At 45.8% G+C, this 144,179-nt stretch overlaps 3 protein-coding genes, 2 long non-coding RNA genes, 1 other non-coding gene and 1 pseudogene across 9 annotated transcripts in view; 5 read left to right on the top strand and 2 right to left on the bottom strand.

Moving 5' to 3' along the window:
• The window catches only part of Ebpl (EBP like), a 23,220-nt gene extending 7,902 nt beyond the window's left edge, over positions 1 to 15,318 (top strand). Inside the window, 3 exon segments of the mRNA NM_001108381.1 lie at positions 7,169 to 7,238; positions 13,794 to 13,932; positions 14,598 to 15,318. Coding sequence (NP_001101851.1) covers positions 7,169 to 7,238; positions 13,794 to 13,932; positions 14,598 to 14,838 — 450 coding nt within the window. The 3' untranslated portion in view covers positions 14,839 to 15,318.
• On the top strand, positions 11,229 to 11,330 carry LOC148000982 (U6 spliceosomal RNA). The gene has a single exon (XR_015639247.1). It is a non-coding gene; the product is annotated as a U6 spliceosomal RNA (small nuclear RNA).
• Positions 15,319 to 37,798: 22,480 nt separating the features above from the next.
• On the bottom strand, positions 37,799 to 39,960 carry Arl11 (ARF like GTPase 11). Of its 2 annotated transcripts, none has more exon segments than NM_001431590.1 (2): positions 37,799 to 39,129; positions 39,809 to 39,960. In NM_001431590.1, a coding segment is annotated over 1 exon segment (522 nt). In that variant the 5' UTR covers positions 39,031 to 39,129; positions 39,809 to 39,960; the 3' UTR covers positions 37,799 to 38,508.
• Positions 39,961 to 52,583: 12,623 nt separating this feature from the next.
• On the top strand, positions 52,584 to 56,008 carry LOC120097165 (uncharacterized). The gene is made up of 2 exons (XR_015638838.1): positions 52,584 to 52,764; positions 55,491 to 56,008. It is a non-coding gene; the product is annotated as an uncharacterized LOC120097165 (long non-coding RNA).
• A 24,360-nt stretch (positions 56,009 to 80,368) lies between these two features.
• LOC120097004 (uncharacterized) lies at positions 80,369 to 88,959 on the top strand. 3 transcript variants are annotated; one of them, XR_015638837.1, is made up of 6 exons: positions 80,369 to 81,528; positions 81,685 to 81,796; positions 83,582 to 83,779; positions 84,044 to 84,183; positions 86,520 to 86,666; positions 86,784 to 88,959. It is a non-coding gene; the product is annotated as an uncharacterized LOC120097004 (long non-coding RNA). The 3 variants fall into 3 exon arrangements; XR_015638836.1 differs by lacking the exons at positions 81,685 to 81,796; positions 86,520 to 86,666 and having other exon boundaries at positions 80,397 to 81,528; XR_015638835.1 differs by lacking the exons at positions 80,369 to 81,528; positions 86,520 to 86,666 and having other exon boundaries at positions 81,681 to 81,796.
• A 5,404-nt stretch (positions 88,960 to 94,363) lies between these two features.
• Sgcg (sarcoglycan, gamma) lies at positions 94,364 to 140,839 on the top strand. The gene is given in 8 exon segments (NM_001006993.1): positions 94,364 to 94,450; positions 110,181 to 110,378; positions 121,860 to 121,961; positions 125,325 to 125,412; positions 129,390 to 129,509; positions 132,491 to 132,566; positions 137,762 to 137,885; positions 140,121 to 140,839. Coding segments are annotated over 7 exon segments (879 nt in total). The 5' UTR covers positions 94,364 to 94,450; positions 110,181 to 110,183; the 3' UTR covers positions 140,295 to 140,839.
• Positions 98,695 to 100,205, bottom strand: LOC103693662 (ATP synthase F(0) complex subunit C3, mitochondrial pseudogene; annotated as a pseudogene).
• Positions 140,840 to 144,179: the final 3,340 nt, after the last annotated feature.

Below are 144,179 nucleotides of genomic sequence, written 5' to 3'. Positions count from 1 at the left end.
TAGGAAGCTACAGGCAGGACGCTCCCACAGCGTTCCTGTAATGAAGAAGGTAAGGGAGGATGGAACCTCCTGTTCTCTCTCATCCATTGTCCTAGCTTGCCTTCTTTTGGCTGTTGCACTCTAACCAAACGCAGAAGGGGAGGAAGGGTTTATTTCACCTTCTATCCCCAGGCCACAGTCCTTCCTGGAGGGAAGTCAGGCAGGAGCTCCAGGTAGCAGTCATATGAAAGGCTGCTTGGCTAGCCCACACACAGGCACATTGGCTAGCTTCCTGATACATCTCTCCACCTGCCGGCAGGATGGTGTCTCCTGCAGTAAGCTGGGCTCTCCCAGGTCATCAGTCCAGACAGTCCCTTAGAGTCATGGCTACAGGTCAGCCTGATCCAGGCAACTCCTCATCTGAAACTCCTTCACTACCGGCTTTGTCATGGAGACAGCTGACGCTAACTAGCACATCCATGAAACGTGGACATAGCTGTTCTCTTCAGAGGGTTGCTGTACACCTAGGAGTGATGGGGCTCACTCTTAAAATCCTAGTGCGTGACTGAGACAGGAGGATTTTGAGATGGAGGCTAGCTCCAGACACAAATTGAAACCCTGCCTCTAACTAACAATAAACGGTTAGAGGATTAAATGCCAGTGATTTCAAGTAGTGTTTCTCAAACCTGACCACGCACATTAGTCGCCCTGGGATTGGCTGAGATGCTTCACTGGTACAAGCTCCCAGATGATTCCCGGCCTAGGGTTCTTGCTGCAAAGACACAGGGTGCCTGGCACTTCCCCAAACCAAAGATTGCAGTCCCCTCTGTCCCTTTGCATTCTGTTCCTGCACCCATAGCCATGAGCCCCTGTCACAGTGAGCTCCGAGGCTTCCCCTCTAGTCCTTAACCAAAGAACGGCTGTCTCAGCAGAAACGAGGATTGTCCCAGCAGGTCAGATATTCTCTCGCCTAAATCCAACACTGGGATAAGCTGGCTGTCCCGGGTGTGACTAGTGTGACTGGCTCCCAGGCTCTGCAGGAGCCATCGCTATGCACTGGTTAATGTCAGGTGACATCGTCTGCTGGGGCAGAGTGGTCACGTCAGTAGAGAGTGGCAGCCAGAGTGAACTTACACAGTCAGTAAAGCCTGGGGGAGGGGCTGCAGCAGCTGCTGCTCCTGTGAGTAGTGGTGCAGGCGGTAGCCAGGACGGGCAAACCCAGTGATTGGGCTGAGACCCGTTGCCCGTGAAGAACTAATGTCACATATGGTCACATGAGGGTCCGCTCTCCCCCCACCTCGGTCTCCACTCCATTCTCAGTGCTACATTGTTTTCTGAGTCTTCATTCAAATACCGTGAAAGCTAAAACTACAAAATGCATTTACATACAAATTAGCCTCATTGCGAGTATGGTTTGTTTTTTTTTTAAATTTCTGTAAAACCATTTTTTTTCCTGCTAAATGTCTCTTTAAGGGTTGAAATGAGTCCACATATCATTTCCTGTTTGTTTTAGTCCCAGAACACAGTCTCTTTGCCAGGCATAATTTTCTAGAAATCTATAAAATGCGTTGTTAAAACCTACAAGTCTGGAATACCTGAGGAGAGAAGGAACTTCATTAGCTTTCTCTGCCATGGCGCATGGTTGATTTTAAGGACACTTTGCTTGCTGCTCAGTTAGACACAATTAGTTCACTCCTGTTTTAACCTTGCAATAGGAAATGTCCCACTTTCTAGAACCTTCATTTCTTTTTTTAAATAAGCAAACTTGGAATACAGACTTGGAAGCCTTCTGCAGACCTCATTAGATAGCAGGGAAACCTTGCCCAGCTTACGCCATCTGCAGTCAGACAGCAGCATGAACATCTCCATGGCCATTCACCACGAAGGCATGCACAGGGGTAGAGGAAGCCATGGGTGAATGTGTATTACTGACATGGCTGTGTCAAGGACTCTAGGCCTCAGACCCACGGGAATGGCAAAGCCTCCCTGGGTCAGGCTCAGGGAGCTAGCACCGCCTCCCTGTGGTCTGTGTGTGAATGCTGACAGCATGTACAGAAAGCATCATACTCCATATGTGTGTCTGTGTGTCTGTCCTTTCTTCATTCCCTCATCGCCCATTCAAGCTTACAGGAGTAAGCAGGGTGGGATGCTGAGGGCTTAGGTAATACGTTTTGGCTTGGTTTCTGCTTTCCCCCCTTTGGGAGTTTCATACACTCTAAGAATCTTCTTTCCCCAACTCCTCCTCCCATATCCTCCAGCCCTCACCCATACCGCCCCAACTTGATGTTCTTTCTCTCTGGTTTCAGAGATGATAATTCATTCATATCACCTTTTCTTTCGGTAGAGTGCATAGCACCGTCTAGCACTATGGACAACAGCCATTGGGCGAAGCTTCCAGTCGAGCACCAGCTAGATTTCTCCATGTTCTATGCCATAACTATGTGATATCCCCATGTTCTATGCCATAACTATATGGTATCCCCATGTTCTGTGCCATAACTATGTGGTATCCCCATGTTCTATGCCATAACTATATGGCATCTCCATGTTCTGTGCCATAACTATGTGGTATCTCCATGTTCTGTGCCATGACTATGTGGTATCTCCATGTTCTGTGCCATGACTGTGTGGTAGCCCCGCACAGGCTTTACTGTAAGGCTGTGGATTGAAGCCTTCAGCTCTGGCAATGGCCTGTAGAGTTCGCTGATTTTCTGTGGGTCCCCTCTGTCAGTGACTCAAAAAGATGCCCAGCCTATTACTGGGATTTTTCTTTACTTGGTAGCATCTGATGTCTAGTTGGGGCGTTGTCCTTGTCCATTAGATGTTGACTCTGGTTACATTTCTTTTCTATAGCTGTCTGTTTTAAGGAGCCTCTACAGTAGTAGCTTTTCACTGGACTGTTCGTTACTGCTACCATATGTAAGAATATGTGCCGTGGCTCTTATATGGAAGTCTGAGGACAACTTTGTGGCCTTGGTTCTCGTGTCATTTCTCTGTGGGTTCTGGGGATCAGACAGGTCACCTGGCTTGTTCAGGAAGTTCCTGGACCTGATTAGTCATTTTGTCAGACTAATTTTTGAGACAGGGTCTCATTATGTAGCTCAGGCTGGCCTGGAGTTGGAGATTCTCCTGCCTCAGCCTCATGGGTACTGAGACTAATGGTGTGTGCGTGTGCCACCACCACACCCACCTATGTTTTGTAGGTTTTTTAAATTTATTTTATGTATATGGGTGCTTTTTTCTGCATGCATACCTGCACACCAAAAGAGGGCATCAGGTCCCATTACAGATGGTTGTGAGCCACCATGTGGTTGCTGGGAATTGAACTCAGGACCTCTGGAAGAGCAGCTAGTACTCTTAACCGCTGAGCATCTCCTCAGGCCTTATTTTTAGTATGTTAGCATCTTAGGGTTTTACTGCTGTGAACGACACCATGACCAAGGCAACTCTTATAAGGAGAACATTTCATTGGGGCTGAATTACAGGTTCAGAGGTTCAGTCCGTTATCATCACGGCAGGAAGCATGGCAGTGTCCAGGCAGGTGTGGCACTGGAGATGCTGAGAGTCCTATATCTTGTTCAGAAGGCAGGCAGGAGGAAACTGTACTTCAGGCAGCTAGGAGGAGGGTCTCAAAGCCCACCCCCAAGTGACACACTTACTCCAACAAGGTCACACCTACTCTAACAGGGCCACACGCCTAATAGTGCCGCTCCCTCAGCCAAGCATATGCCACAGCTAGCTGTCCCATCGGAGGTACTCTAGAATCTCAATGTAGTTTGGACTGGTGAAGGTTCTGGAGACTTTTCACATGCTTATGGCCCTTTGTACTTTCTTTGAGAACTGTTCACATCACTTGTCCACTTCCCGATTGATTCACTGACTTGTTCTTTTGGTGTTAAAATTGTGGTTAATCTTCGTTTCTTTTTTTAGTTCTTCATAGACTCAGGATATTAATCTGTGAGGGTGGATATGGACCATAGGTTATGGTGAAAGACTTCTGAAGCTAGTAACTGTCTTTGTTGGCTGTGAAAATGTTCACGTAAAAAACCTTCATGCTTCAGAGCATAAAATAACTTAAAACTAAAAAACCGAACAGTTCATTAACACAAAGTGTTAGAGCACTCTTGGTTCAGCATCCCACAGGAATTAGAAGTGGGGCCACTGGTCTCATTCTGGGACCGGATTCTGCCTCCTGTGTCCTGCTGAGCTAGTGGTTGGACAGAGTGTGCGTGCATTAGTGTAGTTGCTGCACGGACCTGGGTTTAGTCATTTGTGTTTCTCCCAAGTTCTTTTATGGTCAGAGCAGGCCAGGCTCAAGTCACAGAACCTTCCAGAGATCCTGTCTGGAAGAGGAAGCATCTATCGCAAGTTCTTGGATCATCGTGGGATATGGAATCCCTGGTAGGACCCCTTGACAGCTCTCAGGAGAGTATTGCTGTAAAAAGACCAGGCCTGGTTTGAGATGCGCTTCTTTCTCCACATGCTCTCCACTGTTCTCCATCCACCAGAGGCCGAGCCATCTAGACTCTCGACCACTGAGTAACTTTTTCTTTCCTCCGAAATTAGCCCTTCTCTGATGTGCTGCTGTGGTGATGAAAAGCTGGCTAATGAGCTGGGAGCCAGGCGTGTGGTAGCAGGGAAGGGTCGCAAGTCCTCAGCCTTGCTATTCAGTTTCAAGACATTCAGTGCACGATCACTGCTTAGGAAGACTTTAATGCTATCGGGTGTAAAGAAAATAGTTGTTTAAAAGAGCACCTTGGCTCCTGGCTCACTCTGGCTTCCTACCTCACCACGTGATCTCCCTACTTCATGCGTGCCCCCACCAGAAAGCCAACCTCTGGGCTGAGCTGTAGCCAAGAGCTGTGCCAGAGCCAAGTGGTGCTCGTGGATCTCCAGAACTGATGGTGATCTAGTAAACCTCCCGTATACAGTACCCGGCTTACTTTGTTATGGGAACAGAAAGCTGACTAAGGACCAAGCAGTGATATGTGTATTTTTAAAGTTTTACATTCTTAACAAAAAGTTGAAATGATTCAAAGATGGGCATCAGATAGAATCTCGGTGAAGAAGAATTCCAGATGGTTGGCCAGCATATGCAGAGAGGCCCAGCATTACCAGTCATTAAGGAATTACAAGTCAAACCCCACAGATCCCACCTCAAACCCACAAAATTACTATTCCAAAACAACAGATGTCACCTAGCAGGTAGAGGAATTGCTGGTCAAAGCAGCCACCTCCCGTATTTCCCTTGGCCTCAGTGGCAACTTGGAGAGATGACAGTGTGTTATCCCAATGTGGGTGTAGATGTTGATGTAGTCTGCTAATCTTCAGTTATTCAAGATAAGATCTTCTGTATCCCAGGGTAGCCTAAAAGGCTCGGCTGACCCCAAAAAGAGTCATGCCTCACAGGTTGAGAACCACAGCCCTAATATATTCATTACCTCATTCAGCTAGTCTAGTAACCAGAGGCCTCTCAGGTGTGTGTGTGTGTGTGTGTGTGTGTGTGTGTGTGTGTGTGTGTGTGTGTGTGTGTCTGGTGAGGGGTGTCTGGCCTGTAATTCACAGTATAGCCCACACTGACATTGAAGTTGTGTACAAGTATTTGTCACCATGCCTGGCCTAAATCTCCTGTGAAGAAAATGCGTTTTGGATGGACTTGGACAAAGCATACTTACTAATTAGGTGACCCAGAAAAAATGTCAAGAAAAACAAGCATGAACCAGCTTCCTTCCAAGCCTGTGTTAACAGACATTAGAGTGGAAAAAGAGTTGAAGGACCCTCAAGAGATAGCATGAACGTCAGAGAGAGAGAGTCACTGTGGGATGAACACAGGCCTCTGTCCTGGCTCACATACAAAGCAAACTATCGCAGACTGATCTAGAGCCACTCAGGTAGGGAGGGACCTTCCCCTTGTAACTTCACCACTCAGTGCCACACAGGGAAGACCCTAGATTAGTAAAGAAAAACCATCTGTGGCCCACTGCAGGGGACACTACCACTACAGGCACAGTAGGAATGGCTCTTCCGGTTTTAGAATCCACTGACAGAAAACAGAGAAGGCAAACAAGCTTACAGAGCCAGGATGAGAATGTAATCTGTCTGCATTGTCGTCCATGTTAGCAAGCAACTGTCGGAAGCTGGAACGAGAGTATGGGAGCATGAGGAACGGGCTCTTAGACGAAGCCTCCACTACACGGATGAATGGGTGGGCAGACGCTTTCAGTCCATGACTGAAGTCACACATTTGGTTAATTAATGGAAGAATGCTATACCTATGTCTAATAAATGATTTTTTTCAACAACTGGCATCATAAAATCAGAGACGTATTCTTAAATAGGAAAAAATTAAGTGAGGTTTCTGCACAAGAAGAGCTTCATTGCTGTATGAAATAGAGGAAGCCCAGCTTTACTGCTGGGAGAGCTGGGGTGGGGTCTGCATGAGTAGAAATGTCCAGGGCGCACAGTGTGAAGGTGCGTGCACCTCCAGAGTGAGGAGACGCGGTACCACAGAGGGCAGAGGGGATGCCGAGAGCTTAAATGTCTTATGAGGAAAAGCTATTGACCTGCAGTAAAAACTGGTCAAGGGAACCACCATCACATCAGATATACCAGTCGTTTTAGCTGTTTGATTTCTGGAAAGGGTAGAGAAATGCTTCCATAATGAGGGTGTACTGACATAACTGCAGACATGTTATCGTTAAATGTCAGAAGAAAGCCCGTACGTGTTTAAAGTCTCCCGAAATTTGCCCTTCGCAGCACAGGAAGGCCCTCAACTCTGCCATAGATGTTTGCTGGCTACGTTTGTTTTATTTTTAAGGTTAAAAGAATAAACTGCTGTGAGATTCTTGTCCAAGATTTAAGATTTTTAGAGTAACCTAGAACTGAGTTTTTTCCTATATAACAGTCAAGCACTCTCCTTACGTGAATTTTCGACTCGGTTTTCCTATGTAAGAACACATCACTGATGTTACAATGCCAGTCATTAAAAAGTACATTTATTATGAGGCTTGGCATGTTCTTTCACAATCTGGGTAACCTCCAGGGGTGATGTGGTCCTCCAGGCCACTGGTCAAAGTGTGGACAGTTTACCGAGGGGAGGAGGGCTGCTGTCATGCACTGCCATGTGTCTGCTGTGCCACCCTGTGGTGGCGAGACTAAACAGAGCCTGTCTCCCTTTTCTTCTCTCTAGGAAGGCGCTTTTGTCTACTTGTCTATAGTAGGAAATGTTGCAGATTCCCAAGGCTTGATTGCATCTTTATGTAAGTAATTAAAAACATTTGCATTTGAAATGTCTGAGGAGATTAATGGCAAGAGTGGCTGTCAATTAACTGAATGTCTACATCTCATATTGTATGATTCCATGTGCACGGCCTGTCCAGAAGAGGTGACTCTTTAGAGGCGGGTAACAAATTAGAGGTTGCTTGGGGCTGGGGAAGACAGTGGGACAGCGGATGACTGCTCATGGGTGTGGCTTTCTCTTTTGAGATGTCCTCAGTTAGATTGTGTCTATTCAAATCTGTGAATGTTCTAAAATTGGGATTGTACGCCATGTGAATTACATCTCAGCAAAGCTATATATTAATGTGTGTACAGCTGGGTGTGGCTCAGGGGCGAACTACTTGCCTGACATGTGGGAGCCTTTGTGCAACACTGTAAAACACACAAACAAAAAAGCATCGAAAGGCCTACAGTATTTAAACTGGGTGTTTCCCTATATATTTTTATATAAATTTACTTTTAAAAATTGTGTTCTTTATTTTAAAAATATTATTTTTTTAATTATTTTATTCATACATTGAGGGTCTGTGCATGTGGGCAGTGTCCGCAGAGGCTCTGCTGGAGTTGGATCACATGCAGTTGTGAGCTGCCCAGCGTGGATGCTGGTAGCTGAACTCAGGTCTGAAGAAAGCTCCTACGATGTTGACTGCTGAGCTCCTTCTCCAGCCCACAATTTACTTTTGATTATATGTCTATACCTGTTTTCTTCTAGATAACCCTCCAAGTTCTTTCTGCCCTGTAGAGCTATCAAGTAGTTTCCCCATTTTCTTAACACTCAATGTAAATCGACCGACTAACATTGACTTCCTAGAATGTTCTATACTGATCAATACGGTTAAGTCGGTGAGCCAGACGCCAGCATCTCTGTTACCCGCCTTCAGGTCTGGCGTCTGCAGTTCTGCACTGTGTACTGTGTGTCTTTCTTTTTCCTTATTATTTTACTCTGCTTTTATTTTATCTTCATTTATTTATTGAGTGTCTACACGTGTGGTGTTTGCAAGTATATGTGTGTGTTTTATGCTTTTGTTTTATTTCTTTTATGACTTTAGTTTGTATTTATTTTCTGTGTGTGCGCATGCATGCGTGTGTGTGTGTGTGTGCATGCCCGTGAAGGAAGGACAGAGAACAGGTTTTGGGAGTTGGTTCTCTTCTTCCACCATTTGGTCCCCTGGAATCAGACTCAGGTTGCCAGACTTGGTGACAGGCGCCCTTACCAGCTGAGCCATCTCACCAGACTTAATTTATTATTTTATTTTATTATCTTATCTTTTAGTACTGAGGGTGGAGCTAGGACCTTGTGTGTGTTGCTAAGCATGTACAGTGTTCCTGATTGTGTGTGTTGCTAAGCATGTACTGTGTCCCTTGCCATGTCACCCAGCCCCGTTCTATTTTCATCCTGCCCTGGAATCACATGCTCACACCAAGGCCTGTGTGGACACTCTTACTCACTGTTAGCCTTAGGAAATGTCCAAAGAATCGAACTGTCTCAGTTCAGTATTACTTCCGAAAACACAATGTGTCGCCTTTGATCCCTCCAAGCCTGTGCTCTATAGCTCCCAGACTTGTGGGGAATGTCTGTATAGAGCTTCGGTTCAGGTTGGCTGGAAAGTCTTGAGGCTCGAGGACGCAGACTGAACCACTCCTTTTCATGTGTGTTCTATGGTTTCTCTTTGTCAGAAGCCATGCTGTAGCTCTCACCCTGGTTACCCTGCTTTGGGCATCAACGAAAGGGCACAGCCAGGTGTGGCTCAAGTCCATGAAAAGATGATGATTGACAGGACCTTTCTATGTCACCGCCTTTAGGTGAACTGCCCTTCATCTTGAAAGCAAATGCTCAAGAGATCCTGCTTCTCCAGAGGCTGGCCGTCCTGGATGGTGGACCATGCCGGCAGCAGAGGCGGGGCTGTGAAAGCCTCCTTCTGCCATGGCCTCGCCTCCTTTGCCTCTGAACCTCTGCCTCCTGCAGCTTGAGTCACAGAATAAATGGAACTGAACATCTTACCATGCTTTAACCCTTGGTTGCTCAGGGGTAGCAGGCTGGGCAGTAGGTAGAGTTCAGCAGCAAAGGTCACACCCAAGGGTCACATACCAGGTGTGTACAGCGGGGCCTCAGGCCATCTGTCTACCCTCTTCGCCATCCCTACACACTCTTCAGCTTTCCCCACTCACCTCTCATCTGTTTCCTGGCCTGGGACCTTTGCATCTGTTCTGCTTTGGGGCACCCGTTCTTTACCCAGTCACCCCCTGGGATATAAGGCTGAACTCAGGATTCAGTATTTCGTTTGTCAGCAAGCCTGGTGGCACACACCTTTAATCACAGCACTTGGGAGAGTAAGGCAGGAGGATTGCTAGTTGGAGGTCAGTTTGGGCTACACAATAACACTATCTCAAAAAACACAAAGGGCTGGTGTGTAGCTCGCCCAGTGAGGACTTGCCTAGCAAGCAGAAGGCAGGAGGTTTGGTCCCCAGATCAAACCACAACAATGGCAGGCAAAACAGTAAGTAAATTTTAGAATCATATGCCTTGGCATGCAATAAACCTGGAGGGCACCCCAATATTTCCATAGAGAAGGGTTACTAGCCATCAGTCCTCTTGATGATGGAGACCCGATTCTGCTTGTTCCTGTGGAGTGGGCCATAGAGTTGTCAGGTGAATCCATCACATTTTCTTAGGGGATCAGCCTCACCCCATCCTGTTCCTACCAAGCCCACCAGTAAGGCCCTGGGGTTCACTGTCTTCCTGGCTGAGCCCTCAGAGGTCCCTGCTTAGTGCAGTGGCCTCTTCCCTGATCTGGGAGTGGATGTCACAGCGGCAGGTTCCGAGTCAGGCACCTTCCTGGCAGCAGGGTGAAGAGGGTGAAGAATCATTAGGGCACCTTCCTGGGTCTCATTTTTTAATCTAAGGACCACTTTTGCTCTTCCTAGTGTGAGCCACTTTCAGACAGACCTTATGGCTTAGCAACTACATTTTCAAAGGCCCAGCAGAGACAGCCCCCATGTGTTCAAAAAATGCTTGTTAGATAAGGGGCTGGCCCAATGCCTCAGTGATTAAGGGTACTGGCTGCTCTTGAAGAGGATCTGGGTCAATTCCTAGCATAGATGGTGGCTCACAACCATCTATAACTCCAGTCCTATGGGATCTGTACTATCTTCTGGCCTCTGCCAGGCACCAGGCATGCACAGGACACAAACACACACATGCAAGCAAAACACCCATACACATAAATAATCATTGAAAGGAATGAGTAGAGATGGTGGTTTGGGGGTTTCTATTTTTTTTTTTTAAGATTTATTTATTACATATAATGTACACTGTGGCTGTTTTCAGACACACCAGAAGAGGGCATCGGATCCCATTACAGATGGTTGTGAGCCACCATGTGGTTGCTGGGACTTGAACTCAGGACCTCTGGAAGAACAGTCAGTGCTCTTAACCACTGAGCCATCTCTCCAGCCCCGGGTTTCTGTTTTTAATGTCTAAACATTCACTGACCTCTTCCTTCCTAAAGCATTGACATTTTATGTAAATGATTCTTCTAGATTTTGGATTCCTCAATTGGTTTATTTTACCTCCTGGTTATACATTTATATTTAGGGATGTTTTTCTTTTCAATACTGCCTTGCTTCCCAGTTACTACAGTTATTTCTGAACATGCAGATGGCTTGCCAAAATCTAATGTTGTGTATAGTCTTACACAGAGACTCTTCACCTGTGTGGCCTCTCCTTCAAGACAGCCTTTCTTGTAAGACCTGAGTCACTTGTCTCAAGGCATCCTGTCTCTGGCCACTGTGAGATGAGAGCTTCTACTGCTCTGACCAATCAGACATCAGAGCTCATTTCTAACCAGTTACACCTTCTCAGTGTAACACGTGGACAAGCTTGAAGGGGGAGGGGTAGACATATCCACCCTTTTACTTTCAGCATTTGAGATCGGCTCGTACGACTTTTACCAGTTAAAAATTAATCAGGTGTTCAATTTGGCTGCACATACACTAAAATTGGAACCATACAGAGATTGGGCTAGCCTCTGTTCAAAGATCACATGCAAATTCATGAAGCGTTCCATAAAAGTTAACAAAATAATCATGGGTCGGAGGGATGGCTTGTGACTAAGGGCACTCGCTTTTCCTAGAGAGGAACTGAGTTCATTTCCCAGCAATCATACTGGACAGTTCACAATCACCTATGACCCACTTCCAGGACACTGAGCACCCTCTTTTGGGCACACACACACACACACACACACACACACACACACACACACACGTTCTCTCTCTTCCCCCAACTCCCACTCCGATAAATCTTTTAGAAATAGTGGAATAGAAATAGCCTCTGAAGTGGACAGCCCTCTCTCAAGCTGGCGAAGGACTTCCTGACTCACCGCAATGTTCTGATCCCGGGTCTGGAAAGATCCTTGGGTGAGCTGTTTTCCGGTGATTACCTGGGGTGCAGGGAGGGGGGCGTCTGCTGCTGCTGAACACTGTGTCCAATTTGGGTTCACTCAGAAGTCCAGGCTGCATCGCCCTAGACCTTCAGTTGTCTCCAGTTAGCAAATATGTGGGCGCTTCCAGCAGGCAAAGGCAGGGATAGCTCGAGTTCAAGGCCAGCCTCGGTGATAGGGTGATGCGGCAGGCAAAACCTTCTCTCTGATAAAACAGAGGAAACATTCAAAATCACAAAATGTCGTGGGGTTGTTTTGTTTTTGTTCTTGAGCCAGGGTCTCAAAGAGATCTGCCTGCCTCTGCCTCCTGAGTGCTGGGATTAAAGGTGTGTGCCACTATGCCCAGCCACAAAAATGTTTTGTTTTAAAGGAATTGTTTTTATGGGCATGAATGTTTTTCCCGAATGTATGTGTGCGTACCACATGCATGCCTGTTACCCACAGAAGCCAGAAGAGGGCATCAGATCACCTAGAATTGGAGTTAAGGGGGTTATGTGCTGTGGTTGTCAGTGCCGGGGACTGAACCTGGGTCTTCTGCAATGGTAGCAAGTGCCCTTAGCCACTGAGCCACCTCTCTAGTCCCACAAAATGTGTGTTTAAGGAATGTGTCCTTAGTAATTTCCCATATCTAAACTATACTTAGAGACTTTTTATTGAAGGAAGAATAATGCATCAGCAAGGTCATTAATTTGTAAGATTAAAGTTATATATGTGTGAGTATGTATGTGCGAGTGTATGTGAGTGTGCATTTGTGCACGTGTGTATGTATGTGAGTGTGCATGTGTGCACATGTGTTGTGTGTGTGTGTGTGTGTGTGTGTGTGTATGTAAAGGACAACCTCAGTACCAGAATGACATGCGCCTCCTGTCACTCGAGGTCTTTCACTGGCTCACGGTTAGGCTATCACAGTCAGGCCAGCAGCTTCCGTGCCTCCTGCTCCCATCTTTCCAGGGCCGAGACTGCAGGTGTGGCCTCTGCCTGACATTTTGGTGTGAGTGATGGAGCTTGAACTCGGGTCCTCATGCTAGCAAGGCCAGCATGGTGCCACCTGAGTTACCTCCCCAGGCTCTAGAACAATCATTAGTAGATATTGTGCTTGCAAAATTTGACTCTGTTGAACTAAATTTTAATCCTTGAGCTTACAGCAAAGAGTGACAAGGTAGAGTGCACAACATGATGTGCTTGGGAACCATATTCTACAAGCAGGACAGCTGTTCTGTCTTCTGTCAGCGGGTGAGGGGCGCAGAAGTCCCAGGCTTCCCTGGCTTTGTGGAGATTGTAGAGTGGCTATCCCCAAGCCTGGCCTACAAAGACGTACTAGTCATATAGACTGAGGGGCTGGAATGGAGGACCCAGAAACATGCCATGCCACTCTGCAGCTCCCAGATGTTGGGTACAGTAATGGGAACACACCTAGGGAGAAAGAAGGCGGCCTTTTCCACAGCAGTGCGGGGAGCACTGGATAACCACGTGAGGAAGGGTAGACTAACCCTCTCGCCTTGTATAAATGCCAACTCCATGGAGTTGGAGTTACTTAAGTCCTGAAATGCTAAACTGCTAGAAAGAATTGTAGGGAAAACATCTCAAGATAAAGACACAGGCGAGGGGTTTCTGAACAGACATCCAATAACACAAGAAATAATAGCAAGAATTGGCAAATGGGATGGTGTGAGATTTAAATATTTCTACTGTGAGAGAATGAGGAGAGCACAGAGGGAAAGATAATCTTTACTAACCACACTTCCAGCACAGATTTCTAACTAGAATTGATAAAGAACTCAAAAAAGTAAGTATCAGAACCCAAGCAATCAATAAATAGGCAATCAATAAATGGGCAAACAGCACATCTCCGTAAATCTAGATGAAAAGCCATATATTACATAGACAGAAAGTTGCTACTTAGAGGAGGAAAGAGAGCAGCAGAGCGGGGGTGGGGGTGGGGCAGAGAGGGTGATGGGGCGGTGAGGGTGAACACAGCACACTCGTGCTCGTTTGAAACTGTTGTAATATAGCCCATTAGTCTGCACACTGCCTAAAAACTTAACAAGAAACACTTGCCAGTTGAGAGACTAAGCACGGGTATTCTGTCCCTAGGGAAAGAATATGGCAAGGCTGACGCAAGATGGCTGTATTTTGATCCAACCATTGTGTCTTTGGAAATCCTGACTGTTGTCTTGGATGGGTTCCTGGCATTGGTCCTCATTTACGCCATAGTCAAGGAGAAGTATTACAGGTGAGTCCACTCCCATCCAGCAAGAAGGAGGGGACATTAGCTGCCCAAGTGACACCTGGACACAGTTGCAAGCACATTTATCTATAAGACAAAGCTTTCCGTGAGACTCTGAGACAAGATGTAAAGCTTTACCGTGAAGTCTCACATAGGAAAGAGTGCTCCCAGCTTTTAAGACCTTTTCCCCACCACTTTTCAGCTGATTAGCAGTAACAATTAACTTTTCTCCATTCTTTTAACGTTATTTTGACTCCATGACTACAATTGTAGACACATTACAAATTTACATGTGTGTTGTCTCAAACGTTGGCTGTGAGCCGGGTACAGGAAATGGAGACTTTACTGGTGTCTTTCATTTACTCTCCACCTGCCTTTTGAGGAAGGATTGTTGTCACAGATGAAACTGACTAGTGACAAGATTCGTACCGTCTCTTTGAGGGTCAGAGGTGACCTCACTAGGTCCTCCTGAGAACACTCCTGAGATAGGGCAGTTGCTTCCCCACGGAGAGATAGCATCTTCCCTATCCAGGCTGACATGGCCCATCGAAGAAGCACCGCACCGGAGCCCACCGACGTCTGTTGTAGAGCCTGTTGGTGCCGCTCTAAAGGAAAGATGCTGACTCAGAGTGTCAGGCTGTGTCTGTTCATGTCACGTCTTCTCCCCACAGGCATTTCGTACAGATTACCCTGTGCGTGTGTGAACTCTATGGCTGCTGGATGACCTTCTTCCCTGAGTGGCTTGTTGGAAGCCCCAACCTCAACACCAACAGCTGGCTCTACCTTTGGATCTATTTGGTGTTCTTCAACGGCCTGTGGGTTCTGATCCCAGGCCTGCTGCTGTGGCAGTCATGGGTAGAACTGAAGAAGAGAGGTCACCAAGAGGCCAGCTTGGCGAGGAAGCATAAGTGAAGTCTCACAACAGGCCATTCTGATGTTCTGCTTCCTGAGTCAGAACTGACCAGACATTCCGATCTGTTTCTTTTTTACAGTGTTTTGACGCAGCCATTATAGATGGGTGGGGAGGTGGCAGACTTGGCTGTTTGTTTTGGTTCTTTGATTAAATGACAACATAAAGAGAGAAGTTGGGGTGTGGTTCAGTAGTGTTGTACTTGCCTAGCACTCACGAGGTCCTCAGTTAGACCCTTAACACTGCTAGGGGGTGCTGAGTAAGCTTCCACTTGTAACAGGATCATATTCAATCAGACCCCCAGTCATGGCTAGCAGAATCGTCATGCCATGTTAATAAGTATCATAGGATACTGTAAGGAGTGGTGTAATTTTTATTACAAAACAAAACCCCCTTTTTGCTCCAGCTTTTTCTTCTCATGGTCTCTTTGGGTTTGTTATGTAAACCTAGAAGTAAAAGGAATTTGTTCTGTTTTATACTCATATTGTTTCAAATGTGTGTACCCAACAGAGAACAATAGTGATATCTGAAAAGTAGTGGCATCCACGTGTACTTGGGAAGCTGAGGCCAGTTGGGCTTGCAATATCCATTCAAAAGAAAGAAACAAAGAGAAAAAGAAAGGAGAGAGAATCAAAGTGTCAGGGTGAACTATGGCAGCACACAGAAAACAAAAATAGGTAAATCTTAACAGTACAACTCTAGAATAAATTCCAGAAGATTTCATGCAGTGCAGTCTGTGCTCTAGCCATCTGAGCGACTGAGGAGGGGAGCACGAGCTCGTGTTGTCTGTGCCCTGTACCAAGCTGGGGCAGGACCGTGCTGTGTTTCAGACCCTGGTTCCAGGAAGGGACTTCCATGGCTCCCTTAGAGGTGGGAGAGGGCACTCACAATACTTAACCCATCCTTCTTCTCAGGAGAGCCCCCCACACCTGAATCCATGCCTGCTTCGTGGTGGTGGGCACTGAAGCCCTGGCAGCTCGCTCTGTGCCCCGCTCTCTCGCTAGTCTGGCTGCTGGTCCACTTTGGCTCTCCCCTCCATCTCTTATTCTTCTTCAGTCATTTTGTTAAAAGTAGGAAAGCCAGTGTCTCCTGCATCCCAGGCGAGCGCTCCACCACTTGATCCCTCATGGTTCTTGGTTTTGAGACAGGGTCTCAATGTGAAGCCAAGACTAGTCTCAAACCCACAATTCTCCTACCTCTTCCTTCCAAGCGTGGAGATTACAGGTGTGTGCCCAAACTGCAGTCCTACATTTGGGTCGTGACCGTGTTGTTCATCAGTCGGTGTGGCTAAGCGGGGTGGAGGTGGCCTTAGGTGGGGCCTGAGAGGAAGTGGATGCACTGGATGTGCTCTTGAAGGGATGTCAAGCCCTGCCTGCCCCTTCGTTCTCTGACTTTCCAGCCGCCATGAAGTAAAACATAATTTTTTTTGAGACAATCTAACTCAGTGGCCCAGGCTGGCCTGAAACAAACTGTAGCCCAGGCTGGCCTGAAACAAACTATAGCCCAGGCTGGCCTGAAACAAACTATAGCCCAGGCTGGCCTCAGGTTTGAAAAAATTATCCTCAAAACTGCTGGGATTATAAGAGGTCATACCTGGCTGAATGATCAGCTCTGCTCTGTCATTGCGCCTACCGTGGCCTCCTATGCTGCCACAGTTCAGTCCATAGCAACAGGGCAAAGCCACTGTAACCTGAAACACATAAACCATGAGTCAAAACAAACCTTTCCTCCTAAATTACTACCGTGGTGTTTATCACAGCAACAGAAAGCTTCCACACAAGAGAGAGCTCCCACACAAGAGAGCTTCCACACAGGAGAGAGATTCCACAAATCATCTGATTTGGACTGTGGAAGCAGCAAGGCCATTCTCTCTCTCTCTCTCTCTCTCTCTCTCTCTCTCTCTCTCTCTCTCTCTCTCTCTCTCATGGTCTTTGTATTCAGTGTGGTGTGGGCACATGCTGTGGTCCTGGTGCAGAGCTCAGCTAACTTGTTGAGTTGAGTTCTCATCACCACGTGGGTCCCAGGTATTGAACCCAGGTCGCCAGGCTTGGTGGCAGGAACCTTGACCCTCTGAACCATTTCGCTGGCTCCTCAAATTTGGCTTTATGCACCATGAGCTTTCCTGGTTTGGGGGGCAGTTGTGGAGGGGGCAGTCAGAAGAGAGACTAAGGTGAGTGTGGCTCCAGTGGTGGCCTGATGATCAGGCCACGCCTCCCTTGGCAGAATTCACTCTGCGGTTTGAAAGTCATCGCTTGTAACTGAGAGACGTCACTTCCAGGCACAGACCTCACAGTTTCTGACAGGTACACTAGAAATGAGTTATTTTTCGCTACAAATGTTAGGAAACAGATGTTCCCACTCATGCTGAATTAAAACAAAATGAACCTGTTACTAATCACATCACAGGAGGACCGACCATGCTTCGAGAATACAGGCTTTATGATTTCATGTGTGTAAATTTATTTACAAACATGTAAGTTGAGTATCGCTGATCGGAAATGCTTAGGAACAGAACTGTTTCTCAGTCGTTGTATGTGTGTGGATTACATGGGCTGCACAGTGCACACCCTAATCTGAAAATCCAGGATGAACCATCTTGGGGCTGTTAGATTGGTTACTCAGAATGAACTGATGTTGGTATTTGGAATCCGAGTGGAGCTGCCTTTGGGGAGAGCCAGGAGGAGCAGCTATGATGCTGAAACAGTCATCTCCACTTGAGTGCTAATTACAGTGTGGTAGTCCTTCGGATGCACCCTTAGGAATTCTGCACTGCTCAGTACATGTGTCATAGTAAGATTGGAAAAGTTGATTTGCTTTCTAACCTGTCTTTTAAGACAGGGTCTTATGGTGTAGCTGGGGCTGGTCTGCAGCACACAGGACAGGCTGCAGTCCCCAGGGTAGCTGGGCTCTTCTCCCTGCTGGGTGATTGCTGAATGTTGAATGGAAGGGAAATGGAGGTTTGGGCTCCCTCCCACTGGTATCTGACGACAGATACATCCACTGTGGAAGTGTGGGGAGCTCTGGTTTTCACAAAAGTAGCTTGGTATCTTGACCTACCAGATCCCTGACAGAGGACAGCAGACGGGGGACATACATTTCTAGGTTGCTTTTTTTCATTTGATACATGGTACTTTAGGTAGCTTTTCTTTTCCCGTTGGAAGTTCAGTCCATACTCTGCCGGCCTCTTAGTGTCAATGTGGGGCAATCCCTTCAAAATGCTCCTCTACCAAGTCCCATCATCTCAAAAATCTGACTGGGCCAGGGAGATGGCTCAGTTGGTGGTGTCTGTCATTGCAAGCTTGGGGCCCGAAGCCCTGATCCCCAGCAACACTGTAAAACGCCAGACATGGCAGTGTGCCTTGTACCTAGGGGTGGGAAGACAGAAAGGGAGGGTTTGCTGGGTAGCCAGACTCGCAGTTGGCGAGCGTTGGGTTTAGTGAGAAACCCTACCTCAGAAAAACATGGTGCAGAGCAACTGAAGAAAATACCAAACGTCAACCTTTGGCTTGCACACATATGTGTGCTTGCTTATGTACTTATGACCATGTTTATGCATGCATATATATGGAGATATATATGTGTGTATATATATATAGCTCCATATATGTTATATATATATATATATATATATATATATATATATATATATATATATATATATAAACCCAGTGCCGTCTTCTGACACAGTATGTTGCAGAGACATGCATGCAGGCTTTAAACATTCATACATATAAAATAAAATGTATTTTAAGTCTAAATGCTGCTCGAAACCTTAGGAATCAATTACCTTAACTTCCCCCTAACCTATCTGTTGAATGGATGCCAAAGAAACTAGGAACCATGAGATCGGCAGAAGCAATCTTGAGAGAGAGAGAGAGAGAGAGAGAGAGAGAGTGTGTGTGTGTGTGTGTGTGTGTGTGTGTGTGTGTGTGTGTGTGTGATTGGAATGCATGTGGCATGAAGGCAGGAGGGCTACTGAAAGAGGGAGGAGGACAGATGAAGGAAACCCACTAGGTGCCTTTTTTTTTTTTAAACAACAATAACAAAAATCCTGGACTGGAGATGCAGCTAAAGCGGTCAATGCTCGCCTAGTGAGTGGGCGAGCTTATGTTAACCTGACACAAGCCTAAGTCATTTGAGAGTGAGAAACCTCAATTGGGAAAATTCCTCCATGAGATGGGGGTGCTATAGGCAAGCATGTAGGGCATTTTCTTCATTAGTCACTGATGCAGGGGGCCCAGAACATTGTGGGCGGTGCCATCCTGGGGCTGGTGGTCAGGTTTATAAGAAGGCAGGCTGAGCAAGCCAGCGAGTGGCACCCTGCCATGGCTTCTGCAGCAGCTCCTCCAAGTTCCTGGCTTGGTTGAGTTGCTGTCCTGACTTCCTTTGATGATGGACTGTAATGTCGAAGTGTAAGCCAAAGAAGCCCTTTCCTCCCCACATGTTTTGGCCATGGGGTTTCACCTAGCAAATACAAAGTCCTGGGTTCCATCCTCGTTGGTGCACATCTGCTGTCTCAGCTCTCAGGAGGTTAGGTAGGAAGATCAGAAAGTCAGTCTCAGCTGCATAGACAGTGTGGGGCCAGCCTGGGATACACAAGCCAGGAAGAAGGAGGAAGCAGTGGCTTGGCTTGTCCGCCACCACCGCCTATTATTAACACTCTAAATTTCTCTTGTAAACTCCTTCCTTCCAGAAAGCATTGAGCAGATGTCTTCATGCTTCATGTGAGAAGAGTCCAAGTCCTTGTATTTGTCTTGGCTCTACTGATCCCCAGTGGTGATAATTAATACCTGGGCTGTAAGATCAGTCTGCATGTTGAGGTGTGAAAGTTATAAAACCTTGCTGAGTGACCAAAATGCAAACAAAAGGTTTATTATAATTGGTCGGATGTCAGCTTGCCACAGATTAGAGTCACCCGAGTAGGGAACTGTCCTGGTTACTTTATTGATGTAGGGAGGCCCATCGCTGAAGATGGGCATCACTTCCTGGTAGAGGGGAGATCACTGGCCTTGTGGCTTGGCCTTCCACCTGTGCTGGCTGACTGACCCTTCTGCTGTTGCCAACTCCTCACTGATATCAGAACCAGCAGTTCATGGCTTCTGTCATGGACTAAGCACTGGGGGCTCTCCAGGAACCCTGTAGGTTTTCAGGTCAGATCTGCCGAGCCCTCAGGAACCTCACTCTTTACTAAATGATTAATCATGTAGATGACAGATGGACAGATTTACTGATTGATTTGCTCTGCTGATTCTTTTCCGCTAGAGAGCTCTGACTAATACAACCTCTGACTAATAGAAAAATAACCCCATGTCTTCCTTCTAACTTATTAACTATAACTGTGGTATAGTGGCACACACCTGTAGTCTCAGCTCCCTAGAAGCAGGCAGGGGTTATCTCCAGAAGTTTGGAGTCAGCCCGTGCTGCAGTTTTAAGAACAATGACAAAATTATTGTTAAAATACACGTGTCTGGGGGTTGAGGATTTAGCTCAGTGGTAGAGCGCTTGCCTAGCAAGCAAAAGGCCCTGGGTTCGGTCCCTAGCTCCGGAAAAAAAAAAAAAAAATACACGTGCCTGCCTTGTTTTTTTTTTTTTTTTTTTTTTTTTTTTTTTTTTATAAAGGCTCAAATTTGTCTCTAATGAAAATAATTTATAATGACAATAATTGGGCAAAGCCTTGAATATGCATGTCAGCTGCCGTACTTCCCTAACTTTAAATGCCTCTTCCACTCTGCATCTCATCTGGACATCTGTGCAGACCCCGGACTTAATCCATTTCCCAGAATCCTCTGCTTCCCCCGTCGGAAACAACCATATCTATTGGTTAATCCTTACAAGCTAATAGTCTGATATATTATGCTTCCCTGATGCACTTCCTTCAAAACTGGCTTCATTACAAGGGTTTGGCTGTCGTGGTAGAGTGCTGCCCTAGCGTGCCTGAAACCCTGGGATCCGGCGCCAACCCCAAACGAAAATAGACTGAAGTGTAATGCTGAGAAGGGGACTGGAAGAGCAAGAAGAAAACAATCTGGGTATCGGTGACCCATGTCTGAGGTTTCAGCTACACAAGAGGCTGAGGCAGCAGGATCTTTTTGAGCCCAGTAGTTTGAGACCAGTTGGATGACATGGTTAAGACCCTGTCTCGTGAAAGAGAGAAGGGGAGTGGGTGGAGAGCGGGTTCGACTGGTCAGAGAGGACCAGTATGACAAACTAACTTTTGGCTTCTTAGAGACTTTTCTGCACGTGTATTAGCTTTTGGGACTTTATGATCCTCTCTCCTTTGTCATTCGTTTTCCATTGGGCAAGCCACAGCTCTCCACACGCCACACAATATAGCTATGGGTAGTAAAGGCCTTCACTTTTGAGGAATGCGTTCCCGGGTTGGGGATTTGGCTCAGTGGTAGAGCGCTTGCCTAGCAAGCGCAAGGCCCTGGGTTCGGTCCCCAGCTCCAAAAAAAAAAAAAAAAAAAAAAAGAGAGAGAGAGAAAAGAGGAACGCGTTCCCATAGCAGAAGCTGGTTGGTTGTGGGGCAAGTGAACCATGCCACCAGACAGAAGAACTGGTAAGGTTGACTGAGCCCAAACCTGTGAAACTCAGAATTGAGAACAGGAGGTATGGGGCCAGCTCCCTAACTCTTACCTTCTTTGGAACACGGAACCCAGACCATGGCAATCGGTCACATAGCATAAAAACTTGAGCTTCTCCACACTAATGAGGTATCTAGATAGGCCCCGATGTTCAGCCAATGAGCTTCCGTTCCTGAGCATTCCTTCCGGCAAAACAGTTTGGACAAGCAAGGACCATCTCTTCATCAAGGGTCACCATGGGGGAGGCCTTTGGCATAAAGAGCTGCGCCGACATCTCCCAGAGAAGGCCTTCTTCTCTCTTCCGGCCCCTCCATACTCCGCACACACTCGGAACCGAACTTGGCTCAGCTTCCGTACACGGTTCTGCCTTCCCCCTTCCTGCTTGGCTCATGGACGTCCTGAAGGGAAGCACGGACCAGAGGCCCCCCATTCCAGACTCCCAGTGGTACAGCAGTGGCACCTCTGTGCACAGGAGACTGGAAACCACAGCAATCATCCCAGACTCTGCTATTCCCCACTCAGGAAAACATGGGCCCCTATTGCAGACTGTCTTGCCGCCCCTAAGTGGCATTCCAGCTACTCTAGGCATCCCGGCAGTGAGGCAAGACTCAGCCCAACAGTTGGTAGCAAGCATCCTTGACTCGTGAAGCCAGTTTCCTCGGATGTTTATGTGACTGGAGGAAGAAGACTGTTACTTGAAAGCATTTAGATGGCCTCTTTCCAACTCTGAAGGAGAGGCTCGGGTGCGGCCATTGTGCTGCAGTTAGATCCTGGTTCAATCCCCCCTCTCCCCGAAGTCTTACCCTGTCCACTTCTTGGAGCCTTTGTTTCTGTCACTTAAATAGCCCTGAGTATTGTCAATAGTAACTTTTGTACACACATCTTTCCAACTACACAAGAACTTTCCAAGGGCACACATGGAATTCTAGATTTGTGTTGCTTAAAGGGACTTTTAAAGTCCTGTTTACCCACAAGGTATCCAAGGGACACACGTGTTAGAGCATCAGTGAATTAAGTCAAAGTCCACATGAAAGCGTACCTCTGGAATTGATGGCGTGTGCCACCACAACCTGGTGTGGTAGCAGTTACTTGTAATAACATGGCTTTCTAGAAAACTCTCAGGGATTCCTGCATTTTCAAATACAATCAGCACTTGTCACCACAAATGTCTTGGTTGATGAATCCTTTTACTGAAAAGTCCATTAAAGATTTAATTTGCGTCTCATTTCTTGTCGGTGGTCCTGTGTTAAGAATGAATGAAAGTGAATTGACCTTTGACATTTCTTGCCTGCGTTTAGTTTAGAGGGGTGGGGGTGGGGGTGGGGGTGGGGGTGGGGGTGGGGGTGGGGGTGGGGGCGTTAATTAGAACTGAAAGCAGTTAGCAAATTTCCCCCAAGCCCACTGAGTGCCCAGGTCAAGCAAGAGCTGTCTCCATTAATTCTCTTCCTGTCCAGAAAAATCACACCACAGATACATGTGTTCCTTGTTAACAGCGACATCTGGTGGCTCCGGGTTAACAAGACAGGGCAGAGTGACTATGTATGGTTGTGCAGACCTGTCTAATACAGTGAAGCAGTTGCTTGCGACCTCATCCGCTGCCTTTCCCTGGAGCCTTCTTCCCAGATCACCCCACACCCACTTGGCACATTGGCTCCAGAGAGGTCAAGCTGGTCCTGCTGGCTCTGGACATTGCCCTTCTGTCTCTTAGCCTCCTGGACTGTAGGGAGAATGGCTGGTAGCAGCCTGGGTGGGGAAAAGTGACCGTAACCTCCTAGGTTTGTGCCTGGCACCACCTTGAACCAGGTCTGGCTGGGATCCTAGTGCTAGAAGGGCCCATGATTTACTGTCTCCCTGGGCAGCAGGTGGCCAGGGTATTTTTAGCATCTGGAGTTTCCAGGGCAAGGCTGGGGGAGGGTAGAACAGTGAGATCTGAGGACATTGGTTCTTTCAAGGTCTGATTTCAAAAACCTCCAGACAATAGGCCTTTCCCCGACACTCTTGGGTCTGGGTGTAGGGTGCCCATTGTAAAAGCCATGCACTCAGTCATTCACTTGCCTTTTCCATTTTTTAGGCAGTTTGTAAATGGAGGAGGGAAAGGGGTGGATTCGGGATGCCAAGTTGGCAGGCACCCAAGGAAGAAAGCCCAGTGCCAGTGCAGACCTGTCCCTCTTCACAGCACTTCTGTCGCTGTATTGTTCCGCCCTCATTAATCCCATGAACTCCAAGGATGATTATCTTTATTCTACCAAAGAACTTGGCAAGGAAAGCTAAGAGGCCTGCCTGCCTGGTGCTGTGGGCACGGGAGGGAGGATCCCCAGTTTCACTGCCACAGAGCTAGGGCCTAGCTGTGTGCTCTGCAGGACTGGATTGGAACAGCTCTGCCAAGAAGACCCTGTAAGAGGTCTGCTTCCCTTGTTCTTAGCCTCCTCCAGAATGGTTGGTACGGTGCTTAGCATGTCCTCCTGTGAGAATAAGCACACTAAAAACCCTCCCTGCACTGGCTGCCCTGCTTCAACTCACACACATAGTTACTTTCAGTCAGCCCACAGAACAGGCCCCGAGTGTACTCCATCACCATTGTCTTCAAGAGAAGGAGAAATCTCAGAGCAACCATAAAGGGGTGAGGGGTCAGTGGATATCTGTTCCAGGCGGGAGAGGACTAAGGGACAGTCCTAAATCCGAAGGAGAGGGTCCTTAGCCCTTGCCTGGCCCTGGGTGCCCTGCGTTCCCCCAGCTGGGTCCCCCAACACCACCTGAAGAACACCCACAAGCGATACCATTCATGGAAACAGTGGTAGGACCAAGAGGACCCCTCTCCCAGAGACTTTATGGTGCTGTGGCCCAGGGGAGTCACCATTATCACTTCAGGGGGCACCAAGAGGCAGAAGCTGGGCGCAGGCAGGCAGCTCTCATCCCTGATGTGGAGCCCTGGAGTACAGACAGACACCAGCAAGAATAAGGAACGTCTGGTATCCTCCCAGCCACACAAAGCTGGCTGCCCCCAACCCAGAGTCCAATACAGATGGGCCAGACATGTTTGTCAAGTTAAGAATTGAAACCCAAGACCCAGTGGTAATCGAGAGGGACTCCAGAAAGCCTTACCTCTATCCCTCCCTCCCTCCTAAGGAAGCTAAGATTGAGGACAAACGTCAGAGATGAGGATAAGGTTTTTATTGTGGGATACTCAGTAGGACAATGCATTTTAGTAACATGGAATGAAAGCGTGCTGGTTCCCAGGGATAGGACAGAAGTTGCTAGAACCATTGGTGGAAAGCCAGGACTCCAGGAAGGACCACATTAAAGAACAGAGAAAGTGAACAGGAGAATCTGAGGGTGGAGGCTAGAGAGATGCGCCGCCATTAGGAGCACATGCAGTTTCTGCTAAGCATGCTGCTTTTCTCTGTGTGCCGGAGAGCCACGCGCAGGCTCTCATGCTTTTGGGACAGGCACTCTACCCACTGAGTCGCCTTGCCAGCCTCCTTCATTAGCTTCTTTGAGGAGTCAGGCAACCGGGACTACCCCAGCTGGGTGGAGAAGTGTTAGTCGCAGGAAACCCCACCAGAGGCCCATAGAACTTGGAAACGGAAGGGAAAGTCCTGAAAAGAGGGAGTGGGAGACAGACAGTCACCACACACTTCACACAGTCTGTTTTACAGCTGTTCCCCCATCATGTCCAGACTGGTGAAGGGCTCTGTAACCTTGGATCCCACCTCCCTGCCGGATAGCTGCGGATTTCACAGCTAGCTGCCTCTGTAGTCCTTTAGGATTTCCCTCATCTTGTCTCAAATGTCACGTTTGTCTGTTGGCACTGAAGCCTGAATTAGACCCCACCAGCTAGAGGAAGTGTTGGTGATTGGCGGTGAAGGCATCAGAACACAAATCTGGGGATGTAGCTCCGCGGCTGGCAGAGCGCTTGCTCCACACCTGAACAAAACAAAACAGAGTTCTGATTCCTTTCCTGCTAATGCCAGTCATCATGCAGCGGCACTCAACTAGAGAGTGTTGTCAGTTCCCTGGTCCAGGGTTCTGTTCTCTATGGAGTCTCGTGCGCATGCTCAACACTGCGTCATTTCCGCCCCAGACTGCCGTGTCTCATGGTGCCTTTGACCATCCTCCTATCAAAGGTTCTGATGTATCCTGCAGTGGAAAAAAACCTTGTTGGAGCCTGGAGCCTGCTTCCAAGTCACCCATATCCGTCAGGACTGCTTTACAAGTTTCTCAGAACCAGGACACTGCCACCTCATGATGGTGTCAGCTGCGATGACTTGTGGCTGCACTCTACCCGAGATGGCCTGGAGTTGGGCTGACTCCTGCTGACATGGAACTTGAGCCCATCTCTTCCTGAGCCAGCCCAGTCTGGCCGGTCTGCTCAGCCTGTACCCACTCTCCACACTGGCTGCCATTCAGTCCCCACTGGTTTGCTATGGCTTCAGGGAATCAAGAGTCTCTTAAATGTTCACATTGACAGCCATCATCGCTGTCACTCCACAGAGGGACACCCTGAGGCCCTGCTCACCTTCCAGCTGAGGATCCTTCTCTATCCCCAAACACACACACACACACACACACACACACACACACACACACACACACACACACACAGTGGCTCCTTACTAGTTACTTGGAAGAACAAGAGTTAACTCCCATTCCTCTGGTAACAGACACTTCCTTTCTTCCCTTCTCCCTCCCAAAATAGGCATCTGGTTAAATGAGTACTTGGTGTTTACATTCTTAGGACTTATGCAAATGCTGATTACAACTGAGCTATTTAGGGTAATGGGGTTACCTTTCTTTTTAGTGCAACCCCCTCTCCCCAGGTTACAATTTTCTCTCTCTTTTCCTGTTTAGTTTTCTACCTACTTATCAATACTGCAACTCCAAACTCTATTAAAACTGAAACCTTGGGCTGAGGGAGGATCTCAGGGTTGGGAAAAAGTCACCTGAGTGGGTGGATCTCTTTTACAACCCCAGCTCTTGGGATACTGAGGCAGCCTGTGCTACAGAGTGAGTCAGGCTGGGGAGGTGGCTCTGTGGTTAAGCACACTGGCTACTCATCTTTCTCACTATCCAGGCTAAGTTCCCAGCACCCACATGGCAGCTCGCCCTCTGGTGGCCTCTGTGGGTACAAGCCATGTGATAGACATTCAAGCAATTACTCATTTTAAGATACATTAAAAAAAAAAAACTGAAAATTTTACTGGTATAATTAAATAAGTAGGTGTTTGATAGGCAAGAAGCCTTTGAGGAAACGTTAGTTCTCCTGTTTACATCCACACTGTGCTCTGTGCTCCGAGGCTTCGGAATAGGACTGTTCTGGAAAGACACTGACTTCTCTAGTGTTGACTTCTGTGTTACCTTCATCGCTAGATCCACCTTGGCTTATTCTTCTTCGGAAGCATGTGACTGTTAACCCCTAAGATGGGAAGAGAAAGATCATTAACCAAATTAATTGGCCAAATTAATTAATGCAAGCAATTAATTAAAGCAAGTTTTTTTTTGTTTCTTGGTTTTGTTTTGTTTGTTTTTTGATTTTTTTTTTAAATTTGGGCTGCCTCTCAGCAAGGCAGAGTTCAAGAGGTCAGCTTTGGACCCGAGGATGACAGAGTTTTTATAGCTCAGGGGTAGGGGTTTCCAAATGGGGGGTTTGGAAATAGGTGGGGTTACAGGAGAGAACATAAACCTAACAAGTCAGTCATGGCAACCTCCTGAAACAAAGACACGATTGCTAGGTGGTCAGAGAACACTTTCACAACAAAGGTAGGGTTGCAAGATGGCTAGACTTTTCTGAAACACAGAGATGGCTGTCATGCTCTGGAACAGGCAGTACAGAACCGTTTGGATTAAGGTTGGGCATAGCCCGATCCTTGAGAAACAGAGTTTTTATCATAAACTGGAAAAGCCTAGTTTGTCTTTACTATAAGATAACATTTAAGCCTAAGATGGGGACAGCTGACCTTTCATATCTGAAAGCTCTCAGTGTTCTGTCACCAAAGTGCGTCTATGGTTAGATTGGATAGAAAACTGTTGTCTGGAGATAATTCTCCTTTAGGCTGTGTGTATGTGTCCTTGGGTGTGTTCTTGTTTTGAAATGATTTCAGATTCACAGAGGAGGAGTTGAGCCATGCAGATGGCTTTACCCATCTCCCCTCCACATTGGCATCTCACATAGCCACAGTACAGTTGTCCAAAGCAGGAAATTCTTTCATGCACTGTGCTTTTCTGTACTGCAAACTTGGTTTCACCAGTATCTCCAAAAACTGTCATCCAAGATTCTACATTGCATGTAGCTGTTGGGTGTTCTAATCTGGACCAGGATCTCGGTCTTTCTTTGTTTCTCATGACGTTGCCATTCTGTAGAATGTTGTTGAGTTTGGATTTGTCTGAGGTTTTCCTTATGATTACAGTGGGTCAGATTTAAGGCCTTTGTTTGTGCATCAGACCAGGGAGGCATGAAGCCTATAAGACTTGTTCTGGAATGAATGGAAATTCCTAGCTAGTTGTTAAGTCCACAAAGGCCAGTTGACTGAGTAGAACTTCAGGATATGGGGAGGTTGGAATGTTACAGGTCTAGAACCCAAACTACAATTTCTCTTGGGCCATTCCTTACATTTCTTTGTATTATACGTAGCACCCATGACTAACAGATAAAGCTAGACCTAATATCCTGACCAAGAGATCAAAACCTTTTAGAATGTATTAGGAAAACTTGATTTCCCACCAACTGAGGGCTAAGAGTGTTGTCACACATTATCCAAGGCCTAGAACAGTTTTCTTAGCTTGCTATAGCTCACCTACTTGATGTATCCATCAATGTATTTGGAAACTGTCTTGATTTATGGCTTTTTTTTAATCATAAAAAGTTCATGAAATTGCTATCTCATTGGAGCATGGTATTTTGGGAGACCAAAATTTGTGGTTTTGGACTATGGTCCCTCATATTTGGCTCCATAATAAACTATGTCTTTCATTCCTGTGAGGTGAAAGCTATTTCTTTTATTGATGTTACTGATTCTGACCTCAATTGTGGGGGCTTGGGCTGTGCCAGGAAACTTGGTAAGGTCGAGGGGGTTTAGAAACCCTGGCACCCATCTGAGGAAGGTAGATGTTTCACCTGCTTCCGACCAGATTTGTGACCTAGAGCACATGACCACAACTCCCCACATAAAGAATGTGATCACTGATCATGTAGCGCAGAACAGAGTTCTCTATGTTATTGAGGTATCTAGAAGCCCTGAGAGTTTAGCCAATAAGCTTTCATTCCTGGATATTCCTTCCTCCAGAAGGTATTTAATCTCTGATCCACCCTGAGAAAGTTGTGTGCATCCATTTTCCATGATGAACAATCAATAAACAGTTTGGACAAGCAAGGACTGTCTCTTTCATCAAGGACCGCAGTGGGGGCCATGGAGAAGCCTTTGTTGTACAAAATTCCCACTAAGCTAAGTGGGAGTTCCCCTTCTCCCAGCCTCTCAGGTTCATCCTTTCAGGCCTGTAGGGTCTTGGGGGTGGGGCTCTGTTCCCAGCTCTATACAGTTTCCAGTGGCGCCTGGATGTCTGGGAGTTAGGGAACCCCATCTTTGGCCTCAGCCTGTGTCATTTCTCATCCAGGCTGGGGTCCCCGTCTTAGGCTGCATCTTCCTACCCCTTAAGCAATATATAGGTGCTTCCTGTAAGACCAACACCTGATGGCAACGAAGGGTGGAATGTAGCCCAGCTTTCCTCATGTTTCAAGACACACATGGAACCACACTTAATCACATGGCTAAAGTGGCTTCTGTGTTTTCCCACTATAACACTGTGACAGGGTAAGATAGTGAGGAGGTTTCTTCATCTTGTATTCTTGCTGAGGGAACTTTAGGTTTTAGCTAGAATGGTATTTCCTTGATAGAGAAGCCTGTGGAAAAATTACCCAACTATTCTAGGAACCCAAGGTCAAGATGCTCCAGCTAACTTACCTTAGCTTCTGTTAAACTGCCTGCTTGTGCAATCCTCCCCCTCCAGCTAACTGCTTATATTAGCTTCTGTTAAACCGCTTGCTTGAGCAAAATGTCCCCCTGTGGCTGTAGAGATACTGGGATGTGGTTTTTGTCTTTATAAACCCTTTACCCTAAGCACCCAAGACTATACTTAAGTTCTGAATACCTGAATGTAGTCCAGCTGGCTGGAATGAAGACTTTCAATTGGCTATAGACTATATCTGCCAATTGAATTTCCCATAACCACGTAATTTTTTTTTTTTGGTTTTGTTTGTTTTTGAGACAAGGCCTCATGTAGCCAAGCTAACCTCAACCTTGCTATGTAGCCAAGGATGATCTTGAACTCCTCATCTTCATACCTCCTCTTCCCAAATGGTGAGACTGTAGGTGTGTACTGCTATGCCTTGCTGAAATTACTTCTGCCAACAACAGGTGTTGCTGAACAGATTTTGAGATTGTCCAAATACTCAGCTTATCTAAAACTTTCACCACATAATTTTAAGCATCCATTGATGAATTTTTACCTGCAACAGTTATTACTAGAATATTCTAGGGTGCTGGGTTCGGTCCCCAGCTCTGAAAAAAAAAAGAAAAGAATATTCTAGGGTGACTTTCTGTTCCCCTCATTCCTTTTACACTTATGAATTGGCATTCTCTTGTAAGGTTTTCTCTTCAAACTTAGCCATTTGATTATAGACATATCAGCATAGACTTGGGATCTATCTGCATCTTATCTTGTGGACTATAGAACAGGCTTACTGTTTACATTGTCCATAGACTTTCGAAGGCCTTCTTATATCATCCTTTGGAATTCTGTGTTATTGTCATTAAGTTTGATATCATTTTGATACTTGCATATTTTTCTAATTTTTCTGTATTGAAAATGAAGGAGGAAATGGAAAAATACTGTGCACATGGGAAAGGCTTGTCATCTGAGAATCTTTAAATGCCAGTGTTGACCTTCAGCTCGTCAGGATCTCAGTCCTGGTGTGGGGCACACGTGCTTTCTGTCAGACATGAGAGCTAAGTGGAAAAGGCCTGGACAACCTCTTATCAGTTCATGGTCTTCCCCTCACTTCTCCAGTTTCTCATGTGAAGCTTCCTCTATGCTCCCTGTGGGCATGGCCACCGGAGAAGAAAACAGTAGTGTTCTGCTTAGTGACAGAGGGGCAATTGCTGCTGGTATGAAGTGAGAGGATGGCCTGAGGGTCATGCTCTCTCTAGACTTTCTACCAGTTCTGTTTTGACCACACCTTGGTCCTTCCTGTGGCATATCCTGAGGGCTCCAGATTTTGGAGCCTAGCTTCCGTGTCATTGGAGAGAGTGGTCTCTGGAGATGTGCCTCTAAACAAGTGCTGTGCATTAATCACCCAAGTTGCTGAATGTCTCTGTGCTTTGTCTCCAAAACCAGGGCAGACCTTTTTGCATTTGGGCACATCAGATGGGTTAATGCTGCCTCCTCTTAAACCTACCTGTATGTGGCAGAGATGAAGTCCGGCGAGCTGCATAGACAGATACGGTACTCATACCCAGGGCATCTGAGGCTTGGTCTTTTCGTCCTGTGAGCTATTTTCACATGCTATGATTTCATTCTTCATCTCAAAACTGTGACTCTCTCTTCTGCTTTTTTTTTTTTTTTTTTTTTTTTGGCTTTTATGAAATTTTGTTTCTTTTCTTTTTTCTTTTGTTTTCCTTCTTTGAATTCCCTTATTGCCTGTCTGATGAGGTTTGGGGATAGAGTACAATCATATGTGTGTATGCATGTTACTACTTAGGCTAATAACTCAATAATTTCCTTTCCTTGATTTCCCTATAGATTCCCTACCCCCACCCAGAGGCATGACGGCCTCGGAATCAGGTCTGGCCTTGTTTCTGGTATTATCTACATGCTGGCTGCAAGGGGCCAGAGGACCTGCAGGAGAGTGTCCCTGAGGTCCTCCCAGAGCTGCTGAGTCATCCTGGCTTAAAGGAAACCAGGCTTATGTTGAGGCCACACACTTGTGTAAGAGCCTTGTGACCCCGCCTGGCTGAACAAACAACCCTCAGACTCTCTCTCTCCAGCGATCATCTGACTACCCTGGGGAATTTGACCCCATCTTGCCTAATAGGAAGGGTCTGTGCTGTGCTCATTCTTCTGCCTGGGACGTGGGAGGAAGGCAGAAAGAATAGGGAACTTAAGAGGGTCTGAAAAGGCGGACTTTCTTCCAGGTTGACTGAAAGTCTAGAAACTTCTACTCAACTGATAAAGCAGAAATTGCCTTCAGAGACAACGCGTCATGCCCTAAAGACACCCCAAACAATGACACTAAAATGACAAGTGCTGGCTGCACATCAAGTATGAGTCCAGCCTAAGCTACATGACACTCTTAAAAACAAACTAAGATACCCTCTGCTTACATGGGGCTAAAATGCCTGTAATCTACTGCTGGCAAAGGTGCTGCCCCTGAGAGGAGCTACTCTACAAGTCTAGGGCTCAGTCAGGGAGATGTGGCTTCCCCATTGAAGGTCACAGCTCCTTCTGCTTGCCTGGGCACCAGCACCCCCCCCCCCCATTTAACTTCACCTTTGTGCTGAATCTTTCCTAAGCTTTACCCTACCCCAGCCTGATCTTTCTCAAAGCTGTCATCCCTGCTTTGAGTCCCAGGAGGCCAGTCACTAACAGAGAGACTCCGCAGAACTGTGAATTAGAGAAGGGCAAGCTAGTAGATCCCATGAAATCCCAGCCTGAAGAGGTGCTCAGGGTCAGCCAGTTAGCTCTGTGTGGCTTCCTTAGTTTGTTCTTGGCCTGTATATAAGCTACGGGAGGTGACACCTTCGTCCCCCATGGGTGCTGGTTATAGGGATGATTACTCAGATTCATTATCTCCTGACAAGGGTCCCTTCCTCCCTCTGGTACTTTGCATTCACACTTTGTCTCTTCTGAACTTAGAGCCTTGACTATCTAAAGCTCCTCCCCACATCTTGACGATTCATTGGCATTAAAGTATACATGACCTTCCAAACATGGTTTCCTGGGCCTGTAATCCCAGGTGGGATTTCAGGATGAGGCTAAAGCTTGGTCAGCGAGTTTTTAAGAGAAGAGGGAGTTTTAAGAGAAGAGAAGAGAAGAGTGTATAGAGAGGAGGTAGGGAGGGGAGGAGTAAGGGGCAGAAGAGGGAGGGAGAAGAGGGGAGGGCAATGAGAGGAGTAGAGGTAAGGGATTATAGTATGCACCATCAGGAGACTGAGGCTCACAGAAGGGCAGCCTGGGCTAAAACAGGATCCTGTGAAGTGGGCAATCTGCCTGGGGTACCTGGTTAGTGGAAGTGGAGGTGATATTGGTCCGTTCTAATGGACTTCAAACCCAGAGCAGCACCCTTACCCTCATTTAGACAGCACTGATGGGAATAGAAGGTGGGTCATAGCTTCCTTTGGGTGGCGATTCTCATAGAAGACTTTTCATAGAACACAAACATTGCTACTTAACGACGTTATGTCACTCACACCTGCCCTCAGCTAAGTCAGCAACGCAGCACCTGGCACTAAAGTCTGTGGAATCCCAGGAAAGGACTGCAAGGCGCGGTGGCGTGTGGTGCTGTCCACTTAATAAACGAGAGGCCATTTATAACCACAAAGCCTCCTTTTATTTGGACAATCAAAGTGCTTCTATGAGACCTGGTTTGTTGGGTTTACAATTTCATGCCTGGAATAGGCAGGCCACAGAAATGTCTATGTGCCCAGGCTGAGAGGGTTTGTTAGCTTGAGATATGGGGCAGAATTTAAATATTTCTTTTTTTTAAATGATGTGTTTATTTTATGAATATGAGTGTTTGTTTGCATGTAAGTGTGTGGATAGTATGTGTGCGGTGCCCACAGAGGCCAGAAGAGAGCATCAGCCTCTTGGAGCTGGAGTTACGGGTGAGTGGGAGCCTGCCAATGTGAGTGCAGAACAGCAAACCTGCGTCTTCTTCAAGGCCATGACTACTCTGCACTGCCTGGCCAGCCGTCAGGGAGAATTCTAGACTTAATACAGGGTCCTTCAAAACCTAGGACCCACTGGGGCCTTGTGCTCTTCTTTCCCATGTGAGTGAAAGGAAAAGCTCCGGATCCAGGCATTGGTGCCTGGAGAGGAAGGACAGACTCCGATGAGCATCGAATAGGCTTTCAGTTAGGCCTGGGCACACTGCAAGCAGTTCCTCTAGAGTTAGCAATGGTGGGCAGGAAGACAGTGTTCTCAAGCCAAAGAGGCTGATTCTGTCACTCGGGTTCACCCTGGACTCACCTGGAAAATGAAGCCACCGCCACCATGAGCTGCTTGTCTTTACTCAAAGGAAAACAAACGTTTATTTCCAGGACAGGGGTGGTTTGCAGCTGGAACCTAAGTCTGACTCCCCTTCCTCCGTGGAGACTGGGAGGCCCCCTTCTCCCTTTATCTCATCTCTACAGCCCAGAGCTACACAGAGGCCTGTAGATTGTTGTCTATGTGCAGGTGAGGGCAGGCACAAGGTAAGGCAAGGCCTATGATTGGGCAGTGAAAAAGTAAGGCGGGCTGAGTTTTGAAGAGAGGAGAGGGAGGAGAAAGAGGAAGAAGAACCAAGATGGAGGAGAAGATGGCCCAGATCTGTGTGGCCTTAAAGGGCCACAAGTAGTTGTGAATATTTCATAAGGGATGGATTTTTTTATAGGACAATTTGTCTTATCTAGGTGGGTGGTTTAAATTAATATTAATTGGTTCAGAGTTTATTGTGTGGACATTTCGTGGGGTGAGGACTTACTGATATAAATCTGATTGCTAAATTACAGGCTTATTGAGTTTTGATTTTAATGGGTTACTGGGAGTTGTGACTTTAACCACAGGGGGCGGATGCTGGGGATGTGAGCAGAGTCCACAGTAAGAGAGTTGTAGAGGGCGGCAGCTGCTGGGCTCAGAGAGTAGCATGGGATGGAGATTGGGAGCTTAGCATTGAGACGCTTCGCTGATTGAGATGAAAATACCCTGCAGATGCCATGTGGCCCACGGGAGCTGGCACTAGCGTGGAGAGGTAATTCTTTTTTAATATTTACTACAACAGAGGCATATCTGGGTAGCTTTTTAAAGAGATGCATATAAGTACAAGAGACCAAAGAAAGAACTTAAAATGACAAGCCACCTCCAATAAATGTTACAGGAAAAATCAGGATCAGGAGAACCATCCCTCTCCCGCCACTCTCCCCCACTTATTAAAAAAAGATCTATTTATTTTATTTATATGAGTACATCACTGTAGCTCTCTTCAGACACACCAGAAGAGGACATTGGATCCCATTACAGATGGTTGTGAGCCACCATGTAGTTGCTGGGAATTGAACTCAGGACCTCTGGAAGAAGCCATCAGTGCTCTTAACCGCTGAGCCATCTCCCCAGGCCTCTCCCCTACTCTTTAAAAGACAGTTTTAGGGATTGAACCCTGGCCCTTGTACCCTGCTCTAAGTGACTCCACAGTGTGAAACAGTGGCTTCCAGTCATGCTTTGCCCTGGGTGACTCCATTCACAAGCAGCTGCAGGCTGTGTTTTGAGAGCAGACACTGAGACAAATACCAGCTGTAAACTCAGAGTGAACTGAGATCATGTGGGTTGGTTGTGGTGGCCTTTAATCTCAGCACTCATGAGGCAGAGGCAGGCAGATCATTGTGAGTTCAAGGCTAGCCTGATCTACAGAGCGATCCCATGCTAGTCAGGGCTATACAGTGAGACTGTCTCAATCATACAAAATAAAAATGAAGACCTGATGAACACACGGAGAGATTAAAACTCTGTTTAAAAACTAGGCCCAAGAACTTACTGCACACAGTAGACTAAGGAGAGTGAAAGGCACCCACCTGAATACTACAAAGCAGAGGACTGACAGACAGACAACAGTCAGCTACTCTGGGCCTGCAACTCAGCATGGTTCATTAGCCAAGTGTTGTCTGCTCCACAGGTCCACCTTAAAGTCCTGTCTCCCTTCAACCTTCACACCTGGGTGCCTCAGTGTCTTTCCTAACAACCTACAGTGACTCTTGTCTCCTTAACTCTCTGCCTCTGCATTCTGAAAGGCCTCTTTGAACTTGAAGGCATCCTTAACCCTTTTGTCACCAGTGCTGTGTGTGTGTGTGTGTGTGTGTGTGTGTGTGTGTGTGTGTGTGCGTGCACACTAGCCAGCTGTTAAGAGTAATTAGGACTACTTGGCAAATTACAGACAACAAAACATGCAGTTATGACCTTACTCGGTGAATTCTGAGAGTGTAGAGAAACCACAAATGCGTTCCTTTTTACTTTTTCGTGTTGGTTGCTCTGGGGACAGTTTCAGCAGTGCCACCCCAGGAGCTGTAGTCTGTTAGCAGAGTGGGACACGAGGCTGTCACTTCGCCTGAGTGCTGTAGGTAAGCGTTGTTATGAAAAAGCTCAAGATGTCAGACCATGTTCTGGAGCAGGATGGTAAGACTGGAGCTTTTGGGGTTCTTTTGGGAGTCACCCACGTCTTTGAAAGTTTGATCAAGCTCGTTGGATCCTCTTCTGTAGAAAAATGACCGGAAACACATTCTGTAAGCCAGAACTGGAACTTTATGGCTCCCTCACTACAAAGGCCAATGGGTGCTTTATTCAGAGAGACAAGGAAGCTGTTGAACACCCTAAAAACTGCCTTTCATATCCTCTCTACCAACAGACTCAACGGCGGTGGGGGCAGGAGTGGGTGTAGACAAAGGCCACTAGTCACTCCAGAGGTCTGTCTTGTCTTTCCTGTCTGGTGGTCAGCGTTTCTGAGACTTCCGTATCTCTCACCATCCCTCGATCTCTTCCCTCCCTCTGTAGATGTCTGGGTCCACACTTAGTGCTGAGTCTAGTCGTTTTCTGCCAGTGTCTAACTTGTACTCCTCCGGGAGCATCTGGGCTGGGAGGGGTTAACTCAGAACAAGACCATTTCCAACACGTAGACACCAAGCTCCTAATAACATGCACATGCACGACTCCCTTTCACAATATGGAGCCCAAATGTGTCTTCACAATACACAATCACAGCAGCACCCCATCTGTCCCTCCTGTCCATGTTGTAGTGAAAGGGAACTGTTGCTGTCACCAGGATCACCAGGTCACAACTCATCCATCAGTCCTGGTCCCCAGGCAACAGTGGTTTGCTGGTCGGATTTTGTTTCTTTGTTTCCTTCACCAATCCTTTCTTTTTCCCTTTCTCTCTTCTCTTTCCTTTCTTTCTCTCAAATTTTATTTATTTATTTATTTATTTATTCATTCATTCATTCATTCATTCATTTATTTATTTATTTAATGTGTATTGGTGTTTTACCTGCATGTATGTCTGTGTGAGGGTGTCAGATCACCTGGAACTGGAGTTACAGACAGTTGTGAGCTGCCATGTGGGTGCTGGGAATTGAACCCTGGACCTCTGGAAGAGCAGCCAGTGCTCTTAACTACTGAGCCATCTCTCCTGCCTCCCTTCTTTCCTTCCTTCCTTCCTTCCTTCCTTCCTTCCTTCCTTCCTGTCTGTCTGTCTGTCTCTTGATTTATCACCCCCTCTCCTTCTTTCTCGGGGTCTTGCTGTCTAGACCAGGCAGGCCTGACCTCAGAGCTTCAAACACCAGGTGTTTGCTTTTGGTTTTGCCACAAATAAAGTGCTCTCACTCTCTACATATTTTCCATTAAAGCCAACTCATCTGATCTATTTTGTTATTGTTGTTTTATCTTGCAGCTCCTGCTGGACTTCAGTTCATGGTCCTCCTCACATCTCTGACTCCCGAACACTGGGATTTCAAGCAGGCACTGATATTTACACTTCTTGCACACCCAATCCAATGCTAGAGATTGAACCCAAAACTTTGTGCATGCATTCAAGGCACTGAGCTACATCCCGAGCTTGCTCTAATTGAAAACATTTTTAAAAAATAATTATTCACTTGAGGGTGGAAGACACATACTTGCCATTGCATGCATGCACGCATACACACACACATGCACACACACATACATATACATCACACATACACACACATGCATACATGTACACAGACACACCTGCACACACACATACACACACATCACACACACACATACACACATGCATACACACACACATACACACACACATGCACACATGTACACAGACACACCTGCACACACACATACATATACATCACACATACACATACACACATGCATACACGTGCACACACACACACAGACACACCTGTATACACGTGCACACACACACACAAACACACACACACACACACATGCCACAGCACGAGGACAATTTGTAGGAATCAGTTCTCTCTGGGGATTAAACCCAGATCATTAGACTTAGCAGCAAGCGCCATTACCTGCTAAGCCATCTTCCAGCCCCTGTTTTCCTAATCTTTAAGGACAGACTTGTGCTACAAAAGAAGAAAAGGAGAGTATAAGAGGAGTTTTATTTTACTTTTTTACAACAGAGGATATAGGGCAGAAAAGAGTTAGTCAGAGTTGGAGATCAGGGGGAATTCTGGGAGGATCTAGGGCCCCATGGACTTCTGCCTTCTGCAGCATTATGAGAGCAGACCTGCCCCTCCTGCTGTGAGCCCACCAGTGACAGTGGCTTCTGCCCCAAGGCCAGTAGGAAGAGTCGCTCCTGATGACTGTGATAGGCCCAGTGACAGGCAGATGACCGTGATAGGCCTGGTGACACTCGGATGACAATGATAGGCCCAGTGACACTCGGATAACAGCGATAGGCCCAGTGACACTCAGATGTAGTTTTGAAACCTCTTTTCATTTGTGAACTTGGTCATCAATAATTATGTCACCAAGTTTGTGACTTTGACACTTGGTACTGAGCTGTTACATGGGGGTATTCTGAGGGTTTTTATATTCCCTCTGACGATTGTTACTTGAAGAACAGTTGATTTTCCGCATAACCGCCACTGAGAAGAAGTCCTGAGAAGAAAACACACCGTCCAAGAGAAACGTGGTTTCTCATGTGGCAAACGGAGCTTCACTTTCTCAAGGATCAGCTGGCCCCTCCTGTTCTTAGAAGCAAGGATAATCTATTTGCCTGCTCAGGGGGTCTGGCTGACCCTGCTCCCTGTCCTGCTCCAGCCTGGAGTTAGAGGTTACTGCATTTCATCAGGATCTCAGCAAATGCAGCAGGCTCTGCCGGGCTTCCTGTAGCCCCTGACCTGTGAGAGCGCTGCAAGCCCGCAGCTCCCAGCAATGGTCTTGGAACCTTTCCAGGCCCAGCCTGTTTCTGATTTCAAGCAATGGTAGAGCATCAGGAGCCTCCTGCTTGTTGGCCAGTACCAAGAAAGGAACACCAGCCATGTTGGGGTCTTCTAGGACTTCCTCGAGCTCAGCCACTGCCTCGGGCAAGCGGGCTTCATCTGTGCTGTCCAGCACGTACACAAGGAGGTCAATGCCTTCCAGGTAGTCCTTCCACGTAGCCCTGAGCTGGGTCTGTCCCCCAATGTCCCAGAGAGTCAGCGACACATGTCCAGGAGCCTCAAGAGGCTCTACATTAAAACCAACAGTGGGTAGGGTATCCACCAGCCGGTTTCCTTTCAGTTTGTACAGGATTGTGGTCTTGCCAGCACAGTCGAGGCCCAGCATTACCACCTGGGCCTTATGGCCTCTAGAATTCACAGAGCCCATGCTGGCCCCTGATAAATCCTTCTGCAGAAAGGCTGAGATTGCACATCAGCTATTCTTTTCTGAAGAAATGCAAAGCCACTCGTACATGGAGCTCCTACCCTAGAACAAAACAAGTCATTTTAGGGAAGCGTTTCAGACCCAGGCTGGACCATTGAAAGGTTCAGGAAGTGAGGAAGTGTGAGTCACCAGCAGCTGACTGACCTCTGGTGCTGGAGAAGGACCTCCTGGAGAGGCAGAACTCCAGGGTCCTTCCTACATAGCTAAAACAGAGGCAAATGAAGCTGCAGCCGACCCTGTTCCGTAGAGGCTGCAGAAAGGCACTTTCATTTCTGCACAGTCTGTGGCCTCTGACCCTCTTCTTTTCATCCTGGAGCCTAAACTCAGAAGTGGCAGCATACTGCATTCCAGAGAGTGGAGAAGCCAGCTCAGTGTGCGCTAAGTTCTTGGAGCTCCACCCAGGACCTGCACATTGGTTTCTCCAATATCTATTGACAACCACTGTTGATTCAGGCAAATTTGAGTCAGAGCCAAGAAGTTTTCCACACCATCTAAAAGGCCTCTAGAACACCGTGTGTGTGTGTGTGTGTGTGTGTGTGTGTGTGTGTGTGTGTGTGTGTGTAAGAATTCTATTGGTTAAGGCCTATGAACTGCCTACAACTTAGGAAAAAGTTGGGGAGGCAGGCAGGAGCAGGAGCATAGCGCTCTTAGGAGTGTGCATGAAGTTCCACTGAGGGAGAGTAAGGAGCCTCATGGGAAAGAGAGCAAGGGTTAAAGTTACCTCTGTGGGGTGCCTGGACTGTGGCAGACATCCCTCCGCTAGGGCACCTCTCCACAATCAAGCTTCTTTCTGCTTGTCGCCACGGCCCAAGAGCAGGCCATGAAGGAAGTGTAGAGGCTGTTGCAATCTGTCCTGTTTTTGCTTCCTCTCTTGAGTGGTTAGGGCAGACATCCTCTTATATTGGGGGTGTGCCTCAAGACATCTCTGCTCTCCTGTTGGTAGTGGAGCCCCACCCAGCACCAAGGCTCATTTATAGCAGCTGAGCCCCGTGGTCTGAGGGAACTCACAAGTGCAGAGTCCTGCCACCCTTAGCTGCTTTCTTTTGCTTTCCTCAACTCCTTTGATCTCCCTGGGAATTCTGAAACACAGGCCACCCAGCACAGGCAGCAGTGGTTTTTCTGGTGCCTGGAGGTTCTTTGATTTGCAAAACCGTGAAGCTTGTCAGGATCAAAATGGAGTGACTTGTCAAGCCCAAACTAGAAAAGGAGGAGGAAACAATGAATTAACAATTAATAGGTACATAAAGGAGCAGATCTTGTGCATGTGTGACTCGTAAGTACTCATAAAAAGGCTCTGCTAGAACCACGACCGTACACATGCACTCGTGCATACACACACGCACACACACACACAGGTACACACATGCACATGCACACACACACACACACACACGTGCATGCACACACACAGACATTCAAATTCAGGCACTCATACACTGGTTCTACAGAGATATCTGTCCAACAACTGTTAAATTTTGGAATGGCACGACCCTTGTTATTTTTCTTTGCAGCCTAAGATGGTTTTATGTAGTTATGTAATCCTATTGTGTGTGCACATGTACATGTGGGCATGTGGTGCATGAACATGCTTGCATGGGAATATTCACATGCATGTATGTGTGCATGCGTATGGAGGCCATAGGTCAATTTCAGGCATCGTTTTCAGTTACTCTCATTGTATTTTCTGAGACAGGGTCTCTCAGTGTCCCTCAGGGCCCTGAGTATATCTGTATACCTGGACCTCACTCAACCTTTTCCTCTGGGTAGGGAGAGACCCTTTTCCTGAGACACCCCAGGGAGCTCATTCTTTTGCCTAGACTGGCCAGCTAGCAAACCCCAGGGATCCTCCTGCCTCCCAGTGCTGGGATCACAGGTAATGACAGGGTGTCCAGCTTTCACAGGGGCGCTCTGCTCCTTATGTTGTACGACAAGCACTTTGTTAACTGAGCCATCTCTTCGGTTCATTGCTCCTCATTTTCCCCTTCAAAACCTTTCACCTGCCTCAACCCTCCTTGAATACACACAGTTTCCTTGGCTGCACAGATCCACATTGCGGTTCCCAAGTAAACAGCATTAGACTTCAGAGAGTCCTCCTGGTCTGTTAACAGAGCCATACGTGTATTAAATTGTAGAGTGTGATTCTAAACAAAAAACCCTCCAAAAGTGTGTGTGTGTGTGTGTATGTGTGTGTACATATATATTATATATATGTGTGTGTATGTGTGTGTGTATGTGTATGTGTGTGTGTATGTGTATGTGTGTGTGTGTGTGTGTGTGTGTGTGTATTCATATACACATGTATGTCAAGGTAAACCTAAATACCTGTTCACATACTGTAACTACGGGAGGAAGGACGGTGGTGGTCTCTGGTAAGGGGGACGCTGCAGCAGACTCTTCGCCTTTCACTGGGCTCTACCTGTCTCTGGTCCACCATCGTCAGGTGGACATTGCCTGCACATAGGTTCCGTGTGCTCATGCCTGAGCACTTTATATGTAGACATGTCTCTCATTTTCTCATTTTTACTCACCTTTTATTTAGTCCTTATACGGATTTTATTTCAAGATCGTTTGGGTGGGTAGTTCTGTGTAGAACAGGAGTTATGCTGAGCCTGGGTCAAAATCTCATGCAGTTGGGCCTATTGCCTGTTTACCTTTCTTCATAGGGGGAGGGGGCAGGGAGGGTCCGGCTGCACAGAACCCCAACCAGCAATTCTTCCCTAATTGCATGCGGCCTTGGGGTCTTTCAGGATGAGCTAGAGGATGTAGGTTGGGAAGGATGAGGGAGGAGGCTCCATCCACTCAGCTCTAGGGAAGCGACTGTCCCTCCTGGGTGCAGGCCTTCTAGAGTGGCTGGTTAAGGTCACCTGTGCCTCTGTCTGTAGCAACCCCCATTGACCTGATACCCTCCCCAGTGAACGCTGGGGGACTTGCTGTGTGGTTTACCCCTGGGACCTGAGGAGGAGGAGGGTACATGCTATTTTTGACTTTGCCAAGGAAGAGTTTTTGGCAACACAGTGTTATTTTTTCCATTCTTAGATCTTCAGAATGGTTATTGTAAAATATGTTACATAAAAATATGTTACATAAACATAAAAACAATGAAGGGGCCTTCCTTCATTTTGGGGCCCCATTGTAGAGATGAACACAGCCAGATGAAGGACAGACAGCCATGCGTAAGGGGTCTGAAGCTGAAGGAAGGTATGGGGGGCACCTTGAGTCAGAAGTCATCTGAGGTGACCTGTCCCGAGTGAGTGGGCTGCTGCTTCAAGGTGGGATGTGGGTTTATTCCTCTGTAGAGCGTGCTTCTTTCTACTTGTATCCTGTGGGCCAGGCGGGAGCACGGGGGTCAGTGTGAGCACGGCGGCAGAGACTTTCATGAAAAAGTGTGATTCATAATCTGCTTGGTAACAAACCATTACCTAATATTTGGGAGGTGGAGGCAGGAAAATCAGAAGTCCAAAGTCGCTCTTGGCTACCTACTGAGCATGGGCTGGGTTACTGGCTAGAGACCTTGTTTCAAAAATAAAGAATATTTCTGAATGAAGATAGAAGGCTAAGCCTGCCACAGGACACAGTGGACAGAAAGTGCAAAGAATATCTCCTTATATTTATAGCACGTAACAATACCTACGTATTTATTTTTGGATACGGCTTAAATTTTTTTAAATATTAATTTGTTGGGGGCATGTGGATTCTGGGAATTGAATCCAAGTCGTCAGACTCAGGGGCAGGCACCTTCGCATGTCACACTGTCTCGTGGGTCCTCTCGCATGCCGGTAAACATGCATTTGTGCCTTCTGCAGGCTTCCTAGATGGCCAGCCTCAATAGGACATGGCTGCTCTGTTGCCCCTGCTTTCTAGTGCTGACCACAAACATAGCTTTCCCAGAAGCCACACATCTGCAGCAAACGCTCTGGAAGAAATACTTCTCAATCCGTAGTACCTGGAGGCAGTGCTGCCCTCCCCCAGGGCCAGGTCTCCACTGCTCCTTACCTTGCTGGCCTTGTTCTGGTCTGAGTTGCTGCTCTGAGTACTTACTGACTGGAGGAGAGAGATGGCCTACACCTTTGAAGCTCTGGGCACATTCAGCTCTGCTTTTGGCTGCCTGGACCATTTTGATATCCATCTGATGAGCTTAGTGGGGAAGAGCCATGACTTTTATAGCAGTCATGGCTATCACTGTGGTCTTTCCTTTCTTTGCCTTCTTGCCTGAGCAGCGTTATGAATCCACAACATCCTCCATGTCTGCGTTCAGCTGGGTGCATACTTAACATCCTGTTTGCCAATTACAGCTCAGGCTAATTATAGCTATGTTCCCCATGGTTGTAATCAGAGTATATATACACTCTTGGGTTCTGATTTCTTTCATTTAAGATTGTATTGAAAATTATGTGATTTTACTCCAGTCTCCAGCAAAAATAGTGTAATGTCTTCACATTATACTGTCGAGGAGTATGTGGACCATTGTCCTCTGAGCTCAGTAATGATTACACTCTTAAACTGAGCAGCTGTATTGCCTACAAGCCTCCCTCAGAACGGGATCTGTTGACATTCCTTCATAGGGGGTAGGGAGACCCATGAGGCCTTCACTTGTGATTCTAACCACTGCGTCCTATGCCTCCTTATTTCTACTCCAGCTGTTCATGGCCAGGGCAATGCTTGAGTATACTGTGGTGGTCTGAATATGCTTGGCCCATGGGAAGTGCCACCATTAGGAGGTGTGGCCTTGTTGGAATGGGCGTGGCCTTGTTGGAGGACGTTCATCATTGTAGTGGAGGGCTCTGAGGGCTCCTAGTGCTCAGGCTGTGCCTGGCATGGAAGAGAGAGCCTCCTTCTCCTGACTTTCTTCAAATCAGGATGTAGAACTCTTGGCTCCTCTAACACCAAGGCTGGCTGCATGATGCCATGCTTCCCATCACGATGATAATGGACTGAACCTCTGAAACTGTAGGCCAGCCTCAATTAAATGTTTACCTTTATAAGAATTGTTTTGGTCATGGTGTCTCTTCACAGCCATAAAACTCAAACTATGACATATACCAAGTATAGACCATTGACTAAAAAATGGAGTCCATCAATGCCTCTGTAGGGAAGTCTCCCTTCATGCTGAGGTGAGACTTGTGGTGACACTGCTCTTTGGGGACCACTCCTGTCAGTGACTCCTTATGCATGCATCTATAAGTGAGATAAATAAACTCTACTGCACCAAGCCATACTTGAATGGATTGTGACTTGGCCTGTGTTGATAATCCGAGGCAAAGAGACATCAGTTCATCCCTACAGGAAAGCTCCATCCAGCAATGTCATTTATTGTTGAAGTCTACAATAGCCAACAACCCCTCCCCCCGCAAACAAATAATCTGAATTAAAGAATTACTTCACCAGACAGATTGCAGGGCTGCAATTCTGGGACAGAGAGAATGAACTCTACCTGTCACTTAGAACCTCGACCTATCGTTGTTGCTGTATCCCTTCTGCTTTGATTTTAGATGTTGCTTATACTGCCTTTTCCCTCTTTTGTTATAGGCTAGACCTTTCAGTGACCAGTTCTGTGACACTACAATTGAGTTGTTGTTTTTTGAGCAGTGACAGGAGGCAGTGAAGAGAATGCTGACCATCATGGCTATGCCTCTATCAGCTGCTAATCATCGACTCCTTTGTGTTCCCTAACCCTTTCTCCTTTGTGTTCTGTTAGCCCTTTCTTCTTTATCTCATCATCAGAACAGGCACATGAAGTCTGAGGCCACAGTGCACCCTGCTGCATACGTGGAGCTGCATTCCAGATTGGCTCAGGTTCGTGAAGGAATTCATCTTTCGACGTTTCTGTTCATCATTAGATGGGTGGTTTGTCCTTATACAGAGTGAATTATCTGCCCCTGAGTGAAGTTAAGAGCAGGAAGAAAGAATGGTGGCTGTCCTCTCCTGTCACTGTGTGTGTGCCCACACATTCTGTCACTGTTATCTCAGTGGCCAGAGCAAGAAATGTCTTCTCTTATCTTGGCTATGTTCATGTTCTCTAAGAGCACTGTTCCTATCTCTTGGTGTCTGAATAAAACAGTGCTACTTTTTGCAAGAAGAAAGCAGGAGAGGTGTTAGGTAGAAAACACTATTGCTGCTTGTTAAGGCCTAGGCAACTGTTGCCTGTCTAGCCAGTCATTACTAATGACTGCTACTAATGTTACAAGGAAACTTTTCTTGTGTGCTGTCACTAGGAAACTTTCTCATGCCTGAGTTGAATGCATATTCTGTTATGTTGTGTGCTTTGTTGTTCTTGGAAAACAATCACAATAAAGTCAGTCAGGACTGCTTTGTCTAGTTACCCACAATAAGCTTGGACCTGAACCAACCACCCAGCAGCACTTCCTGCACCTATGTGCGAGCTTTTATGGTTTCTTGCCTTTATAAGCTGGCCCCTGGGATGGACCCCCAAAACACCATGGGAACTGACATCCTGCTTAACAGAAAGACATGTACATCCCGGTTGGCAAGTTAAGACATGAGTGTTAGGCAAGACAAGTCTCCAGCCACAGTTCAATACCCCAACCAGTGAGAGCAGGATAAAGGAACAACAAAGACACGTTTCTAAGGAAATCCCTTATCCTGATTGGTGCAATAACTTGGCACAGATGTTTGTGAATTTCAGGCTTAAAAGGCTCTATAGGATTCTAGTTGGACTTTACAATTCAGCTCCCGAGTCTGGACTGCATCGCTGATCAATGTCCTGGAGAGTGCATTCAATAAAGCAGCCCTGTTTGACTGAGATCAGTGTCTGAGTGGTTTGTGTGGTGACTCCTAGACCCCAAGACTGCATCCTTCCCTCTACCATGTTCCGTGTTAGCTTTCTCTGTCTCTGTCTCTCTGTCTCTGTCTCTCTGTCTCTGTCTCTGTCTCTCTCTGTCTCTGTCTCTCTCTCTCTCTCTCTCTCTCTCTCTCTGTGTGTGTGTGTGTGTGTGTGTCTCTCTCTCTCTTCCCTCTCTCTTCTTTTTTCTTTTGTTTGTTCGTTGCTGTTGTTTCCCAATCATGGCTGTCCTGGAACTCACTCTGTAGACTAGGTTGGCCCCAAACTCACAGATCTGAGTGCCGAGATTAAGGGTGTGTAGTAGTACCACCACCAGTCCCATGTTAGCTTTTCTTTACACAAGGTAATGTTTTTCCAAAACCACTGTCCCCATGGCCTATGTTAACAGTGTGTATAGCCGTAAGTATGCATATATACACATGTGTGTGCACATGTGTATTTGAAGCTGTGTCTTAGGTGCTTGTTCCTGGTGTGGCATCATGATCCAATTAAAAAGAAATCAAAAGGAAGGTGTTCCTTCCTCTACAGAGACCTACATAAGATCTCACTGTGTAGCCCTGGCTGGCTTGAAGTGTACTATGTAGACCAGGCTAATCTCGAACTCACATAGACTACCTGCTTCTGCCTCCTGAGTGCTGGGTTCTAAGTGTGTGCCACTCACAGAACTTGTGGGAGTGGCCAACCAATGCTTGGTTTAACTTGAAGCCCACACCATGAGATGGAATTCATGCTCTACACTGCCTCTTGCCTAGGAACTGGGCACTGGCTAACACAGAGACCTAGGGTAGAACCAAACGCAAATGGCAAAAATAAAGTAAAATAAAACCAATGAAATGACTCCTAATGATACTCTGCTGTACTCATAGACCAGTGCCATCTCCAGTTGTCATCAGAGAGGCTTCTGGCCGCAGGTTGCAGAGACCCACACCAGGAGAGAGAATCTAAACTTAAGATCTCCACTGGGTCCCTCCTCTAGGAGACTGGGGAATCCTGCAGAGGAGAGGGAGGAAAGATTGGAGGAGTCAGAGGGACAGAGGAGGCCAGGAGAACATGGCCTACTGAATTAATTAAGCAGGGTTTATATGGGCTCACAGAGACTGAAGCAGCAAGCCTGGGGCCTGCATATGTCTGCGCCCTGTCCTCTGTGATATGTAATGGCTGGTGGCTTCGTGTTTTGCCGGGGACTCCTAGGAGCGGGAGGTGCATGCATCCCTGTGCTGCTGAATGTTCTGCACTCCGCCCTCTGTAATCACTGCACACATTGACAAGGCTCTGTCTGTTTTGGAACCTGGCTGAGATGGACTGGCAGGCTCCCTACTGAGAGAGGGACTGCAGCTACTTTGAAGGTGATCCAAGGAATAAGAACCAGCACTTTGTCCTCACTCCATGTTTTCCGACTCACTTTACTTTATTAGTCTATGATCCCATGGATCCTCTGGTGATATAAAATAAGGAAGCAATTTTTTTCTTTTTGGTTTTGGCATCTGGTGATTGAACCTGGAGCCTTCTGAAAGCTAGCCAAGTGTTCTAGATATGCAGTGAACTGACCCAAATACTCCCTCTCGGAGGGCAAGCTACCAACGGATGAATGGATAGTGAAAGTTAGCACATTTACACAACAAAATGTCATTCAACTTCTAAAAAATAAAATTATGAAATTTACAGGAAAATGACAGACTCATCTTAAGTGAGGGAACCCAGACCAGAAAGACAAACATGTTTTTTCTACGTGGATGTTAGCTTCTAAGCTTTATATATGTGTGTTTCAATAGAAATAACCACAGAGGCTAGGTATATAGTAAGGAACCATGGAGGATGATCTTCCAAGGAAGGGGGAAGAGAATATAACGTTATAAAGAAATAAAGGCGGGGGCTGGAGAGATGGCTCAGCGGTTAAGAGCACTGGCTGCTCTTCCAGAGGTCCTGAGTTCAAATCCCAGCAACCACATGGTGGCTCACAACCATCTGTAATGAGATCTGATGCCCTCTTCTGGTGTGTCTGAAGACAGCTACAGTGTACTTATATGTAATAAATAAATCTTTAAAAAAAAAGAAATAAAGGGGAAATTGGAATAGAAGTATTAAGTTGGGAGGTATATGGGGGGACAACCACCATTAAAAGCTTTTTGAAAAGCCATATGGAAACCTACCACTATAAAACTTTCTAAAATATATACTCATATGAGAGGAATTAAAATGGAGTTACCAAATGATGAAGGAGACAATGCCCCAATTAGACACTTTATGCTACCAATTAAAGCCCCGGTAGCAGAAATGAGTTACATCGTGTTGAGTCATTAGCCAAAGGGATCTCACACACAGACCAACTTCATAGGCTATTGGTAATGCTATTTGTTGTTCTCCAAAAACTGTCAGTCAGGCTCTATTGCTGGAGACGCTGTTTATATCATTGAACTTGGAGAACCTTAGCTGGTGCCTAACCAGAAGCTTCACCCCGACTGACTAGTACTGCTCATGATGCTGCAAGGTGCCTTGTACCGTACTCAGGGAGAGAGGCAATCATCAAAATCACCTGGCTATGAACCCTGAGATCTACAGTGGTGGCTGGCCTGCAGGAAATACTGGTGCAGTTTTCCCCAATGGAGTGACCCTGGGTGTGTCACCCTCAGGCCAGGAGTAGTTGGGCAACATAAAGCAAACTATATATTTTGTTTGTTTTGATTTTTTTTTTCTTTCGAGAGAAACTGCATGAAGTCAGGTAGGGGAGATCAAGAATGAGTTGGAGGAGGGCAAATAACATGATCAAAATGTATTGTGTGAGAGAAAAATTAGTAAAATAAATACAGAAAAGAAAAATATTTCACTTGCGATGAACGTAGCTTGATAAGAGAATAAGCATTCCTAGGAATGTGTTGAAGTCCTCCCTGGATTCTTTTTATTGTTTACACAGGTAGTTTTCTGGTGTGTAATATGACTTCATGACTACAGAAGCAGAGACTCCTCAGAGTAGCAAACCAGATGATTTTCTCTACAGCTAACTCTTCTCTGTTGACAAGCCTTACGTTTTTGGCTTGTGAGTAGGTTTTCAGTGAGGCTTTCTGTTGCTCACACACTATATAACCAGAATTATGTATCACTGTCTGTGTACTGTCTGACTCAAAATGGCCAACAACTGGGTTCCTTCCATAAGAGGAAATGGTTTGTGTGAGATTGCTCTCAGACCGTGATGCGGGATGCTTGGATGAGGACATGTCCGTGGAACTTACTCAGTACATTGCCTCTTCTTTTTCCTTTCAGCACATGTTCACCTGTCATCAGCTTAGTGAGGGAATCAAAGGCTAAGTACTGCTGATGGCCCCGTATAATACTAAGCTCCAGCAGTGGAGAATCCTAGCAGTTCTTCTCGGCCTTGACACAGCTTCGGAAGACAGAGACGAAAAGCTTAAAGTGGAAAGACCTTTGAACTTGTCAATGACACAGAATTTGGAATGGCCAGGGAAGGGAGTTTTAATGAGTTATTGTCTAGATTAAGTTGACCTGTGAGCATGTCTGTAAGTGATCATCATGAGTTAATTATATTACATTAACTCGGTATAACGTGAGTTAATACTGTTGGCGACACCATTCCCTAGGCAGGGAAATCCTCAACTGTGTGGGAGTGAGAGGGGGAGCCGAGCACAGTATCATGTGTTCATCCTCTCTGCTCTTTACTACTGGAGGTGATGTTTCAGATTTTTCCCACCTCCTGGGGTGACAGACTGTAACCTGGAATTGGGAGCTAAGAGGTCCTTTCTCCTAGGTTGCGTTTGTCAGGGTATTTTGTCACACTGAGTGGAAGGAGAGTAAGATACCATCTGTCCACTTTTCCTTGAGGCATGGGCAAAGGAACCCCAGTTCATATGCTACTTGAACATGGTTCACCTGCTAGGGTACCAGGAAGGAAACAACTGGAAAAATAAGTGACAAGGCAATCTGGGGAAGGATTTCTACATTCTTGTCCCATTTGGACACTTACCTAGATTCTAGGTCCTAGAAGATCAACTGAGGAGAACTGAATGTAAACAGTGGGGAAGTAGCTATTTCATTGGGTTTTTATTATCTACTGCCTTTCCAATCTTTATTCTCTCCTAATCCATTCCAACCCCCAACACTAGGTAGGAGAGAAAGAAGGTCAGAGGGGAAGGCGGCGTGTACCTCATTAGACTACTTCCTGTTGATTCCCTAATCACTGGGCTCCTTGGAGCAGGTTCAGTCTTCGTTGTTAGGATATCTCCACCTTCCTCTTCTCGTGAGTTTTGCTCATGACCGCTTTACAAACCTCAACAACAGGAGCCAGCAGCAGCAGGGGGAGCAGCAGCCACCCCAGGCCCTCTCAGGGCTTTCCCTTTAAACCATCTCCTGAGTCCCTAGAATTCTAAACACGAACTATCTGCAGCTGGCCAAAATTATGCCCCTGTTAGGGCATGGGGCAAATCATAATCACCTGCTGTGAAGCAGTCTCTTACTGCACACCAGGATTAAAACAAAAATCATATTCATATAAGATAATATAACTGGGCTTTTAAAGAGACCAGAACTCTCACTACAAGTCTGTGCATACCAGCCAGGCTCTTCAGCAAAGCTGGAAACACACTTCTTCCCGTGCTTGTGATTCCTGTGTTTTATGGTCTGGATGTCTGAGTTGTGATGTGAGAAATTATTCCACCTGGAGAGACAGGTATGAAAGCAGGTCTTAGAGGGCCCCATGGACACCTCACTATCTCCATGCCTCAGACCTGCTTTTCTTATTAGTACAGATTCCAGTTTTGTTTCCAATGCTTCGGTAGCTTAAAGTGTTGAGTTCCATTTTTAACTTCATGAAGATAGGTTTTGTGATCACAAATGTGGTCTAACGTGTAGGACTTCAATGTGGGTAGACAACTGAGGTCAGATTTATCAGATATTTCCTGGTCCTTTTACATTGAAATGTGGCTTACTGATTTTCATTATGTTTGCCCTGGCCATTTCTGATAAAAAGCCACTGAAATTTACAACGAAAATAGCTTCAGATGGAGGAACAAAACCAATCCTCATTTCCTCTTTAAATATTGACGTTTTAAAGTATGCAATACCTTGGTTTTTGTTTTTATTCCTGACATGTTTCCTTGCTTTGAAATCTAGTCACCTTGTTCCCATTGTTTATTACAAATGAAATATTTATGTCTTTGCAGCAGAGTTTTTGTGTGTGAGGAAGTGACGGCCTCCTCTACCTCGTGCTGGCTATGGAGGCCTCCTCTACCTCATGCTGCTTAGTTCAACTTTGTAGACCATGGTATCATGGCTGTGTGGGCTCACTGAGAAATGAGACAAAAACACAGGGCGGGAAGGAAGTCTGTAGGAAGGAAGCAAGACCTGTGCTGAATAGTTTGGACCTGGGCTGAAATCTCCCCAGTCGATTGTTTTCTGGCGAACCCTTGCTCAGGATGTGGAGAAGCCAAGGTCAAGTGGCACCTGAAGCGAAACGGTGTTGAAGGAGAACCTGGGGCACAGCCTGTCCATTCCTCCAATGCAGCAACAAGGGGAGCGCGTGTGGCAACCTCCCAAGCACAAGTGGCTCTCAGAGGACAGGGGAGCATGTGCTCTGCTGAACCCCAGGACCGGGAGAGAGAGTCTCCATCGATGCATATTTCAAAAGGAAAGAGTCTGTTAAAGGAGGCACACAGAGGACTGAATGATAGGGAATATGCTAACACACACATCTTATGGAAGGTGTAACACTGTGCACCAAGTATAAAAAGACATTATCCAGCACAGGTCACTAGATGCCATGCAGCAGAGACGCTCTCATTGAGTGTGACTTCTTGCTGTCTTCAGAGAGCCAGGGCCACACTATCAGAACAGTCAACTCCTCACAGAGGCCGGTCAAGTCTCTTCAGGCCCCAACCACAGAAGTAGGGCATTAGCCATCTCTGTGAACCCTTAGCTCCTGCATTCAGTGTTCCGGGTGTTTTTCCTTTCACTGCTGCAGACTCAGCTGGCAATACCATCTCCACTTTCATAATGGTGAACAGGCATGCATGCAGTATGTGTGGTCACTTTCCAAATTGCACAACATGATCATATTTTGTTTATTTGGTTGGGTTTGCATTGTGCCTGTTTCAAAATTCTGGTGTGGTCATATATGCTTTCCCATCATGGTGGTTTTCATCCTTGTTAATATGGTTTCTCCAAGTCGATTTTTTATTTTTCTTTTTTTTTAAATATGACTCTCTTAAACTTCATTATTGTTGTTACAAGTGTAGACACGATACTGATACAAAATACATCTTATCATATATTTATCAATATCTCATAAAACAATTTTAATAAAAGCAAGCCAATTTTATTTATTAATGTATTCATTTATCAATATTTATTGATAACTGGATGCATTCATGTTTATTAGTAAGATGTGCTCACGGTGCAGGATCACTCTGCTGTCCTAACATTATGGCTCAGTGTCGCGCCCACCTCGACCGGCAAGAAAGACGCAACACCGTTGAATCCTTCTCAATCAGCCTTTATTGCAGGAACACCTAATTGATAGTACGGGGACCCCGGGGAACAAAGGCACTCGCCTTAAATACAAGACAGGCTGTGGCTGTAAATTTGTCCACTGGGGATTGGTGGAGCATGAAATACCTATTTAGCATGAATATCACCCTGGCCTTGTAGGTGCTGGGGGTCTGCCAACACATGCGCTGTAGGTGTTTACCACAAACGACCACCGGATGTTGGCGCCATCTTTAGCCGCTCCCTACAGCTCAGTCTTTCCCTCGGCGTGGGACCATGGCCTGTGAGCCTCGCCATCGGCACGCTTCACATTTTGCTCCATCTCTTTATGTGAGACATGGATCTAGAAATGGCCGGATGTTGGCATTTTCTTTAGTTGCATATAGGTTAGTTACAGCATGTTAGTCAGAATTATAACCTCTCTATATGCTTTTTTGTTTGTTTGTTTGTTTGTTTGTTTGTTTTAAAGACAGGGTTTCACTGTGTAGCTCTGAATGTCCTGGAACTCACTCTGTAGATCAGGCTGGCCTTGAACTCACAGAGATCAGCCTGCCTCTGCCTTCAGACTGCCGCGATTAAAATTGCGTGCACCACCACCCGACCTTCCTTATACTCTTTATTTGGAAATTAAACGTGAGAATAAGATGTGCTAGTGCAAGAACCTACCTAGTGTGGTGTGACAGCAAGTCATATAGAAAGTTATGAGTATAACAGAGGGAAAGAAAGACTTTTTAATTATAACTGCAAACAAGGTCTTGCATAACCCTTACATTGTTGTTAATATTTTCTCAACAAATTCTTATTTATTAGATCTAGTAACATATTTTATTGAATTTACAATATATATTTACAAATTTTATTCACTTATCTATTTCTTCATAATCTTGTTAACAGTTTTAAAAATTAGCTATTTTTTGGGGCTGGGGATTTAGCTCAGTGGTAGAGCGCTTACCTAGGAAGTGCAAGGCCCTGGGTTCGGTCCCCAGCTCCGAAAAAAAGAACCAAAAAAAAAAAAAATTAGCTATTTTTTGAGACTATGATTTAATTACATCCCTTCCACTTTTTCCTTTCTTTCCTTCAATCCTCCCATATACTCCTCCTTGCTCTCTTTCAAATTCATGGCCTTATTTCATTAATTGTTCTCTCTCTCTCGGTGTACGCCCCTCTCACACACACACACACACACACACACACACACACACCCCTATACAGTTATATTCCTAAACACAGAAATACTACCTTTTCAGTCTATATAATGTTACTTATATGTATGTTTTCAGGGCTGACCATTTGGTATTGGATAACCCATTGGTGTGTTAATTGTGGGGAAGTCTATTTCTTCTGCTCCCAGCATTCCTTAGTTGCCTGTAGGTCTTTGTGTAGGGTTGAGGCCTCATGGGCTTTTCCTCATCCATGTCCACTGATGTCCTTCTTCAGCTCATGCTTAATTAATGTTCTTTGAAAAATTCATGTGTGCATACCACGATCTTGTTTGTAACCACCTCCTCCTCCTTTCTAATTACCCCATACAGCCCATCATATCTCTTTCCCAGCTTCACGTCCTTTTTATTTATTTATTTATTTATTTATTTATTTATTTATTTATTTATTTATTTATTTAGATCCAGAGTCCAATTAGTGCTGCACATGTATACATGGGTGTGGGTTCATCCACTGGGGCATAGTGACCTACTGGCGGTCATGCTCCTGAAGAAAAACAATCCTCTCTCTTCCAGCACCCACACTGTCAGTAAGGAGACCTTCTTCAAATCCATGCTGGAGTGTGTGTGTGTGTGTGTGTGTGTGTGTGTGTGTGTGTGTGTGTGTGTGAGTGTGTGTGTGTGTGTGTGCATGTGTGTGCTGGTGCATGAGGAGGCTTTCTCTGCAGCTGGAGTTACAAGCGGTTGTGCTCTGCCAGATGAGAGTGCTGGGAATTGAACTCAGGTCCTGTGGAAGAACAGCGAGCACTCTGAATCATGGAGACATCTTTCAAGGCCCAGACTCTTCTTCTGGGTCCTTTCAACTCATAGTCGTTTACTTATGAAGTTTTTGTATGGTATTTCTAGCTATAATCTTTCAGCATTTTCCTTGCTGTACTCTGATCATCCTGACTCTGTGGACTTGTGTCACAATCATTTTTCCTTCAGACAGTGTACTCCATTCTCTCATCTTGTTTCCACTACAGAGTACTGACATCCTACTGCAGTTGCCCACAGGGCTCAGCTATGCTGTTCTGATTGTCCTTGTCCACTACCCTTCCCTTCTTTCCTTTCGTCATATTCTTCCCTTCTTCTCTCCCTCCCTGACTCTCTTTTCTTTTAACTGCTTACTTCCATTTCATCAGTTTCTTCTGAGACCTTCAGGCCATAGCCTAGTTCTCCCAGCCAGGCCCAATGTCTTGAAAGCACTAGAGTCTTTATAATAACGCCTCCACCTAGAGAAAAGGTGTTTAAATTATTAGCCTGTGGGAGAATATTTTAGATTCAAACAGCAGCAGCAAAACACCAACTAGAAGTACTCAGAAGCCTGCCTCATGAAACCACATTTAGACTACAGGGAAGAAAGAGAACATTCAAAGAGAGCTAGATTTAAGGAAACCGACAAGCTTACGGGGAGTGGGGGGTGGAGAATGGCAATTACACTGAATTTCTCATTAACGGCGTGCAGACGAAATTACCAGGTTGAACTCTGGTCCTCATTCTCTGCAGAGACTTAAAAACAGACTTAAAAGCAAGACATGGGCAAAAGTGCATGGAGTTTTTGAAAACTCAGAAACCAGCCATGCAGTAACCATTTTTAAGTTGCCGGAGGTCACTTCTCTCTAGCTTATGGATGGCAGGCAGCTCAGCGTACCTGGCAATGTTCTGCTGCGGGAGCCACAGAGAGGGCGGGGCAGTCTGCGATGGGCCAGAGGGTACTCGGCACCAAGGAGGCCCACTCAGCTTGGGCAAATGAGAGGAGTCTGGTTCTTTCTTCCTTGGTGAGTGTAAGGAAGGGACCACATTCTGTTGGTAGTCGTTCATCTCTTTTTCCCCCCTCTGGCCGCTAAGGTTTCTTCTGAACACATTCAGTATAATGCAAACTCCTAACCAGAACACATTCTGGTCTGCAGGGGCTGTCAAAGACTGGTGTTCGCCATCTTACTTGGGGTGCTGTCATCTTGGCATTTGTTGGATACCTCGAGCAAGAGAAGACCCTGCAGAGCCATATAGAGACACCAGAGGGCAGCAGAGACCCTAAGCTGAAAAAGAACCAGACAGGCTTCTGGCTGGGACGTGAACTGCACAAACCAGAGAAACCCGAGAAAGGACCGTGTGCTGACCAGAAACGATTTTCAACTAGTACAAGAAGGCTGAAGAAAGCTCACAGCCAGAACTTTCTGGAGTTAGCTTCATAGCTACAGAAAAAGCAACACCTAACCCAACAGCAAACAACTTAATTTAACAGATTATTTTCTAAGTCGCTATGTATCTGTGCTCATGCCAAGTGTGTGTAGGAACCCCTGAAAGCTAGAAGAGGGCGCCAGATGCTCTGGAGCTTGGGCTATAGGTGGCGTGAGCTGCAGATAGGGGTCCTCTGGTAGAGCAGCAAGCTCTCTTAACCCCTTAGTCAGCTCTCCAGCCCAAGAAATGTGATTTTAAAAGATAGCTACCCATAACTTCTACTCCTTTGGAAACTAGAAGGTAAAGAAATGTCTTTATCAGCCTTTAAAAGCTAGCTATTACTGTGCTGTTCTGGAGCGCAGCAGGTAGAGGTCGGTAGAGATGGCGAGCATCCAGAAGCCCTGTGACAGATCACGCTCAAGTTTCTCTTTTCCAAACTAACTGAACTTTCTTAATTACGAAGACAGTTGGCATTTGCAACGCATCTAATGCTAATTTATCTACTTGCAACCAACCTCTTGTAGTCAGAGGCAGGTACAAGCTGAGTTTCTTGTGTCTATTGTTGTAAAGGTTGAGAATCTGTAATTTCCAAATGCAAAATCTGAAACATGTTAACACTAACGTGGCACCAGCAACAAATGGGAAATCCTACACAGTCTAACCCTTGGCGCAGGGAGGACACCCGCATATGAGCACCCTCAGCGGCACAGGGAGTACCCCCCCCCCCCGCATATGCGCACCCTCAGCGGCTCAGGGAGGACACCCGCAAATGAGCACCCTTAGCGGCACAGGGAGGAGCCCCATATAAGAGCACCCTCTGGCTGCATGCAAAAGCTGTGGACAAAACAAATGCAATTTCTGTTTAGGCGTAGGCTCCATCCCCAGATTTCTCATTTGCCTATGCAAATAGTCCCCATCCTACTCCTGTCTTAAAACATTTATGGTTTCAATCATGTCAGGTAAAGGAGACTTAACTCTGCGGTCTGTTGATTTGTTATCTCCTATGGCCCCACCCACCCCTTTAGCCCCAATCTCTCTTCCTTACTGTCTTCTAACATTGAAAGGTCAGTAATAATGCTACTATCTATGTTCCTCTCAGTCCAACCATAGTTTTAGTGCTGACAGTGAGCGATGACTAAAAATGGGTATTTACTAGTGTCTTCGTCAGTGTTCTATGGCTGTGAACCACAGCAACTCTTATTAAGGAACACGTTTAGCTGAGGTTGGCTTACAGTTTCAGAGGTTTAATCTGTTTGTCAGCATGGCAGGGAGCATGGTGCTGGAGGAGCTGAGAGGTCTACATTCTGATCCACAGGCAGCAGGAAGGAGAGACACTGGACCTGCCTGGCTTGGGCCCTTGAAAGCCCACCCCCAGTGTCACATTTCCTTCAACAAGGCCACATCCAACCCAATAAAGACATAACACCTAATAGTGCCAATCCCCGATGACTAAGCATTCAAGTCTACGAATCTACGGGGGTGATTTTTATTCAAACCACCACAACTGAATATCTAGGCCTTTTCTCAAAAGTTTAAACGAACTATTGTTTAGCACGGCTAACCTGCCACTATCATTTCCATCTCACAGATTCATAAACTGAGGACCTGGGAGGTGAAGAACATAGCCTGTTGAGATGCCTTCCCTTGTTGAGATGACAGAAGGAATCTACTCGCTTGGGCATCCAGCCCCAGGCCCAGAGTCTGCCTTGAATGACCCAGACACTATGTGTATTCAAGTCCTGTCCACATAAATGGGGAAATTGAGTGCTTCCCCCAAGGCCAAAGCGTGGGGATCCCTAGAGCCAGGGTACAGCCTGTTTACCTGATCCAGCCTCACTGCCTTTGCTTATGGAGAATGGGGGTGACTTATTCATACACAAATCAGAAAATCCTATCTTCCTGTTGCTTGCTTTGAGATGGAAAAAGAAATCAGAAGCTAATTACTGGGACCCTGAGACCAAGCCTGGGCTCTACAACAAACCACCTTCCACTGCCACCCCCAAAAAGGGAAAGAAAAGCAAATACCAAGGCAGCCTCTTTAGATGAGTAATAGACGTGTACTCCGCCCCACCCCAGGCCTGTCCCCCACCCCGTGCCCCCGCCCTCCCGTGCTCACTGTGCCCCCACCCTCCTGTGCTCGCCGCTCTTCCCTGAAGGCAGGCCATCTCTCACACCACCCACTGAAGCAGCGGCTCTTTTTGAAGCACAGTCCTCCTCCTCAATCCCAAACTTTTCTGACCTTGAAAATGGCGCATTGAGTGGTGTTCATCCGCACCAGGTAAAAACTAGACAATATGATAATGGGAATAATTTCAGTGGGTTAGGGAGAAGCAGTGATGGCCCCAGACTGAAGAACTGCACAGGAGGCAACCATGGCCTCCGTCTTGTAAGAGATGGAGGGGGAAAGGAGCTCTGTATCATCTAAAAGCTGAAGAAACAGATCAGAGGCCAGAGCACACAAGTGTCCCGATACTTACACAATTAAAGCGTATTGCCAAAGGCTATTGAGTGGGAGAAAAGGGACCAATAAGACCTTTGACAGAAACAAGCATTCGGGAGAGAGGGCAGCCATAACGCTCACACTGTGTGGAAGCCATTCCCACCCTGGGGTGTGGCAGGCTGTGGGGTGGCTCTAGGCTGAGGTCATTTCCACCCAGAGACCTCATTTTTCCTGCTAATCCTCAGGGCTTGAGAAATATTCATTAATTTTAGTGGCTTGTATTGGGAGTTTTGATGTGATATGAATTTTAAATGAAGCATTCTGAAAGAAAATATCATCCTGAGTGAGGTAACCCAATCACAGAAAAACACTCATTGTATGCACTCACTGATAAGTGGATATTAGCCCAAAAGCTCAAATTATCCAAGATACAATCCACAGACCACATGAAGCTCAAGAAGGATGACCAAAATGCAGATGCTTTACTCCTTCTTAAAAGGGGGAACAAAAATATTCTTAGGAGGAGATATAGAGGCAAAGTTTGGAGCAGAGACTGAAGGAACAGCCATTCAGAACCTCCCCCACATGGGTATACAGCCAATATATATACAGCCACCAAAACTAGATAAGATTGATGAAGCTAAGAAGTGCATGCTGACAGGAACCGGATATAGATCTCTCCTGAGAGACACAGCCAGAGCATGTCTGTCGGCGCCAGCACCGACACAGTACCGAGAATCGGGCGAAAGCCTACAGGATGAAAGAAACACACACACACACACACACACACACACACACACACACACACACACACACACAGGTTATCATGTCAAGCCAGGAGGAGAGGAAGAGAGAGAGAGAGAGAGAGAGAGAGAGAGAGAGAGAGAGAGAGAGAGAGTGGAAGAGCGGAAGGAAGAGTGAGAGTGAGGAAGAAGAGTGAGAGTCTCCTGTAGCTTTATTCACCACTTATATACCCAAGTCTCCAGGTAGAAAATAACTGGGAAGCACAGTGGGAAACCCTGGCTCGTGACTTCGATAACAAAAGACCAACTATGAGACCTGAATTAATTAGGGAGAAATCCCAGAAGACCAGCCTAAATCTCCAGGATAAAGGCTGAGGAAGTAAAAGGCAGAAGTAAATTGACCACCACCCAGGTGTGGTCCAGGTGTGTCAGTTCCACATGCATCAGCCGGGCTCAGCAGAGGTCATGCAGTGGAGACACTGGGTGTTACTACTTGGTCTTTTCTTCCTGTGCCGTAAATACATGGGAGAGGCCTCTGTCCAACAATCCCATGACTTCTTAACTGTGGCCGTGCAGTTACAAAGCGGCCAGGCCCAAATCTCACTACACATGTCAAATACAGAGGTGAATGCTAGCAGCAAAACATTGAGCTGAGAACGGGATCCCTTTTGGAGGAATTAGAGAAAGGATTGAAGGAGCTGAAGGGGCCTGCAACCCCATAAGAATATTGACCAACCAGAGCTTCCAGGGACCAAACCACCATCCAAAGAGTACACATAGACAGACCCATGGCTCCAGCTGCATATGTAGCAGAGGATGACCTTGTTGGGCACCAATGGGAGGAGAGGCCCTTGGTCCTACCAAAGCTGGACCCCTGGTGTAGGGGAGTGGGGGGGGGCTGGAAGAGGGGGTGATGGGGAGGGGAACACAAAATAAATAAATACCCAAGTAGGTAAATCAAATACCCAAGTGGGTAGAAGGAGGCTGTTGTTTTCCTACACAGAGAGGAGCAGAGGATAATAGATTACTAAGTATTTTGGGTTTGATGTTTTGCTTTAAAATGTTTTGAAATTTGTAGGGTACACTCATAAACACTTTTTAGCACCTGTTTTTTGTAGTCCTATCCTATTACTGTCATTGTGTATGGTTTTTGTGATTATTGTCTTTTTACTTAACTTTGATTAATTGTTAAGGGACAGCTGACTCCATTTTCTGTTTAGTTAAACTGTTAGACTTTGATTTACTTCTCTCTAAGCACGTCCTTAACTAGAGATCAACTTGGTTTTGTGTTGTACTTTCTCAATAATCTTGTGAATTACACATCATAAATTATTGCTTCCATTGTTCTGAGAATTGACTGACCATAAAATGTTTCATGACGAGTCAACTTTCTGACCATAAACCCCATGTTCCTTTCCCATGAGCATAAAACATAACAGCAAAATTCCACCGTTGTAACCACCTTCTCGTTTCTGATCTGGGTTCTTCATTCTTCTACCACGGGAGACTGTAAGTTTGGCCTGGCCATGAAAGACCCACCCCATGAGTCTTACCTCAGAGTTGCAACAGGCTTGAACGAGCCCAGGCACGCCCAGATACCTAGGGCCGAGTCACCGTGAAAACTAACAGACCATAAAAGGAAAGGAATGCAGAACAGACCAGGAGTACCACTCACAGGCCACCTGGCAGGAAGAGATAAGCCCCCAGCCCCCGACATCCAGGACGCCCCAAACCTGCCAATGTGTGTAGCTATACCTTATTACCTCATCATGTGAAATAGCCAATCATATGTGAACATGTCTATGTGCCTCGTTTGAATCCACCAATCCCCGTAACTATGCATCTGCTTCTGTACGCCCGCTTCTGCTTCCCCAATCCCTATAAAAGCCCCATGCTGGAGCTGCTGGGCGCGCAAGTCCTCCGAAGAGACTGTGTGCCCGCAGGTACCTGTGTTTTCCAATAAACCCTCTTGCTGATTGCATCCGAGTGGACTCGGCTCGGTCATTGGGCGCTTGGGACTCCTCCTGAGGGAAAGGTCCTCTCTGGGGGTCTTTCATTATGGGGGCTCGTCCGGGATTTGGAGACCCTCTGCCCAGAGACCACCGACCACCCACCGGGAGGTAAGCCGGCCGGCGTTTGTCTTGTCTGTTGTGTCTTGTCCTGTGAACGATCGATCAATAGGCTCAGATCTGGGGACTATCTGGGCGGGCCAGAGAAGGAGCTGACGAGCTCGGACTTCTCCCCCGCAGCCCTGGAAGACGTTCCAAGGGTGGTTGGAGGAGAGGGAGATCCGGATCCGTGGCACCTCCGTCCATTTTCGGAGGGATCCGCACCCTTGATGACTCCGTCTGAATTTTTGGTTTCAGTTTGGTACCGAAGCCGCGCGGCGCGTCTGCTTGTTACTTGTTTGACTGTTGGAATTGTTTGTCTTCTTTGTGACCTGACTGTGGTTTTCTGGACGTGTTGTGTCTGTTAGTGTCTTTTTGACTTTTGTTTCATGTTTGAATTTGGACTGACGACTGTGTTTAAAATCTTGGACCGACGACTGTGTTTGAAATCATGAAACTGTTTGCTTTGTTCGTTTTACTTGGTCCCCTTAACGCTTAGTGAGTAAGAAACTTAATTTTGTAGACCCCGCTCTAGTGGCAGTGTGTTGGTTGATAGCCAAAGTTAATTTTTAAAACATAGTGTTTTGGGGGTTGGGGATTTAGCTCAGTGGTAGAGCTCTTGCCTAGCAAGCGCAAGGCCCTGGGTTCGGTCCCCAGCTCTGAAAAAAGGAAAGAAAAACAAAACAAAAACATATAGTGTTTTATCTGTGCTTATGCTCGCAGCCAGCTGTGATGAACTGGGAAAGATTTAAATTTTCCTTGGGAGTAAGGAATCTTAAAGGTGGAGTTTCAGCCGGTATGGCACTTAGTGCATAGCTGCCTAAAAGATCAGAAATGCTGTTAACAGGCTATAAAAAAGGGACAGGCTGTGTTAGAAATGCTACAGGAAGAATGATCTAAAAGGGCTGAGAGCTAAGTGGGGCTATAAGGAAAACAAGAACAGGAAAGGAATTTCTGACATTTGCTCACAGTAGGAGAGCGCTCATTTAGAGAAGTTCTTTAAGGAAGCCTGCCTTATCTGCTGTCCTTATTCCAAGGGAGGAGTCAGTCTCCAACATTAAATTACTTTTCTCGCTGATCATCATTAACATGGAGAGTGCCTTTGGTCCTATCCCCACAGCAGCCAGTTCCTGCCCCTATGGTTAAAATGCCCCAGGTTGGGGGACAAAAAGAGCCCCTAAAATAGTTTCAAAGAATCTACAACTGTGAAGAACTTTGTTTTGCCAGTCAGGATTAATGTTTTCTTTTCCATGGGCCTATAGCCCACTGAGACAGTTTGGTAAAGGGCTGTTACTAAAGTCCTGAAAGCCCCAGGTGAACTGGTTACAATTCTTTTGTCAGCTGCTTAGTATTTAGCACCCAGGTTCTAACCATCTCTCCATCCTTTTGTTATTAGTTGTTACTAGAAGCCTAGTGTCATTTGGAGGCTGGTTCTCTTGAGAGGCAAAGCCACCAAGCTGACACTGAAGGGAGGTAGGTACTCCTTAAGGGAAAATCTAAGCCCAGAGAGACAGCCGGTAACAGCTAGGCTGCCTCTCTGCTCGCCTTTCTGTTTCATAGACAAAGCTTGTGCTTATATTTACAGTGGCCTTTTTGTCCAAAAAAAGGCCTCCTGGTTTAGCTGTGTGACTAAATGCTATTTGTCCTCTTCAGTGGACCTCTCTCCTCTAGATTCCCTTCTTGTTTTCTCACCATCCCACGTGAGATGCTTGTTAGTAACTGTTACAGGTCTTCTTTACCACCGAGGAAAGACAGAATCCTACTAGAGGCCTGAAAGAATGTTCCAGACATGGCTAGAAGGCCCTCACTTGTGCCTGCTCTCTTCAGACGCCTGAAGGTAGGGAGTGCCAGGTCTGCCCCCAGGCTCCAAGGGTGGGTCTCCTAGGGGCTGGAAAATGCCCCACCAATCTGGCTAAGATAAGGAAAGGGTATGAAGAGAAAGTTACAGAAATTTGAAGGGTTAAGCTAAGTTGCTGAGAGTTAGTATAAGTTACAGAGAAAGTAAGGTTAAACAAAGAGAAAGAGAAAAGAAGGTAAAAAGAGCAGAAAGCTAGGGAAGAAAAGAGACAAAAAGAAGAGGAAGCTAGAGAGCTAAAGAGAGATAAAAGACAAGAGAGGAACATATACTGGCCACAGTAGTTAGGGAACCTAAGAAGACAGTACCTGGCAACAGAAGAGAATTCCTGGCTAAAGATCAGTGTGCCTAATGCAAAGGAAAAAAAAGACACTGGGTCAGGGACTGCCCCAGAAAGAACAAGAGGGGACACTGGAGAGCCTCTCGGTCCTGGAGTGCTGGCTATGTGCAGAGATAGGAGGGAAGCCTGCCCAGTTGTTTTATGGATACAGGGACCCAATGCTCTGTGCTCCTATGCTTCAGTGGGCCAGTATCCAAAGACCTTGGGTACAGGGGCCTACTGGCAACAAACAATACTTATGGACTGCCCGAAGAACAGTGGACCTTGGCGTGGGCCGGGTAACCCACTAGTTCATAGTCATCCCTGACTGCCCCCATCCCTTGCTCATGAGAAAATTGCTCCCCAAAATGGCTTGCGTGGGCTGAAATGGCTGGGTGAGGCCATGTGTATGCATATCTACAGACTGTGTATGCGGAGCTTAAGACCTGTCTCAGTGCACCAGTACCTGATGCTGGGAGATGAATGGCTTAGCGCTGTTCTACTTGGAACATATCACTCCTGCCAGCCGGGCACTAACAATTATCACCCAATCCAGGACTTAAACTGTGATAGAGTGGCTGATGTTTGCCTTTGAATAGAGTGTCCCAAAAGATGGGACCACTGGTCAGCTGCCATGGACTAGATTCTCCACCTGTTGGGGGCAATCTGGTCACCTTGCTGCCCAATCCTGACCTGGAGCCACCACAGCACGAGTGTCAAGCACTGGCAGAAGCCCATGGGTGGAGGAAAGACCTCTGCGACTGGCTGATTGACCCCTGCTGAAAGCCGAGGCTACCTTGTCCACAGATGGGAACAGTTCTCTTCATGAAGGTCAGAGATAGGTGGGTGCTGCCATGGTGGACAACACAATGTCATCTGGGATGGCTGAACCTCTACCCCCCCAGTACATCAGTGCCGCAGATGCCTTTGCCATCTCTTGGATGCCCTGGTGAAGCCAACAACTGTGAGTACTATTCATTGCTCAGGATATCAGGAGGGAAGAGATTCAGTGGCATTGGGCAGTAACAAAGCAGATAAAGTGGCTCGGGAAATGGCTATGCAGGAGCCTATCCTGGTTGCAGGCCTGCAAGAGACAGCCACTGAGAACTAGGATCGGACTAAGGGATGGCCTCACTTAGAAAAGGCCCAAATTGCTTAAAAGATAAAGGACAATGGCACACTTGTGGGGGAAGCTATACTCCCCCAGAGAACAAAGAAAAGACTCACTTTGCCAAATACAGAAATGGACTCATTTAGGAGATAAAAAGTTTGTCCAAGTAGTTAAGTGTATGTAATAGACTTTAAGATTTTAGCCAGAGAGGCAGTAGAAAGTATAAGGTATGTCAATAAGTGAATGCTTAGCAAGCAAACAGGGCAAAGAGACCTAGAGAGTTTGGTGAAAAGTCGAAGTGAACTTCACTGAGATAAAACCAGAAAAATATAATCACAAGTATCTCCTAGTGCTTGTAGATACTTTTTCAGGAATAGATAGAAGCTTTCCTCACCAAACAAGAGACGGCCTCTGCAATCATCAAGAAGATACTGGAAGAAATCTTCCTCCGATTTGGAATGCCCAAGGTAATCTGGTCAGACAACGGCCCTACTTTCGTTGCCAAGGTAAGCCAGGGTGTGGCCAAGTATTTAGAGGTTGATTGGAAATTACATTGTATTTACAGACCTCAAAGTTCAGGACAGGTAGGGTAAATAAATAGAACTCTAAAAGAGACCCTGACCAAATTAACCATGGAGACTGGCACAGACTGGGTGACACTCCTTCCCTCTTGCTCTCTTCAGAGCAAGAAATACCCTCCCAGATTCAGCCTTACCCCCTTTGAGATCTTAAATGGGGCCTCAGTCCCCCTGACTGTATTAGATGATGTTACTGAACCAACATGTCATAGTGCCATAGTAATAATGATTTGTGTGCTAGGCTAAAAGACCTACAGGTGATACAGAAAGAAATCTGCTCAGAGCTGGCAGCAGCCTATGCCCTGGGGACCCCTGAGACATCTCACCAGTTCCAGGTCGGAGACTCGGCTACATACGATGGCACCGAACCCAGATACTCACTGGAAAGGACCGTACCTGGTGCTGCTGACCACCCTGACAGCCATCAACTCTCAGCCCTCACCAGCCGTGTACTAGCTGTTGGGGCTGAGAGCTGGGACCTAGAGGGAAAATCAGATCTTCAAAAAGCTCCCTAGACTTAATTTCATGTTTGCCCCGGGTTTTATCAAGATAGGTGTGGGGATAGGCTTGATTTCTATTACAAATGATGTAACATTGCATATGTTAGTACTCCTAACACTTCTTGGGACTGTGCCTCAGGGATCACAATCTGTACAAGTTTAGAAGTTCTAAAAGCTAGTCATGACCTTGGTGTGCAGGTTTAGATAGTGTCCAGATTGGAATCCTGATGCTAGAGACTTAGTAAGAAAAAAAAAAAAGAGTTGAGAATTACTTAAGGCTATCTAGGTGCTGTAAGGGCAGCACAAGGACATCTGCCATTGCCCTGCAATGCAAGGTTTATAGAGAATTCAGAACTGCCATTGACTCAGATATAAAAAGAGTGAAAGACTTTTTAGCTGACCTCCAAGAATACCTAACCTCCCTCTCAGAGGTAGTCCTTCAGAATAGGAGAAGATTAGACCTGATATTCCTTAAAGAAGGAACCTGTGTGCTACACTGAAAGAATGTTGTTTCTATGCAGACCATACAGGATTAGTGAGAGATAACATGGCTAAGCTCCGAGAACCCTTGGCCCAGAGACAGAAGCTGTTTGATTCCCAACAAGGCTGGTTCGAGGGGTGGTTTAACCGATCCCCTTGGTTTGCTACCCTGGTGTCCACCTTGATGGGACCCTTAATCATCTTCCTCCTAATCTTCCTCTTTGGCCCCTGCATTCTAAACAGATTGATGCAGTTCATAAAGAACAGACTCTCAGTCATTCAGACGCTTGTTCTCACCCAACAATACCAGAGGGTAAGACAACAGGAAGAGATTCCTTAGAATTCGATTTGAGTAAAGGATTTTACTCAAGTCTAAAAGAAAATGGGGGAAAATGAAAGACCCACCCCATGAGTCTTACCTCAGAGTTGCAACAGGCTTGAACGAGCCCAGGCACGCCCAGATACCTAGGGCCGAGTCACCGTGAAAACTAACAGACCATAAAAGGAAAGGAATGCAGAACAGACCAGGAGTACCACTCACAGGCCACCTGGCAGGAAGAGATAAGCCCCCAGCCCCCGACATCCAGGACGCCCCAAACCTGCCAATGTGTGTAGCTATACCTTATTACCTCATCATGTGAAATAGCCAATCATATGTGAACATGTCTATGTGCCTCGTTTGAATCCACCAATCCCCGTAACTATGCATCTGCTTCTGTACGCCCGCTTCTGCTTCCCCAATCCCTATAAAAGCCCCATGCTGGAGCTGCTGGGCGCGCAAGTCCTCCGAAGAGACTGTGTGCCCGCAGGTACCTGTGTTTTCCAATAAACCCTCTTGCTGATTGCATCCGAGTGGACTCGGCTCGGTCATTGGGCGCTTGGGACTCCTCCTGAGGGAAAGGTCCTCTCTGGGGGTCTTTCAGCCATAAATAAAATTTTTACCTTGCAACATCTCAGTGCTAGATCCTGGTTTTTGATACCATAACATAAGGAGTACTTGGTCAATTCCGATGGCGTGCACCATGGTGTTCTACATTTGAAGTCATGCCTCAGATATGTATGTGCCAGAAACAAAACAAAACAAAAACAACAACAACCAAAACACTCTTGAGAAGATCCAAGCATCCTCTTTAAACAATAGACACATTTGTGTGCCAGGGTTTTCGGAGACACCTCACTAGTGGCTAGAATTTTCGTTATCTCTTTGAAAGTGGAAGCATAACATTGTAAATGGGTGAATACATTATCATCAGACATCAAAAGTAGCTTAGTTTAGTAATGAAGGAAGCTGTGCTTCAAAGCAAGGTGGGAGAGTTGCTGTTGACTGATTCTGAGAACAGCCTGGGCAGAGGAACCTCAGCCCCAACCTCTTTACTTTGCCATACTGGAAGCAACGTCCTCCTTGGCAAAAAGCAAAAGGCAAACCTTCGCTTGACTCACGGGAGCAGAGGTTATGCCATATGCTCTTGTTTTACTGAGGAACTTTCCAGTCATACAGGAATTTGTTTTCCAATATGCAGACTTAACAGAAACCCAGCACATGGCGAATACAGCCCACAACGAACATCAAGTTTTTTTTTGTTCTTTTTTTTTTTTTTTTTTTTTTCGGAGTTGGGGACCGAACCCAGGGCCTTGCGCTTCCTAGGCAAGCGCTCTAACCACTGAGCTAAATCCCCAACCCTGAACATCAAGTTTTTATCTCTCGTTATGCTTTGACTTATAATTAATGCTAAGTCTCATCCGTTGCTTGCCATTTTATTCCCACACTACTATAAACCAGAGGGCAATACAGGTAAAGGGATCAAGTATATAGGTCAGGAAGTCAACAGCAGAGTTCAGTACAGGTTTCCGAGCCGGAAGTGAGCTGGGTTTCCCCGTAGATTATGTCAGTGACAATTCATGGAATCAACACTTTACAGATTGGAGAAGGTAGACACACGGAAGTCACCGTGTCCTCCTGACCACACCTGAGCAGCTCCTTGTCCTTCACTGAGAAAAACGAAGCCGATCAGAGCCCTTTTCTTATTCCACACTTATTGTGTCCTCCATGTTCTGTTTCCTTCCTGATACTGAGAAAGATGTCTCCTTGGCCCTGTCAAAACCCAGTTATTTCCTCTCTATCTCTCCTGCATTCATTTTTACGGATCATCCCCAGTTGCCACCGCGCTCACCTGTTACCTCACAATTCTGAAGAATGTTTGTTTCCTTTGGTCCTGTGTGAAACTCTCCTAGGTCAGGCTCTCTCCTCCCCACCCTTCCTTCACCCTCTGGCCTGGCTCCTGTGGAGCTCACCTTAGGTCCTGCCTAGCCAAGTGTAGGGGACGTCTCCTGCCTCATTTCACTTCACCTCCACCCCCAAACTAGCACTTAGCCCAAAAGGCCTCCTTAATATTTTAATCACCACAAACATAAAAATAAAATCTACCATGCTGGTGTCTTACTATGAAAGGCATCCTTGCGGGTAGATCCCCAAATCATGAAGACAGTGATAATGATGGAATCTAGGGAGAGCCCCTTACCTCAGAGGGATAACAGATTCTGATATTTAAATGGGGTTTGTTTATTAAGGCTATAATGCCAAATAAAGGCTTTTTATAGTTAAAAAAAAGAGGTATTTTTAAAAGTAGAAATATAGGCAATATAAGAACAAGGAAGTCCTGCTGGGGAGGCTGTACTTTCCAGACCTCAAATGCTGACCTTTCCTTTTCGTGATGATAAAGTACTCAGTCTCTAGCAGTCGCCATCAGAGACACTGGATTATCCCTGAGTAGCAGGCACCATATGTCTACACAGTCGGAGCCTGTTTTTGAGCCTGGCTTTGCTTCCGCTGTGCACTGTGGAGAGTACATTCACCTTGTCTCAAGGACAGACATGTGGATGTCATCAATCTGGTCAGAAGAGTAGTGTGACGTCAAGCCCGGACGATCTTCTCTCCTCCGTAGCATCTGAGTCTTGACATCTCTCTAGATGGAGGAGAGTGCATTGTACCCTGGAATCTCCACCAGGCGAATAGCTATGTTTTCACAAGGAACGGTTTTACCTGAGTGAGACAGACACATGCACGTTACACAGCCCTGTAACCGCAGCACTTGCACTAAAGAAGTGGGGCAGGAGGATTGTGAATCGGAGGATAGCCTGGGCTACACCGCAAGACTGTCTCCAAAAAGAGCATATGATTTGCATCAAGCACAGACTCATTCAGATCGCCTCCCTTCTGCTTGGATCACATCGGCTTTTCCTTTTCTGTGCAGCCAAGTCCACTTGCAGTCTAAATATGGTCTGCAGGCCCAAACACAGAGTCCTTTGTGACTCTTTGGAAATATTGTACATTCTTGCCTAATACATCAGCTGATACCATGTATTGCATCTGCCAGTAAATGAGAAGCACGCACAAAAACAGAGCAAAAACGGGTATCCCTGAGAAAACATCAAAGATCCTGATATGTGGGGTTGGGGATTTAGCTCAGTGATAGAGTGCTTGCCTAGCAAGCACAAGGCCCTGGGTTCGGTCCCAAGCTCCGGAAAAAAAAAAAAAAATCCTGATATGGCAACTGAAGGTGAGCAGAGGAATGGGAAGGCTTACTCTCTCGTGGAGTTGCTGACTTGGGGTGACGTGGGTGCTATTCTCTCAGATCTTTCCTAAGTCATGCAACCAACACAGAGAAGCAGCAAGCAGAAAAGACCCGTCCTCACAGAGCTACACGAGAAGGTTCTGGGCCCGTGAAATGAGCACAGGTCTGAGGAAGGATAATGATAAGGAGAAATGAAGAGCAGGAAGCAGGGAGAGAGGCATGGGCGGGAGTTGAAACTGCGCGCCACCCACAAGACAGTCTCTGTGGAAGGTGTGGTTGGAGAAAGGCTTTAGTTAAAGTGCATGGAGACCCTGAGTGTCATGTAACGGCAGAAACGCTACGGTAGGGGCAAAAGCCCTGAGGAGGGAAAGGTAGCGGTCTGCTGCAGCGGACAACAGAGACGACACATACTGAGCGCGTGAGGTGGTGTGGTGCAGGTCCTGGTGAAACCCTTAGTGCTCCTCATTCTCTGTGTGATGGTGAGTTACCCACACGACATGAGCTCAGGAGTGGGACAGACCGAGATAAGGTTTTAAAGGGTCATAGACCTACATCGTCAACAGATCAGAGTGGGACTAAGCCAGAATAACCGAGAGGAGGCAGTTTTGACAATCCCAGCAAGGGGGGACGAGAGCTAACAGTGAGAAGGGGAGAAGGGGTGGGGAGAAGGGGCAGAGCGTAGGGGTGCGGGCTGAGAGGACGACAAGAGGTGGTCCGTGAGAAGAGTGAGAATCTGAGGGGGGTCCAGGAACTGGAACTCCGGGTGTTTCCTACGTTGCTTTTTTTTTTTTTTTTTTTTTTTTAATTGGAGTGACTGGAGAGGTGGAGTACTGGAATCACACAATGAGAGTGAAGGCAAAACAGTCATTAAATGTGTTAGTGTGTTATATCATCTTGTTAATTTAATGGAGAAAAATGGAGGACAGCTTCATGCAATGTACCCGCTAGGTGGGGAGCTATAGAAAGAAACGTAGCGGGGTTGGGGATTTAGCTCAGTGGTAGAGCGCTTGCCTAAGAAGCGCAAGGCCCTGGGTTCGGTCCCCAGCTCCGGAAAAAAAAAAAAAAGAAACATAGCCAGGGAGAGAGATAGGAGACAAGTCTCAAATTCATTCCTGCATCAAGGGGGAAAATTCTGGTGCCACAGGAGACAATTGCTAAGCAACCCCACCCCACCATCTATGATAGAGTCACGTGCTAACATTCCATGTTGTAAAGTGGGAGGTGACAGCCCCTGGAGCCAGCCCGGACTCTCATCATCCCAACTCTCCCAGAAGGTAGGTGAGTGACTTTGGATGAGAAAAGATGAGTTGAGAAAATACCTCCATTTTCTAATTTTCAAAACGACCTTCACCCTAAAGCTTCAGTGGAGGGAAGGCAGTCACACAGAAGAGGATGTGGAATAAGGTGGTTCAGACAATTTCCTTCTCTCTCTGAGCACAACTGGTGGGTGTGCAGATCTGTGGGCAGGAGGGGCCATGACAGGCCGGCAGTTGTTACCTTTTATCTTATTTTTGTTTGTTTTTTACCTTCTATGCTGTAGAGTTCGGTTTTCAGACACATGCACATACACCTTCTGGGTATGTTTGTTACCTTTCTCAGTGCTAAGACTAATTACCCTAGCAATGGCAGTTTTAGGGGAAGCATGGCTTTGGCTTCACAGTTTGAAGAGGAAGGCAGGACAGAGGGTGGAGCTGCTGTGGAGGATCTTGTATCAGGGCTTGCTCACCTCTCAATGGGAGGCAGAGAGGTCAGGCCAGGCTGGGGCCTGGGCTAGAACCCATAAGGCCTGTCCCTAGCAATGTCCTTCCTCCAGCAGGGCCCTACCACCTAACAGTTCCACCCACACCCACACAGCCCTGTCCACTAGGAACCAAGCTGAAGCCCGTGAGCCCGCACGGGACACTGCATGTTTAATTTTACACTTAAACCTTGACACTAGCGTCCACACTCGGCTGTGCACGCAACTTTCACTCTCACGGAGTTGAGTGATGACTATGTGGGTTGAGCAAATACCTTGCATTTTCATGTTCTCTGTGGCTTAATTTGTTTGGCTCTAAATCCGAATATCTCAATAGAAAGAATAAGAAGGGGCTGGAAAGATGGCTCAGTGGTTAAGAGGTTGCTCTACCAGAGAACCTGAGTTCAAATCCCAGCACCCACATGGTGGCTCACACTCATCTGTAATAGGATCTGATGACCTCATGAAATAAACAAACAAATCTTTAAAAAAGAGAGAGAGAGAAAGTGTAAGAAGAACAGATTAAATAAAACCCGTAAGTTTTCATAACTATAACAGGGTTTAGTTGAAAGTGCTCACCAACTACAGATTGGCTACATTTCTGCTCTCCATGTTCTGAGTCATGTAGCCTCTGTGGTACTAGAAAGGATGCATGCTTGGAGCCACGTAGAGCACAGGCTACAGGCTCTGCTGAGAAGAGACATGAATCCTGCACAGTGAACTTGAAGTTGGATCATAGAAACTTTGAAAAGCACAGAAGAAGAAGAAGAAGAAGAAGAAGAAGAAGAAGAAGAAGAAGAAGAAGAAGAAGAAGAAGAAGAAGAAGAAGAAGAAGAAGAAGAAGAAAACCCAACCCTTTCCAAGCAAGGAAGACAGAGAGACATTCAGATAGCTAGTGCTAGACAAGAGAAGTGGATCCAAGTTAATTTGATCTAGACAACATGAGACGTTAGTTTGGGTGAGATTAGAAAGAAATTAGGTCACTACAGATTTTTAAAGGCCCCGTGGAAGTGGGATTTCGTAGTAGATAATATCGAGCTGCCAAAAGCATGGCTTAAAATGTTATGTTTAGGGTTGGGGATTTAGCTCAGTGGTAGAGCGCTTGCCTAGCAAGCGCAAGGCCCTGGGTTCGGTCCTCAGCTCCAAAAAACAAAAAAACAAAACAAAACAAAGATGTTACGTTTAAAACTAATATTTCATTACATTTACTGATGGACTTATAACAACTGATTTCTGTGGAGGAACAATACAGATACGGACGGTATATCGTTCCAGAAGCCAGCTCCTGCTTCACTTGCCCGGCCCTTCCTGGGAGCACCAAGCTGAACTGGCACCAGTGAACCTAAAGAATTTAACTTGGAAAGAAGGTGGCTCATTGCTTGTCCCCAATGTTGTTAACTGACACTATTTTTGTATATACGCCTATAAAACTGGGATAGATCCTAATATGTGGTACACTTCAATATTTCATAGCATAATTGTACATGCAGAGGTGTAAGACGTTATACAGGTGAAGGCAGGTACAAGACAGAACAAGGCCTGTCACTGGACGAGAAGGAAGAATGGATGGGAGAAAAGTTTGAGGGAAGAGGAGGAGACTGGTGGGGAAGCTGCCAAGAGAACATGGAGGCAGATGTTACGTTTCCACGCCGTACCTTTACAGGTTGTTAGAATGTTCTTAAGGGATGGCTGTGTCCAGGGCTTGGTATGTCTAGGTGGGCAATTATATCTTATCAATTGGATCAGAGGTTATTGGGTTGCGTGTTCTTTCTTGTGGCGATTTGAGTTTGGGAGAGTGTGTGGTGGCTGGGACACTAGGCCACCACGGAACTGGGATGTGTACTTTTGGCATGGTGGTGGCAGCCTGCCTAGGGAGCTGGATGGGTGGAGGGATTGCTGTCAGGCTCAGAGAGGGGCCTTCAGCAGTGCGATGTGGGCTGGAGCAGGCTGATGAGACGCTTTGCTGACTGAGATGAAGATGTCTACCAGATATCTGGGGACACTGTGGTACCGGACCTAGTGTGGGGTAAAAGACAGCTTGGGTTTTTTTTTTTTTTTTTTGTCGTTGTTTTTGTTTTTTTATACCTTTACAGAAACAAAGAGGAAAGAGAGAAGTTGAAGTTCTCCAAGGGCCCTTATTCATGCATCTTTCTCTTTTCTAAATGAGATTTAGAAGTTCGCCTATTATAAATGTAAATGGGATTTCAAATACAACAAAATTCCAATGCCTCTCTATTCTGTGTAATAAGACATGAGAGCTTCTCAGTCCAGAATTTTCACAAAGGCGAGTTTTCATACATCTTAGTGTTGTTGTGCATTTTATTAAGGGAAGAAGTCTCCTTGGAATATTCGAGTTAATCCCTTACCTCCTGTAGGGAGTTCTTTCCAGGAGTCATTTTTAACGGACCTTTATTACTATATATTCTCATGGTACCTGCTCAAGTACACTTTAGTTTTGCTTTATGACATTCAAATCTGCTGACTTGTGGAGCACTGAATACCATGCCCCCCCTTCCTCTGGGATATTTATGTATGTTTTGATGACTCCTTAGTGTCAAGATCAAAATCGAGTTCTCTTTTCCTTCTCCAGTGTCAGCAATTGTGGCTGATTATAGTCTTCTGAAATTTTATTGTCATTTCGGGCACAATTAAGTACCCAATCTACTCATATTTTTATCCCTGGGACAGCAGTTTCAAGATATGTAAAACATCACATGGCAAAGCGAAGGTGTGGTTACTGAGAGGTGTAATGTCTGTCTCCATAAAGGGAAACTCTGAGAGCTATTTAGAGGTTCAGAAGCCTGGGGTGGAGGTTAAATACTTATTCAAGGTCAACTAGTGATCAAGGGGCGAGGGCCCAGCCCATTGTGGGTTGTCCCCTGGAGTATAGTCCTGGGTTCTATAAGAAGCAAGCTGAGCAAGGCAGGGAAAGCAAACCAGTACGTAACATCCCTCCATGTCACTATCAGCGTCTGCCTCCAAGTTCTTGCCCTGTGTGAGTTCCAATCCTGACTCCCTTTGGTGATGAACAGAGTGTGTAAGTGTTAATTGATAAACTTTTTCCTCCCTGACTTGCTTCTTGGTCACGATGTTTGTGCAGGAATAGAAGCCCTGACTAAGACACCCAGCAAGGTGACAAACTCGTGGCTGTTTCCAACGGTGTGCTGCTGTTGGGATAGTAACCATTTCACACCGCATCTGGTCTGAACCAACAAGCGACTTCCGCCTTCTCTTACTCGCAAATGTACTGCCCGCACACGCCTCTCTGGCTGCTGACTCTGCATTGCTTCCCAGAATCCATTCTTATTGTTATTTCTTCTTTTTTTCTCGTTTGCTCAGGACATGCTGAAGTCAGCACATTCAGTTTCATAAATTTAGACCTCAAGGGTTTTTTCCACGAAAGCCTGAGGTTTATTGAAGTGGCAGTCTAATAGCAATACTGGTTAGAAACTTTGCATTAAAGAGAGGCTGACTGAGTGACTGCCATGAGGGTACTTCAGGATGGCAGGGTTTCAATCCATTCTTACTACAAACCTGAGAGTCATTAGCAATTTTCCTGTCTTAGGTCACCCTTTCCTTAACAAAATCCACATGTTTTTCTTCCAGATATACTGTTAACGTACAGACAGTAAGAGTTTTACATAACAGCTAACAGCATGGTTCTCATCTCAAGGTGCTACTGTTCCCTGTCTGGTCACATTTGCTTTTCCTCACACTTGTCTACTTGAACAGTCTTGGGCCTGGCACGTACAAAATATGGACCAGGAAGGGGCAAACCTGTAGCAAAAGTCTGTAAATGTATTCCTCAAGAGGACTGCTCAAAGGTCCCGAGTAATCCTCCAAAATGAGTGTAACAGACTTACTGAGCATATGGAGTTCAAATCCAGGCTCTCTCATTTACTAGCTACAAGCCTTGCAAAGGTACCGTATTTCTCTGCAAAGTGGGGTGACAATTGTGTTGGTTGTCCTGCCCTGTGATCCTGTTCCCCTGGGAGGACGGCCTCTGTAGTGAGAATTTTGGTTTCTTTTAAAAACCCAGTTCTGTTACGTGACCTCGTTTTTTGTTTGTTTTAATCTCAGGTGTGGGATATGGGGCTGCCTTCGACTGTCCACAGCTGCTAACTGTGCTCGTGTTCTGGAAGGGGTGTGGTTTGCCAGCTGCAGATAGTTTCTGTTTGGCATTCTGGAGACTCTTGAGAGGCTGTAAATTTGAGAGACTGGAGGGGGCCTGTGGGGGCTGCTGCTCCCCCTGCTGCTGGTTCCTCCCCTATTGCAGTTTCTCAGGTGGTTTCGAGCAAAGTGATGAGAAGAAACTGGTTATCCTGACAGTGAAGACCAAACTTGTCCCAAGGAACTCCAAAGCCCCTAAGGAGCAGGAAGTGGTCTCAAAGGGTCTATGCTCCTTTTCTCCTCTGTGATGGTTTGCATATGTTTGGCCCAGGGAGTGGCACTATTGGAAGGTGTGGCCTTGTTGAAGGAAGTGTGTCACTGTAGGGGTGGGCTTGGAGAGCCTCCTCCTAGATGCCGGAGGATGCTCAGTCTGTTCCTGGCTTCCTTCGGGTGAAGATGTAGAACTCAGCTTCTCCTGCACCATGCCTGCCTGGATGCTGCCATGGTCCCCACCTTGCTCATACTTGACTGAACCTCTGAACCTGTAAGCCAGCTGCAATTAAACGTTGTCTTTATGAAACTTACATTGGTCATGGTGTCTGTTCACAGCAATAAGACCCTAACTAAGACATCCTCTAACCCTCTTTCTCGATTCACTAGTGTTGGGGCATGGAGAAAGGTGTTAGATATAAGAACCCAATGAAGTAGTCAAAAAATACTGTTACAGGCCTCTCCCAGCCAAGGTATGCTGTGGGCAAGATGTCCACCCTGCCCCCTCACAGCATAGCTTAGTGTAACTCAAAGCCATTCCGTGGACAGCCTCCATTCGGCCATGACCTTCTGTGTGCTGAGCACGTCTGGTGATAGCGATGAGAACGCTTTTGTGTGTTTTTCATTAAATCTCTGGCTCTGCTTTGAACTCTGAGTTATCCGGAGAAAAGGCTTCATGGGATTTCAGTAATGATATCCTTGAACAATGAAATGCTCTAGTTCTTTTTTTTTTTTTTTTTTGAAATGCTCTAGTTCTACTGAATCTCCAATTTGCATCTCTGTAGCAATGGTGATTGATGTGGGAGGACCCAGCCCACTGTGGGCGGTGTTCCTCCTGGGCACTTAGTATAAAAGAACAAGCTGAGCAAGCCATGGAGAGTAACTCAGTAAGCAGCACTCCCCCATGGGCTCTGGGGTTCTTCCAGCCTACTGTTTCCAGTCTTGAGTTCCTGCCCTGACTTCCCTCAATGATCTGAGAGTCCTAAGAGGAAATAAACAGTGTCTTCCACCAGTTGCTTTTGGTCATGATGTTTTAGCCCAGTAGCAACTCTTTACTAAGACCACAATGATGATGATGATGATGGTGGTGGTGGTGGTGGTGATTCTTAGAGAGGTTCTATGCACATAAAAATTAATACATGGAATAACTTATAATTGAACCCTAAATCTATAAGAGAATCCAATCAGTGCAGCTCGTTAAGCCACACTTTCCCCACCTCTTCAACACAAGGGTCACACATACTTTCCTGTGGGTGACAGAGAAACCATGCTCATGAACACCATCAAGCTGGCCATGAGGTGACCAAGTGCCCACAGGTGAACAGGATTAATCTCGAGGGCTTATACCATAGGATTTTCCTCTGTATTGTGTTAATTGATTTTTGAGATTGTAATACAATGTTTCTCCTTCCCTTTCCTCCCTTTAACATATACTTCTGCTTTCTCTTTTTACAATTTGTGTTCTCTTCTTTTTGTATTGTTACTGCATGCATATCTGTATACACATTTACACATATATGCATATATATCACTAATAGAGGCTGCTCTGTGTGTTACTGTTACTTAGATGCATGTTTTCAGGGTTGATCTTTGGTGTTGGATAGCAATCGGTGTGCCTTCCCTGGGGCAGACCATTTCTCCTGCTCCCAGCATTCCTTAGTGGTCTGTGGTTGTGTAGGGCAGCGACCTTGTGGGCCTTTCCCCAGTCTGGCATGTTCATCTGTGCGGACCTTGGTTACCTCACTCTTGGGCAATCACGATGGTAAGAATTTATGGGTGTAACTTTTGGCATCACCAGGGAAACATCCTCACATCAAACTCTGTTCCTATTGGTCAGTCTGTTTTCAGTCTTTTTATCTTTTTCCCCAGTGTTCCCTGTGTTTTAGGTGCAGAAGTGTTTTGTGAATGAATTCATTGGGCCTGGGCTCCACAGCTGCGTTTTTATTGATTGTTGTTTTCTGTAATGTTCTCCATCTGTTGCAAAGAGAAGTTTAATTGATGAGGATTGGAGCCAACACCTACTTCTCTGTATGTATGAAGACACGCTTAGGTTGTTGAAGGATTATGCTGGTTTAATAAAGTAGCGATTGTAGATTCTTTTCTAATATACATCACTTCACTCGCACTGAGTGGGTAGCTGGGCTTCCAGTACCTGCCATGGTTTCTATTTTGTTGAGATGTCTCAAATCCAGTCAGAGAACCAGGGGTTACCAACGAGGGATGCATGCCACTACTGCACCATGGGGTTATACCATACCGGGGGTTGATGTGGTCCATAAGCATCATGGCCGGGTAGGACTGGGTTGCCTCCCTCCTTTGGAAGCTTGCATGACCCCTTCCAGTACCACAAAAAGCTAGCCCTCAGGAGGGAGGCATTCAAGTCAGTCCCAGTTCAGGGGCTCTCTGGGCTCTGAAGTGCATGGTGTCTTTAGCGGAAGGGACTTACTGTCTAGCTCTAGAGGGCGACCAAAGCCAGTGGCAACAGGCTGTATGTTTTGAGAGTCCCTTAGGCAGCTTTGACCAACAACTTTTTCTTTCTCTCTCTTTTTTCTTTCTAAGAACTCTATCGATTCTTTGTGAGTTTCACACCATGCACTCCAACCCCACTCATCTCCCATCCCTCAAGCTGCCCTCCACCCTTGAACCCCCCCCAAAGAAAACAAAAAAATTAAATAATATAAATAAATTACTTTAAAAAACAAAAACAAAACAACAAACAAACAAAACACAAAAAAGCTCACTGTGGACACTGCAGTGTGTCACACTGGGTCACACACTACACCCTTTTGCCCAAACAGCTTTTCTTGCAAAAGATCGTTGCCGTGAGTCATTGGTCTGGTGCAAGGCCTCCAGCTTCTGCTGCATCATCAGTATTGGGTCATCGGACTCCTTTTGGATATCCTGTTGTTGCCCTGTGTAATGGAGATACTGCAGCTGTGGACTGCCAGCCTGGCCCTTTCACACACTCCGGCAGTTCATAGATGGGGTAGATGTTGGGGTGGACCAGCTCAAAGCCCTGGATCTGGGTCTGGGGTAGTAGCTGAGTTGCTCAGGCTGACAGCTCTCTCATGCTCACACCATCCGGGCCAGCTCCCCCATGCTGCCCAGGTGAGGGGCACGGCCAGCTACCCATGTTTATAGCCTTGAGGCTGCCTCACCTGTGTCCCCCCCACCAGGGCCAGCTCTACTGTGCTTCCCTAGGTGATGTGTGTGTGTGTGTGTGTGTGTGTGTGTGTGTGTGCTGGGGGGAGGCTGCTCTCCTGTGTGCTGCAGCCAGTGGGGTTGGGGAGGAGCATACAGCTTGCTTTTTGAGTGAATCAACCAAATTTGGGGTGGAAGATTTTATATAAACATGTGGAGATTTAGAATTTTAAATGAGGTCATTTAAATCCTTCAACTAAAGAATAAGAGGGGTGGGGCAGCCCTCCAGGCTTGTTCAAATGATCTCCCAACTCCAGACTCTTGCTTCTTCACACCGAACCTGACTCTGAAATCAAAACCCACCAACTTGGAGCATAAAATCCATATACAGATGTGACAGTCCCTGATACATTGCCTTGGCCACTCAGCACAGGCGTCCTCTTCTTTCCCAACCTCCCTCACCCCCACAGTACCAAAGCATCTCCCCTCACCTCCATACCCCACCCCCACAGTACCATAGCATCTCCTCCCTCACCCCCACAGTACCATAGCCTCTCCCCTCACCTCCATGCCCCACCCCCACAGTACCATAGCCTCTCCTCCCACCTCCATGCCCCACCCCCACAGTACCATAGCCTCTCCTCCCACCTCCATGCCCCACCCCCACAGTACCATAGCCTCTCCTCCCACCTCCATGCCCCACCCCCACAGTACCATAGCCTCTCCTCCCACCTCCATGCCCCACCCTCACAGTACCATAGCCTCTCCCCTCACCTCCATGCCCCACCCCCACAGTACCATAGCCTCTCCCCTCACCTCCATGCCCCACCCCCACAGTACCATAGCCTCTCCTCCCACCTCCATGCCCCACCCCCACAGTACCATAGCCTCTCCTCCCACCTCCATGAGTAACACACCTGTTCCTGTCACCCACTGCAGCTGAGTTGGAAGGCACATTACTTTCTTATACAGGAATAATCCCCCCAATATCCAGCACATGGTCATTCTACCCCACAGTTCTGCCTCAAATGTCAGACATAGATGGCCCAATAATGCTGGAATGAATTGAAAACTCCTGGGGGGTGGGGGGGTGGGGGGGTGGGATTGTTCTTCGGATCCTTTTCCCCTGACTGGGCTGCCTTATCTAGCCTCCGGGAGACGATGCACCTACTTTTACAGAAACTTGATATGCTGGGGCCGGTTGATATCTATGGGAGGATTCCCTTTTCTGAGGAAAGAGGAGGAAGGATTGGGGAGGGCGGGGTGAGAGGGAGGGGTGGGAGGAGGGGAGGGAGGGGACGCTGCAATGGAGATGTAAAATAAATGAAACAAAAGCAGACCGTCTTGCTGACCGACCGAACGTTTTGCGCAATCGCTACAGTGAAGCTGTTCACCGGACTTTTTCAGCAAACCGACTGAATTTCTTAAACTGTGATCTAAAAATTGTAAACATTTGAGCTGCAAAGGGTAGACATTTCCACTTTATCACAAGAGAAACATTTCAAATGTCACCAGTAGCTTTGGAGAGAGCATTTTTTTCTCTCACTTGAAATCATAAACCTCTCTAGCATGCACCTTCCGGGATCGCGTGTGATGATCAGTGTCTCACATGCATTCGTGGAGCAGCTTCCCACATTCAGGCTAGTCGCAGGAAACTGCTAACGGCACCCGGCTGTCCTGTGGTGCCCCCCAACGGGTGTCACAGATAAATAAACAACACAGTCAGGCGCTAATCACAGCTCACAGCATCCCTTCCTGCCTGGAGAAAATTACAATAAAGTAGCTCCTCCAACTACTGGCTGAGCAGTCAAACCTTTGCCACTGTCATCTCTCACTCGTCGGGGCATCTTCCGATGGCTTGTCAGAAGGAGCGCTAAAGAAGGAACGTAAACCGAGCTAAGCGGATGCAGGAAGTTCTGGAGAGAGCAGCCTGGGAAAGACCGCAAAAGAAAACCCTTCTGCACCTGAGCCCCTTAAAACCCAGATAACCTGGGGGGGTGTGCCACCGGTCATTGCACCCGGCTGAGATGGGACCCCGGATGGCTCCAGGTCCTCTTTGCTGCAAGCCCCCAAATTGAGTCACCGCCGCTGCAGGGACTTAAGCTAAGGCTCAGGCAGTGGGAGGCCTGATGCCCCCAACACTAGGAGCTGAGGAGTCAGGCTGCATAACCTAGAGAGAAGAGTCAGTGCACAGACGCAGAAATTCCTGAGAGGCGTGGAGAGCGTAGAGGGGGTGAAAGGTGATGCTGGGGTCCTGGCCCGGGTAGAGAGGGATGCAGAGTGGCTGAGGGAAGCACTTGGAGGAGGCGCTTAGATTCTTAGGGTAGGGGGAGCGCTGAGAAAATCTGCAAGAGCTACTCGCAGCATCCTCGAGGAGGGGTCGTCGCGGGCGGGGCGCAGGCCGGCCGTGTGCACTGTTGGGACTTATAGGAGCGTGGAGGTCAGAAAAAGAGTGATGGGTCCCGCTACCGACTCGTGACGGCGGCTGGGTTCCCAGGGTGTGCAGTGACCCCCCCCCCCCATATCCCCCGTCCTGGGGAAGCTGTGACCAGCACCTCTGGGATGTGTACACCGGCATCGGGGACCACTCTACCTGGAGCAGAGTTGTCAACGTAGATGTTGGGCAGGGAGGCGCCAACCGAAGTCCAGGTTGCTCCGGAGCAAGAAAGTGTCTGTGTCTGGAAAGCAGGGGAATTCAGGGCTGTTTGCACCACAGACCCCCAAAGCACAACAGCGTAAAGTGGACGGCCACCATCCGTCGCTCAGCACAAACTGCTCTCTTCTCTAATCAAGGTCACCAAGGTAAGGCTCCAGTCCAGCTTTAGCCTTCCTAGGACCTCTTGTCCACCTCTGCCTCCGCCCCGACGCCCCCTCCTCTCTGGGCTGCACAACCCGCTCCTCTACGGAGAACTGGGAGGGCTGCAGTGAAGTTTAGCCGAGGCCTTGCTTTGCCTGAAGACTGCTGTCTGCTGTACACTCAGAGATGAGATTTAACTCCGTGTGAGTGCTGAGTACTGTGAGACAATGGAGGGAATCTGTTCTGTGCGTGAATTTGCAGAGGAGCCCGCAGGTAACTTTGGGTAAGCAGTTTGCACTAAGCGCAAAGGTTCCGCAGGTTTGCTTTGGGGTCTTGGAAAGAAACCAGTGTCCCCAAAACGCTGGTGACCAATGTTATATCTCAGGCTTAATAACGTCTCCCAACCGTGTTCAGTTACCTCGAAAGGTTGGCGCTTATGTATTTGCATGCTGCATTAGGAATGCATGCTGCTTCTGAATCCTATTAGATAGACATCCCGAGTTTTACAAACATCAGTGTGATCTCAATTTATCAGAGAAACAACCACTCCTCAAGTGATATTCTAAATCCCATAGTGAGGACCCAGTCTTGATGTTTCTGAAAGGAGACAAACCTGTAAAGTGCAGAACTGTATTTCCGGCAGACTGTGTGGGTGACTCTTCCTGAGTAAACCACCAACAGTACCCTACACCGTCAGTCTGAAGAAACACACTCGAGAGATGGGAGAGTTTACGGGAATGCTCAGCCAGGTGTGGGAGCTTCCTTTTTTAACAATGTATCCCTCTAAATGTGGCGGCTGCCTGAGAGACGTGTCCTCCACACTGGGAGCTCCTGTCAACTTTGAAAATCACATGTTGACATGGAGTATTTTGAACTCCCTGAGCCCTGCATACTTTTTGCCTTAAATGATGTCTTGAAGAAGACATTAGACGTTAGTGGGTGCTACACGCAAATCCTAGCTGATGTGGCACTTACATGCAGAGAGGGCTCTGAACCACCATTGTGGTCTATGAGAAACGTTAGCCTGGGAGAGGGGCTGGGGGAGACATTCCTGATGATCCACTGAGTGAAACCTCAGGAATCCACAGCCAACTGTAGTGGAGAAAACAAACTTTAGTGTTTACCAAAAACTTTGCTTTTTACTAAAACTGTCAAAATACCACTCAGAGAACAAAGTTTAACAACTCAGTTCACACAAGAAGGCACACTACACACACATTTTACATTTGAATTAGCAGTGTTTTGTTAGCTTGGGAATTCTTTAATTTAGCAGACATCATTTAGACCTCAGCCACGTTAGACTGTCCCACAGGGCTTGAAGTCCTGTACTGTAGGCTAAGTGTGGCAGATACAGTTCCACTGAAACAAAAAGGTGGACATAATTCTGTTGCTTTTCTGGAATGGTGTCGTAGAATGTGACCTGTGCAAACACTGTATCCTAAAATGTCCATTTCCTTAGCTCCTCCTGTAGCTGAATTTACAGAGCGTGAACCCAACGGGACTGGTGTTGGCCCTGGTGTGTTTTCTCTTCCGGTGTCCCCGGTTTGAGGTACTTTCAAAAGTCACTCTCCTGGATGTGACACTTAATTAGGAAATGACGTCACTGCATTCCAGTTTGTGCTTTATAATGTCGTTTTGCTGTACCTGAGGGAAATGTCCTGTTAAAGAAGGAGAGAGAGGGAAAAGCAGGAATATCAACTCAATGCTTCTTAACTGCTTGAGGCCATAGGTCCCCTTTCAAATCTATGGCTCTCATGGATTTGTCCCTGAAAAAAAAAAAAAAGGGACCGCACCTGGCTGACCCCCCTTTCTAAGATTAATAATTCACTCACTGTAGTCGGTGACCTGAGGAGAGAGGAGACAGCAAATGTGAAGTGTTCAGAAACCATGCCTGTGCACATGCTGAGGTTTAAATTGGGCTGTCTCAGTCCTGAGCATCCCCTCGGAGGACTGAAACCAAATTAAATATTAGACTAATTGGAAACAGTTGAAAGGACTGCTGGGCACTTCCCACCCTCCTGCCTGGCTCTCCTGGGCACACTTCAGTTCTTTCCTCAGGAGTTCCTGTAAAATATTTTAAATACGTATAATTGCCGCTGCTGCCGCCACCGCCGCCACCACCATCATTACCACCATCATCACCATCATCATCACTATCACCGTCATCACCACCATCACCATCATCATCACCATTACCTTATCACTGTCATCACCTCTATCACCATCATCACCATCAGCACCACCATCATCATCATGGTATGTATACGACATACATGTAGGGAAGGGGAGCGTGTGTGCCCTGGTTAGAGAACAACTTTCAGGGGTCGGTTCTGTATTTCACCTTTGCTTGGGTTCCGGGAATCAACTGCAGGTAATCAGATTTCTACAGTGAGCACTTTACCTATAGAGCTATCTCACTAGCCCTTTGGCTCTGTTTCTTTACAAACCTCCCTTGGTCTGAATGGTTCGATGTAAATATCCAATCAATTAATTCTCGGATGACCTCTCATGTACGTGCAGGAAGAAGATGAGGTGTAGATCACAGTGCCCCAGCCTCTCCCTGAAACCAGATAGTGAGGCTGTTGTATTTCATCCACATGTCCCATACCCTGGGCTTTTGACCCCTGGATAATATGTAGAAGGCTATGCCAGAGCCCGTGGTAAGTTTCAGAGTGGGTACCAAAGCAGCCTCCTGTCATGTCATAGCATCCTAGACAAATGACATTCTTCTTGTGTAAATGAGTGCTAGTAATCAATCCATCCTGATCAAGAGAAAAGAGGCCTCACATCCAGGGACACGGGGCGGAAGAAGCAAGAGGAGGACATGCTTGCAGACAGCCTGGTGACAGTGTTTGATCCCGGATCCACGTTTGCTGTGGAAAATATTATTTGGGGGTTTCTATCTCATATGGACCATGTGGTTCCCAAATAAAAGACACAAAAATCTTTACATTTACAATAAGCCTTAAAGCACTAGAGCTGGACAGATATCAATCCTCTATGCTTTTTGTCTACTTCCCTGACTATAACCAAGATATCATTTACTGTGTTCTGTCTGGGCAGCTCTTACTCCACCAGGCCGTCTCTCATGGCTATGCACTCACTGTCCACCTACCCCAAGGCGACTTCTTTCTTCTTTCTCTCTTCTTCATGGTCCCTGCCTGAGATTCCAAGCCCAGGAAGCTTTGCTCTGTCCCTCTCTCTTCTGCCCATCCCAGGCTGTAGGCATCTTTATTAACCAATCACAGATAACCTGGGAGCAAGGTTTACACAACAAAAGCTGGTATGCGTGAGGATCCCCTTGTCTTGGAGCAACCAGATCTTGGGGTACAGAGTTTAGCATTTGGTGCAAGCAGCCCCAGACCAACCTGACACACATCCACAAATGGAAGCAAAGAGCTTACTCCTGCAAGTTGTCCTCTAACGTCCACACCCCTGAGGGTAAGCGTCTATCTCATAGATGACAAAGGTGGCTCTGCATGTGTGAGCCTCATGTAAGGGCCACACCAGGGTCGGGATTTGTGTGTAGCATCCAGTAACCACTGAGTCTAATGCCTTATTCTGCAACGCAATCATTTAGGGTGAAAAGAATGCAGAGCTCAGGGAGTTCAGAATGCTAAACCACAGAATGTCTGCAGGAATTGCAGGCAGGGGGTTGGTGCATTCCTGAGGGTAAGTCTTCCTGACTCAGCATCCAGCTCCCTCTGCCCAACCCTGCCTGCCCCCTCTTCACATTGCAGTCTGTGTGAGAGGATAGCGAGACCCCAAAGCACCTACTTATCACTTTGTTTAGGATAAGAACTGTACACTCTCTAGACAGGAGACTAGCTCAGCGGAGACAGAAAATGGAAAGATAGCTGCAGATTGAATATCTCTTCTCCCAGACAGTGGGACCAGAATAGTTTTAGGGGCTTTCTAGGAGGTAGGATTGGAATATTTGCATATACATAGAGACATCTTGAGGATGAGACCCAAGTCTAGATGTGAGACACATTGCACACAGTCTGCAGGTAACCTGATAGAATGTTTTAAGTTACTTTGTCCATGAAAGCAAGTTTGCCTACTGTGTCGCTCAGCTTTGCATCAGTGTAACAAGATGCTTGAGGTAACTTACGGTGAGGAAAGGTTTATTTAGGACCAGACTTTCAGACCTTGCTCTGGCAAGGAGGACGTGACAAGAAGCTGCTCAATTTGTGGTAGCTGGGAGGCAAAAGGGGGAGTGGTCGGGGTTCCAATATTCTTCTCAAAGGTGTGTCCGCAAGTGGCCCAACTTCCCTCTTACGAGCTTCACCACCTAAAAGTGCCACCATCTCCCCATCAAGTGAAGAATGAGGCCTTTAACCTGTGGGTCCCAGGGGACACTCAAGATACAAACTTTGACAGGCACAATGTTCACAAAGCACCAGACTTACTGCTATACATGGACACTAAAAAGTTTTTGATTTTGGATCATTATGAGTTTCAGACACCTGCATTAGAGATCTTCAGCCTACATCAGCTTAGTGATGGAAAGCTTAAGTCAGTCTCTCTGAGGCCATGTTGATGTGTACATTTTTTTTTATTATTTTTTTATTTACATGAGTATATTGTCGCTGTCTTCAGACACACCAGAAGAGGGCATTAGATCTCATTACAGATGGTTGTGAGCCACCATGTGGTTGCTGGGAATTGAACTCAGGACCTCTGGAAGAGCAGTCAGTGCTCTTAACCACTGAGCCATCTCTCCAACGCTGATGTGTAAATTTTTAAAAAATAATAACCAACATAATTTAGTATAATATGGAAACATTTCAGCAAGAACATTTTAAGCCAGTTTTGACAAGTGAAAGGGCGTAAATAAAGGGATATGACATCATTGTCTGCAAGCTAGTTATTGAGCAAACAACAAGTGCCTATATTGTCTGAGGAGAGTGTCAAGCTGGAGAACAGAACCAAACTAAGACTTTTGATGAATGTTGAATTCTTAAAGCAAAAAAGACTTTTCTTTCCATAACAGGTGGATTTTACTTTTAATTATGACATAAACAGAAAAATACTTGGAATGATATTCCTCCTGGTGTATATTTTGGATCCCAATAACTGGCTGTGTCCTGGAAGTTTGTTGGCAAGCTTAAATATCTTCTTAGAAACCAGTTGCAATCTGGTATGTTCTGGGGATGCTTTGAAGCAGTTTGACCTTAACATAGTAGGGACATTCATTGTCTGATGTTCCACAGAACACAGACATTATTCATGGTCCCATTTATGTTCCTAATGCCAGGAATATATCAAAACACATCGCACTTGGATTCGGCCCAGGGAATAAGAACTCTTTCCTGAGAAACCCAGCTGATCTGAGGCCAAAGAAAGAAAACTTGTGAAGTCCTGGGGAGAGGATTCAGACACACAGGTCTCTTGTATGGCCACTTAGAGAACTTGTCCCTTGCCTTCCCCATAGAGAAATTGAATCTGTATTACTGGAAACCACCAGTGGCAATGTGCCTGCACAGCACAGCCTGGATGTGATTTTTAAACATAATCATTTTATTGAAAGAGGCCTCATAGGTGTCACCATGGGAATGCAGAACAAATACTACATTCTATTGGTTGAAACCAAGGTCAAAATTGACAAAGCCTTCAGTCATACTTCTGGGCGTAAAGGGGAGCTGAAGAGAATGGTATCCCCAAGAGAGTGATCTGTTGCCCAGCATGGGGGCAGGAGACAGTGAGGACTCAGCACCCTGAAGGTCTGGTGCACAGGGGTGTGTATAATGATCACCACCACTTCACTCTCAACTCTTTGCTATTCTTGGGCTTTCCTGGAGGTGAGATCATCGTGTCTGTGCATTGAACTTATTCTCCCGGAGTGCATGGTTGGAACCTCACTCCTTCCATTGTATGGTACAGCTAGATGGGTGGATCTTTAGCTGGTATAGAGGCCATGAGGATAGACCCCTCTGGAATGAGTGCTCTGATTGAAGGGACCAGAGGAAGCCTTTGACCTTTTGCTCTTCCTCAAGAAGCAATGAGAAGCCACCTTTCTAACCCAGGACCCGAACACGTTGGCATCTTGTTCTCATACCGGGACCATGAGAAAGGATATTTGGTTGTTTATAGATCACGCAGCCTCAGGCATCTAAAACTTCGTGAAAACCCATTATTCCTACGAGAGGAAGGCTCCAGAAAAGAGCACAGAGAAGGGCTGTTAGGTAGCTTAGACGAACACCTAGGAGGCCCCACTCACCCCTGCAATGAAATGTGGGTCATCAGTCTTCCAGCAAGGATCCACAGTGTGAAACTGTTTACACACAGACGTCAGGAAACCATTCAAAAGCAACAGAGAAAACCAATTCCGAGAAGTAAAGCTGACAAAACTACTAGCATTTGAGAGGGTATGTGGCCAAGGAGCCAAGGACCTACAACAGGTTTCAAAGATGGCAGCCGATGCCCTTCACAGGGAAAGGGCACATCCTGCTCTGTGTGGAGTCTGAATGGCTATTTATGACACAGAACTGAGAGTGAGATTCAAGCTCTGGCAGCAGCATGTCTAGGAGACAGCAAATGAGGAGCCACGCTGAGAATCCGTCTGTCTCTAGGGCACTCTGGCTGCCACGGGGAAACACTCGTCAAAGAAGGGGAATGGCCAAGAGAGAAGTAAAAGTCAGCAAATGCAATGAGTCTGGTCATGAAGAAAATTCCAGCCAGACCACAATATATTCTCCCTGGCACTGAGCTAGCTGATGGCAGAGAGCCAACCACCCTTGAGGAAAAGGAATCGTAGGAAAGATGAAGGACGTTCCCTGACAGAGGTGAACCTTTTGCTTTGTTACTTCAGTTGTCTCTGAGTTAAACCTGCTCTTTCCCATGGGCAACAATGTTTCACAGCAGTGGCGGATGACCCTGGCTGGCCCTTAGAGCAATTAGGAGACTTTAAAGAACAGGACTTCATCAATACCAAACAACAGAATGTCTGGCGGAATGGCAGGCAGGTGTTTTTGATGGACCTCTGAGGGTGGTTCCAGCATTCTTCCTTACTCAGCTTCCAGCTCGCTCTGCCACTCACTGCCTACCCCATCTCTATGCTATGATCTGTATTAGTTCGAGAGCCTTCTTGCCCCTGAGCTGTGGCCTCCTGCCTAAATCACACCTTGCTTGTCCAACTCTTTTCTCAAAACTGTGCATTTTAGAGCACTGTGGACTCTTTAGCAGAACTGACCAGAGGCACAGAGCTATCCTATACCTCGCCTTCTTTAAACAGCTTTTCTCATTGTCCACATCTTCAACAGACTCTTGAACTTTATAAGCGCAGAGAAAATTAGTTGAGCCCAAGTGAGCATATACGTATTTATTTCTCTGCCCTTGAATGTAGCTATACTGTGATTGGCTGCTTCAACTTCCTATTTCTTTGACTGCTCCACAATAATGGACAATAAATTGAAACTGTGAGCTAAAAAACACTCTTTCCCGCCTAAGTTGATTTTTGTCAGGATATCTTATTAAAGCAATAGAGATAAAATAGGAATAATCCCTTTGGTCATTGTCCATTCTCACCCTGGAGACTGCCTCAGGTTCTGCCTCCACTTGTCTTCCTCGCTTCATATAATTTCATGTAACAGAGATCACATGGACCAGCAAGCTAAATAGAAATCAGCATGAGATCAGGTAACACTGAGGAATGCATGTGTCTTAAAAAGTTGGTACCATATCTTCAAGACTCTTTGAGGGCTTTAAGCAGATAAATGGTGTGGGATGAATTGCTGGTTCAGTGAGAATCCGGTCACTGCTTTTGGGACTAGGAAGAGTGGAGCCAATTCATTCATTCAGATTTATTCAGGACATCAGACAATTTACACTCTGAGGGTTAAGAAGACTCACATGAATATAATGTACTTACAAGGACAAGCTGCACACGCACGGCAAAGACATGCTTTCCCATAGAGCCATAAACATTTAATTGAATGACACCAGCAGGCAATAATGAGTATCTGAAGTAAGCTCACCCATCCCCCACATCCGAGGCGAGCAGGAAAACATACTCCAGGAACAATTCTGTGTTTTGAAGAAACTAAGTCCCAAGATTCTTGTTTTCTTGAAGTTTTCTCACAAGCACTCAGAATTCTCACATGGATCTATTCCTGAACCACAGTCCCATGAAAGCCTGGAGAGAGAGAGAGAGAGAGAGAGAGAGAGAGAGAGAGAGAGAGACAGACAGACAGACAGACAGACAGACATAGAAGGACAGAGACTAAGAAAGATCCCTCAGGTCAACCTTTGGCTTCCACATGCATGTGCATTTATGTGCATGAACATCCACTGGCACACATGTATACACACAGGTACACAGGTACATATGTACATATCATACACACACATACAATAACACACAAACATACACCGCATGCTGTGATATTTTCAACCTATGCTAGGTGGTGCGTCCACAGTGGGGTAGCATTTCTGCTTCAGTCTATTGCAAAGTCAGCCTAGAGGGTCAGGGCAGACTTGTAGACTTGAGTTCAGCTACTGAGGAGAAAGGACAGGACTGGGTCCAGGTGAACCAATATTTGGTGGGTGAACGGCAGGTTAGACAGGTAAACAGGCAGGGGACAACTCAAGCCACATCAGATGTGGGTACTAAAGCAAGATGGACCCTGAAGAGTTGGGTGTGCTCTGTGAGTGGTCCTTAATGCACACAGATAGTGGTGCACCAACAGGTGAGTGGGGCCATCACAGTGATGAAGCTAGATGTGGGCCTGGCACCTCCAACACGTTGTGGTCTCCAAGGCAACCCAGGCTTCACCTTCATAGCTTCATGCAGTGGCCACTCTAGACCTCAATTCAGAGAAACCCCTGACATACACCTGGCCTCAGAGGCTTTCTCTAGTTGTGGGGGGAGAGTCTATAACTCCTTTCTTCTATCCTTGATTCTAAAGACAGAGCCATTAGCCAAAGTTGCCAAGTTCTGCTGCTTGCTGGACCTGGACCTTTTTCAATTACACCTTTATCAGCTTTGTTTTCAATGGCTTCCTTCACAGCCTAAGCTTAGCCGTTCTGAAACTCACTCTGCAGACTAGGCTGGCCTAGAACTTAGTCTTCTTACTTTCTGAGTTCCTGGATTAAAGGTGTGCACCACCAGGCCTGGCCCTAAGCTTTTCTTTAATTCCTTTTCACTTTTGTCTTACTTAGGGTTCTATTTTTGTGAAGAGACACCATGACCATGGCAACTCTTACAACGGCAAACATTTGATTGGGGTGGCTTGCAGTTTCAGAGGTTGAGTCCATTATCATTAAGGTGGGAAACATGGCAGTGTCCAGGCAGATGGTGCTGGAGGAGCTGAGAGTTCATCTTGATCCACAGGCAGCAGGAAAGAGATTGACTTCTGCGATTGCAAAGCCCACCCCCAGTAACAAGCCTCCTCCAACAAAGGCCACACCTCCTAATAGTGCCACCCCCAATGGATCTATGATTTTATTCAAAACACCAAAGATGTCTTCCTCCTTACGGAGCCAGGATGAGAGAATTGGACCCTTTCCTCAGCCTGATGAGCTAAGTCCTCGGGCCTGTTTTTCCTGATAAGATTTTAAGATGCCATGTGCTCCTTTCTTTCTTTCTTTTTTTTTTCTTTCATTTTTTCGGAGCTGGGGACCGAACCCAGGGCCTTGTGCTTGCTAGGCAAGCACTCTACCACTGAGCTAAATCCCCAACCCCGTCATGTGCTCCTAAATCTCAATTCACCTTGGTAAGCTGATATGTGGCACTCTCTTCTAGAAATCAGTGTTTGATCAGTCTGTGCTGCATGGGTGTGCCTGGAAAATGGTGCTGGTTATGTGCCTATCCAGTTGTGGACTCAGTCATCCTTTATCCTCAAAACAGACCCAAATCTGCTCTTCTGAGGACAAGTACAATCTAAAAAGAAAAAGCCATCAGTTTATGCAATATGCTCTCAACGCCACCTCCAACCTCATTTGTCCAGTTTGTAAGACAGACAGACACACAGACCGACAGATATATGTTACGTTCCTAAAGTCAAAAGATACTACCTTATATAGTTAGCAGTTCAAAATGGAACTGCAGTGTCCTATGCATTTAGCAAGATGACGGGGCCGTGTGCGCACTTGCACATATTAAAACCCGATCAGGCAAACAGACCCAAGAACTTGTGAACACAGTAGACTGAGAGTAGAACATCTTTCCCTGGACCCCACAAGCAGAGGACCCGAAACACTGAGATGGTGATGGCCCAGCAACCTGTTACCGGACCTCCAAGTGTGAGCACCAAGAGACCAACAGGCAGAGAGTTTCCACTGCCCCAGGGATTTCAGGGCAGCTAGCGTCCACGGTTAAGCTGTTAACACAGCCTGCTTGAATTGCCACTTGTCTGTCAGTCCATCTGTTCATCTGGATCTAGACCTGTCCTTTGCCTCTTCAGCTACACACACACACACACACACACACACACACACACACACACACATACACACACCGCTTCTGTTTGCTATAATCAACGCTTGAGTCTGGGCTCAGCTCTTCCCCAGTCGCATCAGTGTCCAGCAGACCTCCAGGATAGCTGGTTGTCTTGACTGCTCCTAACTCATCTCGGTTGACTCCCTGGTTCTGCCTCTCAGTCCTCTTCTAAGCTCCTTGAACTCTGCCGTGACCTTTCTGATACTTTGTAGCCATTCTGTAATGAGGGAAGTGGGGGGGGGGTGTGCCTTTTCTTTTTTACTGTGTAGCACATCAAGTATCATCTGAGAATAACAGTAATAGTTAAGTTTGGAAAGAGAAAACGTTGCATTACACTGGCTCAGCTGCACATATTAAAACCCGGTAGGAAGACAGACCCAGGAACTTGTGAACAGGATAGACTGAGAGTAGTTTATCTTTCTCTGGATCCCTGCCAAGTACATTGAGCTTACTTGGCAAATTGAAGCCAGTGAAAGTTCCTTACCTTCAGTATTTATTGGATAACAATACATTCGGACATTGTGGAAGGACACAGACGTGTCTGCCTGTTTCTGACACAGCATACTCACGACATAAGCCCGTTTTCATTAATCAGTTTGCACCTTGATTTCTTTTAGATGTGTTGAGTGTTAGAATCTAAGTCCTCCCGGTGACATCGCCACCCAAACCTTTGATTATTCACACTGAGAAAACTTGAAAGAGGGGGACCCAGATAGAGACTGTAGGCACCACAGTGTAGTGCAAGAAAATGGGGAAAATGCGATGACACCAGGCTAGACCACAGAAGTATGACATAATCATGGGTCACATGGGTATGCAGAGTACCAAATCGGTATGGAAGGCTAGCAGACTTTCTAGTCTTTTCTATTCATGCCTCATTAGCCATGGAAGCTTGAACACATTACTTGGACTTAGACTAGAGTTACTTTAAGGTCATTTCTATCTTTAAAATGCTTTCCTCCTATTGAAAACAACATCACACTTGAGTTTCAAACCTGAGCTAGAACTACATCTGAAACACTGAAGATCTTGTCATAATCACTTCAATTAACCCATAAAAGCGGAGACGTGCTTGAGTCGGTTTCGCTCAGAGTACTGGATTTGACATTGATGGTATGAAATTATGTGAGTGGGAAACGCACACAATGGTTGACTGGCATCAAAAAGTGAACCAATGACAAGAACGTGCTTACAAATTCATTTTGTGAATTTTGTGAAAAGAGCAACATCGAAACCTTTCAGAGTGTCTGTCACATTTCAATCAGAATATTGAATCAGGACTTTCAAACTTGTGTTTTTCCATCAGTCTGCATGGTCAAGGTGGCATCACTTACAAAGAGGTTAAACATTTTTTGGTTAATAACTGATTGTTATACTCTGATTGTCATTTTGAATTGTCACAGTGGACAAAATTGTGTGTAGCAGATCTATGAAAAGGGTTCTAAGTGCCCTATAAATATAAGATTAGTTGAAACTGTCCTGGTTTAATTTAAGGCCTGCAGCTGTTCCTGTAAGAGACGCATCAAGTTTCAAACAGTTACAAACTGTTACAAAGTCACAATGCAAATAGCAGCAAGAGGAGAGTGTCCCAAGGAGAAAGTTAGAATTAACAGTGTGCATCCTTGTGCAGTTGTCTCTTCTAGGCAAGGTTTGATGCTAAGATATACATCTCTAGTTGTGTAATTTAGTCCATTTTAATTCATGCTTCCAGGCAGCATGAAAAGAACTCAAAATAAAAGATTATTATGATTCAAAAAGTTGATATATTATGCCTGATAAAAATTATATGATCTAAGTATCTTTTTAAAGACATTCAGCATCAGACGGTTACATTCACACAATGTGTTAAACTGATACATTATTAAAAGCTGTCATCATTTTAATATGTAATGTTTATGTACCTTCTGTTTCTTGTTAGTAACCACAATGCAAGTTTCTTCTCGAATAATACAGTTTCTTACTTAGGGTGGGGCTTAAAGAGTTTCCAAAGACAGACCTTCTGTTATCGGATAGTTTTCTGTCTCTGGGTAAGGACAGGGAACCCATAAAGCAGTGAAGCCCCAGTTCTGAGTGCTGCGTGCGAGTTCTAAGTCATTGAGGTGAGGCTTGACATTAGAATTCACCAAAGATGGCCCAAAGCTTCTCAGGAAGTGGCCCAGGGTTACATGTTGAGGTGCTGGCTTTGCCCCAGTGGTTGGGATTCTGTTTGGCTCTGGCTTGTTATTTGGCACACCCGAGGCTGCCGGCTGGAATTGGTTCCCAGTTTTAAGAGAGTCTGAACAATTGAAGTCACTGGGTAAATTTAGATTCGCCTGTTGCTACAGGAGGGGCAGAAACCTGAGCCAAAGAGCCTTTTCTCGCTGGAGAAGCCGGGAACTCACTGTCTGTCTTGCCCTACACAAAATGGGAGTTTAAATCTCTCCACCTCCACAGAGCTCAGGCCCTCATCGGGATCATTTCATCAGTGTGGTTTCTGAGTGGCTGAGGTAAGTAATCAGTTTCCACTCGGATTTTATAGAATTAGCATGTAACTTGTAAGTCAGGTAGGCACAGGCTTTCTTAGTTTTTCCTTCACAGATGGCATAATGGTTAATAATCTAAAATAATGCTGGATAAGTTGAGGATCTCAACTATATTTTAGTTATTAACAAAATCCAGTCTCCCTCACATTTTACCTGTGCAAGTTGTCCCAGAGTTTCCTGTGCTATGCATTTAGCAGGACACGTTGATGGCATTTACACACTTGTCTTGACCAATGACTGTATTATGGGATGTTGACTGATAATCAGAGAAGGTACACTCTGGAAAATCATGTTCAAGTCTACTCAAACCTCTCTGATAGACTCAGTCTGGTGCTTCAGACTTGGTGTGGTTTTCTTGGAGACACTGACGGATGAAAATGAGACCAAAGGTTGAGGTGTTTTGTAACTTGGAATAAATAACACAAGAGCCAACTGTCAAGCCAGCTCCCCAACTGCTCTGGGACTGTTTCCCTCTCAAGATTTGGGGAAAAGAAAGTGGTAAGCACTGAGGACAGCCATCCTGTGGGGTGACAGTAAAGAGGAACTGTTGCTTTCCAGTGCTCAAACTCGGGTGATTTCTTTGTGTTACTAAGTTACTGTGTGGTGCTTGGAAAATATGAGTTACTTTTAAAGGAATGATGAAAGGCCAGCGAAAGACCAACTGGACTGGCTGAAAGATTCACCCCCAGGATGGGGCGAATCTGGGTTGCAGGAACTACAAAAGCCTATTTACCCTTTGCTTCTTAGAAACATCTAGATACAAGGAAGTCCACTTGGAGAATTTCGAAACTAGTGGTTCAAGTGGGGTTAATTTAGTGGAGAATGGTTTGAAATTTTCTTTCCAAAGCCAAAGAGAAATAGTTTCTTATGCTGGTTATATCTATGATTCTGAAGACTGTCACGCTCCCAAGTGACCTTGACAAAGATGGCAGTTAAATAGGGAAAATGATACCTTTGTATCTTGTCCTATAAAATGACACTTCCTGTGGCTTGAAGTATGGTTCTGTAGCACCGTGTTCGCCTAGCATATGTGAAGTCCTGGGTTCACAAATAAGTAGGTGATGGCAGTGAAGGAACAACAGCAACGTCAACAAAGAAATAAAAAGAAGAGGAAAGGGCAAGACTGCTCCTAGGTATAGTGGAGGAGAAAGTTCATTGTCCAAGAAGGGGAGAGCAGAGGCAGAGGCAAACACATCTGGGAGAGTCCAGAGAGGTCATGACCCTGAGCCACGTGAAAGAGGGATAGGGGAGGGAAAAGGGGGAAAAAGAGAAACCAGGTGCATCAACCAGGAGGTCAAAGGCACAAAATGAGCAGGTAACCTGGATTATATAGGGAAGAGCTTCTAGGCGAAGGCTAGCCCAGGCCCAGGCTGGAGAGTTCAGGGTCGAGGGTGGGGTAAGTCCGCCATACCCTGTAATGGGTAGTGACTGAGGGATGCTGGGAGAACCTGGCAGGTAGATCCAATTTGATATTTTAAATAGAAGGCATCTCAGCCTTTTGTCCTAGGTTTGAAACTTAGATAGACAGACAGACAGACAGATAAATGATATAGAGACATAGAAGGACACCTGACCCCTTAATGACCTCAGGTCATTAAGCTATATTCCTTACAAAGTACAAATTATTCCTGTAGAGTTTTTCCAAGAAAATTCTCTACCATATAACATGAAAAAAATTAAAAGGCATCTGTAGGAAGAAATGTCAAACGTGGGACCAGAGAACTATAGGGCCTTGCCACTGGGCCAGAGAAGGATCCAGCTATACAGATGCTGGTTGGGAGAACAGAAGAGGTAGGAGATGGGGATGAGTAACGTCCTGAGTAAATGTGTGTTGCCTGATAAGGGCCCAGCCATGTCAAGGCCCCCGGTGCCTTAGACCTAAGGGAAATGGCAAGGCCTCTCCAGGGCTGTGCCCAGAGTGATGGCAAAGCGTTGCTCTGTGTGGGCGTTGATACCGAGTGAAGAAAACAGCCACCACAGCTTCCCCTGCCTGCTCCCCAACTGTTCCTGCTGTGATTAGCTATGCCTGAATCCCTCTCAGCTGTCTATAGTAACTCCTGTTTGTCTGGATGTCATAACCCCATCTCACCGTGCTTCAGTTGTATGCAATGACCCCGCCCCCATTCAAATGCATATAATAAACACACTGGGCTCCTGGGGCTTCTCCATCAGACCACCCAGTGCCAGCTTTTCTGTGTCCATGTGTCTGTCTTTTCTTCATTCCCTCATTGCCCAAAATCAGGGTTCTGGGACCCAAGCTGTACAAAGACACCGCGATAGTGGGTGACTTTATAAAGGCTGCCATACTTCTCTCAATCTCCCTCAAAACATGTAAGTCAGCTGGCCTGTAGGGGTAAACAGGCATATGTGCAGGCAAAACACAAATGGACTTAAAAACTAAATTGATAACTTCATGAAGTAAATTGATATTGGAAAGTCTTTTCTTTTGATTAACACATAGTTGCAGGGTAGGGTATAATATTTTAATGTCTATACATGAAATCAGGATGATTAAGATATCCATTATTTTTGGAATGACACATGCTTTGTAGTGATAACACTCCAAATTTTAGCTTCTGGTTATCTTGAAACATATGATGCATCTTTAAAGCTGCAGATAATAATATGCTTGTTGCTATGAGAAAAATCAGACCAAGGGCAACTCGAGGAAGGAAAGGTTTATTTAGCTCATGGTTAGAAGAAATATAGTTCATCATTGTGGAGAAGGCATGGCTACAGGAGCAGAGACAGCTGGTCAACCACTGCATTTACAGTCACGAACAGGGAAGGTGAGAGTTGGTGCTTAGTTGGTCCCACCCTTTATTCAGCCCAAGATCCAAGTTCCTACCATGCAAAATGAATATTCTCCCAGGTAAACTTCTCTAGAGGTACCCTCACCCAAAGGTGTGTCTCCTAGGTGATTCTAAATCCAGTCAACCTGACAATGAAAATCATTTTTAACCTACCGTGAGATAGACCATAAAATGCTATTTCTCCCAAAGGTAACTTAGCACCTGTTGATCGGCCTCTCTTCATCCCTCGCTACCTCAACTTTCCCAAACCGTGGAAACCAACATTCCACTCTTAACTTCTATGAAATACCTCCCCCTGACCCCCTCCCCAGACAGGGTCTTACTATGTATTTTGGCCTGTCCTAGAACTCACTATGTAGACCAGGCTGCCTTGAACTCACAGAGATCTGCTTCCTGAGAGCTGGGATTGAAGGGTGTACCACCATGCCCAGCTCTTTCTGTTCTATACAAGTAAAGTCATGTGGTGCCTGGCTTTCTGTGCCTGGTTTATCCCACTTAAAAATTGCCATGTCCAATACTATCTGTATTGTCACAAGCAACAGGAGTTTGTCCTTTTTTGAGGCTGAAGAACATTCCATTGTATTTACACATGCTGCATATTCTCTGTCACTCACCAACATTCCATTGATCTTAGTTCTTGTCTTAGTCAGGGTTTCTATTCCTGCACAAACATCATGACCAAGAAGCAAGTTGGGGAGGAAAGGGTTTATTCAGCTTACACTTTCCACACTGCTGTTCATCACCAAAGGAAGTCAGGACTGGAATTCAAGCAGGTCAGGAAGCAGGAGCTGATACAGAGGCCATGGAGGGATGTTTCTTACTGGCTTGCTCCCCCTGGCTTGCTCAGCATGCTTTCTTATAGAACTCAAGACCACCAGCCCAGGGACAACACTACCTACAAGGGGCTGGGCCCTCCCAGCTTGATCACTAATTGAGAAAATGCCTTACAGCTGGATCTCATGGAGGCATTTCCACAACTGAGACTCCCTTTTCTGTGATAACTTCAGCTTGTGTTAAGTTGACACATAAAACCAGTCAATACAGTTCTCCTGCATATGGACTCTGTAATGGGGTTGCAGGGTCACATGGATGTTCTGTTTTTAACTTTCTGAGGAAACTGCATATTTTTTAAGCCTAATTTCTATGCTAATTTACATTCCACCCATGCTATAAAAGAGCGCTAGCTTCTCCACATTTTCACCAAACATTTGTGATCTTTCTTTCTTTTTTTAAATAGCTGGGTTTTTTTAATTTAAAATTTTCATCTTTAATGAAATGACTTTGGAAGTAACATGCATTTCCATGACACCAGTGCTACACTCCTCAGAGTCACAGCAAGATACATAGAATCACATCCATGACTATGAATGCCAACATGTCAGGCAGTAACTTCTGTTACTTGGGAAACAAGATCAAGAATGCAACCATCAAACAAAAGATACCCATAGCTTCAGACAAGGCAAATCCCAGGAGAGCGTCTGAGAACAGCTGCTGCTTCAGTCAAGGGTCTCTGGCAAAACCAATGATAAGACTGCCAAAGACTCCCAATACCAGCACTAGAACCAGCAACTCCTACTGTGGCAGTGCCCACACCAATGAGTTTGGCATCAGTATCATCTCTGTTGATTACACTGGTCTGGAACTCCCTTCCAGTCAGCTGACACAGAGCATTCTGGTCCCCATTAAATACTGTAGAGCCCTCTCCAGTCCTAGTCTCTGGTTGAGATAACACTGATGCAGAAATTGGTCTATATGCAACTCTAGGTCTGGCTTGGATCAGAGTAGGGGTGTGGGCAAGCTTGGCACAGGCAAACACGGTGTGGATGTAGGTGACAGGTGATGGGCAGTGGCAGAGGTCTAAGCAGTGGGGTTTATAATCACTGTTCTAATCAACATGATGCTACTACTATAGGTTTGAATAGTGATTGATTGTATCTTTTGTCAACTTGACAAGCGAGAGTCACCTGGGAAGAAGACTCCTCTATTGACAAATTGCCTCTATTGGATTAGCTGTGGGTATGTCTGAAGGACGTTTTCTTTATTAATGGTTTATGTGGGAGGGCCCAGCTCACTGTGCGTGATGCCACCCCTGGGATGGCGGTCCTGGATGGTACAAGAGAGCAGGCTGAATAAGCCATGAGGAGGAGGCCAGTAGTCAGCTTTCCTCCAGGCTCCTGTTTGAGTTCTTGCCTCTGGGCTCCTGCTTCAGCTCCTGCCATGACTTCCTTTGATGATGAGGTTTAATTAGTGTCTAGGGGTCAGGTGATCCACTGGGTGTTTGCATCAAGTTTTGGAATATTTGAGAGATAGTGGCTTTCTTGGATGTCATGCCTTCCCAGTTGTAATCTCTATGTCTAGACTGACAATACATCCCAGTTGATCACCCTCTGTTATACAACAGTGATGCTGGAGATGGGCTCACATGGCAGACAGTAGGACCACATCACAAAGAGCTGAGGTAGAGTCTTCAGAGTGTAGACAAGAGGAGAGTAGGTACTCACATCTTCAGCTATTGTATACAGAAATCACAGGAAAATATTGTATATATTGTCACAGACTATAGTAGGTGCTGACTATAATATGATGCAGAAGAAAATCTGGGAATCTCCCATAACATATTAGGAAGAATGGGTGGGTATTCTGATATCACACAGAGGAAAGCCATAGTCATCTAGCTTGAATTCGCAGAAAGAACCACAAAAGTGTTGAGTCTTTCAGCCACCACACCCAGACTCCCACAACAAAACTAAGAGGGAAACAGAAGGTGCCCACAGTCACCTGACACGGGAAACTTAAGCACCCTTTACAATGACTCAGAAAAAAACAAGCAAACAGTAGGCATTCGCTATCACTGCACAGAAGGAAGCACTAGGCTGTCGGCTCCCACTGTTGCCTGATGCAGACATGTTGTGTTTAAGCAGTTGTGTCAGCAGTTGCTCACAGCATTTTTGTCACCAGCCACTATAGCCACTTACAACTTTCCTGTCCCACCTGATGTGTATGCAGTAAGTCGGTGACTGATGCTTGTTATAACCATGCTAGGAATGACAGCCAAGTTGGTACCAAGTGACTCTTGGTTGTGTTTAAGGCTAAGGAGGCCACATGCCACCGTCTTCATTACAGCCTTTTAACACACAGCGCTCCCTGTGACAACTTGAGTGCTGTTCTTAGCTGTTGGCTGTGCTGTGCTGTTTCCGCCAGCTCAGCCTCTTGGTGCTGATGATGACCCTCGGTCAAGCACTACGTGCTTACACAGTAAAAGCTTCAGGTTTCTGAGTGTGCTGAATAAGATGGGACAAAAGCCTGAGAGAAGGAGAGAATTCGAATTGCTTACTTTTGTAAACATACCACTGTGTTTTAGAATGAGCCCGTAGCTGAAGTGAACAAAGCTGGATAAATGTGTTCTAAGCTGAAGATGGTAGGGCCGTCAGCTGGATCTCTGGTCCTTCCATTCCGTCCCTTCTGAAGAGACTTCTGCTCATGTCTGTCAGGGGCCGAGTGCTGGGTTCTGCTGCTTTGGTATACTTCTCAAGGACTTTATTCTTCTAAAAAAAAAAAAAAAAAAACAAAACAAAACAGCTAAAACCTGCCATCTTATTTTAAAAGTCAATACCACTGTTAAAAGAGCAAGAACAGTTGCATGACCTTTTTTTTTTTTTTCTTCTCTTTTTTTTCGGAGCTGGGGACCGAACCCAGGGCCTTGTGCTTGCTAGGCAAGCGCTCTACCACTCAGCTAAATCCCCAACCTCTTGCATGACCTTCTAATGTGGGTGTTTGTGAGCAGGCATACGGGTTCCCTGTGTCACTTGTGTACATGTATAACAAGGTGCTGTTTTTATAACCAGACAGCTTGGATAGAGTCCAGAGATTACCCAGCAGCCTTGCTGTATTTAGGTATGCCAGGCAGAGTGACTAATGTAAAAATGGAACAGATATCTCTATAACTATTTGGTCATTGAAATATGGTCATGAATTTGGGATGATGACAAAAATAAATTCATATTATTTATTCCACTATGAAAAGTACTGTGTGTGTGTGTGTGTACATGTGAGTATATATGCATATTTATGGCTCAGTCCCATGAATCCACGAGAGGAGGATGGCAGGTGCCCCAAGACAGGAGACACACTTGGGGTACATAGTCATACTTCAGCCTTGTCTGGATCGAGCAATAGGGATCAGGAGAAATGACAGCTTTAGACAAGCTCACAGACTAACTGCATACCTGCCACTCTCTTACCCCAGCTACCAGGCTCTGTGTCTGTGCTAGTTTCAAAGATCTACCTTCAGATATAGATATTTGGGAAGGATGAAAAGGTGTGGCCTTATCCTTATGGAGGAGGTGTGTCACTGGAGATGGGCTTTGAGGTTTTTTTTTTTTTTTTCCTTTTCTTTTTTTCGGAACTGGGGACCGAACCCAGGGCCTTGAGCTTGCTAGGCAAGTGCTCTACCACTGAGCTAATTCCCCAAACCTGGGCTTTGAGGTTTTAAAAATCCTCACCATTACCAGTATGTCTGTCTGTCTGTCTGTCTGTCAGTCTGTCTGTCAGTCTGTCTGTCTGTCTGTCTCTCTCTCTCTCTCTCTCTCTACCTCATGGTGTTGTCTCAAGTCATAAGCTCTTAGTTACTGCCTCAGGGCCATTGGCTACAGGCCTGCTGCCATGCTCCCAGCTATCTTGGTCAAGGACTCTAATCCTCTAAAACTGTGAGCCCCAAATAAATCTTTCTTCTACAAGTTGCCTTGGTCAAAGTGTGTTCAGGAATAGAAAAGTAATAAGGCACTTTCTATTGCCGCGATACAACAAAAATATTTATTTGGCACAGAGGTCCTAATCACACTCCCTCGCTGGGGGAAGTCAGGGCAGGAACTTAAGGCAGGAACCTGGAGACAGGAACTGAAGCAGAAGCCATGGAGAGTTCTGATTATTGGCTTGCTCTCCAGGCTCAGGTCAGCTTGTTTATTCCCAGAGATGATCTGCCCATGGTGAGCTAAGCTTTCTCACATCAATCATTAGTCAAGAAATGTCCCTGCAGGCCTTCCTATAGGCCAATCGGATGGGATGAGGCATTTTCTCAGCTGAATTTCCTGATTCCCAGATGTCAAGTTGTGTCAAGTTGATTAAAAAACAAATGGTTGGGGATTTAGCTCAGTGGTAGAGCGCTTGCCTAGCAAGCGCAAGGCCCTGGGTTCAGTCCCCAGCTCCGAAATAAAGAAAAAAAAAAACAAAAACAAACAAATGAACAAACAAACAAGCGGCGGGGCACGTGGACCGTGCCTCAAAAGGAATTTGCACAGAACTGGCAAGATGGAACAGGTCCAAACCCCAGAAATCTCAAAAACGTGAGACCAGCAGGAGTGGAACTCCCTCCCTGTTGTCATTCGTGCCTCAGAGCACAGATCCCAACCAGGAGATCATAGGTAGTCAGTCACATAGCACAGCACCTGGAATTCTTCCCCATGCAAATGAGTCATCTCAGTAGCCTTCAGCCAATGACTTTCTCCCTCCCTGGATAGTTTCATCCCTCCCTCAAAGCTATATAACCTTGTTTCACCCCAAATAATGTGTATGCATTTGAAAAGCTCTCAGGGAGAACTTTCCCTCGGGATGGAGACCCTCCAACTCCAAAGACCAGACCGAGACACCACAGGATGCAATCAGCAAGAGGATTTGGTTTATTGTCGGGATACACAGGCACAGGCACCTGCGGGCGCTTCAGTCACTCGGGGGACTGGCGCGCCCCACGGAACCAAGGATGGGCTTTTTATAGGATTTTGGGGAGCAGAAGCAAGCATACAGAAGCAGATGCATGGTTACAGGGATATAATTGGTGGATTCTAATGTGGCAAGGGTTCAGCCCGGGGGCAAGTTTCCTAGCTACCTTCTTGGAACATAACGACTGACTCGGCCCCCCACCAGGGTGTGGGACCTCTCCCGGGTCTTTTCTCATTGTCAGGTGCTCAACGGCAGTCCTCCTGTTGCCAGGCCTTCAACCAAACACATCTTGTTTGGCAGCCGCTGTGTACTCAGTGTTCTAACCTTTCTCTGAACCAGTCATCTTAAATACAGCCTTGCAAAATGGCGTTACTGCTGCTAAGCTGGGGTCTTTCACATTCAAACCAAGACTGAATAAAGAAATACACCACAAGCTAAGATCACCTCAGAGAGCTGCTTCATTAAAGGTGTTCAGAGAAAGCCTTCACCTAAAAGAGCTGTCACACTAAGATTCTTGGAGAAGGCCTTCTCTCTCCCCCACATCCCCCAGCACTCACTCCAACTGGACTAGAATCCTGCCTGTTCCAGACTCTTTCAGCCTGGTGCGCAGTGATGCCTGGGCACTCTGAGAAGGGAAAAGCAGAAGACTTGGAACCACACATTTGTCTTGGATTCTGATTCCCCCTTCTAGCCTGTCTGACACTCAGGAGGGAAGGGGCAGACCTCAACTGTTCAGTGAACCTCACCCTGTCCTCTCCAAGCTGATATACAGGCAGCATTTACACATTCTTGGAGGAGAGGCAGAACCAGGAACCACAAAAAACAACAAACCCTTACAAATTGTGGTGATTTGAATAATGGCCCCTATAGGCCATTCACTATTAGTGAAAGACCCCAGCTTAGCAGCAGTAACGCCATTTTGCAAGGCTGTACTTAAGATGACTGGTTCAGGGAAAGGTTAGAACACTGAGTACACAGCGGCTGCCAAGCAGGATGTGTTTGGTTGAAGGCCTGGCAACAGGACGACTTCGGTTGAGCACCTGACAATGAAAAAAAAGCCCTGGGAGAGGTCCCACACCCTGGTGGGGGGCCGAGTCAGCCGTTATGTTTCAGGAAGGTAGCTAGGAAACTTGCCCCCGGGCTGAACCCTTGCCATATTAGAATCCACCAATTATATCCCTGTAACCATGCATCTGCTTCTGTATGCTTGCTTCTGCTCCCCAAAATCCTATAAAAAGCCCATCCTTGGTTCCGTGGGGCGCGCCAGTCCCCCGAGTGACTGAAGCGCCCGCAGGTGCCTGTGCCTGTGTATCCCGACAATAAACCAAATCCTCTTGCTGATTGCATCCTGTGGTGTCTCGGTCTGGTCTTTGGAGTTAGAGGATCTCCATCCCGAGGGAAAGTTCTCCCTGAGAGCTTTTCATTAGGAAGTGGACTTGGAGTCAGTGTGGCTTTCTTAGAGGAAGTGTGTCACTAGGGGGTGGGCTTTGAGGTCTCAGATGCTCAAGCCAGGCCAGTGGCTCATGGGTCTCTTCCTGTTGTCTGTAAATCCAGATGTAGAACTCTTTAGCTCCTTCTTCAACCCCATGTCTGCCTGTACGCTGCCATGCTTCCTGCCATGAAGATAATGGGCTAAACCTTTGACACTGTAAACCAGCCCCAACTAAATGCCTTCCTTTCTAAGAGTTGTTGTGGCTATGGTGTCTCTTCACAGCATAAAAATTGTAACTAATATAAAAGTTGGTACCAGGGACCGGGGCACTCTCTGATAGGCCTGGCTGTGCTTTGGATGAATGTGGACATTGGGACTTTGGACTAGAAAAGCAGATGAATTCTTTAAGTGGGGCTTAATGGGTGATCCTAGTAGGAACATGCAAGGCTGTGGTGCTGAGAGGGAGTTGAACTGTGGGGGCCTGGCTCAAGAGGTTTCAGAGGAGCAAAATATTAGTCCATGGCCGAGAGACCATTCTTGTGATATTCTGGCAAAGAATGTGGCTGCTTTCTGCCCTTGTCCAAAAGTCTGCTTTGAAACTGAATTGAAGAATTTGAAATTAATTTAATTGGCAGAAGAAATCTCAAAAAAAGCCTAGTATTGACTCTGTTACGTGGTTCTTAGTGGTCACTCTTGTGCAGATCTATAGTGAAAAGGAGCAAACTGAGTAAGGAAAAATAGAAAATGTTCACTTTGAGGAGAAAAGGGGCACCAGGAAATGGAATGGAGCTATAATCCAGTGTTCAAGGAGATAAACAGATTAAAGGAATTCCTAATGCTAAGTGGAACGAAGGGAGTGGTGACCTCAAGGCAAGATCCCACCCAGATAAGCTTCTAATCTGTGGAAAGGAATTAACGCCCTTAATCCTAGCACTCTGTAGGCAGAAGCAGGTGGATCTTTGAGTTCAAGGCCAGCTGGGTCTATAGAGTTAAGTTCCAGGACAGTCAAGCTTAGGCAGTGAAGGGAGCCATCAAGACCAGAAAGCTGGTGGAGACGTAATCAATGAGGGGGCTGTGTTGCAGCCCCAGCAAGCAGCAGAGCTTGGCAGTTTTGGCCACGTGGTTCTGGTTTTAGCATCAAAGACAGAAGAAAGGGGTTACAGAATCTCCTCCTGCAACTAGGGAAAGCCTTGAGCCGGCATGTGTCATCAGAGTCCCTGTATGGAGGCCCAGGAAGGCCATTGTGTGAAGCTGTGCAGGTGGAGCCTGGGTTACCTTGGAGACCCCAAAATGTTGGAGATGGCCAGAGCCGGGGGATACCTGCTGAGGAGATCTGTTCTGACAGGGAGAGGAACCAGCTCAAGAGAGAGAAGTGTATTGCAGTCAACAAAACTGAAAGTGCTTGGGGCGTCTGAAGGGCGCCTTGATGGCAGACATGGAGATACAGGTCTCGAGTGTCCCAGCTGGTTTCTGGTCTTGCTTTGGTCCAGTATTTCCTCATTATGTTCCCTTTCCTTGCTTTTGGATGGTAATTTATATCCTATGCAATTATATGTTGGAGGCATGTGATCTGCTAGGGAATTACAGTTAGAAGATTGCATGAGTTTCAAGAGACTTTGGACATTTACAGGGTTGAGACTTATCAATTCTGGAATCTTTTAAAGTTGTACTTTATATATTTCTGCATTATGATGTTGCTACAAGCCTATGGGGCTGGGAATGACATGGTGGTTTGACTGAAAATGGCCCCAATTGACCCATAGGGAGTGGCACTATTAGGAGGTGGCCTTGTTGGAGTGGGTGTGGCTTAGTTGGAAAAACACTAGTGCACAGTTATGTATAACCTGCCAGATATGTGGGACCCAATGTATTCTGTAATTGTAAACTACATAAATCACCCTTTGAGATCTTAGATATAATTGAATTTGTAATTTTTCAGGAATCTGACTAGCCTTTAAAAAAATACCTCCTTGAATTAGAAACTTCTGGTTTTTTTGGAAAGTCACTTATGCCCAGTGATGTTTTGCTGGGGAAGACAGGTGAAAGATGTTTTGCTAAAGCAGGCTGCAGGACGCATGGTGAAGGAGTATAAATATGACCCCACAGACAGTGGGAGCCGGACCATTGGTTCACTTTGCTCTACTTTGCTATTCTTCACTAACAAATTAGTCAGTATTGGTTCACCTTGCATCTCTGAGCTAAGCTCGTGGTGACACCATAGAGGGAAACTCACCACCAAGGAACTTCCCATGAGGTTCCAGTGGCTTCTTGCTGCTTCTATAGACCCTGGCTGGTTGGTGACCCTTGGGGTTTCTTCTGGATTGAACCGCCTTTGCTAGTTCATGTGTGGTGACTGCTGAGAGGACTGGACTGACCTTCGGATATCCTGACAATGAAGATTGGACTTGCCCCCAAAGAACTATTTCTAAACAGGTCTACCTCCCCATGTCCCAGTAACTTTTCTCTTTTACTACTTCTGGGAAGGTTGAATGCTTATTAAAGTAGGTTGAGAGACTAAGCCTGCTCAGTCAGTCAACAGGGTCTTGAGGAAGAGAGTGAGGATTAAAGAGAGAAAAAAGACAATTAGACAACATTATAGCATGACTCAAGCCAGTATGAAGTGGCTTTAATTTTTCCCAATCTGCTTTTATGTCGCTCTAGGTACATGCAAAGAATAGGGTTAGCTCCAGGTCAAGGCGAAGCAGTCAAGGACAAGCCAGGCATAAACAAAGGCCCCATGCTATTCAGGGACTTATCAAGATGATGAAGATCTTGAGCCTACTTCCTTATCCTAGCCCAATGTCAAATTCTTGCCAATATCTTAGAAGCAGCACCAAGAGCTTTCCACAGTTGAGAGAAAATTATGCCTATACCTCCCCCTTATGTTTTGGTGTTTTGTTTTTTGTTTGTTTGAAAGACTGGCTGTGTATCTCAATCTGAACTTGAACTCAAGTCCCTACTGTCCGGGGGGGCTAAGCGATAGAATTGTCAGCATACATCCTCACACCTGGCTCCTTTTAAGATCATGTGATAGTAACTCCTTTGGAGCATGACTCCTGTGTTAGTCATCTTGGTTGCCCAGCTCCTGGAAGTGACTTGTCTTGAGCAGACAAGTAAGTAGGTGCTGGTTGAAATACAGAATGCCATTGGCCAGCCTTTATTTAGCAAGATAGAATGGGCAATACATTCAATCGTTTGCCTGTATAAGAAGAATCAGAGATGAGGCTGGCGTGATAGCTCGGTGGTTAAGAGCATTTGTTGCTCTTCCAGAGATTCTGGGTTTATTTCCCAGCACACACAAGCATTTGTAACTCCTGTTCTAGAACATTCAACACCCTCTTCTGGCCTCCAGGGTGCACTGAGTACACATAAATACTCAGACATACATCAGGCAAGACTCTTCTACATATGAAATGAAATCAAACGTGTAAGATAGAACACTTATCTGTAAGATTGTTTTGCTTACACAGCAAATAGAGAGCTATGAATGTACAAGTGAAGGAAAGCTGCTGTTTATGTAAAAACACTAATGATTTATATCTAATGTTCAAATTGTAAAAATACTGATAATTAGGGCAGGCAGTGGTGGCTCACGCCTTTAATCTCAGCACTTGGGAGGTAGAGGCAGGTGGATCTCTGTGAATTTGATGCCAGCCTGGTCTACAGAATGAGTTCTAGAGAAGCCAAACCTACACTGAGAAACCCTGTCTTGAATATCCAAACCAACCAACCAACCAACCAAAACAAAACAAAACAAAACAAAAAAAAAACCCAACCAAAACCCCTGATATTTATATTTGAGCAATGCATTTAAAAGTTTCAGGTTGGGGATTTAGCTCAGTGGTAGAGCGTTTGCCTAGCAAACACAAGGCCCTGGGTTCGGTACCTAGCTCCAAAAAGAAAAAAAAAAAGTAGTAAAAGTTAACATCAGCACACTTTGAAGGATAGTTAACAGGGAGTATAACTTTTACTGCTAACATAACTTATTTAAAACTAGTTTATAAAATTAAATTTTGTTCAATATATACATATTAAACACAGAGTTATTTCCTTGTCACTGAATATAAGTAGGAATTCCAGAATATTCACTCCCTCTGTTACTGTGTACAAGGTTATAAATAGATCACAGAGCGCTCTGTGTTTTCAGGTCAGCACGGTCTCTTGCCAACATGAGTTTCACTTTGTAAGACCTCAAAACCCTGGGGAACTGGCATTCTGCCCAGTGGTGCCCATTGTCTCAATTTCTCAGGTCCTTTTCACAGGCATTTGGTGTCAGTACAAACAACAAAATCAGCTCATTAGTAAAACTATTAATATTGTATGCTACCTGGTCATTCAACTCACACTTCTCAGGAGGAAGGTCTTTTCTTTTCTTTAAAGGAGAGCTAAACTTGTTTAAAAAAGATTTATTAATCTGTTTGTTTGTTTGTTTATACTGTTTATATATTGGGTATTTTGTCTGCATTTACATCTATACCAGAAGAGGGAATCAGCCAGTTGTGAGCTTCCCCATGGGGACTGGGAATTGAACTCAGGAAGAACAGTGAGTGCTGCTAATCACTGAGCCATCTCTCCAGCCCCTGGAGAAAGGTCTTTTCAATATGACATCAGCGGGTAACAAGTTAGGCAAAAACATTAAAGAGGCAATGATAAAACGTGGGGCTAATAATAGGCATGGGGTGCAATGGTTCATGGCTGTAATCCCAGCACTCAGGAAGCAGAGGTCAGAGGACTGTCACAAATTTGAAGACAACCAGGGCAAGAGTGAATTCTAGTCCACAGAGTGAGTCTTGTCTCAAAAAAAACCAAAACAACCCAAAACCATATACAAATAGTACAACTGGTACAAATTTAACAACAGGCACGTTGAACAGCCAAAGGAAATGGTTCAGGTAAATGCAGCTTAGACGAGGGAGGAGCAGAGGTGTCTCCAAGCCCCTGAAGGGTGGTGTGTGGCACATGGATTGGACTCAGGAAGTGGGCCTAGGGCCTGTGAGTGCAGTGAGCCTGTGGAGCCTCCTCGGGACATGGTCACCACCTATGCACAACTCCCCTGGAACACATCTCCACATGCCCGTAAAAGAAAATCCAGACCCTCGTGTATCTTACTGTTTGGGGTTCAGTTCTGGCAAAAATTTTGTAATTTAGTTGAGAGAAGATATAATTTAACTATTCAGAATCAAACCGGGTAATTAGGTTAAAAAAAATATATGGTTGCCGACTTGATTTTAATTCCTATTTGATAACTTGGCTTAAAGGTTGATGCTTTGATGTCAAGTTCAGCTTGGCAGAGGTTTGGAAGCCATAGCGTTTGTGTGTGTGTGCGTGTGTATGTTTGTGTGTACATGTGTGTGCACATGCATGTGTGTGAAATTGATTAAAATCTGAAAATATGGCCACTGGATTTTAAGTGAATTGGTCACATTTAAATTATCTTAAGTGACAAATTAAGTATCTTCTTGTGGTTGAAACAGTATGACTTGTTTCAACGTAATATTACCCCTCTCTCTCTTCTTTGTTCTTCCTTTGAGACAGAGACTTATGTAGCTGACCTTGCGTTCACTGTGTAACCAAGGACTCCCTTGAACTCCTGCTCCCCCCCACCCCCAGAGCTCTGGGATTACAAGTGTATACATCATATCTGGTTTCTGGTCTGGGGTAAAATTGTTTTCTGGACTCACGATATATCAGTACTGACAACTAAGTCCTCTGCCCTCCCTCCTCCCCTCCCTAGAGGATGGTGCGAGAACAGTACACCACGGTCACAGAGGGGACTCACATAGAGCGGCCTGAGAACCAGCATGTCTACAAGATCGGCATTTATGGATGGAGGAAGCGCTGTCTGTACCTATTTGTTCTTATCCTCCTCACCATCCTCGTCGTGAATCTCGCTCTCACCATCTGGATTCTGAGAGTGATGTGGTTTTCTCCAGTGAGTATTGCTTTCTCTGACTCATTGTAAATTATTGCATTGATTATTTTATTTATTGTGCTGTATTTTCCATTAGTCATTATCTCTATGGGGTAGAAAACTTCTAATTTTGAATTTGTGGTTGATTCTGTCAAGATGTCTTAGTGGTCATTTACAGTTTACAATCTGTAGGACTGGAGTTTCCTAATGTCATTAGTCCTATAGTTTAACGTTTGCAATGCCTGCTCTCATCTAAATTAAATTACTGTAATGAAATACCTGAGGCAAGTGTTTATTTGTTTTTAAAGAAGAGGATTTTCATTTAATTTTCCTTTATTCTTGATAATCTATACATTAAATATGTATACATTAAAATATGATCATATTTATCCCTATCCCCTCCTATAATTCTCTCCATATCTCTCTAACAGACCCAATTCCCAATTTCAAATCATTATTTTTATTACTTAGTAAATCCAATTAGTGCTGGCCATAAGTGCAGGGATGCGGTCTCCACTGGAGCATTCGACACCTACCTACCTGACCACATCCTCTGAGAAGAATGATTCTTCTTCTATAGTTATCCATTGTCTGGCTACACAGTAAGGGTTGTGGCCCAGAGATTGTCCACCTGTCTATGCCAGAAGTTTGGCTGTCTTGGTCTTGTACAGATAACCACAGCTACCGTGAGTTCTGGAGTGCACCCAGTAGGCCATGCCCAAGAGCTTTCCCTGAACTCCTCCCTCCCGCTCTTACTCTCTTTCTTAGTCCTCGTGCTGATGTGCCCTGAGCCTTTGGGGTAGGGAGTTCATAGAGATGTCCCCTTTAGAGCCAGTGACTTAATCCAGAGAAGAGGCTTGCTTGTTCAGCTCATGATTTTGGAGGTTTAAGGACTTAGCCTCAGCTCTGATGCCTGGTGGGAGTGCAAGATTGCACATGCAGGAAGAATCCAATCGGCAGAAAACACGAAAGCCTGGGTGGGGCCTAGCTGGGGATTTTACCACAACCTTCCCCTGAGAGCTAACTGGGCCCCCAGACAGCTCAGATTCAAGTGCAACCTGCCACTGACCCCAGGGCCTTCATGACCTCTCAGAAGTCCAGAAAGCTACTACCCCAGTGAGCAAACTGTGTTGACAGGAGCAGTGGTTCTCAACGTTCCGAATGCTGCAACTCTTTAATACACATGCTATCTATGGAAATCCCCAACCATACAATTATTTTTGTTGCTACTTCATAATGGTAATTTTACCACCATTATGAATCATAATGTAAATATCTGACATTTCCAATGGTTTTAGATGACTCCCGTGAAAGAATCATTTGACCCATATGCACTGCCTTGGAGGACACACTTAAACCACACCCAAGCCAAAGGAATGTAATATTTGCATGTTTTCAGCACTCTGTTCTGATGCACATAAATGTGTGTGCAAAAACTTCAATATTCACAACACATTTAGTAAATAAAATGCCATCAGTCTTACAGAATCTATCTTAATCTAAATATCCCCATATGTTAAAAATAATTGCACAACTTTATTTGCCTTGATATTTTGTGTACATTTTGTTTATTTCGTGGTGCTGGGAATTGAACACAAGACCTTTTGCATGTTAGGCAAGTGCACTACCATTAAGCTATGTCGCAAGAAGCCCTTGTTTGGTGCATTCTGGGATGGGGTTATCATTTAATATACGATACATCAATTTGGCAAGATAGATCCACTGAGATAAAAATACGAGGAACATCACAGTTTAGTATGCGTTTCTCAAGCAGCTGGGATGTGATGTGTGCCCAGAGTCTTCCCAAGAATGACAGCTATCGTCTGAGGTTTAGTTTGAAGTGCACTTCATGAACCCTACGTTTTCTATGCCCTTGTTTCTGTCACGTCATGGTTTAAGCCAATAGCTACCATCACTGTCTTCATGTAATAAACATTTGCACTTCTACACATTCTGGTAATTACTCACGAATTTAAAATATACTTGAGGAGCATTCTTAGATATATTTATTACATTTGTATTTGTATTTGTATTATATTGGATATGAATATATTGTATACAAATATTGTATATTTGTATTATATTTGTATATAATTGTACTTACTATGCATATATTAGAAATTATTATAAATAAATAATTTATTATAAATAAATTATTAATTGTTATAAATAAACAATTTCTAATAATTTCTAATATATGTATAGCAAGATCTTGTCTCAAAAAATTTTATTTTTTACAAAAAACAATAAACCCAAATATTCTTAAGCTTTCCATATAACCCAAAGTTATTCCCAGAATCAATGTAACCATGTCAAAACTCTCATGCACTGTTTATAGAAATAGAAAAATACAATCTGTCTTAGTCAATGTTCTATTGCTGTGAAGAGACACTGTGACCATGTCAAACCTTACAAAGGGAAGTATTTAACTTGAGCTGGCTTACTGTTTCAGAGGCTTAGTTCATTACCACCATGGTGGGGAGCATGGTGGCACACAGGCAGACATACTGGAAAAGAAGCTGAGAGTTCTACATTCAGATCAGCAGGTAGCAGGGAGAAAAGGGATGGGGGAGGAAACTGGGCCTAGCATGGACTTTTTACAGCCTACACCCAGTGACAACAAGGCTACACCTTCTAACCCAAATAATTTCAAATAGTGCCACTAGCACACGGGCCTTTGGTGGTCATTTCTATTCAAGCCATTTATCTACATAGAACCACAGAAGACCCCAAGGAGCCAAGTCATCTTGACAAGATGACCTAATTTGGATGCGTCACTCACAATCACTGTTGCAGAAACAAGTTACAAACCTAAGCAGTAAAGGATGACAGAGGCAAACGAGAGCCGGTAGAACTGTAGGACAGAGTACAGACCCCAGGAATGAGTCAGCCGAGGTTTGCCTGGAGGGCCCAGTGCTGGAGGAAGGGTGGTGGAGCAGCGCAGGGAAACCTGGATTCACAAGAATACAAAAGCAGCAGTTCTCAACCTGTGGGTTGAGACCCCTTTGGGGGTCAAACAGCCCTTTCAAAGGGGTCACCTAAGACCGTCTGAAAACACTGGTATTTATATTTATTTATAGTTCACGGCAGTAGCAAAATTACAGTTGTGAAGTAGCAAAAGACTTCAAAAGGAAAGCTATTCCATTCCAGGAACTGACCATAAAAGCCCCCTAAATTATCAGTCCCAGGAACTAGGCTATAAGCCACCAGCTCCAGGAACAGACCATAAATTCCAGGAACAAGGTCATCAAATCCCCCATCCAGAGAACAGCCTGGAGAGAACCACAAGAATGGGAAACATCTTATCTCAGGATGGGCCATCTGTGCTGGGCAGCATTATATGGCTTGGGTATCTCATCCTGTGGTTGAAATTGTTCATGATACAGGAATGCAGTCCACTGACCACCTGAATGCAAGCCAATCAGAAACCAACCCCTGTAACATCCCTGGCACCCACCGATGAAGTTTTAGATGACCTAAACCTAGCCAAAGTCCCCCTAGTTCCTTAGACAAAGGCCTGAATGCCTTTGACTGGATTTGTTGCCAGTTTTGTAAGTGGCTGATCTCTGCATGCAGCTTCTTGCTTCTGTGAAATAAAAACACTCTTGCTAATTGGTGGGTGATGGTCTCCATGTGGCACTTTCAGACTTAACATATCACACCTGGAGATCTTTCTAGCATGGTGATGTGGGTCAATAATCCCAATGTTGCAAGCCCGGAGAGTCAAGAACTCAAGACAGCTAGAGCTACAGAGTAAGACTACTTAAAAAAAAAATCCATAATACTAAGACAAACCTAAACGGGAAATCAGGAGAAAGACAGCTTAATTAGTGATTAAACTATTGCTGTCATAAAATACCATGACCAAAAGCAGCTCACAGTTCTCAGATCACACTCTGCCACTGAGGAAAGTCAGGGCAGGAGTCCAAGGCAGGAACTGGGAGGAGGAGCTGAGGCAAAGGCTGGGGAGGAGTGCTGCTCACTGGCCTGCTCTTCATGGCTGTTCAGCCCATTTTCTTATACTATCCAGGCCCACCTTGGGCTGGGGCCTCCCCTATCAGTCACTGATTAAGAAAATACCTCACAAGCTTACCTACAGCTCCATCCAATGGAACCATTTTCTCAATTGAGGTTCTCTCTTCTCAGAAAACTGTTGTTTCAAAGATTTATCTCTTTATTATATATAAGTATATTGTTGCGGTCTTCAGACACACCAGAAGAGGGCATCAGATCCCATTACGGATGGTTGTGAGCCACCATGTGGTTGCTGGGAATTGAACTCCGGACCTTTGGAAGAACAGTCAGTGCTCTTAACTGCTGAGCCAGCCCAACTCTGTTGTTTCAAGGTGACAAAAAAACTATCAGAATGAAGTCCCAAAAGGATAACAGAATACTGACAATGGAAAAGGACAGAATTACAGGAGACTCGAGCACTATAACCGAGAAGTGAATGGAGCCTGGTGAGGCTGAGCCCAGCTTCTGCCTTTTGAAGGACTCAGATCACAGCATCTCACACATTCAGCCCTTAGAACTAAAATGTCATGGAACACCAGTGCACACAATTACTGTTGACTGCAAATACTTGGGAAATGTAACAACCGATGCTGAGCACTGAGGTGCTAGAGGACTGCACGGTAGTTGTTATAAAAGATAAATGGACATTAAAACAATCAGCGTGCACCTAGGCTTCTAGTTCAGTGGTACAGAGCTTGCCTGCGTGTCTGTGGCCCTGATTTTCAGCTCCTGCACCCACACAAACTTTGAAAACTTTATAGTCACGGGCATTTTCTCACTCATGATTATTTTACAGCATTTAATGAATGTAACTATAACAAAATAAGATTAATGGTACTGATCTAAGTATATTGACCTTAAAAAATAAATCCGGAGAGCATTTGTATTCGGGAAAGGGATATAAATAATCAAAACAGAATATAATGCTGTGTCAGTAAGTTCATATTTCTATAAAATATTCTGTTGGCTAGTTGTTTTTTGCTGCCCTCTATTGTTGTAATGGGTGACATTGCCCTTTCTGAAAGGCTGAAGACTCTAGGTGGATTTCAAGGTTTTGAAACTAATTTTAATTTAATTTCAAGGTTTTGAAACTAATTTAATTTAATTTCAAGGTTTTGAAACTTCAAGGGTTTGAAACTAATTTCCATTACTGTGTAGCAACTGAGAACTGTGCAGTTCAGAATCTATCACTTGGCAGCAGAGTGCAGCATTTTTAAGCCTCTATGGCATTTCCTTAGATAAGTGTCATTAAGCAGTTGGTAATTCTTTACCGGGAGCTTGGGAATGAATTAGATAACATCCTGAAGATTTTTATTTTAACCTAAGTTGGCATAATTGGGAGAGAATTGAAAACTCAGAAAAGAATGAAGGTATGCAGCTGTCCCCAGGCTTTGGTGAGTGTATGGTGATCCTGGGAGAGCATGCAGATGCTACAGTTGACACAGGCATGGTGGCGCACACGTGTAATCCCAGAACATAGTGGGAGAGGCAGGAGGATCTGGAGCTCAAAGTAATCAGGTGTATAGTCCAAGGACACCCTAGACAACATGAGACTGTCTCAAAAAGCCAAAAGTGTTTGTGTGTTTGGCATGGAAGTCCAGCTCAGTGAAGAAGACACCCAATGTGCATGAAAATTTGAAGTCACTGCTCAGCACCCCACCCCCAAAATCACCTCTGTGTTTCTTCTAAAATCCCACTCTCGACTCTCAAAAGCTCTTTGGAATTGAATCTAACTCAGTGTTGCAATGCCACTGATTGTTCTAATGCAGGATCCTTTCCTGCCCCTGGGTAACTCAGATCCTATGACCCAACACGGATGTAAGTTTCCTGATGGCCTTGGCTTTAATGATGTTGCTTGCCAAGTCAAGCAGCTGAAATCGTAAGCAAGAACGCATCATTTCCTCCAAGACTTGACTCATCTTCTTGAGCTTGAGACCCAGAATATTTTTATATTCTGTGTTTTTCAATCTAGATACTTCAATGGAGACCCATTCTCTCCGGTGAGTACACTGGTGGGGAACTGAGCATTGATGGACCTCATCTTATGATGGAGCCCAGAACAGCACCGAGCCATTCTCTCTATGACCAGCAGTTGGGGACAGCCAGATCCTTCCATTCTCTAGCACATGTCAAGCCAGAGCCTCCTCTATGTTGATGTGATTGAAGCCCCTCAGAGGGTCCTCTGGGATTCTTTACAATAACCGTGTGTCCCTTCAGAGGTGTGATGACATGTTTTAGAATGTGACAGTCAACAAGAGATACAATAAAAACAAAAAACTTTCAAAAACATTGTACCAACCCCGTGAGAAAGCTCGCAGGAAGTATTTACCTCGGTGCCTTTTGCTTCTGCCTGAGTTACTTGTCTATTGCTGAGATAAACCACTATAACCAAGTTTATTTGGGTTTATAGTTCTGGAAGACTATGACTCCACCATCATGGTGGGGAAGCATGGCTGCAGGCAGGTGTGGTAGCCAGAGCAGGAAACTAGAAGCTAACGTCTTCAACGGCAAACATAGAGAGTGAATTGGAAGTCAGTGAGGAAGGCACCTCAAAGACAGTAACAGACTCTCTTCTGCAGAGTTGCATTTCCTAAACCTCTTCTAACAGCGCCACCTACTGGGCGACACCAAGGATCCAACATCCTGAACCTGGTGGGCAAACTCACGAATGGTTCTGTGGTCCATCCTGGTTTAGAACTGATGATTTGTTGGCCATATATTTTGCTTGTGGGTTTTAATGAAGTATTAGTTTCTTATTTTTGTGGACCCGGATACCTAATCACATAAAACCTTTGTTGTTTTATTACTGTACAAATTCTGCATTGAATCCTAACTTTTTATGATTTTCTGCACAGAATTATAAAATCAATTAAATGGTTATCATAATAGCCACTAAATGCCTTTGCCTTGTTACAAATCTTTACTTTCAGATACCTTTATTTCCTTCTTAATAACTTAGTTGGCAAAATTCTAATATGTCTCCATGATACCTACCTGCTGGGTTATATCCACTGTAACCTCGAGTGTAAGGCCCTTGTGTGTGGCCAGGCCTTTGGTTTGCTTCATCCAATAGAAGAGACGACATACGAGCTGTCAGAATTATATTTCTCTGTCAAACTTTGCTCCTTCATTAAACTTGAAAGACAAAAATCAAGACAAACTGCAAATTATTTCTAAAATGCCAGGGTGTTCTATATTTTAAGAGTTTTGTTCTTATAGGGAGAGGGTGTTGTGTTTTGAAAATCTCATGGCAATAGTTATATGAAAATTAGTCCATATATCACATTTTAGTGGCTTGTTCATTGGGATATGTTAAGACTCCTTTGTCCACTGCAATGCCTTAGCTGGAAACAGGCATCTGTGATACTGGCCAGGGGAGAGGCACAATGTTAGCCAGAGCCTGCAGGAGGCCACATGTAAGAAGGGGAGACAATGGGGTGCAACCTGGAGCAGAGACCGAGGAAGTGACTGCTTCCCTCCCTTGTCACTTTCCCTTTTTTATTTCCTTCCTTTATGCTGGGGACATAACCCAGGGCTTTGCGCACGCCAGGCCCTGAGCTGAATGCTCATCCCCTAGGTTCTCGATTCTTCACTGAACTAACCTGGGCGATGGCCCCATTTGGCAGTCCTTTACCACTAATCTGATGCCATTTTCTAGGACTGTGCTGGCCCTGGAGAATGGCCCGCCCTCCTCCACTCTGCCTGTTGGATGCCTAGCCTGACCGTCATCCCATGCTGTTGGTCTGACATGGACACCATACACTCTCTGCCTCTTCTTCTCCTTTGCCTTTCAAATGGACAGAAACTATGATTGAAAGAAAAACGTGGCACTCTGGAATTTCAACTATTCCCTTGGCTTCTTCCTAGGCTATCCATGTATGTCTTTCTAAAGGGTATTTTAGTTTATTAGTGCTTTCAGTCTAAAAACCAAATAGAAAGTCTTGATTTTAAGTGTTATTGCTACCAGGATGGGATTGAAGCAGAGAAAAGACTGAAATGCTCTTTTCATCCTCTGGTTAAGGGGACAGGCTATCCTCGAGGCCGAGTTTGGAGGAGAGAGATAAACCCCCCATGTGCAGCATGTCCCATCACTGGGGTCACCAGTACAAACCCGGTGATCACTGGTGTCTGATGGTACAAACAGCACCAGGCTTCTCGTTACAGCCCGTGTCTTCAACTTGCCAGCTGGTGCCATTTGTCCTCTGAGTAGCCATGTTGTGAAGACAAAGAAGGCACAGGCACCACAGAAGCTGCCTGAGCTTCCGGCTTTTCCTTTCAAGAGTGGTCGCATCAGCCTGAACTCAGAACCCAGCTCACACACAGTTTACTGTCCACATTCCATTAAACAAAATTGAAGGTTGATATCATTATGCAGGTGAAGGCAGGTACAGGATAGAACGAGGCCTGTCATTGGACGAGAAGGAAGGATGGGAGGGAGAAAAGTTTTAGAGGAGGAGGAGACCAGAGCCAGAGGAGGGAGCAGCTGAGAGAACATGGCAGCGGATGTTAAGTTTCCTCTCTGCACATTTACAGGTTGTTATGACTATTCTAAAGGGATGGGTGTGTACAGGATTTTGTGCTATTTAGATGGGCAATTATATCTTATTAATTGGATCAGAGGTTACGGTGTGATGTGTTCTTTCATGTGGCGACTTAATTGAGTTCAAGAGAGTGTGTGGTGGCGGGACACACTGGGCCCACCACAGAATTGGGATGTGTATGCCTGGCATGGTGACAATCTGCCTTGGGAAATAGATGGGTAGAGAGATTGTTGCCAGGCTCAGAGAGAAGCCATCAATAGTGTGACATGGGATAAAGCTTAGCGGGTGAGAGGCTTTGCTGACTGAGATGAAAATATCCCACGGATGCCATGTAGCCCTATGGTGTCAGCCCTAGTTTGGGATAAAATAAACCTTTTTAAATTATACCGCAACACAGAATTCCCCGAAGACTCACCCTTTTAGCTTAGCTGAGTAAGTCCCACAATGCAGTTCCCCACACTGCAGTTCCCACATACTTCACTATGCTCTTAATTGTCTACCTTATGGTTACATCGCATTCTTGCCACAAAAAAACTTAGGAACCGATAGGACATTGTACTTCCTGCCTCCTTATCCATATCCAAGTATATTGGATGCAATTAGGTACTCAATAAATACTTTCTGATTCTAGAGCATAAAAAGAAATGAAAGGTTAGATGACCTTTTCAGGAGTGAGTGTGTATACAGTCATGGATGTTAAGAAGTTTGGTACTAGGTTGATACCACAAAATTACTTTGGGTTTTTCAGACATGCTGTCTAGCCTAGGATATTATAAGAAGTCTTTTGATCTATATTCTATTAAAATAATAGGATAGTGGCTGGACCATAACGTGTCCCCACAAACTTCCAGGTCTCTGCAAATGCACTGAGGTAATTGTTATACTTTTGTACAAATTGGGAGGAAACGTTACAATCCAGCATCCCTCCATTCCTAAGTAAAACAATAGATTAAAGTCTTCTATGAGTTGGGAAGTTGGGAAGGAAAAGTAGAGAAGGATAGGAGAGGAGCGGGAGAGAACGGGATAGATTTTACCACCATGCAGTATGCATTAGTGGAATTCTTGAACAGTGGAAACAGTAAGGAGATGTAGCATTCGTACTATGGGGTAGTATGCAACAGGTAAAAACCAGAAGTAGATATCTGTAAACAGACACATAGCCATCTCTAACTCTATAGAGGGAAGAAAACTATCACACTGTAGAAGACAAGAACTATATTCTTTAAGGCGTTCCTTCTGAAATCTATGGAGAGGAGTTTACCCCATAGCACGATTTGTGTGTCTATCAAGTGTTCAGGAGGATGAGGACAGCAGGACTGCTCACAACTGACACAGTGCTCCTGCCTCAGGCCATAAAGCGCTACTAATCATGGATTTTCCTGGACTTTCCCTACTCGGATCTCAACTGCGAGGCTGCTGCCCCATCTGCTCTGAGCCTCTTCACCATGTGGGAAATCCCATCCAGTCAGCGTGGAGGCCTGTTTTGAATTCTTGGGCGAAATGCATGAGAAGGACGGCAGGGGTGAGGATGACCTCGGTGACGACCGTCATCCATGGCTGTATTTCAGAACATGGGAATCAGTGCCCCAGCATGAGCGTGTAATATGGTCCTTCCAAGGCTACCCACACCAAAGAAAGAAGTGGTCCGGTGCGGCCAGGAATGCACAGGGAGCGAAGCTGAGTTACCCCAGATGGTTTTACAGCATGGTGGCTGCTGTGATCTCTGTGGTTTTGTCTTTGGTTTACTGGCCCTTTGTGACTGTAGACTTGGTGAATGCAGCCCCTGGGAACACAGACTTCTTTCGCTCTTCCTGAAAGTGCTTCTCAGTTAAAGTTCTTCAGTGAATGCGTATTTCATCATGAACACAGTCAACATGCAGCCTTAAATGGGTGTTTAGGATGTCTTGAGGGAGAATAAGTCCTAATTGTGTGTGTGGTTCGCATAATTATATACGTGAGTGAAAACTTCTAGAGCTGTACACCTCAGGAAAGTCCATTTAATTATGTCTTTATTTAAAAATTAAGAAGGAGGGTCGAGGTGTCAGGTCCAACACAGCTTGGTCCCAGAAACCTGACTAGGGTGGTGAGGGAATGAAGACTGGACAGACAGACAGACAGACACACATTCAGAGAAGCTGGGATGGATGGGCTGTGCTCCCTCTGCTGGACCAGCACCACAACCTCCTCAGAAGTTTCCTTGCAGTGCACAGGGGAGGGGCTGTCTTGTCCCCGTAGGAGGTCTCGTAATGGCAGAAGTCCCAGGTTGCAATTATTTGGGACGGAAGCTGCAGTTGCTGGGTTTGCACACTGTCAACATCCGGATGTGAACCAGAGAGGTTGGCAGCCATTTTAATCAGATCCGTGCCTGGCGGTGGGCTTTGACCCTCCCATAGGCCTGTCTGTGGCACTGGGTTCTCACTCAGGACTTCTGTTCTTTGCGAGTCCTCTCAAGGCTTCCTGTGTTCTCCACATGGAGAGTTGCTCAGGAGGCGAAGGGACAGGCCTAGCCTGACAACCTGAGTTTGGTTCCTGGGACCCACATGGCCAAGGGAGAGAACCAACTTCTACAAGTTGTCCTCTGACCTCTGCACAGACGCCACGGTACATATGTGACCTCAATCAATCAATCAATCAATCAATCAACCAATCAGCCATCAATGTCCTTAAAATTAAACAGTTATAGTAAGGTTTTAAATGTGGTCATGGGTCTTAGGTGTTTATTATAAAATGATTTGTTAAATCTTATACCCATCTCTCAAATAAACTTCTGTACTTACAAAAAGACTTTTTAAATAAATATTGAAAATAAGCAACTAAAGTTTCAACTAGAATTTAGGAGAAATACAGAAAAACGGAATGAGTGTATGAAGATGCCCATGTGATTTTAGTTAATTGTAAAGAAGCGAAAAATAAAACAATGGAAACTTATGACGCTTTTCCTTACCAGATAGGAATGGGTCACCTGCATGTTACGGCAGATGGACTTCGGCTGGAAGGGGAGTCAGAGTTTTTATTTCCGCTGTACGCCAAAGAAATACGCTCCAGAGTGGTAAGAAGATTGTGTCTCAGAATGTGAAGAACTAGTTAAGCACAGCAATTCTGCTTTTCAGAGGGGAGTTTTAGCAAGTAGTTGTGTACACACATTCATGGTATGTTCTGTCTAATGCTGTGCTATTGGACAGTAGACTTCATAGAATACGTGCTGTAAAGATTTTGTTCTTAAATGCTTCTGCTCTGAGGTTAGTAGCTTCAGCAATTTAGCCTAATTTAAGATTAAAAGATCCTTACTCAGAACAATTCCTCACTGGTGCAAGCAACCAAATAACCTTGGTTTGTGGCACTCAGGGCTCTCTGAGGGTCTCGGGAGAAACTCCAGTCAGACAGACAGACATTCTGCATTTGTTGTGCGACTTAGAGGTCTGTGAGCCTGAGACAGGTCCACATCAGTCGCTAGGAAATCATCATGAACTTGAAAAGCCTCCCTGGAACTAAAAAAATGTCACAGAGCTACTCCTAAAGATCCGTCAGAGCGCACACCAGGGTGTCCTACCGGCTGCAGGGTGAGAATTGTAAGAACCCATATTAGCACAAGGCCCCCTAGGACCAAGTTCTCAGCCAAAGGAAACTTACTTGCCCTAGAAGGACAGAGGACAGGGAGCAAGATACACAGACAGGAGATAGAGGCCAAAGAAGAAGGGAAGAGGAAAAACAGAGAGGGGAAGGGATATTTGACCTGGAGGGATGAAGGATTAACTCTAGGCAGAGAGAAGACAGACATGGCCCATGGGCAAATGACAGTTATGAAGGGAAAAGGAGGCCCCACCCTCACCCCTCCCACCCTGTTAGGATGAGTTGGTTTGTCTTGATTGGGCATGTGAATTAGGTGAGCCAAAGGGGTCTTTTGATTGTTGGATTCCAATGTTTCAGATAGTTGGAACCTGGTGGTCAGCCTCAGGGGAGGAAGAGGCCAAATAAGGGACCAGACCTTGGTGGCTAGCTTTAGGAATGTAGCCTAAGGGTTTAGCAAGGCAGAGGGAGTGGGGGAAGGGCAAGGCCTTGGAGAGTCATGTTTGCCGTGCTCTGGTCTATTAGAGTCCTTCAAGAACCACAGTCAGCATTGACACAAAGGGGAGGCTCTAGGGCAGGCAGAACTTAGGGGAAGTCTTATCCAGGGTGCAGACCTTCTGTAACTGTGGCTGATTCGTGGGTGAATCAGATCTGAGCGTTTTGCTGCAGTGCACTTACAGTAACCATGGTAGGAGATGCTGTACGACTTGAAGTACATCCTTGGAAATGTTCAGAGCACTGCTGCATGAGGACAAGGGAAATTAGCACAAGTTTTTGTTAGAAAGTCAGGTCTGAATAAATTAAAATATGAGAGCTCATTCTCCCCACTTTCCCAACTCATGTGGATTGATCCCTGAGGGCCTGGTGACTAAAGTCAGGTAAATAGATCATAGCAGATGGGACCTTCTAGAATGAACAACTTCAGTTGTGTTTTTATCAGGCTGCCATTTTCAGAATGCTTTAAGAAGAACAGGGGATACAATTAGAAAGTAAGTCAGAAAACCAACCACATATTAAGGACTCACAATGTGACATCGGTGTCAGCCAGGACATAAAGTACAGGCGCAATGAACATAACTTAGCTGTGCGTAGCAGTTTGTACCAACACTAATGCGTGAAGAACAGATCTGCCCCTCAGGAACCTGTGGCATCCAGTGTGTAAGTTATGCGTTTCCGGGGAGTGGTTTTCTATAAAATCCTAGAGGATGTGCTCCCTTATCAATCTGAAGAGTTTGCCTTTCAATATCGATCTATGGTGCTGAGCTGAAAGAACGTCTTCTTCATGAAGTTGCTCTGGCCTCTAACGCTGGCTTTGTAGCGCTCTCCAAAGCAGTGTGTGGGGCTGGGGAGATGGCTCAGTTGGTAACGCGCCTACCTCATGAGCATGAGGATCTGAGTTTGCACAGTCATGGTGTCCCTACTCTCAAGGACACACTCATGAAGCACCAGGAAACACACATTACATATATCTCCAACACTTTATTTACTATTTGTGTGTGTGTGTGTGTGTGTGTGTGTGTGTGTGTGTGTGTGTGTGTTGACAGGGGACAACGTTTGGAAGTTGTCGCTCTGCCTCCATGATGCTGGGATCGAAGTCAGGTGGTCAGTCCTGCACAAGAAGCTTTTTATCAAACAAGACATCTTACCTTCCCCAAACTTACATTTTAAAGAGTACCTTGGGATGTTTTCAACACATAGATACGTTGGGTAATGTTGGAACTAGGTCAAACTATTTCCACCAAAAGTTATCCTGTCTTTATTGTGGCAACATTAAAAGTGATGTCTTCTAGCTTTTTGAAATGTGCAGTGCATAAGCCTGGCCAGGTACCGACACACCTGGGCGATGGCCACTTCCTTCCTGTCTCTTGTCTTCCCCGTCTTTTGTTTTTGAGATTTAGGCTGGTCTTCCTGGATTTCTCCCTAGTTAATTCAGGGCGGTAGTCAGTCTTTAGTTACCAAAGTCTCAAGCCAGGGTTTCCCACTGTGCATCCCAGACCTCTACCTGGTTAACTTGGGATATATATTTGGTGAGTAAAGCTACAGGAACCCCTTCCTTTTCCTGCTTAACACGATAACCTGTGTCTGTGTGTGTGTGTGTGTGTGTGTGTGTTTCTTTAATCCCGCAGGCTTTTGCCCGGTTCTCGGTGCCGTGTCGGTGCGGGCATCGACAGTGCATCACTGTTACAACGTGAACTATGTATGTCACGCTGTTATCTGTTGCTCCATAGCACCACTCAGCATCTGGTTCCTGTGAACTATCACTCACACCCACCGATGAACCTCCTCCACCTCCTAAGCCACCATCTTCTTCAGACCGCACAGCTGCAGGCTCCTGTGGTACTTGTCTTGCTGGGTCAGGCCTTTTGTTTCTCTTTTGAGAAACCTTTGCCCTTTGACCGTAGGCAGTGTGGTATTTCTTGGAGACTATCTAACTGTTCTCTGGTCTATCTCCTCAAATGTCTCAACATAAAGAACACTGACAACAAACACTATGACTGGCTTGGCAAAGAAACAGTGCTCATTAGAACCTGTTTGCCTTGAGAACTAACTAACATGCTAGGAGCAGTATTTTCAAACTCAAAGGATTGTTATAACCTATTTTCAAAAATTAATATATTTATACACTGAAAATAATATGTCTGAGTTTTTTTTTAAAAAAGTTTTTAATGCAAATGTTAGGATCCCAGTGGTGTGTGTGTGTGTGTGTGTATGTGTGTGTGTGCGCATGCACGCGTGTGAGTGCGAGTGTGTGTGTAATGATATAGAAAGTGCAAATATGCAAACATATGCAAATTATATGCAAATATAAAGATTGTATTTTGTTAATTTTGTAAATCCTTTCCAGGACTCATCTCTGCTTCTGCAGTCAACTCAGAACGTGACAGTCAATGCTCGCAACTCAGAAGGGGAGGTCACAGGCAGGGTGAAAGTGGGTGAGTCCACCATCCTCACAGCAGCTCACTTGACCCAGGTCCACAGACGGTGCTGAGCAGACGGAGATTTCTTCTAAAGAATTGCAAGTTTATTTAGAAATAATAAAACACGAGCCTTCTAGCTTTCATGCTGTTCATAGAGAACAGTTAGAACCAAGAGGCAGAGGTGTATGTGTGTCTGTGTGTGTGCATGCATGCATGTGTGTGTAAGAGAAAGAGCGTGCATGTGTGTGTGTCAGTGTGTGTATGTGTGTTTCTGTATGTGTGCATGCATGTGTGTGTAAGAGAGTACGTGCATGTGTGAGAGTGTGTGTGAGTGTGTGTGTGTGTGTATGTGTGTGTGTGTGTGTGTGTGTGTGTGTGCCTGTGAGTGTGGAGGCAGGAGGCTGACTGCTGCTGTCTTCCTCAGTTGAGGACAAGATCTCTCACTGAACCTGGAGCTCACCCATTTGGTTAGACTGGCTGACTAGTGAGTTCTGGGACACCCTCTCCCCCATCTCCATACCTTCAGAGCTGGGGTTATATGCATGACTTGCCGCACTCAGCTTTTACATTGGTGCTAGCTGGAGATTTGGGTCCTGGAGGTTTGCCCACTGAGAACCTCCCTAGTGCCTGATACTTTCATCAAAACAATTTCAGTTCCAGGCAATAGAGGCCTATGAAGGTTAGCAGTAGAAATAAGAGTATTATATTCAAAAGACTATATATCTGCCAGTGACCAAGTTAGCTAGGCCCAAGAGAACAGAGGCCTTGGCCCAGAGCCAGAGGCATATCCACACTTTCTCTATCCCTTCTCATCTCTTCCCCCCTCTTTCCCTTCTTCTCCCCCCTTCCCCTCTGCCCTCTGCTCCCTTACCCCATCTTGGTCCTTGCCCTGCAGGGCACAATGACTGCAACTTACAGGGCATCCAGCTCTTCCCCAGTTCTCATCCACTTGGCTGTGGTTTTCAGAAGCAGCCATTGGTCTCCAAGTAGGAAAACTCTAGGTGCCCACTGCAGTCCTCTTAGGTTATTTGTTAAGTCCTTAATCAGCTGCAGGCTTTAGATATTTGAGGGGCATTGTTCATTTTTCTCATTCACTCGGTGAGCATTTGTTGAATGTGTCTGTCCTGGATTCCATATGTGGTCAAATAACAACACTATTTAATAACATATAAGGGGCAGAGGAATCTTTCCAGACCCTTAAAATTGCTTACTTATTTGCTTATTCTTGTTTATTTATTTTTAATGTGATCAGGGAGTCTGGATGTTGATAAAATACCTGTGCTGTATAGGTTGGAAACTGGATGTTCAGAAATGGAATTTTTTTCTTTTTCTTTTTATAGTCTATGAGAAACATTTAATGGAAAACAATCTTATGTATTAATACAGAAATGAAGACATATACGGCAAAATTTTTAATTACATGTTTTAAAGGATTAGTTCTTGGAGAAGATCATATAATGTATTTAGTTCACATTCATTCCCTTCCCACAAGGGGGAGAAACTTGCATCTCTATGTGTGTGGGCTGTGCATGCATGTGTGGATGTGTCCCACATGTGTGTTGGAGGACACATGTATTTATGTCTTCTGTGCACACTATGGGTAAAGCCACAGGTTGACATCGGGTGTCTTCTTCTATCACCTTCCACCTTAAACATGGAGGCAGGGCCTCTCACTTGAGCCTAGAGCTCAGACCTTCCCAGCTATGCAGCTTCAGGATTCCCTCATCTCTGCTGCTGAGACCACGTGGACTGCCACGCCCAGCAGCGCTGACGCGGTGTGCGGGTCTCCGGTCCTTACACTCGCGGGCACAAGCTTTGCTCACTGAACAATCTCCAGCCATAACACAGTATTTCTGTATTTATAGATGGAAGGGGAATCTTTTCACATTCGGGGAGCTGGAAGAACAGTCCACGAGGACGGACCCAGACTAGCCCCTTCCGCAGCTGCATCTGCCCTGCCCTCCTCCATCTGTGTCCCACAACGGTGGCACTGTCATTAGCCACACATGTGATTCCCATTCCCGCCTCCAAGAACAAGTCAGGAGCTACACATGTTTAAACAAAAAGTTTCTCACTGAAAGTGTTTTCTTTTTAATTTAATTTAATATCTTTCTTATTCACTACATCCCGCTCACTGTGCCCCTCCCAGCCATTCCCTCCCACAATCCTCCCACAGCTCCATCCTTTCTCCTCTGAGCGGGTGGGAGAGCCCTTAGGTATCCCCTGATACCCTGGCACTTTAGTCTGTTTGAGGTCAGGCACTTCTTCTCCCAATGAGTCCATCAAGGCGGGCTGGAGAGATGGCTCAGTGGTTAAGAGCACTGACTGCTCTTCCAGAGGTCCTGAGTTCAAATCCCAGTATCCACATGGTGGCTCACAACCATCTGTAATGGGATCCGATGCCGTCTTCTGGTGTATCTGAAGACAGCTACAGTGTACTTATATATAATAAATACACCTTTAAAAAAACGAGTCCATCAAAGCAGTCCAGATAGTAGAACATACCCCACATACAGGCAACAACTTTTGGGATAGCCTCCACCCCCATTCTAGTTGTTCAGGACCCACATGAAGGTCAAGCTGCACATCTGTTACATATGATCAGGGAGGTCTAGGTCAAGCCTGTGTGTGTTCATTGGTTGGTGGTTAAGACTCTGAGAGACCCCAAAATTCCAGGTTAGTTGCCTCATTGGTCTTCTAGTGGGGTTCCTATCCCCTTTGGGGTGGAAAATCCTTCCTCCTAGAAAATATCTCAGCTGCTAACAGTTATCAGTGAAAACACCAAACTAGACCACTCCATGGGTGGAAAGACAGTTTTGGGGGGACTCAAACCCTCTTATGGGTTAGAGGACAGAGAGCAGCCTGGGAAAAGGAGGGGAAAGCCCTGTCAGTTTTATGGGGACAGGGAGGGGAGAAGCCATGGGGAGTCATGACAGGGGGAATCCACAATATGAAAAGGTGTTGTTGGAACCACCTTTGTGTTGTGGTTTGAATGGAAGTGTCCTCCTTAGACTGATGTGTTTTAACACTTGGTCTCCAGTTAGTGACCCTGTTTTTGAAGGTTGTGGAACCATTAGGAAGTGAGGGCTCATTGAAGAGAGTGGGTCACTGTGGATGGACTTGGGGTTTTACAGCCAAGCCCCTCCTTCCGTTTACTCTCCGTCCTGCCTGCTAATGCAGTGTGACCATTGTCTCTTGCTCTCCCCCATACCAGTTCCTGCTACAACCTCTAGAAGCGGACGCCGGAATAAACCTTTCCTGCTTCTGTTGGGTGTCTTGTTGTAGCAACAAGACAGATAACAAACAATTTCTGAGAGTGGCCCATGGGAAAACACCAGCATGTGACAGCCCCTGCTAGAACTTGGAACCCGCTCTTCTAAAAACCAAACCCCAGAGGGCACAGAAAACTTCTGAGGCCTTTGTAGAAGGAAGAGTGTCAAACATGGAGAAGGGGGCGGGGCTAAGCATTGCATCAAAGAGGAGAATTTCTAGAAGTTGAGGAAATGGCAGAGATGGATGAAAGTACCAGTGTGGGGGCAGAGTGGGACGTCTAAGTCGGTCTGTGGAGATGCCTCACTCCTCCATGAAGAAGCAAGAACTTGCCAAGAGGTGGCTAGCACCCTCGTAAAGGACCACCATCGTTAACGCTTACTGAGGTCTAACCCAGGAAGGGCTCCGGAAACCCATCTTATGAACCGGGTGGGGGAAACTCAGTGCCCATGTTGCAATGTTAGGATGAGTAACATGGGCCAGGAAACCACTTGTGTACCGTCACTCAAGGATTCTTACCATGGCCACAAAATGTCCCCAGGATGAAAGGGAGCTGGAGAGATGGCTGTGTGGCCACTTTCCATTTTACCCAGTGTGTCTTTCATGGAGATGAGCGGAAGCACACACCGGCAGTCTATCGTTCTTGCGTGAACGAAGCAGTGAGCCTGCTCGGAGGAGTTACCCTACATTTTCCTAACTTTTTTTGTCAATTGGTCGTTAAGGTGCCCAGATGGTAGAAGTCCAGAGCCAGCACTTACAGATCAGTTCTGAAGATGGCAAGCCGCTGTTCACCGCCGAGGAGCAGGGCGTCGTGGTCGGCACCGGCAGACTGCGGGTTACAGGTACGTGGAGCTGGCTAGCTGCGGCTGAGGGTTCCTAGCTCTGCTCTGCACTCGGCTAAGGAGAGGCAGCAGCCGTGCTGACGGCTCTTCCTGCATTTCTTCTGACATTCTGTTTGTATCTGAGGGACGGGGTCTTCCTCAGAGCTTGGCCCACCTTCTTTCCCTTTTATCTCTTTCCAGTCGCTGTAGCCAAGGGCTTACACGTTTCTCTGTACAGTCTGCCTCTGGCATTTTCCCCATTGTGGCAGGTACTTGACTCCCCCATGTGTCTACACAGCAGCCTTTCCTCTGGCTGAGTTAAAAGTGGAATCCAGCGCTCACTGGGCTCGCCTTCAGCAGAAAAAAAAATCTATGAAAACCATTTTCAGAATCTGTTGTAAACTCACTTGCTATGCCTCTGGGAGACTAGAGGTGCAAGCAGGTGCGTGTGAGTAAGCCACGTTCTGAATTTTTCTGCACAAATAAGAAAGTCTTCAATAGTATTACTCCCTCACTCGGTGTTACCAGGAAGTAGACCCTGATATACAATTTACATAACACATGTATCATTCTCAAACACATGCCTAATGTAGCCTACTCTCAGAAGCAGTGTCCTGGCTTCCTTTTTCTTTTTCTAAAACATTCTAGGAAAGAAGCCAATGATAATAAAGTAAAGCAAGGGTCAGGAGGGGACATGTGCCTGTAGTCCCAACACTCAGATGACAGGGGCAGAAGGTCATGAATTTCAGACTTGGGCTGCATGGTGAGATGTGAATACACACATACACACACACACACACACACTCACACATGTGCTCACACACAGGCACAATTACTGCTTACTAAGTAAAAGAGCCAGCAGCTAAGCATCTGACATGAATCCATTGGCCCAAACTACACGTCAGATCCCATTACAGATGGTTGTAAGCTACCATGTGGTTGCTGGGACTTGCACAAGTCTCTGACTTGTGATGGTCCAACTTGTCTACCTGGTAGTGATGGAGACATGACACATGGAAAGTTAGTAGAAGGTAACTGGAAGTTTTAATGGGGATATTTTCCTGCACTAGCACTAGGAGGTCCCATCCTTATAGCTGGACTGCTACAGAGGACAAGGCTGCACCTGCTAGTCAGCCTGTGGATCTCACATGAATGAACCACTCAGTACACAGGAGCTATGCTGCTGAGATGGCATCGTGGTTGTGTTGGGTAGATTTGATGTATCTTCCGCTCGGGATATTATCAGGTTATGACATGAGTATTGAGTGTAGCACTGTTCTAAGCTGAGGGCCGCCTGTGTAGGAAACATTGGCTTTTCTGACCTAGCTGCCATTTCTGTACTAGATGCATGTAAGTTGTCAGTAGGTCTGTCTCCTGATGTGTCAGAGTGTGTTGGTATGACCAATCTGCTCTTGCCGTTGGGAAAGTGTCACTGCACTGCAGGCATTGATATTAAAATGCAGAGAAGGTATAACCAGAACATGGGTTCCATCAAACCCAGCCATCCTTTACAGAGAATGAGCCACTCCCTAGCCCAGGGCTTCTGTCGGGTGATAGCATTGTAAGTGAAGCAGATGCAGAAGTTGATGGGTGGTTGCAGTGTAAGTGACCTGCACACATCAGGGCCACCTCAGGGGCTTGCTGTCTGTATCTGTCGTACTTGTCAATGGAATCTCTGTCTCAGTAGTGTCTCCACTGCTTTCCCTGTCACTATAACAAAGCATCTGCCAGAAGCACAGAAGCAGCTCAAGGGGAAAGTCTTGTTGTGGCTTACAGTTCAGGAGAGACAGTCTCTTGTGGGAGAGAAGGTACAAGGCTGAACCTGCTTGCTCCATGGCTGAGGGAGCTGATGTCTCAGCAAAGCTTTACACACCTCAGAGGTTCAGGGGAGAGGGAGAGGGAGAGGGAGAGAGAGAGAGAGAGAGAGAGAGAGAGAGTGTCAGAGTCCAGATCAGAAATAAGAAGAGCAATGAACTCCAAGGCCTGCCCCTAGCAAACCACCTCCTCCAGCTGGGCCAGTCTCCTAAACCTCACAACCTCACCATTACTAGAGACCTAGTAATGAAACACATAACCCCAGGGGAGTATTTTACATCTAAATCATAAACAAGAAGGTTTGACATAGGACTCTACATTTCCTAGGCGGCCATCAGTGATAAGACCTGGAACTGTAAACTAAAATAAACCTTTTCCTCCCACGTTGCTTTTGGTCACAGTATTTGGTTAAAACAATAGAAAACAAAGAAGGGCAGAAATTGGTACAAGGGCGTGGCCCAGGCAGGGGTGCGGCCTAAACCGTGGGTGAGGTCTGGTTAGAGGTGAGGTCCACCCAGAGTGTGTCTTAAACCTGGGACAGGGCGGGATTAATTGCGGAGTTGAGATGAGTAAGACCTAGGGAGGAGCTGAGCTTTGGCCTGGCAGAACCTAATGGGTAAATAACCCACTGCATAAACCATAGCCAGAATACACAGATGAAACACGGCTGCTTAAACCTGTGCATGCGCCCATGGTACTCAAGTTAAGACATACTCTAAATATAACCTGAGCAGTAGACTAGCATTGCCCCGAGGAGCCCAGCACAGTGAACTCAGCACCGTCTGCCCTGCTGCCTTGTGTGGATCCTTACCCGAACACTGCATATGTCACATGTGACTGTCTTAAGGCTCACACTGACTGCCCAGGGCCATAGTCTGCCCTGCTGCCTTACGGTTGATACGTAGCTGTGCTCCAACCACAGCATGGCGTTCCAGCCAGCATTGCTTGTTAGGTAATGAAAGTGCTACAGGGTGCAGATCTGAAATGTGAACTCTGGTCTCCAACAATAGCTAACAATAGGATATGAGCTGGTATTTTCCACTTACCCTTGATGGTTAAGCCAGTTCTCAAAAACTCTGGATTCTGGGATTAGGGACACTCAGCCTTCTTGGCTGGACTGACTGTTAATTTGGCCGATGTGACTTCTTGTAGTTTTGTTCCTGACACATCTCTGGGTTTTCTTTTAGGGCCAGAAGGAGCTCTTTTTGAACACTCAGTGGAGACACCCCTCGTCAGAGCTGAGCACCCATTTCAAGACCTTAGGTAAGAGTTTAATATAAACCAACGCTCTTCTAGGAAACAATGAGGTGTATCCATAGTGTCCCCACCTCAGCCTTACTGCGTTGTGTAGGGCTCCCTCCTGTGGTGAAAAACGGTACTGCACATGCGTGGATTTTGCACCTGGCGTCGGTTGGCCAGGACGGTACCATGCTAATGAGGTGATTTGTTCTTCGCCAATCTCTGGAGGACAAATAGCAGGTGTGATAGTGGGATGATTCATGCTCCGCCAATCCCTGAAAGACAATTAGCATAGCCCCAGCCTGTTGTGTATATAAGATGAGCACTTTTGCCGCTCGAGGTCCCCGTATCAGCAAAGAGGTGGTCCTGCAATAAAGGCTGTTGAGAAGAATCCGACCGTGTTGCGTCTTCCTTGCCGGCCGAGGTGGGCGCGGCAGTGTTGGTCACCTTTACTTTCAGGGATTCCTGCATATTAACTAACTGGTTATTGATTATTAGAACCCAAGGCAAGTCCAAAGCCCTGTCGGATCTGAACTTTGATGTGGCTTCATGCTCTTCTTCTCTTGTCCCCACTGCCTCTGTTCAGGCTCCCCAGTTAGTGGCACTGTTTGGGCAAGGTATAAAACCTTTAGGAGGTGGGTCTTGGTTATAAGGAATGGTTAGGGCTATGTGAGTTTTAACCAGGTTCTGACCCAAGGACCCTTTGATTCTTCACCTATCAAGATGTAAGCAAACCATCTCAAGCTTCCCGTGTCATAGAGTGCTTGCTGCCATGCTGTCCCCATCATGATGGACTGCACCTCCCTAAACCACGAGCCAAAACAGATCCTTCATCTTTTAAGTTGCTTCTTACAAGTATTTTATCAGAGAGGAAAAGGCAACAGAGAATCGGAACTGTCACATGGGGTCGTTGTTGTAGTAACCTGACCGTAGAGCTGTGGCCCTTTGGCACCAATTAGTAAATATGGAAGAGAGACGTTTCTACACGCTAATGGTGTCCTAAAATGTTGTACACAGAGTTTAGTGGGCGATTCTGGTGGATGTTCAGAACACCAGAACACTACAGAAATACAGAGCGTAAATATAGATCATGGAGTTTAGACAGGCTCAGGGATTCTATCAAAATTGAGCTATAGGCCATTTGTGCTATATTCTGATAACACATCTGGCTGCATTCTTCACTATACGTGGATAATCCTAGTTCCTTAGCCAGACTAACCTTTTAGTACTATTTCAACATTTTATCCATCTAGAGGCATTTGTAACAAAAATCCATAGTGAGAATTATTGAATTATAATAATGTTCATTAATGTTATAAAGGGTAATAAGGTCGACGCTAAAAAATTATGTCACTGAGGATGAAGAATATTTTCTTAAGTCATAAGATCATTCAATATCTCATAAAGATAATTAATTAAAAACATCTTGAGATAAGATAGAAATTTTAGAGATTTGCTTTAAAGTGAATGTTACCATTTTTAAAACTATGTCTCATAATTAAAGATAAATTGTTGGCTTGTTGACTCAGTTTTGTTTCTGTCTCTGTGATAAAAATATCCCCAACAAAAGCAACTGTAGGAAGTAAAGGTTTATTTAGCTTCCAGTTCTAGGTTCCAGACCATCATCCCGAGAAAGTCAAGGCGTCTCAGTGTCTGTGTGTATTTCCTGCCCTTTCAGCTCTTTTTGATCTGTTTTGTCCTATTCAGTTTGTTTTGTTTTATTATTATTATTCTTTAGTTGTCATTTTTTCTAGTGAGTGAGAGAGAGGGGGGTGTGGATTCCAATGGCAGGAAGGTGGGGGGATTTTTAGAACACTTGGGAGAGAACCATAATCAGAATATATTGTATAACAATATATTTTCAATAAAAAGGAAACATAATGAGTTTAATTATGACATTTTAGCATCTATCTCAATGTGCTTTGCTGATATTTGCCCTTTATTTGCCCCCTTCTTTCCCTCTCTGCCAGTGTGGCTACCTCCTGAAATAGTTTCCTTCTTTTTCATATCATACAAATGGAATGATTGCACATGCTCTAAAACATTTTTCTCTTTTCCTCTCTATTCCCTTGTTTGTCCTCCTCATCCTCTTCCAGCATCCCCCTTCTTATGCTTCACGTGCTAAGAGACATGTCTCTTAACAGGCTGGTCTCCAGTTTTAGTTCACTTCCTAGCAATGCCATAATTCCATTCTTTACAATGGAATAATCACACTCCTCACAGCTCCACTGTGTCAGTGTGTAACACACTCCTCACAGCTCCACTGTGTCAGTGTGTCACACGCTCCTCACAGCTCCACTGTGTCAGTGTGTCACACGCTCCTCACAGCTCCACTGTGTCAGTGTGTAATCACACTCCTCACAGCTCCACTGTATCAGTGTGTCACACGCTCCTCATAGCTCCACTGTGTCAGTGTGTCACACACTCCTCACAGCTCCACTGTGTCAGTGTGTAATCACACTCCTCACAGCTCCACTGTGTCAGTGTGTCACACGCTCCTCACAGCTCCACTGTGTCAGTGTGCAATCACACTCCTCACAGCTCCACTGTATCAGTGTGTCACACGCTCCTCATAGCTCCACTGTGTCAGTGTGTCACACACTCCTCACAGCTCCACTGTGTCAGTGTGTAATCACACTCCTCACAGCTCCACTGTATCAGTGTGTCACACGCTCCTCATAGCTCCACTGTGTCAGTGTGTAACACACTCCTCACAGCTCCACTGTGTCAGTGTGTCACACACTCCTCACAGCTCCACTGTGTCAGTGTGTAATCACACTCCTCACAGCTCCACTGTGTCAGTGTGTAACACGCTCCTCACAGCTCCACTGTGTCAGTGTGTAATCACGCTCCTCACAGCTCCACTGTGTCAGTGTGTCACATGCTCCTCACAGCTCCACTGTGTCAGTGTGTCACATGCTCCTCACAGCTCCACTGTGTCAGTGTGTAATCACGCTCCTCACAGCTCCACTGTGTCAGTGTGTCACACACTCCTCACAGCTCCACTGTGTCAGTGTGTCACACATTTTCATATTCTTCATCTGTTGATGGGCATCTGCGACGGTTCCATATTTTGACTCCTGGGAACAATGTAGCAGTAAACAAGGATGTGCAAGTGTCCATGAGTGTGCTGGCAGGGTCCTTGGGTATATACCGAGGTGTATTATAGCTGGTCACGTGGTCGCTCTCCTTCCAGGAACCTCCATACCAACTTCCAGTGACACCCAATATGTGGTTGTCTGTGTTACATGATATGCAGAATAACAAAACACCGAGTCTTGGGCTTCTTACCTTTTTTATTTAACAGCTTTCAGACATGTTGACAGACATCAACTTCTTGAGAGAGACTGAAAAGATTTTGGTTTCTTCTCTCTCTTTTAGTCCCCAATTACTGGTGGCTGGGAAGGAGATATTCAGCCTCATCTTGACACAGTGGGTCACCTCGAAGGCACCATGAAAAGGGGGAATCATATATAGTCATGATGTTATTTTAATTTGCATTTCTTTTCTTTTCTTTTTTTTTTTTGGTTCTTTTTTTCGGAGCTGGGGACCGAACCCAGGGCCTTGCGCTTCCTAGGTAAGCGCTCTACCACTGAGCTAAATCCCCAGCCCCAATTTGCATTTCTCTATGAGTGCTGTCTTAGTTCCTTGCCTTGTTTCTGTGATCAATTATCCTGACAAAATCAAGAAAAGGTTGATTTAAGCTCATAGTCTGGTAAGTCAGATGCCTGAAGTAGTTGGTCTGACTACACCTACCCCCAACTGGGATGTGGATAAGGACAAATGCCTATGCCCAAGTTACTTAATCCTTTTTGTACAGCCTTGCACCCAACCCAGGTATCTTAGGGTTTCCACTGCTGTGAAGAGACACCGTGACCAAGGCAACTCTTATAAATGACAACATTTAACTAGGGCTGGCTTACGGTTTCAGAGGTTCAGTCCCTTATCATCATGGCAGGAAGCATGGCATTGGTGTAGGCAGACCTGGTAGTGGAGGAGCTGAGAGTTCAACATCCTGATCTCAGGGCAGCTAGGAGGAGGGTCTCTCCTGCATGGGAGGAGTTTGAGCATCTGAGCCTTAAAGCCCATACCCACCGTGACACACTTCCTCCAATTCCGAAAAGGCTACACCCATTCCAACAAGGCTACACCAACTCCAACAAGGACACACCTAATAATGCCACTGCTTGGGCCAAGCATATTGAAACCACCATCCCAGGGAATGGTTGTGACTAGTGAGTAGGTCTCGGCCCCTCAGTTAACTTAAGCAAGGCAATCCCACAGGCATGCTCAGAGTCCTACCTCCCAGATGACTGGATCTCAGGTTGACGGTTGAGACCAGCCATCACACGAACATTCGTAAATCTGAGATTTACCCTTACTGGGTGAATTTAGCCATACTTACTCTTCTTGCAGCTACCCTGTTTTATTTTCTGTGCTGGTTCTTTCGTCTTTCTCTCCTTTGTTGGGCCAGCCGGCCTTTCCTTGTTTTGTTGGGCTAGCCGGCCTTTCCTTGTTCTCCACCCAAATTTCATTCCATGACTCTACATTTAGTGATTGTGCTGGGTATTTTCATATGCACAAAGAAAATTACCTTCTAACCAAGTTTAAATCAATACATTTCTTTACAAATATAAAAATGTAGAAAGCCCTTTCCACCCAAGCTTCCATTTTGCTTCAATGTTGCTTTTACATTTTTCTCCTTTTTTGTATCCTTGGAAATACTTATTTAATTTCACCAACATGTTTAGTTGGCTTATTATTTAAAAAAAAACAAAAACAAAAACAACCCCCCCCCAAAAAACAGGGTCTTCCTATGTAGCCCAGGTTGGCCTCAAACTCATGATCCTCCTGCTTCACCCTCCAAAATGCTGACATACCTGGCTGTTTTGTTAATTTTTTTTTTTAGATTTATTTTTATTTTATGTGTATGAGTGTTTTGCCTGCATGTTTGTCTCTGAACCACAGGCATGAGGCCAGAAGAGGGCATTGGATCCCCTAGAAATTCAGATACAGAGAACTGAAAGCCACCATGTGGGTGCTAGAAATCGAACCTGGGTCCCCTGGAAGAGCAGCCTGTGCTCTTAACTGCTGAACCATTTATCCAGTCCCCATTTTGTTGACTTTTGCAAAGTACATCCCCCACCCCCACCCCCACCCCGGGGTTCAAGTTCCAAAAGAAAAGGTGCCTTAAAAATATTTTTTTTTTCTCATTTCAGGTTGGAATCCCCAACTCGGAGTCTCAGCATGGATGCCCCAAGGGGCGTTCACATTGAAGCTCGTGCTGGAAAAATGGAGGCCCTTTCTCAGATGGACATCGTCTTGCAGAGTAGTGATGGAGTGGTGAGTTCTCTGAGGAAGCTGCCATCGTACTTGGATGAGGCAGCCGAATGCTGCCCCCACCAGGATGTCAGTGTGCTAACCTCTGGTTTGTAGTGAGCCATGATAAAAGGCATCGTACAGACAGTGAGGTGGAGAAGAAGGCCATGGAAGGTTATATTCCTTCCCTAGTGGGCTCACTCTCCTACACTGGCATCCGCATTGCCAAGACACTCCTTATTCTCATTTGTGAGAAAGCACCGAAGGCAGCATCAATTTTTCCATTTCCCAGTGGCTCGGTGTTTCCCTGAGTGGGCATCACAGGGGTTGCTTGTAAATGACAGCTGTCCTCTGTTGTTGCCCAGAGCACCGTGTTTGCTTGCACAGAATTTAGTGCAAAATAAAATGAAAGCTTTTCAAAGGTCAACTACAGTAAGGTTCCTATGTGGGACTCGAACCCAGAAAGGTAGTATAACAGATACACCCTATACCATGATTTGTAGAACCTTATTAATAGGAGTCGAAAGCTTGGTGTTAGTCAGTGGGAGCCCACACATTCCAGGTCCAGGGAAGTTGCAAATCGTGAAGCCCCTGTGGTTTATCAGTGCTATGCTGTAAAGATATATGTAAATAGGGAAGGCTTGCTGGCTCTCTGTGCCCATCTCCTCATTAAACAAATGGGGGAAATGTTTGCTTAAACATGTCTTGTGGTCTTGAGACACTAGTGTAACATTTTCAATTGACGTTCATTTAACATAATAGGAAAATGTAGTTAGGATGCAATGTCATGTCCTAAAGGTCATGAGAAGTCACTCCAAGTATGCGGACAGAATCCATAGGACAGGGATTTACAGGGAAGACACGAGCATCATCTACAAACAAAGCGAAGGAACTTATGAGATCCGGAGCTGGCGAGGTCAAAGATGAGATCAAAGGTTTTGTAATCTTGCTATCGAGGCCCGGTATTATCACACACTGCAGGAAGCTCCGGTTTTTAAATGGCCACATTTCCATCTGTGAAATCGTGCAGCACTTTTGCGTGTAGCCCACAGTGAGACCTACAATCCCAGTTGCCACTCCCCAGGAGTAGGAGCTGAACTGGGGAGGACAGGTATCCAGACTCCTGCCTAACATGGTGAGGAGCAAAACACTGTGGGCTGTCAGTGGAAGAAAAGAAACGAGTGGACACAATTATCCTACGAGCCATGAAACAGGAGAGGCGGGGAGGCCGACTTACCAGCCCACCAGGGAAAACGAGATCCCCTGGCACTGCACGGTGCCCACTGGACTCCCCCTGCCTACGCAAGGCTGCACAGAGTAAGCCGTCTGTCCTGCCACAATGCTCTGACAGCTCATTAGGAGATGGGAATTTCTCATTGAGAGCTAGAGGGATGAAAGAGAGCGCTAAGCTATTGGACAATAAAGACATTATGCCAACCTACAAAGTATCCATCTCCTTTTAACCAGTGTGTCTTGGGAGGAGGGGGCCATCTACTGAAGGCAGCTTTTCTCAAACCCTTGGCAGAATGGTTCCCCTGTCTCCTCAAGGGCTCTTTGCTAACATTCCTATTTAATTAAACCCGGTGGTTCCCATGGTGACTGCTTTAGTCTTAGGGTCTAGTTCATTCAGTACTTAAGAGAAGGCAGAAGGGTTTCAAATAATTCTAAGAGTTTAGAGAAACAGTTAACAGCTAGCCGGGTGAATTCAATTGTCTCACTTAAAAAAAAAGCACAAACTAAATCAGGAGAAAGTCTGCGATCCACAGGTAAAAATAAAGATGAGCCCATTTCTATGGATTGTATGTTATCCTAAAGGGCAGGAGACAGTTTAACATAAATTCAGCGTGGATCACAAGTGTGAATTAGCACAACAGTTCTGTCAGTGTTGCCAAATAACTTCAAAAGGCATTTTGTTAAATATAAAAGATGAAGCAATAGAACTGGAAAGCAATCTAGTTTGCTGAACTCATTGTAAAACCATGCATGGGTCAGCTTTTCCGGCTAGAAGGTAGAGGAGAACACGGCCTCTCTCCACACTGGAAACCGGTGCTCAGCCCGGCCTGCACAAAGAATAGAACTTCGAGTTAAAAGAAGCAGGCCATTCTGATAGGAAGGAAGCAAGTAAAGGCAGGCGCCCAGCTCGGAGCCCAGCTCCTTTTCCATGGGAGGAAACTACCTTTCTTGGAATGTGCTGGGAACATGAATTTCCCTTGGTGTGGTTCGTTCCTCCGTCCTCACGTCTCACTTTCTCCCAAACAGCTGGTGCTCGATGCTGAAACTGTGGGTTTGGCCAAGTTGAAGCAGGGGACACAGGGTCCCCCTGGCAGCTCAAATGGAGTCTATGAGATCTGTGCATGTCCTGATGGGAAGCTGTACCTGTCTATGGCTGGCGAGGCCACCACTTGTGAGGAACACAGCCACATCTGTCTCTGACCACTCCCTCTTCTGCAGAGCACCTACGGTGTCCCGGAGAGACCACAGCTGTGGCCTCAGCCTTTCTGTCCCACAGCTGGATTGGAGCTGGACTCACTGCCAAAACACTTAGAAGCGCGCAGGGGAGCGTGCCCACGGGACTGTTGGGCCGAAGTCTACCTGGTTTTAGAATGATCCAAAGAAATGGCAGGAATGCATTCACTGTATTCCTCTTTCTAGCCCTGCTCCAGATCTCTCACAATGAACTGCTACCCGCAAACAATTTATAGTACTCAATGGCAGACATCTGTCTCCTCCCAAACGAACGGTTGGCTGGAGGACTCTAACATGCCCCAACTGTGCACACCTCCTCCTTTAGATTAAACCTCAAGGGCTCCCTTCAGCTGAGTGCAATGTGTCTGATTCACCAAGAGATCTCCAGGGTTTGCAGGGAGTTTAAGGTCAATGTGATTTTCAATATGGAGCTAAGGAGAGAAATGACACAAATTTAGTCATGCCTTCTATATACACACACCTATGAGCAATAAAAATGACACTTTTCCAGATCAATGTTTAAAAGTGTCTTACTGGTTTTGGTGCTCCTGGGTAGGAAAATCTCCTCAAATTTCTTTTTTTTTTTTTTTTTTTTGGTTCTTTTTTTTCCGGAGCTGGGGACCGAACCCAGGGCCTTGCGCTTCCTAGGTAAGCGCTCTACCACTGAGCTAAATCCCCAGCCCCCTCAAATTTCTTTTGATGACAAAGACTCAAGCCAGCCGGTCACAAGGCCTGAGGTCCCAGTCAACCACTGAGATTAACTCAAAATGTGACCCTAAATTGGCAGGGCCATTTTTCCTTGGAGAGCTCTGATAGACTCACCCTAGCCGAAACACCAACTACGATAGTGGCCTGCATAGATACATGATGCTAACCTGACATACTGAGCTGGTGCCCAAGGGCCTTCCACTCACAGCATCAAAGGAAATGGTGAGCCTCTGCCTGCCAGGCCTAGCCTGTCTCCCACAAACAGGGAAGAAGGGGTGAAGCTGCCTGGAAGCAGCCATGCAAATTCTACAAACAGGGGAGGCTGGGTGCAGTTACATAGAAGTAGTTATGCATGCAGTGTGTGAATGCATGCAGTGTGTGAGTACATGCAGTGTGTGAATGCATGCAGAGTGTGAATGCATGCAGTGTGTGAATGCATGTAGTGTGTGAGTGCATGCAGTGTGTGAATGCATGCAGTGTGTGAATGCATGCAGTGTGTGAATAATGCAGTATGTGAACAATCAGTGTGTGAATGCATGCAGTGTGTGAGTGCATGCAGTGTGTGAATGCATGCAGTGTGTGAATGCATGCAGTGTGTGAGTGCATGCAGTGTGTGAGTGCATGCAGTGTGTGAGTGCATGCAGTGTGTGAGTGCATGCAGTGTGTGAATGCATGCAGTGTGTGAATGCATGCAGTGTGTGAATGCATGCAGTGTGTAAATGCATGCAGTGTGTGAATGCATGCAGTGTGTGAACAATGCAGTGTGTGAGTGCATGCAGTGTGTGAACAATGCAGTGTGTGAATGCATGCAGTGTGAGTGGATGCAGTGTGTGAATGCATGCAGTGTGTGAATGCATGCAGTGTGTGAGTGCATGCAGTGTGTGAATGCATGCAGTGTGTGAATGCATGCAGTGTGTGAATAATGCAGTATGTGAACAATCAGTGTGTGAATGCATGCAGTGTGTGAGTGCATGCAGTGTGTGAATGCATGCAGTGTGTGAATGCATGCAGTGTGTGAGTGCATGCAGTGTGTGAATGCATGCAGTGTGTGAATGCATGCAGTGTGTGAGTGCATGCAGTGTGTGAGTGCATGCAGTGTGTGAATGCATGCACTGTGTGAGTGCATGCAGTGTGTGAATGCATGCAGTGCCTGTTACTGTGTAAGTTGATAAAAATGAAAACACAGCACATTCCTACGTCTCTGTGGAGGCCATTCACTCACAATGAAATGCCCATCATGCGTCTTGAGAAATGGTTCAATGGCTAAGTGGATACAACTCCTCCTGCAAGGACCAATTTGGTTCCCAGCACCCATGCTCATCCCCCCACACAGACACATCCAAATACATATAATTTTAAATGTTTAAAGGCCTTTTTAAAATGCCCATCATTAAAAAAAGAAGAAGCTGCTTGCTTGAACAGTTTTAGAAGAACCTCAGACTGATTAAGATGGAGTTAATCAACTGTCCTGTGAGGTCACCTGATATGACTGTGAGGAATGAAACCAGGCTCTGGATGTCACTGAGGCTGTGGCAATTTTTATTGAGAACAATGAGATGTTTTATAGCTTTATCAGAAACAGTATAAGGGCAATGGCCAGGATCAATACAGTTGCAAGGAAACAACGAAGTTTGCAAGCTTAATGTCTTGGTTGACAAGATTAATGTCTAAGACCAACTGCCTGTCAGGTTTCCAGGTTTCTTTAACTTCTAAGAGAACATACAGAGAAACACAAAACAGTCTGACCTCTTCACTGCCTGAGGGGGTGAGTTGGCCTCATAGGACCCAGAAGTCACACAGTGCCCCAGGAGCCATGGACTCTGCCCTGAAAACCCTGACACATGCTTCTTGGGGGAGGCCAACTCCATGTTTCCCCCTAGTCCTGCAGCTGCCCTGCCCCCGCAGATCTGTAACGCTAACACCAGTCAAACGTGCCTTGTCATCGCAGAGTCAGGAGAAGGAGGAAAAGTAAACTCTTTTTAATGTTGCTTTAATAAGGTGTTGCCTTAATGCTGCTTTTCAAACCCCATTGAAGTGCTTGCGGACAGCACACAGAAAACAGCAAAATAAAAATCTGGCCTTTCCTATGAAATTGGGAACAAATACCTGTGTGCACAGCGTTCTTGGATCACAGGGGTGGGCATCTTCATTTGGTTAAATTTTTTTTTTATCTCTGATTTCTGATATGTCCCTTGTCAAAGTCTGTTAGCCATTTTGTTATTATTTACTCTGTTGTCCCAGTCTCTGCCTTACCAATGCTATGTCCACATGACCTAACACAGGTTCGCTTAAGTAATCTTTGTTCTCGCACAAGCCACAAAGGCTCCAAAGGTAAAGTGAGGTTGGAGAGAGAATGGGGGTGGAAGACAGGATCTGGGGAGGTGGCTCAGAGGACTGGAGTCCAATTCCAAGACTAAAGAACAGGTGGGTGTAGCCATCCACATGTAATATCAGAGTAGGAGGGCAGAGGTGGAATACCCAGAGAGAGCAAGCTGGCTAGTGAGGCCAGCCCTACCAGGGAGCTCTCCGTTTGACTGAGACCCTGCCTCAAAGAATATAGAGCAGCCAATGAAGATTCCTGAGATAAAAACCTTAGGGTATTTTTTAATCTCTATAGGCAGATGCACATGCACTTGTGTATGCACGCGCGCGCGCGCACACACACACACACACACACACACACACACACTAAAAGAAAAACAGAATAGAAGGCATGGATAGATAAAACATTCAACTTTCTGTGTTCCTTGGCTTGATAAACTACCTTGGAAGATGCCGTGCATACATAACATTGTCCAGAGTGGTAAGCAATTTATCCTTTGGTAGAACCAATAGATAGACCCTAATATAAAGGTATAGATACATGTTAGATACATGGAATTTAAAATTTTCTCACATTCAAGAATACACCTAGAGCATACCTGGTAAGACTTATAAAGACAAATACTCTGTCCTAGGTTTGTTTTTTCAACTCCACTCAAGATAGTGTTGTCTTAGAAGAATCGCAATCGAGAAAATCCTTCCACAATTGGCTGGGGGACAGAAAGAGCCAGAGATCAGGGAGTTTGGTGTGAGAGTAGAAGAAAACATGAGTTTGAGAAAGAGCAAGGAGGGGGATATGTGAGGGTTTATAGGAAGGAAAGG

Source organism: Rattus norvegicus, chromosome 15 (genome assembly GCF_021556685.1).
Source record: "Rattus norvegicus strain SHRSP/BbbUtx chromosome 15, alternate assembly SHRSP_T2T, whole genome shotgun sequence".
In the NCBI taxonomy this organism is placed as follows: domain Eukaryota; kingdom Metazoa; phylum Chordata; class Mammalia; order Rodentia; family Muridae; genus Rattus; species Rattus norvegicus.
Note: the sequence above shows the minus strand (reverse complement) of the source record. Positions and strands in the feature narration are given on the sequence as shown.